Source organism: Durio zibethinus, chromosome 6, assembly GCF_047325235.1.
Source record: "Durio zibethinus cultivar Kanyao isolate XHJ-2024 chromosome 6, ASM4732523v1, whole genome shotgun sequence".
In the NCBI taxonomy this organism is placed as follows: Eukaryota; Viridiplantae; Streptophyta; class Magnoliopsida; order Malvales; family Malvaceae; genus Durio; species Durio zibethinus.
In genome coordinates, this window is record NC_143167.1 from 27765947 (window position 1) to 27906447 (window position 140501).

General features: G+C 32.3%; 14 protein-coding genes, 1 long non-coding RNA gene and 1 pseudogene across 29 annotated transcripts; 9 read left to right on the forward strand and 7 right to left on the reverse strand.

Moving 5' to 3' along the window:
* Window positions 1-13314: 13314 nt before the first annotated feature.
* Window positions 13315-15401, forward strand: LOC149518532 (uncharacterized). The gene is made up of 2 exons (XR_016343346.1): window positions 13315-13456; window positions 14333-15401. It is a non-coding gene; the product is annotated as an uncharacterized LOC149518532 (long non-coding RNA).
* A 687-nt stretch (window positions 15402-16088) lies between these two features.
* LOC149518533 (uncharacterized) lies at window positions 16089-19511 on the forward strand. Of its 2 annotated transcripts, none has more exons than XM_089762538.1 (4): window positions 16089-16413; window positions 18055-18098; window positions 18278-18548; window positions 18905-19511. In XM_089762538.1, exons 1-4 carry the CDS (start codon window positions 16329-16331, stop codon window positions 19192-19194), a joined length of 690 nt encoding a protein of 229 aa, XP_089618664.1. In that variant the 5' UTR covers window positions 16089-16328; the 3' UTR covers window positions 19195-19511. The 2 variants fall into 2 exon arrangements, with proteins under 2 accessions (XP_089618664.1, XP_089618665.1); XM_089762539.1 differs by lacking the exon at window positions 16089-16413 and adding an exon at window positions 16488-16551.
* Window positions 19512-20781: 1270 nt separating this feature from the next.
* LOC111284411 (uncharacterized) lies at window positions 20782-24806 on the reverse strand. Of its 2 annotated transcripts, none has more exons than XM_022873079.2 (3): window positions 24556-24806; window positions 23382-23737; window positions 20782-23139 (listed from the first exon to the last, which is right to left on the reverse strand). In XM_022873079.2, exons 2-3 carry the CDS (start codon window positions 23726-23728, stop codon window positions 20850-20852), a joined length of 2637 nt encoding a protein of 878 aa, XP_022728814.2. In that variant the 5' UTR covers window positions 23729-23737; window positions 24556-24806; the 3' UTR covers window positions 20782-20849. The 2 variants fall into 2 exon arrangements, with proteins under 2 accessions (XP_022728814.2, XP_089618663.1); XM_089762537.1 differs by having other exon boundaries at window positions 23382-23740; window positions 24556-24678.
* A 9974-nt stretch (window positions 24807-34780) lies between these two features.
* Window positions 34781-38071, forward strand: LOC111286736 (monogalactosyldiacylglycerol synthase 2, chloroplastic-like). The gene is made up of 8 exons (XM_022876906.2): window positions 34781-35409; window positions 36082-36254; window positions 36436-36597; window positions 36698-36839; window positions 36936-37160; window positions 37254-37316; window positions 37409-37483; window positions 37588-38071. The coding sequence occupies exons 1-8, from the start codon at window positions 35107-35109 to the stop codon at window positions 37846-37848; spliced, it is 1404 nt and encodes a 467-aa protein (XP_022732641.1). The 5' UTR covers window positions 34781-35106; the 3' UTR covers window positions 37849-38071.
* A 149-nt stretch (window positions 38072-38220) lies between these two features.
* LOC111286737 (uncharacterized) lies at window positions 38221-45837 on the forward strand. Of its 2 annotated transcripts, XM_022876909.2 has the most exons (5): window positions 38221-39500; window positions 39814-39897; window positions 40009-40161; window positions 40380-40518; window positions 45553-45837. In XM_022876909.2, exons 1-4 carry the CDS (start codon window positions 39425-39427, stop codon window positions 40385-40387), a joined length of 321 nt encoding a protein of 106 aa, XP_022732644.1. In that variant the 5' UTR covers window positions 38221-39424; the 3' UTR covers window positions 40388-40518; window positions 45553-45837. The 2 variants fall into 2 exon arrangements, with proteins under 2 accessions (XP_022732644.1, XP_022732642.1); XM_022876907.2 differs by having other exon boundaries at window positions 40009-40518.
* On the reverse strand, window positions 40798-43030 carry LOC149518534 (NAC domain-containing protein 17-like). Its single transcript, XM_089762541.1, has 3 exons — window positions 42476-43030; window positions 41350-41627; window positions 40798-41255 (listed from the first exon to the last, which is right to left on the reverse strand). Exons 1-3 carry the CDS (start codon window positions 42672-42674, stop codon window positions 41100-41102), a joined length of 633 nt encoding a protein of 210 aa, XP_089618667.1. The 5' UTR covers window positions 42675-43030; the 3' UTR covers window positions 40798-41099.
* A 2589-nt stretch (window positions 45838-48426) lies between the features above and the next one.
* Window positions 48427-53638, forward strand: LOC111285271 (ubiquitin C-terminal hydrolase 22-like). 2 transcript variants are annotated; one of them, XM_022874611.2, is made up of 4 exons: window positions 48427-49480; window positions 49670-49794; window positions 51822-52867; window positions 53189-53638. In XM_022874611.2, the coding sequence occupies exons 1-3, from the start codon at window positions 48618-48620 to the stop codon at window positions 52592-52594; spliced, it is 1761 nt and encodes a 586-aa protein (XP_022730346.1). In that variant the 5' UTR covers window positions 48427-48617; the 3' UTR covers window positions 52595-52867; window positions 53189-53638. The 2 variants fall into 2 exon arrangements, with proteins under 2 accessions (XP_022730346.1, XP_022730351.1); XM_022874616.2 differs by having other exon boundaries at window positions 48427-49474.
* Window positions 53639-55216: 1578 nt separating this feature from the next.
* LOC111286361 (putative transporter C405.03c) lies at window positions 55217-60543 on the reverse strand. Of its 2 annotated transcripts, XM_022876275.2 has the most exons (8): window positions 60196-60543; window positions 58646-59041; window positions 58021-58238; window positions 57528-57598; window positions 57339-57440; window positions 55967-56084; window positions 55737-55872; window positions 55217-55524 (listed from the first exon to the last, which is right to left on the reverse strand). In XM_022876275.2, exons 1-8 carry the CDS (start codon window positions 60274-60276, stop codon window positions 55462-55464), a joined length of 1185 nt encoding a protein of 394 aa, XP_022732010.1. In that variant the 5' UTR covers window positions 60277-60543; the 3' UTR covers window positions 55217-55461. The 2 variants fall into 2 exon arrangements, with proteins under 2 accessions (XP_022732010.1, XP_089618668.1); XM_089762542.1 differs by lacking the exons at window positions 55217-55524; window positions 55737-55872; window positions 55967-56084 and adding an exon at window positions 56091-56901 and having other exon boundaries at window positions 60196-60527.
* Window positions 60544-65530: 4987 nt separating this feature from the next.
* Window positions 65531-68759, reverse strand: LOC111284412 (uncharacterized; annotated as a pseudogene).
* Window positions 68760-72554: 3795 nt separating this feature from the next.
* Window positions 72555-76651, forward strand: LOC111284806 (translocase of chloroplast 90, chloroplastic-like). Of its 2 annotated transcripts, none has more exons than XM_022873768.2 (3): window positions 72555-72744; window positions 72990-73199; window positions 73941-76651. In XM_022873768.2, the coding sequence occupies exons 2-3, from the start codon at window positions 73067-73069 to the stop codon at window positions 76232-76234; spliced, it is 2427 nt and encodes an 808-aa protein (XP_022729503.1). In that variant the 5' UTR covers window positions 72555-72744; window positions 72990-73066; the 3' UTR covers window positions 76235-76651. The 2 variants fall into 2 exon arrangements, with proteins under 2 accessions (XP_022729503.1, XP_022729502.1); XM_022873767.2 differs by having other exon boundaries at window positions 73062-73199.
* Window positions 76652-78943: 2292 nt separating this feature from the next.
* LOC149518535 (uncharacterized) lies at window positions 78944-80708 on the reverse strand. The gene has a single exon (XM_089763359.1). It carries the CDS (start codon window positions 80280-80282, stop codon window positions 79104-79106), a length of 1179 nt encoding a protein of 392 aa, XP_089619485.1. The 5' UTR covers window positions 80283-80708; the 3' UTR covers window positions 78944-79103.
* Window positions 80709-81773: 1065 nt separating this feature from the next.
* LOC111284180 (bifunctional purple acid phosphatase 26-like) lies at window positions 81774-88615 on the forward strand. Of its 2 annotated transcripts, none has more exons than XM_022872892.2 (10): window positions 81774-81992; window positions 82738-82961; window positions 83417-83617; window positions 83994-84105; window positions 84816-85042; window positions 85599-85737; window positions 85948-86168; window positions 86820-86941; window positions 87087-87248; window positions 88168-88615. In XM_022872892.2, the coding sequence occupies exons 2-10, from the start codon at window positions 82785-82787 to the stop codon at window positions 88238-88240; spliced, it is 1434 nt and encodes a 477-aa protein (XP_022728627.1). In that variant the 5' UTR covers window positions 81774-81992; window positions 82738-82784; the 3' UTR covers window positions 88241-88615. The 2 variants fall into 2 exon arrangements, with proteins under 2 accessions (XP_022728627.1, XP_022728626.1); XM_022872891.2 differs by having other exon boundaries at window positions 81774-81819.
* Window positions 88616-88698: 83 nt separating this feature from the next.
* LOC111284179 (synaptotagmin-5-like) lies at window positions 88699-96907 on the reverse strand. Of its 2 annotated transcripts, XM_022872887.2 has the most exons (12): window positions 96514-96907; window positions 96286-96441; window positions 96052-96172; window positions 95456-95577; window positions 94676-94777; window positions 93951-94025; window positions 92478-92557; window positions 91940-92090; window positions 91596-91826; window positions 90180-90476; window positions 89702-89815; window positions 88699-89234 (listed from the first exon to the last, which is right to left on the reverse strand). In XM_022872887.2, exons 1-12 carry the CDS (start codon window positions 96616-96618, stop codon window positions 89088-89090), a joined length of 1701 nt encoding a protein of 566 aa, XP_022728622.1. In that variant the 5' UTR covers window positions 96619-96907; the 3' UTR covers window positions 88699-89087. The 2 variants fall into 2 exon arrangements, with proteins under 2 accessions (XP_022728622.1, XP_022728625.1); XM_022872890.2 differs by lacking the exon at window positions 93951-94025.
* Window positions 96908-101173: 4266 nt separating this feature from the next.
* LOC111286608 (Voltage-gated chloride channel family protein) lies at window positions 101174-105779 on the forward strand. Its single transcript, XM_022876657.2, has 7 exons — window positions 101174-101464; window positions 101548-101748; window positions 101934-102111; window positions 102469-102731; window positions 103450-103719; window positions 103836-104964; window positions 105277-105779. Exons 1-7 carry the CDS (start codon window positions 101262-101264, stop codon window positions 105409-105411), a joined length of 2379 nt encoding a protein of 792 aa, XP_022732392.1. The 5' UTR covers window positions 101174-101261; the 3' UTR covers window positions 105412-105779.
* Window positions 105780-106276: 497 nt separating this feature from the next.
* Window positions 106277-111819, reverse strand: LOC111286609 (calmodulin-binding receptor-like cytoplasmic kinase 3). Of its 6 annotated transcripts, none has more exons than XM_089762544.1 (8): window positions 111676-111819; window positions 110486-111275; window positions 110140-110364; window positions 109568-109836; window positions 108182-108347; window positions 108000-108089; window positions 107467-107765; window positions 106277-106753 (listed from the first exon to the last, which is right to left on the reverse strand). In XM_089762544.1, the coding sequence occupies exons 2-8, from the start codon at window positions 110742-110744 to the stop codon at window positions 106544-106546; spliced, it is 1518 nt and encodes a 505-aa protein (XP_089618670.1). In that variant the 5' UTR covers window positions 110745-111275; window positions 111676-111819; the 3' UTR covers window positions 106277-106543. The 6 variants fall into 6 exon arrangements, with proteins under 6 accessions (XP_089618670.1, XP_089618674.1, XP_089618671.1 ...); XM_089762548.1 differs by having other exon boundaries at window positions 110140-110349; window positions 111676-111818; XM_089762545.1 differs by having other exon boundaries at window positions 110486-111185; window positions 111676-111777.
* A 19834-nt stretch (window positions 111820-131653) lies between these two features.
* On the forward strand, window positions 131654-140052 carry LOC111286073 (putative sucrose-phosphate synthase 1). Of its 2 annotated transcripts, none has more exons than XM_089762549.1 (13): window positions 131654-131907; window positions 132030-132119; window positions 133313-133554; window positions 133839-133902; window positions 134006-134704; window positions 134956-135072; window positions 135199-135330; window positions 135495-135671; window positions 136156-136209; window positions 136293-136355; window positions 136467-137402; window positions 138252-138379; window positions 139144-140052. In XM_089762549.1, the coding sequence occupies exons 1-13, from the start codon at window positions 131725-131727 to the stop codon at window positions 139235-139237; spliced, it is 2979 nt and encodes a 992-aa protein (XP_089618675.1). In that variant the 5' UTR covers window positions 131654-131724; the 3' UTR covers window positions 139238-140052. The 2 variants fall into 2 exon arrangements, with proteins under 2 accessions (XP_089618675.1, XP_022731593.1); XM_022875858.2 differs by having other exon boundaries at window positions 139403-140052.
* Window positions 140053-140501: the final 449 nt, after the last annotated feature.

Below are 140501 nucleotides of genomic sequence, written 5' to 3' on the forward strand. Positions count from 1 at the left end.
CGGATTTAGACGTTACGACAGCTTGGCGACTCCACTGGGGAATTTGAGAGTCAGGCCAGCAAATAATTTGTGTTATCCAAAAGCCTAATAAAATTGAACCTTTTTGTATATATGTGTTATTATTCATTCATGTTTATTCACTTTGTTGATTATGTCATTCATGTGCATATGCATAACATGAGCTCTATACCCGAGCTCCGTCCCTCTAGGAGGGAGTAAAGTACCTATTGCTTTCGTGAGGTCTAATGCCTCCGCAGTGGCTAGCGAAATACTCCCACTCAAATTGAACCTTTTCTGCTTGTAGCCTGTAATGGGTGAGGATTAGGGTGCCTTACTAGTCTGTGATGGACAAGGATGTAAGGAGCAATTTGGGAACCTTTAGACTTTGACCTTAAACCACATATAGTGAACCTTAAGAGTGCCTAAACCTAGGATAGAGCCCTTTCTACCCAATGATAGATATACCCTGAAATTAAGACACAAAAAGGGTGCTTATCTAATCATCTTGATTGTCTGACTTTGTGCATCATTTTCATTATCATATGTAACATTATGCATCAGCATCACTTTCATTTCATCCATGGAACTAACTATGTTGTTTGTCTGATTGTATGCATCTGCATTATGTTTCGGATCATGTTTTAACACAATCATTTGCATTCATTTCATATTAGATTTTATTCAGAAAAATGTACATTTTATTCATGCATCAAAGCATCATACATAAAGCATAACATTTTTAATCATGAGTATGGTACTCAAGGCTCCAGGATAGCTTCATCTAGCGAAAATCCTGCCCATCGATTCAACACAAGATTCAGAGTAAGACAAATGGAGCAGAAAAATTCCCAAAGATTTGAAAAGATAGAGAAAGCCCAGGAGAAGATTGAGGGTGAGCTAAGCAAGATTCTGGAGGCTCTTAATAACATGAACAAAGAAAAAAGAGTTGAAGGAAGTACAAGCCAACAAATTCCCCCATTACAAGAAATAGCTGACCCCCTGTACCCTCCAGGTTTTGGCCCACCCCAAGCTCAGTCTGCTCAAGAGGTCCCACCACAACACTTCGCATATCCAACATATCCTAGAATGCCATCGACTTTCAACCCCGGGCAGTATAACAGCTATATAAATCCTGTCTTCACTGAAAAGGCAGTAGAACCAATTCCTGATCTAGATGATTTAAAAAAGAAAGAGAAGGAAAAGATGAGAGTAGAGGCTGAGGAAAGTTCCAAGATTAGCATGCTAGAGCAAAGGCTAAGGGCTGTGGAAGGATTTAGCTTCTATGGGTCAGTTGATGCCGTTGGACTTTGCCTAGTTCCTGATGTGGTTATCCCCCATAAGTTCAAGGTACCAAAATTTGAAAAATATGATGGTACAAAGTGCCCCAAAACCCACATCACCATGTATTACAGGAAGATGGTAGCTCATGCACAGGATGAGAAACTCTTGATGCATGTTTTCCAAGACAGTCTTACTGGCTCTGCGGCCAGATGGTATGTTCAGCTGGACAGGACTTGTATTTGCTCTTGGAGCGATATGGCGCATGACTTTATCAATCAATACCGACATATCATCGATTTGGCTCCAGATCGTTTGTCTTTGCAGAATCTAAAGAAAAAGACAAATGAATCTTTTAAAGAGTATGCCCAGAGGTGGAGAGATATTACTTCTCAGGTACAGCCTCCTCTAACCGAGAAAGAAATTACAGTGCTATTTGTTAGCATTTTAAAACCTCCATATTATGAAAAGATGATAGGGAATGCAACAAAGAATTTTGTCGATATGATAATTTCGGGAGAAATCATTGAGAGCGCCATCAAGAATGGCAAGCTAGAAGGGAATGAAGCATCTGGCAAAAGAATCCCGAAGAAAAAAGAAACTGAAGCTCAGGCTGTGAGCTTTGATAGACAGTAACTTAGGGGTTATTCACCCTACCCTCCACCAGAATATCTGCCATATCACCCCACTGTAAATAACACTTCTTTTCACCCATACCAACCACCATACCCCCAAACCTATCAAACCTCTCATAGACCCCAAAACACCATGTACAGTTCTAACATTCAACCTACCCCAAGACCACAAGTTTGCCCAACTAACCCTGCTGGTGGCTCGCGGGAGCAACGAACCACTCGTGAAAGACCTATTTTTGACCCTATTCTCATGACCTATACGAAATTATACAAGAAGCTCTACAACAATCATTTGATTGCTCCAAGTAAATTGGAACCCCTCAAGCCACCTTACCCCAAGTGGTATGATCCCACCGCCCACTGTGACTACCATTATGGGATTACTGGTCACTCCACCAAAAATTGCACTACCCTGAAATATAAAGTGCAACGGTTGATCAAGGATGGGATGATCTGCTTTGACACTAGAGGGATGACTACACCAAATGTTAGTGGTAATCCTTTACCAAATCATAATGTGAATGCTATAGGTGAAGAGCATGAGCGCCATGTGAAGAAAGAAGTGGTAGATATTAAGACACCTCTCGATCAATTATTTGATGTCTTACGAAAAGCAGACATGATACAACTGGTAAGTCTACACAGCTATCATGGAGCATATGTAACTGGTACTAGTTGTAAGTATCATAGTGGGGCAAGAGGCCACTCTATTGAGACCTATAAATAGTTTCACCGAGAGGTGCAAAAACTCTTGAATTCACATCAGATGAAGGTCTACGAAGAAAAAGAAAGCTTGAAGAATGATGAGGTGTGAATGACTGATAGGCCTGAAAAGTTGTTTCTCAAACCAGTGACAATTTGGTGTGGAAACAAACCAAAATCAGTCATAGACAAGCTCCTCCCTAGGTCGGTAACTTTTAAAGTCCCGACTCTTTTTCCATACAAAGATGATAAAGCTATGCCCTGGAGATATGGATGTGACACTGTAGTGCAGGGGCAAAAAGAAAAGGTCTCCAAAGCTGATGCTTCTAATATTACTGGTGTAGGAGGCATTACTCGAAGTGGGAGATGTTACACCCCAGAAATGCTAGAGAAGGCTAGAATGGAGAAGGCTAAAGAAGGAGAAAGATGAAATAATCCAGAGATAGAGCCTGAAGAAGATCAACCAAAGCCAGTATCAGAAAGGAAAGTTTGTGAATTCCTGAAGCTGGTAAAACATAGCGAATATTCAGTTGTGGAACAGTTGAATAAAATGCCAGCTCGAATCTCATTGTTATCACTGTTGCTGAACTCAAAGCCACATCGAAATATCTTGCTGAAAGTGTTGAATCAGGCATACGTGGCACATAACGTGTCTGTCGAATATGTGAATCACTTGGCTAGAAACTTAGTCATGCCAAATCACATTTCATTCAGTGATGATGAGATTTCTTTGGAGGGAAAGAGAAATGCTAAGGCCTTGCATATCACAGTAAAGTGCCAGAGCCATATCATAGCTAAAGTCCTTATCGATAATGGTTCTGCCATCAATGTCATGCCTATGTCAACTTTGGCAAGGCTACCCATCGATTATTCTCATATGTAAGATAGTCAAATAATTGTGAGAGCCTTTGACGGGACCAGAAAAGAAGTCCTGGGAGATATTGAGATGCCCTTACAAATTGGGCCATGCACCTTCAATGTAAAATTTCAAGTGATGGACATCTCTCCGTCCTACAGTTGTTTATTAGGAAGACCATGGATTCACATGGCAGGAGCTGTGCCTTCTACTTTACATCAAAAGATCAAGTTCAATGTAGAAGGTAAATTGGTAGTAGTAGTTGGGAAGGAAGACATGCTGGTGACTCAACCATTGAACACTCCATATGTAGAGGCTGCCGAAGAAGCATTGGAATGCTCCTATCGATCTTTTGAATTGGTCAATACTGTAGGTGAAAGATTCCAAAGTCAGCCTTTTTCAAAGATAGTGGTGAGCCAAGTCATCAATAAAGGCTGGTGTCCAGGACTAGGGCTAGGCAAAAATTTACAGGGAATTAAAGAACCTCCAACAATAGCAGACAATAGCGATAGGGTAGGCTTAGGCTATGAGATGGCAGAGTGGGAAGTCAAAAGGAGGCCATCAAGAAAGACACCAAGACTGATGTTTATCTCATATTTATATGAAACCTTCAGACTTGGGGGATTCATGAACCCAGATGCTAGAAAAAGTGTGGAAGATGATTTTGCCCAGTTAGCCATTAATGCTGTTGAAGATGAGGTGAGGGTAAATCAAGAAGAGTGGGTTCGTCTCTGTCCACCAGATTATGAGCTGAACAATTGGAGTGCTATCGAGATGCCTTCGACTTTTGATTTAGATGCAATGTAATTGTAGCATCCCAATAGCTATTGCCCAAGGCATTGGGGTGATCTTTTTGTTCGGGCCATTCATCATTTATTATTTTTAATAAAATTAGGAAGTATGCATTTTCATTCATTTCTTCTTGTGTTTTCATTATTTCCATCTTCCCAAGCACATCTTGCCAACATATCCCATTTCATTCAATTGCAGGTCTTTAAATGAACATGAGGATAATCATGATAACAATCAAAAGGTTAGCTTTGAGAATTCAATTAATACTGATGAATTTGATGATGAAGAGAATTCTGAAGAATATGTTATGCCTTCGGACCTAATGAGGATGATTGAACAAGAAAATAAGTCGATTGAGCCCCATCAAGAGTTAGTAGACTTAGTGAATCTGGGAGATGTAAAAAATAAGAAAGAGGTCAGAATGGGCACTTCACTTTCATCTGAAGATAGGCAACAACTGACAGACCTACTCCGAGAATTTGTAGATATATTTGCTTGGTCTTATCAGGATATGCCAGGGCTGAGCACAGAGATAGTGGAGCACAGAGATAGTGGAGCACAGATTGCCTCTAAGGTCAGAATGTAAGCCAGTTCAACAGAAACTGAGACGGATGAAGCCCGAAATGCTACTAAAGATTAAAGAGAAGGTGAAAAAACAATTTGATGCAGGTTTTCTACAAGTGGCTAAGTATCCAGAATGGGTAGCCAATATAGTCCCAGTCCCTAAGAAAGATGGAAAAGTACGAATGTGTGTGGACTATCGAGATTTAAATAAGGCTAGCCCAAAGGATAACTTTTCTTTGCCTCATATTGACACACTAGTAGATAACACGGCTAAGCATTCGATTTTCTCCTTTATGGATGGTTTCTCGAGGTATAATCAGATAAAGATGGCTGCAGATGATATGGAAAAGATTACTTTTGTGACCATGTGGGGAACTTTCTGCTACAAAGTCATACCTTTTGGGTTAAAGAATGCTGGGGCAACATATCAAAGGGCCATGGTAACACTCTTCCATGACATGATGTACAAAGAGATCGAAGTGTATGTAGATGATATGATTACAAAGTCTTGTGGGGATGAAGATCATGTCACCAGCCTCAGAAAGTTATTTGAGAGGTTGAGAAAATTTCAGCTAAAATTAAACCCAACCAAGTGCACCTTTGGGGTAAAGTCAGGGAAGTTGCTAGGCTTCGTAGTCAATGAAAGAGGAATTGAAGTCGATCCCGACAAGATACGAGCCATCCAGAATTTGTCACCTCCCAGCACACTAAAAGAAGTTCGAGGTTTTTTGGGTAGATTGAACTACATTTCTTGGTTCATCTCTCAGCTTACCTACAAATGTGATCCCATCTTTAAGCTTCTTCGTAAAGATAATCCTGGAAAATAGAATGAAGAATGTCAAAAGGCGTTTGATAAAATCAAGCAATATTTATCAAACCCTCTAGTATTGGTGCCACCTGTTTCAGGAAAACCTTTAATTTTGTACTTAACTGTATATGAAAATTCAATGGGATGTGTGCTAGGGCAGCAAGTTGAGGCTAGCCGGAAGGAGAGAGCTATTTATTATCTGAGTAAAAAGTTTACGGAATACGAATCCAAGTATTCTTCACTGGAGAAAATGTGTTGTGCATTAGCGTGGACTACCAAAAGACTTAGACAGTACATGCTCTATCACACTACATGGCTCATAGCAAAATTGGATCCCATTAAGTACATTTTTTAGAAGCCTTCTTTGTCTGGGAGAATCGCTAGATGGCAAGTAATGCTCTCGAAATACGACATTATATACGTGAGCCAAAAAGTAATAAAAGGGGGTGCTATAGCAGAATTTCTTGCAGATCGTGCTACTGAAGAGTATGAGCCGATGAAGCTAGAATTTCCTGATGAAGACTTGATGGCTATTTCTCAACTGGAAGAAAGGGAGCATGGAGAAAAATATTGGAGAATGTACTTTGATGGAGCTGCCAATGCCTTGGGGCATGGAATTGGGGCAATTTTGATTTCTCCAGAAGAACAGTACTACCCTGTAACAGCGAGGTTAAATTTTAATTGCACAAATAACATCCTTGAGTATGAGGCATGTGTTATGGGCCTACAAGCTGTTATAAAAAGAAGAGTGAAAGCACTGAAAGTATTTGGAAACTCAGCTCTAGTTATATACCAGTTGAAAGGAGAATGGGAGATGAGAGACTCAAAACTCGTTCCATATCATAAGTATATTCTAGAGTTGACGAAACAATTTGAAGATGTCCAATTCGATCACTTACCTCGGAAAGAAAATGTGATTGCTGATGCATTGGCTACTCTGGCTGTAATGATTCGAATTAATGATGACACCGACATTCAGCCCATAAAGTTAGATGTTAAGGATATACCAGCGTATTGTTCTAATGTAGAAGGGGAAGAAGATGGAAAACCCTGGTATTATGACATCTTACAGTATGTCAAGGATCAACAGTATCCAGTTCATGCAACAGAAAATGATAAAAGGGTCATCCGAAGATTGGCTATGAGCTTTTTCCTGGACGGGGATATCTTTTACAAAAGAGGCAAGGATCAAGTACTATTGAGGTGTGTAAATGAGACTGAAGCGAAAAAAAATCATTGAAGAGGTGCATGATGGAATATGTGGGGTACATACTAGTGGACATATGATGGCAAGATAGATTATGAGAGTGGGATATTACTGGTTGACGATGGAGAATGATTGCATTGACTATGCTCGTAAATGCCATAAATGCCAGATATATGCTGATAAGATTCATGCTCCGCCGTCTGCTTTACATGTTATGGCACCACCATGGCTATTTTCAATGTGGGGCATGGATGTCATTGGTCCAATCACCCCAAAGGCTTCTAACAGGCACAAATTCATTTTTGTGATGATAGATTACTTCACAAAATGGGTAGAAGCAGCTTCATATGCAAATGTGACACACTCTGTGGTTTGTAAGTTCATAAAAAAAGAGATCATCTGTAGATATGGACTTCCAGAGAAAATCATTTCAGACAATGCCAAGAATCTAAATAGCAAGATGATGCAAGAAATATGTACTCAATATAAGATCAAGCATTATAACTCGGCACCATACCGTCCAAAAATGAATGGGACAGTTGAGACAGCCAATAAGAACATAAAGAGGATTTTGAAAAAAATGATCGAGACTTACAAAGATTGGCATGAGAAGTTGCCATTCGCATTGCATGCATATCGAACGTCAGTTCGCACCTCTACTGGGGTAACCCCATTTTCGTTGGTTTATGGGATGGAGGCTGTACTACCAGTGGAAGTAGAGATCCCCTCTTTGAGAGTCTTAAAAGAAGTTGAGTTAGAAGAGGCTGAATGGATTCGAGAACGTTATGAGCAGTTAAATTTCATAGAAAAAAAGAGATTGACTGCACTATGCCATGGTCAGCTATACCAAAGAAGAATGATGAGGGCTCATGATAAGAAAACTCGACCTCATTGCTTTCGAGAAGGAGAGTTGGTTTTGAAAAGAATTCTCCCAATCCAGCATGATAGTAGAAGAAAATGGACTCCGAATTGGGAAGGGCCGTATGTGGTGAAACGGACCTTTTCGGGTGGAGCGTTGATACTGACTGAGATGGATGGGAATGATTTACCCCATCCTGTAAATTCTGATGCTGTGAAGAAATACTATGCTTGAAAAAAATGGAAAAATAAAAAATGAAAAAATGAAAAAATGAAAAAAGAAAAAATGAAAAAAAAAGAAAAAATGAACAAGGAGGACTCAAGGCGAAAACCCAAAAGGGCGGTTTGAGTCATAGGGGGTTTGTCTAAGTTGAAAACCTGAAAAGGCGGCTTAGATAAGGAGAATACAGCATCGAATCTGAAAGTCTACTGATATGGAGGTTAGCAAATTCAGAAGAGTTCCAAGTTGTTAAATACATCAGAGGGTTGAGTTTTTAGAAAAAACTTTGAGATATGTTATCATGATTATCTTATTGTTTATTTTGGGCTTTGTCCCCATACCTATCCTTGTAATTCTTTCTTGGCCAAAGTTTACCGACATTTGCTAATAAAGAAACATTTTATTTCATTCTTTGCTCTTTTTTCTGATGACTGTTTCCCTACTATTCATATCTTTTTCTTCTTAATACCCCATCATGGAGGGAATGTGTAAATGCATTCTCCTTTTCTGAGTTGAAAATAATGATTGATGAATGAATAACAACATAAAAAGATTTTTACATTACATTGAATAAATCGAGAGTGATAAAGGCAGAATCGAGATGTTCAGCTCCTGATTAGGATATTGAATTTGGGAAGAGATTTTTGTTACAGGAAGAATATGAATGGAAGAAATAATTAAGAGTCACACTGGTTCGATCTTAGAAGAACAGTGTCATTGGATCTTTGAGGAATCAAAGGGCTTGATGCCCAAAAAAAAAAAAAAGAGCTTGAGAAACTTGAGTACCATACATTGAACAGGAATTAATTGGCCAACATTTGCATAGCATGCATTGAAATTCATATGCATTTGCATAGCATACACTACTTTCAGGAAAGTATAGTGTACAAATTCGAGAAGCAGGGGTGTTCCAACATCCCACATGAAAAAGACAGATATGAAAAGACTTTGCAAGTTTGAGAAGAAACTTGTCAGGTAAGTTCCTAATCCTTGAAATAGGATGTCTCTTGGTATCGGGGTTGATTTATAAGACCTTTGGGCATAATCTCCTGAAATCCCTTCAAACACAACTTTCAACTCCTTCGGACATGATTGTCTAGGAGTATTTACTTTTCCAAGTTCGTTGTCTCTGTTTAGAGGAGCAATTTATTTTCCAAAGTCGTGGTACCTCTGTTTAGAGGAGCAATTTACTTTCAAAGTTTTGTTGCCTCTGTTTAGAGGAGCAATTTATTTTCCAAAGTTGTGGTACCTCTGTTTAGAGGAGCAATTTACTTTCCAAAGTCGTGGTGCCTCTGTTTAGAGGAGCAATTTACTTTCAAAGTTTCGTTGCCTCTGTTTAGAGGAGCAATTTACTTTTTAAAAGTCGTGGTGCCTCTGTTTAGAGGAGCAATTTACTTTTCCAAGTTCGTTGCCTCTGTTTAGAGGAGCAATTTACTTTTTAAAAGTCGTGGTGCCTCTGTTTAGAGGAGCTTTGGTAAAAAAAAAAAAACAAACAAAAAAAACAAAAAAACCAAAAAATGTTGAGTTGAGTCTTGATTGGGTGTCTACGTCTTTGCGTAATTTCTGTTTCACAGAAAATGTGCAAAGAGGGGCAGCTGTAGACACCCAATTGGGTCCAGGCCCAGATCAATTGGGCCTGGCCCAAATGGGTAAGCCCAATTCAATTTTATCTTGTATTTTTTTTCTTCTTCTTTTGTATTTTATGTATTGTATTATTTATTATTATTATTATGTATTAATATATGTATATATTTATTTATTTTTTAATATTTATGTGTATTTTATTATTTATGTATTATTACTAATATGTATATATATATATTTTTTTATCTTTTTTATTTTATTTATTTTTGTATTTTTACTTATCTAATTATATATCTGATTTTTTTTATTATTATTTTTATCCTATAATATCTTCTGATTTATCTTTTCTAATTATCTAGTTTTTTTTTATTTTTATTTTGGAGGGCTAGGATTGAAAGTTGAAGAATCCCACTGGGAGTGGGAATTCAATCAGAAGAGTCCAGACTGGATTGAAAGATTGAATTCCCGTCCAAAGGGGAATTGGGATTGATCAGAAACTCCTGATCAATCCCTATATAAAGGACCCCTGTGGTAGACTGAAACAGAGAGAAAACAGTAAGCAAAGCTACTGATTTGAGAGAAAAGGAGGCGTATAGGAAGCTAGGAAAAGTTTAGGAGTGTTCTGGGAGTGAGAAAAAATTTTTAGAGATTTTTGGCGAAAAATTTTTCTGGAAATTTATGGGAAATTTTCATATTCCGACGAAAATTCCGGCGAAATTTGAATTTTCCGGCAACAATTTCGGCGAACATTGAAGTTTTCGGCGACCAGCCCAGTTTTCGACGAAGATTCCCAGAAACCGGTGATCTTCCGGCCAACTTTCGGTGCAATTTTCAGATTCCGATGAAATTTTCCAGAATTCGACACCGGTGTTCTTCAGTTTTTAGAGAGAAGGGAGAGGAAAAGGGAAGAAGAGAGAAAGAGGGAGGAGCGTTCTGCCGAAAAAATAAAGGTGATTGCCTTTTATACCCTCCCAAAACGACGTCGTTTTGGCCTTAAGTAACCCAGAGGATCGGCGCGTTTTGCCGAACCCGACTCGACCCGACCCGGACGTCGACCCGCTTTCTGACCCGGGCGTGCCAGCCCCCTCCGAGCCGAGCCGAGCCGAGCCAAGCCTCCAAGCCGCTCCCCCCGAGCCGTTTTCTCTTCTTTGAGCCGAGCCGCGATCCGAGCCGCTCCAGGTTTTTTTTTTTTTTTCTTTTCTTTGTTTATTTGTTTATTTTATTTTTTATTTATTAGATTAGGTTTATGTAATATTCTTTTTATTTATTTTTATTATTTTTTATTATTTTATTTTCTTTAAATAAGAATAAAAAATTCTAAAAAAAAATATTTTTAGGGAAAAGTTGAAAGTATCAATTTTCCTTAAAAGAAAAATAAATTTCCAAAAAAAAAATATTTTTAGGGAAAAGTTGAAAGTATCAATTTTCCTTAGAAATAAATTTTCAAAAAATATTTTTGGGGAAAAGTTGAAAGTATCAATTTTCCTCAGAAATAAATTTCAAAAAAAAATATTTTTAGGGAAAAGTTGAAAGTATCAATTTTCCTTAAAAGAAAAATAAATTTCAAAAAAAAAATATTTTTGGGGAAAAGTTGAAAGTATCAATTTTCCTTGAAAATCGAAATTTGCAAAAAATATTTTTGGGAAAAAGTTGAAAGTATCAATTTTTCCTACAAAAAAAAATCATTATTTCCTTCCTTTCTATCTTAATTTTGATTTTGTTTTTTTCTTTAAATAATCCGACGACGGAGCCTCTATAAGTGAAACAGTAGTTTTTCTTGCATACTCCTGAGGTGAGGGAATTTTCTCAATTTTCTGCTAAAAGTATTAGAGTCAATTGAGAATAATTTTCAATAATTAACTACTTGGTAAAATTTTAAGGCTTTTGGATAACACAAATTTCAGCTGGTACCATATTTTGATGGGCGTTGTGAGGGTGCTATAACCTTCCTCACACGTAACCGAACTCCCGAACCTTGTTCTGGTTTGTAGACCCGAACTTATTCTTTTAGGGGCCCTTAAACTTAGGTGTTCCCTAAAAGGACAGATTCCTTAGGTGGCCAATCGCACCTAGATAAAAAAGATTGGTGGCGACTCCCTAAAGTCAATGTCTAGCGATAGATCCCCGGATCTAGACGTTATGACAGTTAGTCCCAAGTATTCACAATAAAATACAATATATCGAGGTCAATCTCAAGCATACACACACAACAAGGCACATCCACATCGAGAAAGAAAGAAACGCATCGAGGCAACAATCGGGCATTCAATCGAGGTAAATTTTATTATAAACGAGAATCATACATTGGGATCTCCCACCATCACCAGGGCCAGGAGGCAGCCCTTGGTGGGTGGCCTAAGCTCGCATAGCACCCGGTGAGACAGCCCAACACTACGCTGTCGGCTCACCCCCTAAAAAATCTTAGAGATTTTAGAGCTATGCTACCAGTAACCGTTACAATGTTTGAAATGGGGACACTTTTCCTAACACAAGAGATCTACCCGACCATGACCTTATACATGGATGGCTCATGGTAACCTAAATCTCGATCATGACCCTATACAAGATTAGCTCATGATAGTCAGCCTATTTTTTGGCTAATATTTGGTGATTCTTTTGCCAACCATTTCAGAAATACTACATATGAAAGTAGGATATTGTATATATCTATGACTGATTATTGGCAGTGCCATGTGCCTACATGGGATGATTAACAAATCTCTTTTAAAAGACAAAAGACAAATAATTATAACTAGAATGTTTTAAAAGAACTTATGGATTAAAGTAATATTTTAAAAAAATTTTACATAAATTTTCTCTATCAATTTTTTTTTTAATGTAATACTTATAAAAAATATTTTGTTAATAAATCTCTAAATATATTAAGTGGATATGAGAAAATACGTTCTCTTTAAGATCGCTCACCCGGAGATATCCTAAACATTTAGCTAGAGCAGAGTAAATTAGAAACTGGGGAAAATTAAATCAGTAGGAGCCAAGTGCTTTTTGTTTGAACGTGAAATTTAAGGCTTACTCTTTGCATGAGATAGAGATACCTTTGCATGAGATAGAGATAAGAATGGACCTCGTCTTTCTCTTTGTGCCGTATTAAAGCTGGCCAGGCCTTTTTTCGCGTCACGTTTCTGTTCCTTTGCTGATACTTTGGCTGGTGGCTAGCTATGTTTTTAGACTTATCTCTTGTGCGAATTATTAAAAGGTACATTCGATTGCCTAAAAAATGAGGCCCACTGCCCATTCTGATGCAGGTCTTCAGTAAAAGTACAAATACTTGATGGTTTTAAAGCACTTACAACTTTTTCCCATGGCTGAAAAAAGAAAAAGGGCGATGCTCTTCAATGTCGTTAATGTGGAGTTTCCATCTTTTTCTTTTTTCTCCATTGCAAGTACTTCTTCGTTTCTTATCTACGTGACAGGTGAAAATTTGAATATAGTTGGGTTATTCTGCAAATTAAAAATATTTATACACAAATAATGTAAATCGTCTTTGAAAATATATTAAAGCTTGCGTTACACAATTAAAGATACAAATTGTTCAATCTCAAAATTAGAACTCGAGATCTCACTTACTTGATGTTTAAATTCGAACCACCAAAATATTGCAGGCTTAAAATTATCTTTACTGACATACGTTAACCCAAGTTACCAAGAGGATGCTTCAAGATTTGGCATTTTTTCTGCGGTATCTTGGTCTTATTATTGTAGGATGCCAACTCCCTCCTAGAGTAAGGGCCAGCCAGCCTATATATTAGCCTAAATGATCACTGAGTCTTATCACAGCTAGCCAAGCGCATGGCACGAACTCTTTTGGGCAAATGTCAGATTCACTGTAGAAATAGTATATATTCTGAAACAACATTCTCAACTCAATCCATGCCAGCTGATAAACCAACGACAGATGCATCCATTCAAAGTGAATTATTATGGCATTCAGGTAAGTTGTCAATCTGTTTTTTTTTTATTCAATAGGAAAAAGATTAACAAAAAAGCAGAAATGTCCGATGTGTTTTGCTACTATTTGAATTGGAAAAATGGTGCACGCAACTGCTCCTTAGCTAGGAAATAATTTAAGGTATAGCAGAACATATAGCACGAAATGAAAATGATGTTGAACTAAAAAAAGCAATATTATATATATATATTGTTTAAAATGAACAAATACTCTTTGGTGCTTTGGACACGACCCTTTGTAGACGTTAAAAAATTCAGCAAACATGAGGGGATCAGAAAGAGGATTTCGTAGTCTTTGATAATTGTTTTTTAACATTGATGTCGGCAACCACATTCATAATTTTTTACTGCCGTTATGGATACGTTCACATGGTAGATTGTTACCAGCAATATTATTATAATTTACTAAAATAATATAATTGTAGAAATAAAGATATAATAATCCTTAAGACGTGGATTTGGTGAAGATTAATAGGGATGGAATTTCTCTTGAAAATCTTGGGATTGCAAGTGTGATTGTTTGATTCGTTCATGTATCAGTGCTTGATTAGTGGAGTTTAAAGCTTTATTTGGGTCTATGATTGAATTGCACACATTGAGATTTGGTTTGCTTTTTGCCTGGGAAGAGGGTTGTAGGAAAGTGACTTATGAGTTAGATATTAAAATTGAAGTCAATGATTAGGTGGATATCCATTCTATTGAACTACTTTAACTTGAATCATATACCTGAAATTTTCTAATGAAAGAGATAAGCATTAAACTTTAGATAGGCATTTAAAAAAAAAAAAAAAGACTTAAGTGTTACAATCTGACACTTCTAAGTTGGGAAAGTTAAGACAAGGAGTTGATGCTTTTGTAGGAAATTCCATCTGGATGGAGCCACAAAAGTTGCTTTTGGGCCATAGTTTTAGGCCTCCAACCAAGCAAAGCAATGCAATTGAATTTTGAAAAAAAGGATGGCTTCTCATCTCTTCCACATCTTTGCAGCTATCCTCTTCGCATTTTGCCTGAAAATTTCTCAGAATCTCCTTTCTCAAAAACAAAATGAGAGGGAGAGAGAGAATAAAATGAAAGTGCCATGTCAAATGCATGTGGCAATGTGTTGTTTGCTTCCATATTATCAAATTCTCCTTTTTATTTCTTTCTTAATTATTTTATTGTTTAAAATATTATTATCATCTTTCATTTGCAAACTCATAATAAATCTGATAATTTTTATATTTTATACATATTTAATATGAAATAAATACGATATGAATACACGAATTATTATATTTAATTCATAACAAAATACTTTTTTGTATATTTAATTGCTTTTTATCCAAAAGAGCACTAATTGATCATTCTCTATTTGGGAAAAAAGAAACACAAAAATAAAAGTTTAATTGTAATTTTTTACATGACTTTTTTAATTTTTGCTGTCCTTTTATCCCCAATGATCATAAATTGTTCAAACTTCGTACAATATATTTTTTACGTTGCAGATTGCAGACCTCTCCGGCTTCATGGGCGCCTAACTTTTGAAACAACGAGACGAAATTTTAAAGTGTTATCAAAGCAAAGCACAGATTGGGATTGGAGGCCCAATGGACGGCTTGATTTTAATTGCTTTGAACCTTCTGAGCATTGTCTTGCAATAAAATTTAGTTTCTTTTTAATTCGGGGAATGGAATATTCGAATTCACTTTTTTTAAAATATATGCTTACTATGAGTGTTGAAAAAAACCGGACTGATCCAATCAATCGGATCGATTTAATCATAATGCATAAAATGGAGAAATATTTAAATCGGTCAAGAGCTGATCAAACACTCAATTAAATCTATTCAAATAAAATTGATCTTTAAACCGATTTTAAGTATTGTTTTTATTATTTTATTATTTAAAATTTTTTTAAAAGGGGTATTTTTTCAAATTAAAAGAAATTTATATTTCAAGAGCCAATAATTGATGTTCAAATTTGTCACAATTAACAAAAATAATTAGGTGAAGTTTTTTTTTTTAAGAAAAATTTGAAGGTAGATAAGTTACATATTTTTTTAAATCAAAATAAGATATGTCGTATTTAAAAGTCTAAGATAAATAATTAAAAATTATACATTCAAGATAATTTCAATAGACAATCATCAATAAGATTAAAATTTAAGATTTTTTCATTGAAAAAGATGAATCTTAATTAATTAAATAAACTATTTAATAAAAATAATTAGATAAAGTTAATGTTTATATATGTATTTTGACACTTAAATTAATATCTAATTAATAATAAAATAATTTATATTTTGACACTTTTTAAACACATTCTTCTAATAATAAATAACTATGCTGCTAATTTAACCATTAAACCTTTGGAGCTCAAAGACGGTTTATTCTTATCAAATGAATATAAATTTGGGGCTGTATAACAGCAATGGTACTGTGATCCTAAGATCTCGTGCTTTCCAAATGAGCAAACTAACCCTGAAAATAAGCTATGTATTATTATGGATGTAATTTTTTCAAAATTCATCTTAGAAATTGTTGAGTTGGGAGTCAGCAACTGACACGTGTTCGAACCTTTTTTTTTGGTCTAATGATCTGTCGTTCCTCTTATATTTTCCTCTCATCTGAGGAAAGAAACAACAACATTAAAAAAAAAAAAAAAAAAACCCAAAACGAAACTGCTGTGCTGTTGTCTCTAAAAATCTTACTATCCGCACAGTTCTCAAAACCCAAAATTCCTCAAAAAAAGAAGGGCTTTTGGGGTTATGGTTTTGTTGGCCGTTGAATGTTCTCAATAAAATTTCTGTGTCTTTTAATTTTGGACAATTTACTATATTTTGTTTCTTTCTCTTCTGTATCAATTAACTGATTATAATGGGCAAGAGGAAGAGAAGTTCCCAACATAATAATAATAATAATAATAATAATAATAATAATCTCGACCTTCCTTCTTCTTCGGGTACGTTTCTTTTTCTATTTATTGTTTCAATAAAGTTTGAAGCTTTTTTTTTTTTTTTTAGTTTCGGGTACATGAAAAATGTTGCCCAATTTTGTTAGAGTTCGCTGCAATAATTCTTAGGAACAGAATTAAATTTTGGTATGCCACTTCTTGATTTTTCTTCCCTTTTTTTTTTTTAAAAATTTTGTTAATAATTTTTGTTCAAGAAAAAGAACTTGGGTTTTCAGGTTTGTTGAAAATTTTAATTTTTTGTGGGCACTTTTTTCCTCAATATTTTATCTGGGTCATTTTGTTAATAAGTGGGGATTACTTTTTGTTTTCTCTGTTGATTTCTCTTGGTTTTAATTTTCTTGAATTGCCAATTGAAGCTAAGGTTTTTGCTCATTGGTAATGGGAAAGGTTGTTTTTGGTGTTTTCTTGTGAATATTTGATATCAGGTCTTTAATAAATTTGTGGGATTCTATAGAATATGAGATTTGAAGAGATGCTTGTATTTCAAGAGAATGCAGTCCCTTGCGTGGTTAGTTTTGTTGGTATAGGTTTTTGGCTTTTAGGGAGCTTTAATGATTAGAACTTGATATCAGAAACAAGGGCAACAGTATCTGAATAAAATGGAAAATTTTAAATTATGTGAGAGAAGGCAGGTGGATTAATTGCTGACAGTCTTCTTTCAAACCTTTTTTTAATAATCTTTCATGTCTGTTGCATCATCTAGAATGTTTTAAAGGACAGAGCTTAGTCTGGCTTCTTTGCCCTTTTTATGTCATGACCATATTATTTTGTATTTTGATCATACGAGCCTACTTGTCATTGTGGAACTTAGAGAATTCTGTTGAAAAATATTGCGAAGTTTGCATGTTATTGTAGCTATAACAAATCTTAACATTTATTGGCAAGGACGGTTAATGAAATTATATAGATTACAATAGCTTAAACTGTTTTGCAGTCTACCATTTTTTTTACTTTTGATGTAGTCTATGCTTAATTATGTACATATTCTTTTTGTCAGTTTTGTGCTCTGATTTTATTTGATTGGAAATCTAGGTTCGTGCATGCCTTTCAAGCTGTTTGATATATTATTACCGAATGCAGGACTTCTAGATTGAGAGTCTGTCTGTATATGATATCACATAAGCATTTTGAAGACCCCTGAATGTAGCAAGCTTTTGTGCTTGACCATCCTCCTTACAGTATCAGCAAATTTGAATAATGACCAAGTGAACCTCAATTTTTTATTCTTCTACCTTTAGGCCTTCTATATATGTTATTAAGTTCATGTGCACCTGTTTGGGTTAGAAAGGAAACTGTAATACTCTCTTCTTTTTTTTTTCTATTTATATTTTTACTTGCCTTTTAAGTGTACCATTTGTATGCATTAGGTTTTTTTTTTTTTTTTTTTTTTGCAATTTGCTACATTTATTTCTGATTTGTTATCCCTATTTTGGTTTAACATAGTTCTGCTACTTGATGTGGTCATGATGAGATTTTGGTGATCATCTTAGTCTCAATATGTTCACGCAATGGATCGGTTTATCTTGAGCTTAATAATCTAATATTGTGAAATAGCTAAGAGTTCTCCCCCATTTTAATGTAAGCAATTAGAATGTCAATAATCATTGTGCTTTTTATTCAATATTGCAGAGGACATGCCGTGCTCATCAGGAACAGAGTTATTATCCAAAGAGGTTTTGTTCTTTTCCTGATTCAATTTTGAAGTTGTTCTTTCTCTGATTTCTAAAATTGATGATCGGAAAATTGGGGATGTCATAGTTCTTAGATATCTCTCTGCTTTTGCTCCTCCATCTCTTTGTCAACTGAATGGTCTGCATTGTTTCTTTGATTTTTTTTTCTCTTTCATTTATAGCATTCTTTGAATTTGGATGCTGGAACGGATGTTGGAGATAGTTCTGTGAAGCTACTTAATTCCAACTCTTCTGCTGCTCAGCGCCATTACAATCTTGGGCGTTCAATATTTTTAAAACGATCACGCCATTACCATGGCCATCACTACTCACGCCGAAACTCTGGCAGCCTTGCTAATCCTTCAACATCTCGTGGCAAGATTAGTCCTTTACATGAGGAGAGATTATCCTTCAAGTTTACTCAATACAACCCAGAGTCTGGACGCCATGCAGGTTGTGAGCATCTTTTATTGGTTTTCATGCAAAGCATCTGTTTGTTCCATAGCATGTGACGGTGGGAAATGAATTTTTATATCATCAAGATCATTACATGAATGGTAAAACAAGATACTAGGACTGATAGCCAACTTAACATGAAAACAAACTCTTGGCAAAATTAAGGAAGTTGTGTTTTTTCTTTGTTTAGAGAATTAAAGAATTGGATTATTTGAGCTTCAAAAGAAGTGGTGTTAGTTTGACTTCATTGATGTTAGTTTCAGTCTCAGCCTCTTTTGTAGCTTAAATTTAGAAATTTCAATGTCCTCTCCATATGGTTTGCCATGTTGACTTCAGTGTTCCAACTTTTGCAGATGGTAGGGAAAATGCATTTGGCAGGCCAGAAAGGATTAGGTCTAGTTCGCTGGTGATGGATGCAGTATCACCTGACAAGGTGAAGATGATTTGTGGCTTATGTCAGAAGCATTTGAGACGGAAACCTTATTTTCTCGGAAATATGCTGGCTTCTGGTGAATTCTCTGTTGTGGCAGTTCTAGTTTGTGGGCATGTATATCATGCAGATTGTTTGGAAGGAAGAACAAGTCTTGAGGATAGGCGTGACCCGCCATGTCTTCTATGTTCAGGTTCACCATCACAAGTTTGATGCTTTTACTTTCTAGCAGAAAGAAGTGATTGTTCATACAGATGTCGACACATTTATATATATGATACTGAAGTATAGGACATACTTAATTGGGGCATAAATGTAGGCTGTTATGATCTAAGCTGAAGCTTTACGGATTAGTATCTTAACCATGCATTGTATTGCTAAATTAAAGCTAGTTGAAGCCGTGAAGGCTTGAAAATGCTCTGCCCGTACCTTGAACCTTTTTAACTTGGCAGGCACGGAGGAGCAGGATCGGTTTTCTTAAAGGGCCTTTTACTTTGGGTGGAGTTATCTTTAAATTCTTGCTGTTCTCATGTTGGGGTTGTCTTAAAATTTTGCATTATTTTGTTTGCCCTTCCTTCTCAAAATGAGGTTCTGATCACATACTTAGCTTTGGTTTTGTCCAACAAAATTTGTTCCTAGACTGCCTTCATGAACCTAGAATTTAGGACAAAATTGCACTTTGCCATTATAGTTGAGAAACCATAAAAGTACAACTAATATAATGAAATAATATAACTTTTAGGGATGGAAATGAACCGAGGAATATGAATGAATTTTGTTATGTTTGTGAGCTGTTTGTTTAATTAATGAATTTTGAAATATTATTTGTGATTGTTTGTTATATTTAATAAATGAAAATATTATTCATGATTGATTATTAAATTTAATAAATAAATAAAAAAGAAAAGGAAGGAATGAAATAATTTATTAAGGGATTTAAAATAATGTTGAAAAATTAGAACAAGAATAGTATTTTTAACAAAAATTGCATACCTTTTTGTTATAAGAGCACGTGAAGATAAAAAAAAAATCATCTATAATTATTATAATATAATTAACTAATCATATTTCAGAATTTTGTGAGATTTATGAAAATTTTATATTGAATCACATTTATAAATGGTAGGCTCTTATGTAATTTTGATCTGTGATTGAATAGTTATTATATTATAATAAAAAAAATTTTCAGGTAAAATATACCCCAAAAAAATCCTGGATTGTTTACTACTAAGACTTTCTTTGTAGATATTAAACAAAAAATAAAATATACCAATCCCAGAATTTTTTAGGTCCAAAATCCATTTTTAATTGGGATGGTTTAAAAAAGGAGGGTTTGTTGATCGATAAAAAGAAGAGACTGGCCTTGGCTAGATAGTCGGTTTGCTGGTAATGTAATGTACGGATCAAAATTCAATCTCTGACATTGTTGAATAAAAAAAATATTGGTATTCGGTAACAAAGAGTGTGTGCAGTATCTGTCTGTCTGTGACTATTGCTTTACCTCATGCAAAGAGTGGCGGATTTCAGGAGTGTAGCACAGTGGCATTGATGACTGAGAACGGCTTAGTAGTAAGGCAACCCAGTTAAATGCTGCTTATTAATCATAGCAGAATCCATAGAAACAGTTAAAACTCGCTACTAGATGTCTTTTAACTCTTCAAAATGGGTTTTAGTAATAATGATAAGATTGGAACAAAGTCTTAACTAATTTAGCCTTAATACATTAATGCAACTTTTTTAATAACAAGACACGTCAGTCATGGTGTATGCAAATGCAGATGTCATCGAGATTGCTACTCAAGAGTAAGTGGAAATAATCTTATTGAAGTATCTATCCATAAAAGCTATACAGCGTGATACGTGTGTATCTATAAGGTTTCCTTGCATGTAGCCTTATTATGCCCGACTCCCTTACACCTAGTGCAACAGACTGATCTTCTGATAATTCCCTGGCTTTTGGTTCTTCTTAATTTCTTCTGTTGGCCTAATGGCCGTGAGATGCATGGAGGCATAATCTGCATCTGCTTGTCATTTTCTAAGGGATCCTTTTCATTTCCACTGGGCTGAACAATGGTCGAAGCAGGGTTTATGCTTTCAGAGTATGCTGATCGGAAGCTATCAGCTGTAAAGTATTTTGAACAGTAATCATATACGCTCCTTCTTGTGCAGTTAAAGACGGCAATAGCATGACGGCAAGGAAGCCCAAATGATTCCCACATCGCACAACTGCAGTGTCGTTTATCAATATCCACAACGTTAATGGAATTATCATGAACTTCAAATAGGGTCTCAGATGAGAATAATACTTTGAGGCCACATGCTTTTGCACATTCTTCCTGTACCTTCTCCTGCTTAGATGGAGTAAGTTTTGTGGACCACTTACCTGATTCCATTCGACGACCATTCATTAACTCCATTATTTTACATCTTAGTAATTCTACCTTTGGTATGATGGGAAGTTCTCGTGCTTCCTCTATCCACTTAGCATATGACTCTGCAATGTCAAGTGTTATGTGATTAAAGTGCTCACCCTTGAAAAATGCATTTGCCCAGTATTCAGGCTCATTCTGCATGATCCAATCATAAGCATTTAAAGAAACCCGTTTAATTTGCTCAGTATACATCCTAAACCCATCAAGTCGGACTGCTTTGGCTGCAGCTAAGAAACTTCCAGGCAATGAAGCCCTCCCTTCTCCATGGAATGGACCCTTCAAGTTTTGTATGAAGCTGTCCATCAAGTAGTATATCGAGTAACCATGGTGAGCATTCTCAAATATTTCCAGCACATGCTTCGTTAATCCCTTATCTCTATCAGAGACAAAGGTTATAGAACGAGAAGTTGACACCGCAGATTTCAACTGCTCCAAAAACCAATGCCAACTGTCATCATTCTCAATATCTACTAGAGCAAATGCAACAGGGAAAATCCCATCATCACCATCTAGTGCAGTGGCTGTGAGCAAAATTTCATGGAATTTTGATTTCAAAGGGATGGCCTCAAGGAACAGAAGCGGACGACAACCATTTTGGAAACCACAAATTGTAGCATGAAAGGATAGAAAAAGATGCTGAAATTTTCTATCATCTCCAATGAGAAGCTTCAATATGCTACCAGGATTAGCCTCTTCTATCTTATCACAGTACCAAGGCAACTGACCATACGCCTCTTTGTATGAACCCTGAAGTTGCTGCCGAGCATATTCAATTCCACGCCATACTTGTGTATAGTTCAGCTCAAGCCCAAAATCACGAAGAATGCAATTGGCAATTTCTTTTGGTTTGTGACGTGGGCTATCTCTTAACCTATCCTTTATAATATTCACCAACCAATTTTTTGCCGGAGTAGCAGTCTTCCAAGATTCCCCACCACATGTATGTGATCTATGTAATTTTTTAATCCTAAACACACAGGCAGATGGGACCCAAGATGCGTGAATCCTCCAAGGACAACCTTCTGCTGCACATACGCCACTAGCACGATTAGTATCATTCTTTCTTAATTTATATGCAAAGCGATGTGCAATGGCATATTTCTGTAAAGCATCACGAAATTCTGCCACACTTTTAAAATCCTGGCCTTCACCAGTAATGCCATTTTTCCATGAGGCAACCAGTTTCCCAGGTGAACCTTCATTAGAGTCACGGGGTGCAAAGTCAAAATCAGCATTATCTATCCAGGGTTCAATAAGTTGCTCTGTGTTATCAGCTAATGCAGTGGGCTTGCGATTCCTGGCATTCTTTTTCTGGGATGTAGTATTTCGCATCTCCTCAAGATTGTCAGCAACAGTCACAATAGTAAGACCATTTGCACCACTTTTCCAGGATGCAGTACGCCTCCGTTTCTTTACAGTATCAGCAGGAGAAGCACTCATATCAATTGTATCTGTGCTATGGGCAGTTGCATCAGCAATGCTAACCTCAAAAAGACCATCACCAATGCTACGGACAGCAGAGCGTTTTGAGGCAATTGCTGCTCTGGTTGGGCTTCGGATTGTTGCGTTGAAAGCCATTACAGAGTCAAAAGTGGTTGCTATAGCAACGGGAACATCCTTCAGGCCAATAGCAGAGGGAGCTACTTTGGAACTAGAAGGATTAGTGGCAGCAGCTCGAGAAACGACAGTGGCAGTCACAGATTCGGCTAGTTTTATGCCACTTTGCCTGCGAGCGATGACTAATCTTAATGCAACTTCACATTTTGCAATTTCCACGATTAACCACTATGCACAACAATACTGATGCACATTCACATTCATCAAAGAAAAAGGACCATTTCAGCTCATTCTCATCTTGCTAGCTGATACAATGACAATGCAATTCCCTATATTGTAATGTGACTAAATATAGCTACAACAACAAAAAATTCTAGAAGATACTAATAATTGCAGGTAGAGAGATATTACCTGTTAGCATGCATGTCAAAAGCTACAGGATCAAAGCCTTCTCTCCCTGTAAGGAAAACATCTGCAGTCACTGAGTCCCCATGAAAATCATACATCCTTTTTAGGTCTTTGTCATTAGACAAGGTAATAAGAGTTCTCCTATTTCTGGGGAGAAAATACTTGATGGACAAAGATTTATAATCCAAGTTACATGTTTCAGCTAATTTGTATTTGAGATCATCAAATACTGTCTCAGGACTGATATCTAAGGCATGTGCCTCTCCTCCAGCATATGACAAGGATCCATCATCTTTTGTCACAAATTTACCACCAGACTGGCAAATCAAGATCAGCTTCCCCCGCACCATTCTAAATCACTTCTGAGAATTAAATGAACAAAAAATTTAAAAATATTTGACATAAACTCAAAAGATAAATTACATGTTTTAACGACAAAACTTTTTTACCAAGCCAAGTTTAAAATCATTACAAATAGTAGATGCCCTACAACCATCATTACATCACTACCATGCACAAGGCAAGTGAAAGATTTGGGAGAAATCCACCCAAACATTACAAGTATAAATAGAAAATTTCAAGTCTCCCTATAAAACAACAGATGCACAAGAGTTGGGAATTCAGCTAAAGTCAAGAATCCAACAATGCTCAATCTTTCTCAACTTAAGTGGAAGACAAAGATTTTAATTGACTGATCATCCAAACATTCCTTAAAGGCTTCACACTACTGAAGCCTCAACATCAGAGCATGACATTGTCTTAAACCATCAAAGCAGGGGGACCCTCTTAATAATTTATCATTGGATGAAAAAACAGCTAAGTGGGTTATCAATCCAAACTTATTTCCAAGATGAAAAAAGCTACCAAAAACCAAATGGGTGAATATCCTCCATTACTAGTCAGCTAAAAGAACAATTTAATCAAAGTCAACCCGACCTACGGTCATGATCATCCAATCAGTAAAAACCAATCAAAAGCAAGAACCATTAACAAACACCCACCAATCTAAACAAGAAACCAAATTAAATTTTCGACTCATCTTCGAGAATTTCCAGTGCATGCAAAATGATTAAATAAATTAACCTAATTAATGCATGCAAACAAAATAAAATTAAAAAAGACATTAGCATTAAAAAGAGAAAATTATAGGTTTACAGAGAGAGTAAAGGTAATTTACCAGATTGAGAAAGTCGTTGGCTTGGAGAAGGAGGAGGAGAGAAACCCCCAAATGTGGGTTTTTTTTTTTTTTTTTTTTTGAGCAATTAGGAAAAAGAAGAGTGAGTTATCGAAGTAAAGGAAAAGAGTGTGACGGAAAATAAAAAATAAAAATGGAAATTGGGGGTTACGGTTGGAACAAGAATAAACTTGAAGGGGTTGTTTTGGAATTTAAGGAAAATATAATATTACGAAGAAAATTTTTATTTACACGATTTTTTCTCAATTCACCCATTTATTATAAAGATGATTGTTATTTGCACTTTAATATTTATTCAATATATCCCATTACTTTTAACATTTTTATTTTTTATTCATCACATCTCATACATAAAATTAAAATTTATTAAAATATCTAAACATGTTATTTTAATGCAATTCAAAGTTTTCGAAAATAAATTTTCCAAGATTTTTATAAATTTTTTAAAATAAATATTCATAAGACTTGAAAAACTTTTAGAAATGAATTTTTAAAAATATTTAAAGGATATTGGACATTCATTTCAAAAAATCAACTTACTTGAATACCATTCTCAAATTTTTATTGCAGTAATTATTTTTTTCAAGTTTACTTTCAATTTTGTTAGTATATAAAATATTATAAATTTTGATTGTAAATTTTAACAACAATATAACTTGTTAGTGGGAAGAAGAAGAGTAGAAAATTACTGCTAATCTGGGAAGGGAAAAAAAAAAGGGAGTGTCAAGAACAAAAATATAATTGAACAATAGATATTTAAATAATTTTATTAAAGGTTAAATTTGTAATAGAATTTTTGGAACATATCACATAGTTAATTGAGTGCAAATAGAACTCCTCTACTATAAAAGTATTTTCACATGAAATTACATAATAAACCTTTAATAAATTATTTTTAATCTTTTCATATCTTTATTTATTATCGGATATACATTTTTTCATAAATAAAAATATATACTGAATATGCATATTCCATAATATTATTATATTATTGGACTGCATATCTTATAACGTTAGGAACTTACCAAAAATGAAAATGACATTTACCGAAAATCCAATAATTAAAATTACTTGTGTCCTTCTCCATCTTCTCTTCATTTTTTCTCCCAACGCCAAGGACCTCATCCACCCGCCATCTCCTCGCGCTTCCCTCCAATCCCTCGATGTATTGACCATCTAAATGCACCCAATTAATTGCTCATTACCCATTTAACTACAGAAAACAGCAATTTCCATGGAAATTGTAAGGTCATATTTATGTTGCTTCCTTCCTTTATTGGGATCAATTCATAAGTCCAATCTAATCGATGCTTCCGTTGCCAAAGATACCTGGAAAGTCAGAAGAGCCCATTGGCTTTCATGGGAGGGGAGTTTGAATTGAATAAAACAGGGAATTTACAAATGTAATATGATTAATGAGATTGACTGCTGAAGAGGAAAATTAGGTTTTAATTGTTTTAATTTTGTTTTATTTTCTTGTTATCTTTCTCTGTGTTCCATAGAAGTCCATTGCAACCATAGAACCGGATTGGAAGGAAGCTTGTGGAAATGGCGGGTGGAGGATGTTCTTGGCGTTGGGGGAAAAATGAAGAGAAGACGGAGGAGGCTGGAGGGGAAAGTACGTAACTAATTTTAATTATCGGATATCCATATATGATAAATGTCCTTTGTTCTCCTATATGCATATCGGTAAGTTCTTAATGTTATCATATATGCATACATGACACTGTAATAATATTATCAGATATACGTATTATTTATTTATTTTTATTTATAAAAATGAATATTTAGTAGCATATAGAGATATTCATGAATCGTATGAAAATGATTCAAGTTGGGTTTATATTTTATATTAATAATTTATATATTTGCTCAAGTTTTATTCAATATGAAATTTTAAGTTTTAAAATTTTCTCAAATTTGATCTAAATTAAAAAAATAAATTTCAAACTTATTCATTAAACTTAATTTATATAATAAAAATTAAAAAAATGTGATTAAATTAAGTTTAATGAGATTATATTTAATTCTCATACATATAAAAATTAAAAATAAAAATTACATAAAAATATAAATTAAATTTAATAAAATATATATAATTTTTATTTTTAATAGTTATATATATGAATAAATTTATATATAATTTACATACATATATAAAAATAAAAAATTTATATATAAGTAGCTGCCTTGCACTATAAATCTTTTATTTAAAACTCAGCTCGAAATTTAAGAAAGCTTAAAAATTATACTCAAGCTTATTTAATGAGATTTAATTTTTTTGTTCATATCGTTTTAAAACTCGAACGAACCTTCAAGTTTGAATAGGTAACTTGACTCTTGAACGGGTATAGTAATGAATTAGTGTATAAAAGATTAAAAAATAATTTATGAAAAATTAATTATATAATTTTATATAAAAATACTTTCAAATAAAAATATTAGGTGTACTTAGAAAAATAGAAGTGCAAATAAAGGACTTTGATAAATATTTTACGAAAGAAATAATTGTATAAAACAATTATTTTGTATTACTATATATCTTTTTCATTTAAATCATGTCATATAATCATATTAATAAAAAATATTATTTATTTATTGCACATTATATGTCATAATTAAATGATGAATATTAATTTTAATAAACTCATGCATGTAATTTATATTAAATGATTGATTTTTTTTTATTAATATGATTATGTGATATGAATTGAATGAAAGAGATACATATTGATGTGGAAAAACTATTTCATGCAATAATTTCTTTTAGAGAAAGGGGAGTTTTGGGCACATGAACAGGTGTTTGACCTTCTTTTAGGATGGAACATGTGGATAAATACCCTAATTGACAAAAAAAAAAAAAAAAAAAAACAGAAAGAAAGAATTTGATAGACGTAAAACATGAATTAATTTTTGAATTTTTAAAAATTTTTTTAGAAGCGACATAGGAATTGAATTTTGAAGACTTGAATTAAAAATTTAACATTTTATCAATAAATTACATAATTGTTAATCTGAAATTTCATATTTGGGAACAGATCTTATACTCCTAAATTGATTGGCAATTTTACCAAAATTTTATAGATCTTTTAGTAAAAAAAAAATCTCAACACTATTTACATTTACATGGATGAATAATATGAAGAATTATAGTGAAAGTTTAGGTTTATTTAGTGATATAATAAATCTTGTATTTTATTGATTGAAAATTTTAAACTTTATAAATGATTTATTCATTAATCTATATTATTTATATAATTTCTGACTAAATTAGTGTCAAGAATTTAAGTGACACCTTCATACACTTTAGGCAGGATTGCGTAATAACCCTTCATACACTTGGAGGAGTATATGCTCAGCCCGTGGGTAGTTAGAAAAAGGGGTAAGGTGGAGGATAGGGGATGGAGGCAGAACCAGAATTTGGAAAGATAAGTGGATACCGTCAGCAAGCTCTTTCTTCGTCCAGTCACCGAGATCAAGGCTAGGGGCAGACAGCTTGGTGAGGGAGCTCATAGATACTTCAAGGAAATGCTGGAATAAAGAGCTAATCAACCAAATCTTCTTGGCTGATGAAGCAAAAACTATATGCTCCATTCCAATAACAAGAACGGCAACGACAGATCGGCTAGTGTGGCACTATGACAACAAAGGCCAATATACAGTTAAGAGTGGCTACAAGGTATTGTTATACGAAAGAAACAATGACCTTAGCCCAGGTACGACAATAAAGACAACAAAAAGATGTGGAATGTTTTATGGGCAGTAAACATCCCAAGTAAAATAAAAGCATTAATGTGGCGAGTATATCATGGATTCCTCCCTGTTATGGTAAACTTACGTAGGAGGAGGTTAGAGGTGAACGGGACATGTTTTACATGTGGATCTTCGGACGAAACTGTTTTGCACACTATTAGAACATGCTCGCTTCCAAGCCAAGGATGCCCTACGCATGGATCAAACAAGCCAGAGGTCAGAGGAGGATAACGCAGCATGGGTTGAAAACATTTGTATGTCAGGAGATAAAGAAGTGGTGCCAATCTGCATGATCATACCATGGGCGATATGGACTGAGAGAAGCAATGTTCTACATGGAGGAAAAAAGAGAAGCACGCAGGAACTGCTAACTTTATTCAGAAATATACAGAGGAAGTGAAAGCAACGCAGAGTACGAGCGTAGCCTCCCAGTCCCCACAATTGCGACGGAAACCTGCCATGAACAACACAGCCAAGGTTAATTTCGACGGGGCTTTTAACCGACAATTACAGAAGGGCGGGGCTGGTGTAGTGATTCGAGACAACATGGGATTAGTGTTACTTGCAGCTGCTGTCCCAATAGATGATGTAGGAGGACCGTTTCACGCTGAAGCCGAGGCAGCTTGCAGAGCGCTGGATTTTGCAGTAGAAATGGGGTTCACAAAAATCTCTTTTGAAGGGGATGCTCTGAGGAGGCTGGTTTGTCACCAGTGGGGACCATCATAGACGATGCAAAGGAGAAAATGAAGAAGTTCTAGGTCTGTCAAGTACTTCACAGTCCAAGAAAATGTAATCAGGTAGCACATTTACTGGCAAAAAATCGGCTAGAAGCTTTAGTTAGCAAGTTTTGGTTAGAAGAATACCCTGATTTCCTCTCTAAAGCTGTATTAAACGATTGTAATGCATGTTATGAATGAAAGAATCGCATCTTCATAAAAAAAAAAAAAAGTGACACCAGTTCAGTTGATGAATTATAAAACAGTTTTTTTTGTCACACCAAGTTCATTCAACCTCATTGATTTATGCATAATATTTGACCCATGTCATATTGAACACTTTAAACAATGTCTAATTCTAATGTATAACACTTGGGGGTAAAAAGATTTAAAAAAAAAAAACGAAAAATAAAGGTAAATTGTCAAGGCTAAGGTCATATAAACTTAGATCAAATGTTAAAAAACGTGAATTGAGACGCCAATTAGGTCTTGACTCAGTGACAATAAAGAGGTTTTAGAATCTCAAAATTTTAGATTTAAATTTCATTATGTATTGGTTTGATTGTTTAGTTAAGTTTTAATTTAATGATATAATAATTGATTATAGTGAAACTTAAAAAAAAAAAAAAGAGATTTGGACGATGATATTAAATTTTAGTGACGGGACTAAATGCATCCCTTCTTTTTTTTTCTCTCTAAATCCCTTTTTTTTTAAAAAATTTTTAAGTGAAATTTTTTAAATATCTTTCTCATAAGTGTTCTGAATATCCTTATTTAATAAATTTTATAATTTTTCTAAAATATATTTTTCAAGAAGTGAATTGCGAAAAAGTCATAATAGTGTGGATTTTTTAAAAGTTATCACACTCATCGGAAATGTATTTTTGAGAGTGTAGGAATTGAAAGTTTTTGAAAAATTACAAAAAAGATAATTTTATTAAAATTTTTATGAAGTAATGTAATAAAAAAAAGTTAATATTAAAAAATTATAAAATTTAAAATTAATAAAAAATTTACATTTGTTATTTGATTTTAAAAAATAAAATCTTATGAAATCTTAATTAAATTAAAGATAAAATAGTAAATATAATTTTTTTATAAATTTAAAATTTATCATTTTTAATAAATATTTTTTTATCAATTTTTAAAATTTATAATAGTTTTAACTAAATTGAATTTTTTGAAAAAGTCTTTTCATCTATTTATCGCGATAGATTTCTTCAATTAATATATTAGATTTGATAAAATTATATAATATTCAGTAATATTACTTATATAATTTTAAACAATTTTTTACTTTAATATGTTGATAAGATATGATAGTTCTTTCATCCTTCATAAACATCAAAAGATGAAATATTAAATTAGGGTCTTATAAGATTTTATTCTTTTTATAATATCAAAAAAATAAAAGTAAATTTTTATCAATTTTAAAATTTATGATTTTTTAATATTAACTTTTTTTATTACACTAATGTATAAAAATATTAACCAAATTCTCTTTTTTGTAATTTTTTAAAAGCATTCATTCCTTCATATTTTCTAGAAGTGTCGTGAAGTGTTATAATTTTTCGATAATTTATTTTTGAAAAATTATAATATTTTTTAAAAATATATTTTTAAAAAATTATAAAATTTATCGAATATGATATTTAAATATTTTTGAGAATAGTATTAAAATAATTTCATCTATAAAAATATTTTTTAAAAAAAGTGAGATGTAGAAAGAAAAAATGAGGATGTATTTAGATTTTTTCAAATTATCTCTTGTGGAGTATCAGTTTAAGCTTTTTAATAAAGGTTAGTATACAGTATGCTATAATATACATAAAAGGATCAAAAGAGTTTTTAAATAAAAATTAAATAATTATTTATCCATTTGATATTTTATTGAAATTAATTTTATTTTGAATTATAAATTTTTAAATATTTATTTTTACTCAATTAAATTATTAATTAGACGAAACAATTAATCATTTTTATTTTAACAAAACCAAATTAATAAAAATAAATATTTAAAAATTTAATTAATTTGAAAAATCTTTAAAAATTTTGATAATTATTAAATTTTAATTCAAAGATATTTTGACTTTTTTTTATCTATAATATGGTATAACAAAAAAGTTAATTATGTATAGAGATAATAACGAGTTGAATTGAGATAAATTTTTACTAAATCCGAATCGATTTAATTTTATATATATAATATTTGAATTTGATTTTGATAATTTTTTAAATTTTTTTAATACAAAAATTCGATCTAATTTGATGTATAAAAATTATATTTAATTTGATTTGATTTAAAATTAATAAAATATTATTTTTAATATAAATATAAAATTAAATAAACATAAAAAAATATAAAATTAAAAAATAAAATTTTAATATATATTAAATCTAATAAAATTTACTTAAAACTCGATTGAATATCCAATTTTTTTTTAAAAAATCAATCATAAAAGATCAGAAGCCGGGCCGAGGTTACACTGTCATCCTTAGTTGTGCAATTGTGCTGTACGAAATATGATTTCCAACGCAATCACAAGCTGACTGGGTCTGATATGACCTTCAAGCTGGAGGTCGTACGCCTTCATAAGGATAAAACGTCCACGAATGGGTTTGTGGTTTTCGAAAGGTTAACCTCATAAATAATTTTTGAATTATAGTAAGACAATGAATGTAATATTTAAATTTTAAAATTTATTAATTAAATATAATATTAACTTTTAATATTATTAACTCAAAATAATGATATATGATAAATAAATAATTTTTTAAATATTAATATATAATATAATATTATAATATATATAAAAATTTGATAAAATTTATTTACGTAGATTTTTAAATGAATAACTTATATTATTGACATATAAAATAATTTTAAATAATTTTATTCAATCAATTATTTAATATTTTAAAATTTAAAATTTTATAATTTACATTTTTCTAAATCTTTTAAAGTATGTAAATTTTATCCTAATTTAAACTTGAAAAAACATATATAATATCTCACTTTTACCTATATATATGAAATATAATTTTCAAATAATTTTTTAAAGTTAAATTTCTAAATCTTAAGAATTATAAAAAATTATATACAGTCTAGATTAATATTCACATAAATTTAAATAAATAAAATTTATGGTTGGATCAATGATGTTTGTCAGTTTTTTTGCGTTTATTTTTTTTATGATTTTTTTAAACATTATTTTCCTATAATTTAAAATAAAAAAAAGATACTTTATTTTAATTTAAAATTACACGTATATCTAAATTTAAAATTATACTAACTTTTTTTATTTTAGTTTAAAATTAAACTTAGATAAACTATATTATTAAAAATTTAAAATATTTTATAATTAAATAATTATCAAATATATATTTATGATTTTTTTTCACAATCAATATTTTCTTCTTTATAAAAGAGAGAAAAATTAAATTTTCACCATAAAAGTTTGATATGATAAAGTTTCAAAATCAAATGTGAAAAAAATTTTCATGATATATCACATGGATAAATCTTAGTTTTCATACTAAAATAATATATATTTTCAGGAGTGTATGTAATTATAAATAAGATATCAACTTTTTTTTATTTGTATGTATTTTTATTTTTTTTAATTCAAAGTTTTCATAATACTTATTTAAATTCTTTCATAATAATTTATATACAGATGATTTTTGTAATTATAAATTATAAATAATAAAAAATATTTTTATTTATAAAAAATATAATAAAAAATTCCGTGCCATGCACAGTTAAAAAAAACCTAGTTAATTAATAAATTTATAATTTAAATATTATATAAAATTTTTAAAATAAAAATATTATGTTAAATATTTTATTATAATTCGAAAAATTAATTTCCCATAAACATCAAATTTCCATTTTCTCCAAAGGCGCAGCCATTTATTGTTCACTAAAGGCAGCCATTTGTGGGTCTCCCCATCACAAATGGCTGCGGCTGCAATGACGTAATGAGGGTTGAGTAAGAATTTGGAATTTTATCCAAAAGAAAAGTTTGATTGGGTCCCAGAATTCATAAAATTCAAGTAATATAAATCCAGCATCGCTTCTATTCTAATTGTTTGTATTGTGCTGCAAGTAAAAGAGTTTTTAACGTCTTCATTTACAATTTCCTAAATTTATTTATGATAAGATTTAAAAATAAAATCTAAAATTAATTTAAATTTCGTTGCTTATTAAGTAAGATGTCGTAATAATATTTTCAATGTTTTTAAACAAAACAAAAAAAGCCAATTTATTTCATAATTTCATATCTTTGAATTATCTTCTATGAACGCTTTAATCTCAATCCTAGTAAAAGTTGGTCGACATTTATATTTATGAATTAACACACTTGCTAAACTTAGAATAAACTCAAACACATTAATTTGGTTTAGATCAGGTTCAAGATTTTATGAGCCATCATTTTCATGCAGTTAGAATCAATTCATGGATGTAAAAAATTGATAAATGGATGATACAACTGTTTATGGACCATCATGCATGATTAGCGACGACAATCAAATCCGTTTTTGATAGGTTTTTATTCGATTTATGAGGTCAATTTTTTATTTGAAATTCGAGTTTTGGGTTGAGTTGGGTTTGAATTTTAGATAAATCCGATCGATATTATATAAAAAATTATTTTTTAATTAATTAATTATTTATATATATATTTATATAATGATATTTTTAAATATTTATATTTAAAAAATAATATTTTATATTAAAAAATAAATATTTTATTAATTTCGGATAAGATCGAATACAATTTATATAATATTAGATCGGGTTCGGGTATAAAAAAATAAAAAAAAATTCGGATAAAATTAAATTCAGGACAAACAAAATCCGCTTCGAATCCGATTCGATGTCAACTCTATGCATGACTTTCATATCCTAAATTATGTAAATGCTACTAATAGTTTTAAAAAATATACAGGTTAAAAATGTATAAAATCATGTAAGAGTATATATCTCTATTTTTTGGTTAATGGTTGGGTTATATAATACTAAAACAGTTTAATTATGCCACGTAAAATTGAATTTGAGATGTTAAAGTTTCTTACTAATTAAATAACAACACGTAATTTACAACAAAGTTATTGATTGCTTTACCTTTTAATAACTTATCAATTTACATTTTGTTGCCAATGATATCAAAAAAAAAAATGTTCCAATTAATTATTATTGTTTTAAATTATAGTGTAAATATTGCACTATTTTGAAATTTATGTAACTCTAAATTTTAATTTTATTGTTACAGAATTGGTTAATTCAACTATTACAAATTTTACGTAAATTTAAATTTTGATTAATTAATTGTAATATAATTATTATATATGGTATGTTCTTGGAAGAATGCATTCTTAAAATAATTAAAAAAAAATTAGAACACGGTAAAACTTAAAATTATTCTTACTGTATTATTAAAAAAAATTATAAATTATAAAAATAGAAATGGATTAACCCCACTCAAAGGGACCAAATAGATGACTTTGAGAAGTCAACTCCCGTTAATTTCAATCATCCAAAAATAGAGGGAGGACACCAAAGAAAGCCAAATAAAAACGAAGATTTTCTCCATTAAAAAAAAAAAAAAAAGATTATTACTATTTAGAAAAAGTATAAAAGATAGTGGAGATCCGAATCTTCCCGTTCGAACATTCCAAAATAAAATGCGAATCTGACGGCTATAAGTTGATTAAAACCCCACACATCAAACATCAAATCCTCAAAAATTCGACCAGAAGCATAATTCTAACTTCCGTTCCTCAACCTTATTAACCTTCCACGTTTTGCCAACTGCATAAACCTTAAACAACATCAATTATTTTCTACCCTCTGCCTGTGTCTTTCTGTCTCCGCCATCAAATTTTCTCTCCAAAACCTCCATTTCCCCCTATCTCTCTGCCTGAAAACTACCATTTTTTGGAGGCGGGAAAAGGGTAGTTCGCAGTTAAAACCATTTAACTTACAAAGGGCTGTTTTTGTTTCTTGGTATCTTGCTTTCTTTTTTCTTGTTGGATCGATTTTTTTTTGCCTTCTGCAGCCATGGTGATGAAGGTAGCGTCGCCAAAAAAGGTTGCTTCCATTACAGAGAAGGTATGGCAGAGAGTTTATGGCAGTAGTAGTAGCAGCGGCCATTATCATCATCATCATCAACATCAAAGGAGGTGTTCTTATGAGAGTGACGATGAATACGAGGATGATGATGGGACCATTCAGTTGATGCAGATGGGTGCTGAAAGAACCAAGAATGTGCTGATTCTCATGAGTGATACGGGTGGTGGCCATAGAGCTTCAGCTGAAGCTATCCGCGACGCCTTTCAGATTGAGTTTGGAGATGAATACAGGGTAATCTGCTTGATTCTGTCATTACTTTTCATGGTTTTTTTTTTTTTATTATTATTTTTGGTTTAGTTTTGTTTCTTTCATTTTTTTGTTTATTTTTATTGTACAACCCAATGCTTCTCAGAAATAATTCTGATCTGCAAAATATTTGTTTGTTATTTTTATTAGTGATTTTGATGATATTTTGTGTTTTTGTAAATTTTTGTTTTATGCAAGAGCTAATGCAATATTGTCAATATCAAATTCATCTTAAATCAAGTTTTTTTTAAAAAAAATCCAATCTGTTCATCTAGATCTTCTAATTTAATTTATCAGTTAATGAATGTGCTTGTGCAATTAATTCTTCAACAAATAAGAAATAAGATGTTCTTCATGTTTCCTACATTTTTTTCCCTTGTTTTGATTATCCCCTTTTCTCCGTTTTCCTGTTAATGTTCTTAAAAATTTCTCCTCTTTTCCTCTAAATATATTATTAGTTGCATTCATCTGGAAATCCCAAATCTGCTAAGTCTGGTGTTCTGCTCCTACTATACACATTAACATCTGATTCCTCAGCTATATCTATATATATATATATATATATATTCCTGATTTTGTGCGTCATAAGTTAAACATTCTTTCCTGTGAATTCGTTTTCTCACTGTCCGGGCTCCGGATGACATCTTTTGCTTTCAGATATTTGTGAAAGATGTTTGGAAAGAATACACAGGATGGCCATTGAACAACATGGAGAGGTCCTATAAGTTCATGGTGAAACACGTACAACTCTGGAAAGTTGCCTTTCACAGTACCTCTCCTAGATGGATACATAGCTGCTATCTTGCTGCCATTGCTGCCTATTACGCCAAGTAGGTTCATCTTCTTTTGGACGTGATTTCATCTTCCGGTTTCACTATTACTTAGTTGAAGAATTCAAGATGCAATAAAAGTTAAATATCTGAAAAAAATATGAATGGATTCCATGCTCTAATGTTAACTTTTTGATGGGGAGTTTTTTTCTAATTCGTATTCTGCTATCTGTCAATGAAGGGAGGTAGAGGCTGGCCTCATGGAGTACAAGCCGGACATTATCATTAGTGTGCACCCATTAATGCAACACATTCCTCTCTGGGTTCTTAAATGGCAAGGCCTTCAACAGAAAGTAATTTTTGTTACTGTAATTACAGACCTCAATACCTGCCATCCCACGTGGTCAGTTGATCAAAGCCATAACTTCTGAATTTCCATTTTTGTATCCATGTTCCTTAACAGCAAGCCACCTGAATATCTTAACAATTGGAATTCTGTTCAGGTTTCATCCAGGGGTTAACAGATGCTACTGCCCGTCAAATGAGGTAGCCCAGAGAGCATTATACGATGGCCTTGAAGAGTCCCAAATTCGGGTTTTTGGTCTGCCTATTCGCCCTTCTTTTGCCCGTGCAGTTCTTTCCAAGGTGGGGATCGTAGACATAAAATAATCGATTTTATGCTTGCTTTAGTTGGAGGGACTTCTGATTTTTGTTATGCATTCTTCTTTCTTGGTTTTGTAGGAAGATTTAAGAAAAGAGCTTGAGTTGGATCCTGATTTGCCTGCGGTTCTGCTGATGGGAGGGGGTGAAGGAATGGGCCCTGTTAAGAAAACAGCGATGGCTCTTGACGAATCACTCTATGATAAAGATCAAGAGAAACCAATAGGGCAATTAATCATAATATGTGGCCGAAACAAAGCCCTTGCCTCTACATTGGAATCAGAGGAATGGAAGATCCCGGTGAAAGTAATTTCATTTTATTACTTGAACTTACCATACATAAGCATCAGACAAGCACAATCAAAACAGTCATTAAACAAAATTTTCGCTTCACTGTAGGTAAGAGGGTTTGAAACTCAGATGGAGAAATGGATGGGAGTTTGTGACTGCTTAATTACAAAAGTAAGTACATGAATTTCAATTTAAACTGCCCTATATTTATAAATTTTCTTGCTTCATGTACATGGCTAGACTAATCTGTCTGAGAATTATAGGCTGGTCCTGGTACCATTGCAGAGGCCTTGATCAGGGGGCTTCCAATTGTTCTCAATGACTACATTCCAGGACAGGTTAGTTACCAACCTTTCTATTGAAACTGCATTAGTTATAAGATGGCTTGAATGGCTTCTAGTTTTGCTATTCTTAACCTTTACTTTTCAATTGGTGATTGCAGGAAAAGGGCAATGTACCTTATGTAGTAAACAATGGCGCAGGAGTATTCACCAGAAGTCCTAAGGAAACAGCTAGAATCGTGGCAGAATGGTTCAGCACAAAGACAGATGAGCTACATAGAATGTCAGAGAATGCTCTTAAACTAGCACAACCAGAGGCCGTATTTGATATTGTAAAGGATGTCCATGAGCTTGCCTGCCAAAGAGGGCCTCTAGCCAATCTTCCTTATGTCTTGACATCATCATTCACAAGCCTAATTTAATGGATAACATCTACGTCTTCCAACTATAACTAAGATTTGATATCTAGTAACCTCTGTACAAGTAAGCTTTAGTATAGTACCATTCTTTGGCCTCAGAGGTTTTTGTCACCATGAAAGAGCTGCAAAATTCTGCTAAAACCAGCTTTGAATTTTGCAAGTTCATCAAAAGAAGAAAAACAAAACTGTGTAACTTAGGTTAATGTGAAAGTTGAAATTGTTGTAAGTTTCGATGTTGCATTGTTACTGGCTATTGGTTTTTTTTTCCCAACTTGAATATGGCAATGAGTTTCTGCTCAAAGTTTTGGTCTTTTATCTTACCTAAGGACTCTGAGGTGTAAAATGAAAAGTCTGCTAGACTCGGAATGACTTTTGTTCTAAGCTAAAATCAACATAATTAATTGGTTAAGAGGTATCAATCAAAATCACTTCCCTCTGTAATACCACCTGCTTGTCTGTTCGACTTCCATGACAATCAAAAAGTCATTTTAGAATCCTAAACAATTAGAATCAACTACCAAAAACCAATGGAATGGTTATTAAGAGTTTTTTGGACTCTGATGCTAAAGGGAAATGGTAGTTTTGTCTCTTGATTGAAAGGTTAACAAAAGAAAATGATGTTGAAAAAGGTTTAACATGGTGTGAAATGTGCCAAAAAAGTTTGATGGCCTCAAAATATTTACAAGTTGGTATGTTATGAGCCGTATAGTTTTTCAAATATTTTCTTCGTTGAAGCTAAGAGCATAAAGAAGCCAGGTTGTGAGGGTGTGCCTTGTGTCTGGTTGGTGGTGTGATGGCCAGACTGTTTAGTGGTGCCTTGTGTGGGAGAAAGGAATACAAAAAGGGTCCAAAGTGGTTTGATTTTGATTGAATTGATCTATAATCTAATACTTTTGTTTTTTGGTAAGGAAATTTAAAATTAAAATGGAGGTTGATATGATTTTTTTACTTCACAATACATCCATTCCATCATTTACACATTAAGAACTCGATCATAAACTTTTTATTTCAAATAGAGAAATGATGAATGATGATTAGAGGTTCGATAGAGAAGTATAAGAGAGGAAACCACCAGTAATTTGTAACCCAAACGGTAAAAGTGTCATCTACAACATTAGTTATTAGTAAGGTTTAGAGGAGGATTTTCGTTGGGACCTATGGCAAAGACAAGTATACGTGGGTTCATCATATTTTCAACCCTTAAAAATCATTTTTGATGAAAGCACCAGAAGATTTGGATTCCACTTGGCCATTGGCTACCAAAAATAGGGCATCCCACTTCACCAAAAACTGGTGTCTGGGCCTGCTGTCAACCTTGGTGGGTAAGGGGCCTTTTTCCTGGAGATCCTTTTTAGGCTTTGTATTTCGTTCTTGGTCTGCCCTTGCCTTTCGAGCATCTTCAGACTTCAAAAGTAGTGGCAGAAAATCAGCACTACGGCCCAGTTAACTAGTTAAAGGTCAATTTGCAAAGGCAGGTGAAAAGATTGCTGTTCAACTAAGTCGTCGAGGACCTAGTTGAAAGCGTTTGTTGGCAGGAAGTAGCTTGATCTTTTTCTTGTTTTCCCCCATTTCCAACTACATGATTGCATGGAACGACATGCAACTGGTTCATTTTTGTAAGTCAAGATCAATCCGAAAATTTTGTAAGTTTGTTGGTATATTTTCCCCCTTTTTTACCTTTAAGATATCTACATTTTAATATCTGTTTATGCATTATACAGAATGAAACGAATTTCCCATTCCTGTAGTGGGTTTACCTTAATTTTACATTTCATGGCTTCTGTAATTTAATGGGTTTGTGTTATTTTTTTTAAGATTTCAAATCTTGCTTAATGCCATATAATGAATCGGTCTGAATTTAGTATTTCATATGTTTTTTCCTCTTTTTTGGATAGGAAAATTTCTTACTTTTGTGGAAAGATCATTACTGTTGATTGTAATTTGGTGTTTTACTGTTGTTCTCTGCAGAAAATTTTGGTTGCCCTCCTTTCCTTCTTGGGAAAATCCAATTCCTTGATTTCGTTTATTTGGAAATGGGATTCAAGGAAAATGGTAGCTAAATCAATCTCTTTCCTTACCTCTCCCTTGCTCTGCTAGGTTATTTATGTATGTCATGATCGTTTTAATTATGATAATTTTTGGTTGATATTCACTTAGAAATAGTTGTTAAGTGGCAGGTTTATCATTCTAGTTTTGTTGATGAGGAAGGAATTACTAATGCCTGTGGCTGCCCTTTAGTTCCTTTGAAAAGTCATATAAAGGGTCCTGCTCCTGTTTCAGATCAAGGCGAATTTCATGTTTTAATAGCGTCATTGGGTAGTTGTTCTCGATTTGATGTCCTTTTCTTATTCATTGATTTTTTTCTTATTCATTGATTTGATAATTCAAGATGGTGGTATGCCAATAGAACTGATATTGTTGATGAAGCCATCACCTTCTTTTGTGCCATTGTGTTTGTTAGAAACTTTGATATTAAGAGCCCTGCAGATAAGCTCCTTATATATTTGACTTTCTACATAAATTTGGCTCTGAAGAGGCTTGAGGGCTGTAGAACCTTGGCTGAAGGGACTAAGGCTATCATTAACTTGGGATTGGAAAAGGTTCCTGTACCTGGAGAATCTGGTTTTCCTTTTCCAGGGCTCTTTGCACTTCCACAGTCTCAAAAGGAAGCAGGTAAATCTCCTGACCATCTTCTTTTTCATTGGTATTACGTTAAATGTCACATAGATTATTGAACTGCTGGGCATTTGCGAAACGTGTTCCTAGTACTAGCACTGAATCCTTTTAGTCAGTCAGCTGCTTCTCTGTACTTGATCTTTTTTTATTATCTTTGTCTTTACTTATCAGACAAATCCAATTGTTTTTCTTAACCATAAAGAATTGTGAAAATAAAATGTACCTCGGTCATGTTTAATGCGTAAGATTATTGATAGGATAGGATGATAATCATCATAAATCATATTCGATTTCTATCTAAAGAGAGGGATAGGGATTGCAAGGAGGATTAATATCCTCCTGGCATAGGATTATTCAATCCTCCCCAAGTGGATTATTTTTAATTCATGGAATTAAACTTATATGTCCAATTATACCCCTAAAAATTATATCAATAATTTAAATTGTATAAACTTTGAGGAAGGATAATTTTGACAAATAAATAAATTATTCTATCCTATCCTTGCATACACCAAACACAAAGTAGGATGACATTATTTAATCTAATTTTATTCATAATATCATCTTATCCTATCCTATCATAATCTTGTTTGCCAAACATGACCGAAACTTTCATTAAAACTAGCATATTCCTCATTGGCCCATGCTTCTTCTTTAAATGGTGCCCCATACTGCTCGCCATTTTTAGGGCCAGGTCCACTTTTTTTATACACTTTATAGAGAGCATAATATTCCTGAAATGCAAAAGAGAAACACAGAATTAGTGAACAGATTATATATGGTTGGAAAACTGGAAAAGTTTCTTAGGAAACTTATTCAGCTGCATACCTTTACATTCTGGCATCTCTTGAGTTCCTCTTCATCAAGGGTATATTCATGCATCACCCAATCAGTTCGCTCACCATTACGTGCGCCCCCTCTGTAGAAAACTAAAGTTTTCTTGACTCCAACTGTCCGAGAATTGCAGGAAACAGTACGATCCTTTCCTGTTACCTTCCAATACCCATGTCCGGTTGCCCTGTTTGACCTTGCTCCATTAGGGTATTTCGTGTCTCTTGGAGTGAAAAAGAACCACTGCCTATCCCCAGTCTTCAGTATCGATTGTGCTGTATGACGGTTTTTTTGTTCATTAGAAAAAAGAAAAAACAACCAAATAAAGCAAAACCAAAAGCTAGAAACCAGCAAAGATTATCTGCTGGTGAACTTTTTCAAACAAACAATCCATCCTTAAAATAGATAGCATCAAGAGCTTCAAATGGGAACAAAAACAACCCTTCTTGGTCTAAGAATCTTTAGGATATCTGAAAACATCATCATTGATTACATTAGCTTGTCATAGATCATAGCAATCAGAGGTTAAAAGAAGTTAGCTTTCACGAAAACAAAAACTCCAATGCGTTGGATGACTAAACAAACAAATTTCAAATAAAAACGCATAAAAAACAGCAAATTTCAAATTGACGTATGGAACCTGAATAAATGATACATGATAATACAGTTACATCACCAATGTCATCCAATCAATTTCTACACTTCAAATTTCCATCAAAATCAATTGATAACCAACCAAAACTATAACGAAACAAACAATTCAGTTACTGTGCAAACCAAAGTCAATGCAACCCAGTGATATTTTTAAATGAATGGATGAAAACAGAGATTTGCATGTAAAGGAATCAATATCCACAGAATCCTCATAAACCAAACCCATAAATGAACAAATCAACAACAGATCAAATCAAAACAATCCCTAGAAAAGGAAATTTAATCAAACAAAAACGAACTCAAAGCACCAAAACAATACCCTTGTATTTGCATGTTGAAAGATAAAGCACTAATATCAGTCAAACAAACAAAATGAAAAACAAGTAGCCAGAAAAAACTCATCAATAATTAACCAAAAAAATCCCAAGCTAAAAATAAAAACCCAAAACTTCAGGGTAAAAAATATTACCAGGCAGTTCCTCAGGTTCCCACTTGTAAACATCAGTGTCCCTTATGATATCAAGCTTGAGCTTTCTTTTACAGATCTTCCTCTTTAAATAATAGACAACCAGCTCTTCATCAGTTGGGTGAAACCGAAACCCTGGTGGCAACACTAGATTGTCAACAAAACCTGAATCAGCCATCGCAGCCGTTGCCATCAATGTCATTCTCTTGATAAAAAAATCTTTCTTTTTTCCTTTTTTTCCACTAAATAGGCAAAAAAAAAAAAATCTGATTAAGAGCTATAAACAGATCAAAAACTGAACTTTAAAACAGGAAATTTAATTGACATGATACCGAATTGGAAAGCTGATATTAGGGTACAAACCTTAAGAGAGATTTGGGTTTTTTTTTTTTTTTCTATGTTGGATTTTGAGAAAAAAATAACAGAAAGAGTTGCGGTCAAAAAAGAAAACTTGTAAGAGAAGTGGTAGAGAGTGGGTGGACTAAGGGAGTTTTATAATAGGACAAAAACCGCTCTGGTTCGAACCAGTTGGTCCAAATCCCGGTCCTAACGGCCTCATAAACTCTTTTCTCTTACCTGGAACTTTCCTTTATTGAAAACTAGGACAAAAGCTCACGCTTCTCTGTGAGATCTTATTAACCTTTAACATATAATTATAAAATTTTATGGATATTAAATAAAAATTGTTACATAAAGCAACATTTGTATAATTGAACGCTAAAAAGGTAATTATAAAATATTAAGGAAGTTGATTGAAGTTGGATACGTAATCCAACATTAAAAGTTAGGGCATAAATCAAGAATTTAATTCAAGTGTACAGAAAAATTCTTTCCATGACAATAACTTTGAGCTATGATCTATCACAACTTATTCGATGGTTCCGTCTCTCGTTGCCTCTCCGATATCTTTCTTCTTCTTCGTTCTTTTTGTTACCCTTAGCCCTTAAACCTTCACCTTCTAAAACTTAATGGCCCCTATTAAACATCAAACATATGCACCCTAAACACTAATGAAGAAAGAATAGCAGCCTCCTAGTCAAGTCACCCATGTTGCTAATAGATCAAATCATAAAATATCATAAGGTTTACAAATGGGTATATTGACAAATAGGAAATAAACATTTAACAGATAAAGATCAATGGAAAAGGCAATTAACCTCTACAACATAACATTGCATATTCCTTTTAGCTATGAAACATATTAATTATACTACAAAAGTAATTATCATTGAGCAGCAACCTTCCAATTAGGTAATCTATCCCATTAACAAATCAAACCTCATAATATAATGAGTTTCAAAAAGACATTAAATCAAAGTCATAACAAATAAAAAAACTAAACTTAGTTTGTGCAAATTATATGACAAAAAATTTCACTTATGTCATATCACCATAATTTTTTAGTTCAACATCCTAAAACTTAGCCCATCAAAAGAATTGGAAGTGAGCTTTTCTTCCCTCTTTCAAAAGCATATCTTAACCAACAATGCCAAAGCACATCACCCTAGATCACAATTAGCTTGTTTAGTAACATTTGTTAAAGCTTATGCTTTGAAACAATTTTCTGAGCAAAGTAAAAATCATAACATTATAACACATGCTAATTGCAGGATATAAGCCACTTGCCTTCCTCTTTAACATTCCCTTTCCCTCTTTTGTTGCTGCCAGTTCCGACGTCCCTAACCTTTAACAAAATCAAAAGGTAGAACATTTCCATCAATAACTTTAAGAGCAAATAAATCATGAAATAGATGCTTTAAGAATCCATAATCAGGATGTTGATCAATTGTCAATGAAAGGCAATAATGAAAGTATGATGCAAACTCCATGAGATAAAACTTGCATAAAATCTTGATAGACAAAAGCTATATTATGAAGCCTTCCAGTTAGCCTAATACACAAAAACAAATGCCAAAAAAGGTGAAGGAAAGAAAGCTATTTGCATTAAAAATCACTGAAAAATAGGTTCTCTACCTTTCTCTTAGAAAATAAAAAAAATATGGCCAAATGACTCCAAATCATTTAGGGGATACAAATTCTAAGCCTTTAAAGCAAATTTCTTAGGCCTGTAATATCCTCATCAACGAACTTCTTCTCAGTGAGCTTTTTAGCTTTGGTGGCATCATCCTTATTGCACCCCTTTTCCTTTTCCAGTGTTGCTCTCTAATAAAAGACCCACCAGTAAACTCTTAAAAATTTCAACCACCCTACTTAACAGTTTGGTAATTCCTCAACTTTTGCTTTTACTCATACTTAAAAAAAGAAAAAATGATTCTACAGCCTATTGGAAAACCAATACAAATTGCCGGACAGAACCCAAATAACTTTTCATATTATTTAAAAACATTCCAAATTGTTTTCTTCTTTTAAAACCAAAAAGAACCCAAATAACCGAAAACTATAAAAACATTTTAAAACATTTTTTAAATGTTATGGGGCTTTTCTTTGTCTTTAAATTTGCATTTTTCTTGTTAAACCATCTTTATTATTGTAACAAAGGAGCTAGAATGGTCCATACCTTCCTTATCAGTCTTCTTTCCGCCTTTCCTCCCCCTCATTGATCCCCTTTTCTATCCCATTTCCTCCTTTCCATATCATTCCAGAACCTTCTTCTTTCCTCTTTCTTTATTTTTTTTTTAGTTTTGGCCTTTCTCTGTAAAATGCTACAAACATCCTTAACAAATTATGTAATACCTTACAAAGGTAAATGGTCTGTAGACAAAAATATATGGAGATATAGATTTGATGTCATTCTTGAATTTATGTTTATCTTAACTTGAGGGGATCAAGTTGTTTAAAGAGCCTCCTTTCCAATGATATTATCAAGGTGTTTAAAATGCCTCAGTTTTGATGAATAGAAAAATGTAATTCTATTTGTTTTCAAATACTTCTTTGATCAATGCACAATAAGTGTTGTAGGAAGTTTGCAATGCCTGGAATATTTCATAAAACTTTTCTTTTCTATCTGCTATGTGAAAGTTTTTGATCTTTTGTGATTTTATTCCACTTCAAGTACCAAAGTTTTGATAATCTTCTATTACTATGTAATTTGTTGATTTCTTAAATGCTGAACTGCTCAGGAATTATCTGAAGCAAATAAGAGAAGAAACGAGTGGGAGACTGTTGAGTGTTTCCTATAGGCCTAATGGAACTCCAAATAAATGGTGGTTAGCATTTGCGAAAAGGAAATTCATGAACATCATTTTTCCTTGAAAAAATAATTGTTGTATTTCCAATCAAAAGTAACATGTAAAAGCCTGATGAATTTTGTTACTATAAGATGATATGTTTTGAATGTCTGTAACATAATTAACTTGTACATTTTGCCAGCTTCTTTTGATGGAGATAAGTATTTTTGTTGTGTAGATTGCTTCGTAAAACAAGGGACAAAAAAGCACAATTGACAGCATTAAACCAAATTATATCAACTAATGGGAATTGTCCTCTCTGTTCTCGCCTTCTTGGAGACAAAAGTGGATTCGAACAGTAGAGTTGTAGTTGTACATCATGGGGCAAGCAGAAAGGAAGAATCAGTGCAACCTACCAATTTTGCCAAAAGAAGTTAAATCCTAGTCATGAAAACATGTGGGTTTTCCTAGAAAAAGAATGTAACAGGTCTTGATCTTTACCGTCTGCTCAGGGACGTGAAATGTCTGTACAAGGTTATTGGGCATGATTTGATGACAAGGGTTCCACCAAAACACGCCTTGGCTACAGCACGACTAAATTATTGAGCTTGTTGGTGGGTTGGCTATCGTTTTCAGACACATCACTAGGTTCTCTTCCCCCCAGAAAAAAGGACTATAAAAACGAGCAATGGCCAATTGGCCATCCTCGCATGCCCGGTGAAAGTATCGGAGCCATGTGATTTGCAAAATTACAAGTTTAATACTACTAACAACTACATTTTAGCAAATAATTTTTGCAACAATGGTTGATGGGTCATTCTATTTATCAGTCACCAAATTTGACCCAAGTTAACATACTTTTTTTATCCAAGAATTTTTCCATCAATCATAATAAATTTTAGCCATCACATGAAAAAAATGTCGTCTTTTCTTATTAAGGTGGCAGTGCATGACTGAATGACAATTTGTGTGACAAAAGATTGTTTACACGTGATTTATTCAAGCAATGAAAGAACAGATTGAAGCAAGAACTCTAGAACATTGCAGTTGATGGTGGGTCAATGTCTTTTTCTTCCTTTTCCGACAGCTGCCTAGACAAATCTGCTAGATTTTTCAGCTCGAAGCCAAGCTTTGTGGGTGCAAACCCAACACCCCCCCCCCCCCCTCTTGAAAGGATAGCTCTTTTTTCTGCTTGAAAGGAGGTGATATTTTAGTTTACTTACCATAAAAGAAAAGGGAAATTCCTTTAGCAAAAGCATAGAAGGAAAGAACATATGATATCTAGTTGGGGCTGGGAGAAGGGTACATAAAAGCATTATGCTTTTTTGCTTTTGAAATTATGTTGCTAATTAAAAAGAAATTAATGAAAAATTACAAAGCGTTGGAATTTGCATCTTAATTTTATTGAAATTCAACTTCTAATGAATTATTTGAGTTAAATATTAAATTCAAAGAAATTTAAAATTGAATGCAAAATAGACAAAAAAAATAAAAAAAAAAATTTCTTTTTTTTTACAAACTGTTATCATTGCTCGGATGCTGCATAGTTATGACTGACCACTTTGGACATTACACATGATTGGTCGTAGTTCATATTAAATGCTTCTCCAAGAAGGAATCATCACAATCTAGGAATCGATCAATCATCCGAAACAAAATTTCTCTTGTAAAAAACTTTTTCTTATAAAATATGTTTGATTAAAAAAAATTTTTTGATAATTTTTTTTTTTTTCATAATTAAATCTTTTAGTTTCATGATCTCAAGAGATAATGAATAGTGGCTGTGTTGAGATTAACTCAATTGACAAATAAGTGATATTGACTCCGAATCTTACAATTAGTACTTTTTTCACATTGGCCCAAAATACAAAAATGCATGAGCCTTGTGAGTTAAGTCGAGGTCCGCAAAATTCAGTAACCTATCTATTCATTCTATACTAGATTTTATGTACTAAAAAAGATTGTATCATTGACTAAGTGAAAGGGTAGAAGCAGTGCCCACTTTAAGTTGATGTGAGTATGTTGCAAATAATATTTTAAAATGTGATATAATAATATTTATATAAAAATAATATAAAAAATTAAAATAATATAATTTAAAATTTTAATAAAAATTAATATAAATTTAATAAAATAAAAAAAAATTTATAATTTTACATAAAAAATTTATAGCATATAATTTTTATATAAAATTTAATATAAATACTTAAATTACAAATATTTAATGCTATATAAATACAAATTATTAAATCTTACCTCATCATGCATACAGTAAATCCCCGGATAAAAACAGGATCAGCTTCGTTTACTGTTTTGCTTTTCTAATTTGGGCCAATTGGCAGACATTTTACCGACTTTCAGAGCCTTTTTGTGGGCCAACATTCAAAGTTCTTAACCATCCAATCTCCACCAAATCAGGAATTGTGGGCCAAGAAGTAGATCTTCCACGTATTAGGCTCTCAATCAAACGGTGTAGAAAACAACACATTTCATCCATCGAAACCCTCACTTTTCTTCTTGCTTTCCCCCCACTTCGGGAAAAAAAAAAAAGAAACCCCTACATTCACGGCTCTTTGGTCTTTGCTTCATTTCAAAAACTGCTATTCAGAAAGACCAGAAATAATTAAAAGAAAGTTCCCAAAATTGAATATATCCTTCTTCACTTTTTTTTTTTTTTTTATTTCTTCTTTTTGGATAAAAACATCAAAAAATAAATTGTATGATTAATTTTTTAATATTTTTTGGAAAAAATATATATAAGAAACCAAAAATATAAATAAATATATATATATATATATATAGTAGACCAATGTATGGAGAAGAGCTGACTAGCAAGCCAGTTACCCCACCAACATAAATAAACAAAGGTTATTCTCATCCTCATCAAACTCCATGCTACCTCACTCTCATTCGACCAATCTCAGCCGTTGATCTTCCCCTTCTGTGATCCATGAACCTTATGTTTTTCATATCTAGGGTTTCCATTTCCAACACGATCTCCACCTCCCGGCACCACCATGTCTTCCAAGATCAACGGCCAGGTTTCGCCTCAGCCGTGTCCCCACCTCGTCGACTTCCGCTCCCGCAACGGCTCCAAGCCGTTTCGCGCTTTACAGGACTGTATCCGCGTCAAGCCGCCCGGCGGTCGCGCCGCCATAAGGAGGGAACCCTCCGAGGTCCCTCGGTGCAGCACGTGCGAGGAATCCTCACGTCCGAGGCTCTACGCGTGCGTCGCATGTGCCGCAGTGTCCTGTCACGCGCCTCCACTTCATTCCCACGCGTCGGCTCACGCGCTTTCCATCCCCGGCCACGAGATCGCTGTCGACGTCGACCGCGCTGAGATATTTTGCTGCGCGTGCCGTGACCAGGTCTACGATCGTGACTTCGACGCCGCCGTCGTCCTTGCTCAAACCATCACCGCCACCGCCACCACATCCACGTCCGGATCCACCGCAATGCAATGCAACGTTACCGGATCTCAACCGGAGAATCTACGAAAGCGACGTCGAGTAGATTACCGTCCGTGGGCCCCAGATTCAAGAGAACACGTCATCATCGGAAACCATTCGATCCCTCTCCACGATGCGACCAATGCCTCATTGATTTCGTCAACGGAGTTACCTTGGGGATTACGCGGATTGAATAATTTGGGGAATACTTGCTTTATGAATTCAGTTTTGCAAGCATTGCTCCATACGCCGCCGTTGCGAGACTATTTCTTAAGCGATCGGCATAATAGATATTATTGTCAGCAAAAAAATGGTGCTATTAATGGTACTAAAAATTCAAGATTGTGTTTGGCTTGTGACATGGATGCGATGTTTTCGGCTGTTTTTTCGGGGGATCGGACTCCTTATAGTCCTGCAAAATTCCTGTACAGGTTATTGTTTTTGTCAAAATATGGTATTTTTTATTTTGAGAGTGAATATGAAGAGTAAGAAAAAGTCATTTTTTTGGTTTTTTTTTTTTTTTTCATCTGTATTGATGTTGTATAAGTTGTTACTTGCTAGTTTTGTTTTGAGGTAAAGAAAAAAACATGTGGGATTAATATGATGTGAGGTTTTTGCAGTTGGTGGCAACATGCGGCAAATTTGGCTAGTTATGAACAGCAGGATGCCCATGAATTTTTCATTTCCATGCTTGATGGAATTCATGAAAAGGTGGAGAAGGATAAAAGGAAGTCCCAGAGTCCAGGTGACTAGCTTTCTTACTGTTGCTAGGTTATCGTTGTGACTTTAAATTGCATTTCTAGAAAGTGTGTGCCGTCCTGCCTGAAATTGCATAGTGATTTGAATGTTTATATTCGGAGTTCCCATAGGTGGAGTGTTTTATTTGTAAGGTGTTCCCATAGGCGGGGTGTTTTATTTGTAAGGTAATCCAAAGATTGAAGAATCTCCTAAATCTGTCGAGTGTGATTATGGGGCCCACATCCTTCATGACATCTAACTATTGGATACATTTGTTCTGTTATTGGTAATTTCTGTGTTAGTTACATGCTTGTCAACTTCTTCAAAGGGTGTTTGTTGTGGAACGATATTGTATGTTTTACATTGATCAAATAATGTGAATGTTTTACATTGATCAAATAATGTGAATGTTTTGATCAAAGTTTCTAAGGTATTTGTCTTAATTCTGACTTTGATCATGTGGGAATGGTATTCCTGATGACGCACTAGGATCCATGTTCTCTGTAATTCGTAATGGCTATGGTAAAACTTTGCTGAGTTGTTGATTTTAGGTTGACATTCTGGAAAGAATAGTTTGTCTGCATTAGTTAGCTTGGAACATTGTAAAGCAGAGAGATTAATTAGGATTGATAAATTTGGTTAGGAATCTTCAGTAAGTCTGTGCAAAGGATGGGGTTGTCTGCCGCTATAGTGTTTAAGTGGCCAAATTATAGTTACCAAGAGGCTGATTAAATCCAGATAAGAAGCCGTTGATGCAACTAACTGGAATAAGTCACTAGAGGAAGGAGGGAGTTGAAATGTAGAAATCATGTAGTGCGAAACTTGCTGCTATACTAGTGCAGCATATATCAACGTAAGATACTCTTAATAAGCAGCTACTGTCAGTCTTCCCCCACTTTACTGTTTCTAGTGTTTATTTTTTTAATAGACATTATCGAAGATTTTGCTAAAGATTAAGAAGTAACTTGAATATTTAACTGCAGGGCATGGGTTTAGGTTTCGTCTTTCTTGCCCTAGGAGTTGACAAGTGCATTCAGATTTAGGACTGCAGACTTGATGATGTCAACCGCTTTACTCCAGTAAGTCAACCTTCCTTAGCCTACTTGGTTTCGACATAGGAATTTCTCACCTCACTTAATAATTCTCATGTTACTTCCCCTTTGCCATGTATAGGATCCTATCCTCTGACAAAGTTGATCCTGGTCTTATAAAAGGAGAGAGTTGCTTTAGTTTAACAACCTGCATCAAAGCCATTTTTGCCTTTGGGGTCATCTTGTTTCTTTATAAACATTCTTCAAACGCCTTGGCTGGGCAAAGAAATCCAGATTCTTTTGAACATGATCAAGTTTGGGCTAGTTATCTGCAAGGTTATCCCAACTTTAACCATCTTTTCTTTGCCTCTTACTCTCTCCTTTTCTTTCTTGCTATTTTCTGGTAGTGTCAGTAAAGACTAAAATGTCGATAATTCCATGAGATCTGTTATGATATGCAGCTTCTTGTTTTCATGTGTGATGAAATTTGATCTTCTGCCTGGAAACTCAAGTTAAATATTGGAAACAGATGAAAGAATTGCTAACCATAAGTTGTATTGAGCTTTAGTTGGACTGCAATGATTTTGCATTGAAACTTTTTATATCACGCCCTTTTTTCTGGTCAAGTCAGAATTAGCATCCTCTGTTCTGGTTCTGGTAATGGCTGAAGAGGGGGGGGGGGGGGGGTTGATTCATTGCTACCTCTTAACTGTAGTTGAAAGTTAACGTTTGATACTGTAGTTGCTTTGTGTTTGCCTTGTCCAACATTTGTAGAAGCATGATGCTCTTTTTTTTTTTGACATTCTCACTATTATCTAATCAACTCAAGTCATTAAAATTTGAATGTATGTCTGCATAACAAGTTGTTTGTCTGAAAAATGTTTGAATGAAGAGCTTGTGTTTGATGCTTGGGACACCATTCTTCGCAATGAAGGAGAATTTGGGCGATAACCTATCTCTTATATTGGATAGTATCATAACCCCCCATTCCTTGATGGTGCAGGCAGTGGAGATTGTTGCATTGCACATAGAATATTTTCTGGTATTCTGCGATCTGATGTCATGTGTCTGGCTTGTGGTTTTACATCCACAACATATGACCCATGTGTAGACTTTTCCCTGGACTTTGAACCAAACCAAGGGGGTTCTGGGAAGTCTTCATCCGCCAAATCCCATAACTCTTGTAGTGTTGAGGTAGATTGCATGGGTTCAAATCAAAACTGTGGGATATCTACTTTAAAGAGTTGCTTAGAACGATTTACTAGAGCCGAGAGGTTGGGCTCTGATCAGAAATTTTTCTGCCAAAAGTGTCAGGTGAGACAAGAGTCTCTTAAGCAGATGTCCATAAGAAAGCTTCCGTTGGTTTCATGCTTTCATGTTAAAAGATTTGAACATTCTTCAATACGAAAGATGTCAAGGAAGGTTGACCGATATCTGCAGTTCCCATTTTCATTGGACATGGCTCCATATCTCTCTTCTTCCATTTTGAGGAGTCGATTTGGAAACAGGATCTTCCCTTTTGATGGAGACGACCAAGATGCATCTAACGAGTTATCATCGGAATTTGAGTTATTTGCTGTTGTCACACACACGGGTAGATTAGATGCTGGGCATTATGTGACTTATTTGCGATTGAGTAATCAATGGTACAAGTGTGATGATGCTTGGATTACTAGAGTTAATGAGAGCATTGTTAGAGCTGCACAAGGATACATGATGTTTTATGTACAGAAGATGCTATATTATAAAGCAAGTGAAAAGCAAGATGCATCATAATATAATTTTCAGAGATAAGAATTTGGTTTTTAATTCTAATCATGTTGGGTCATTTAAAGTTGTGCTTAATATGGAATTACACATCAGATGTCATGGCTAGTTTTGAATACCAGAAACAAGTTTCATCAAGCTGCTCTGCTCATTGGTAAAAAGACTGGGCTGCTTGTTCGTTCCAAGTACTTCAAGTGGGTAATTTGTAATACTTGGTTGGAGTGTTAAGTGAGCCTAAATTTTTGAGGCACTCCAATATTCAGGAAAATCAAATTTTGTAAGGTATGGATTCCTTTAAAAGATTTCTGAATTTATTCTTCCTACTCATTCAAGTGTTGACGTATTGATTGATTTTCCTTTTTTTTTTTTAATCCTTTCAAAGGATCCCCTGAGAGATGTAGTTTACTAATCGTTTCTCACATGGCATATCCTTGCCAACGGATTGATTTACATTTTTCCTTGAAAAGGCTAAGGTTCATTTGCTTACTTTGGAAAACACTCATCCATCCCTAATATGAGCCTTACTGTTATCTATTAATAGTTATCTCTGTCATGAACAGTACAAAATCGAAGCATGCAAATCTAAACCCATTTTCATTGCAGGCTCATCTATGGCAGTGGCACACAGAGAGCTGATAAACGAAAAGCCAGGCACTTCAAACATATTGACAATTTAAATATCATAATGTAGGTGGGTTTTATATGAGCAGTAAGCTTGAACTGGCAATACCTTCTTTTTATTGTTCTGGTTCAGGGGCTGAGGGATTTCTTTTTCAATGATCAATGAAGCTAAAGCCTAAGTTTGTGATTTACCTGTTCTCAGGGGTGATTGTTTTTTCTTCATGTAAGTCCTGGTCTATAATTGTAACTATCAACCAGGTTAAACGTTTTTCATATGTTTGGCTTTGGCAAGCAGAGAATTAGCATATCTACTTCCCAAAGGGTATCCCATTGCTGTTGTGTATTTGTACGTGTAAAAGCCATCCTTCTCTCTTACTATGGGAAAAAACAAAAAAAAAAATTCAGGACATGGTACATCTATGGCCATGAGGAATATCTCATCCCATGGTAAAAGATTGTATAACAAACCAAGTGCAACAGAAATTGAAGCAAAAGGTAGAGAGCAGGAGTTCAGCTGGTAGCTGGATAAAATGGTGAGTAACATGTAATGTCAATTGTCTAATGTTGCAGAAATTTACATTAGTCAGTGTAACACAAAAAATTGTTTTTGTTCTCCTCTTTCCAAAAGGTAAAAGAATGTAAAGAAAAAAATAAAATTACAAAAGAGGAGAGGAAGAGAAAAAATGGGCAAGAAAGGGTGAAAAACCAAAGGCAAAGATGTGGGAGAAAAGAACACCTAGGTCAAGATAAGCGCATTTATCACGGGTCGAAATTTAAGTTTTGAATTCGTGTGATCTCGGGACCTGAGCATCTATTTATCTGACGTTTTAGATCAATCTTTTTATCACGGTTTATATTTTTGTGAGATATTGTTTGTTCTGGTCCCTTTGGTCTTACGGTTTTGTCCTATAAAATGCGTCTCACAAGGCAGAGGTGGTATGAATCTTTTTATACTTCAGTAACTCTCTTATTATGTTCGATGTGAGATTCAAGATTTTTTTTTAGGTCCGTGACATTTTTTCTCACCCAATTTCAGGATTTTTCCTTAGGTCTGTGACATTTTTTTCCACCCAATCTCGTAATGTTCTCGTCACGGAGATTGACCACTCTGACTACTTCCTTCGAGGTGCTTAACGTTATATCTCAGTGACCCTCCTATTATGTTCGATGTGATATTCAGCACTCTTCCTTAGTTCCGTGACATTTTCTCTCACCTAACCTCGTGATGCATTCGTTACGGAGACTGGCCACCCTACTTACCTCCCTCGATGTGCTTGACGTGAATCGAACGGTTTAGGGTTGATTCTGATACCACTTGTCAGAGTTCGAGACTTAAACTTCGAATCCGCGCGGTTCCGAGACTTGAATATCCACTCATCTGACGTTTCAGATCAGCCTTCATGCTACGGTTCACACTCTTGTGAGGTATTATCCGCTCTGATCTCTTTGACTTTACGGTTTTGTCTTATAAAAAATGTCTCATAAGACAAAGGTGGTATGAACCTTTTTATATCTCAGTGATCTTCTTATTATGTTCGATATGAGATTCGAGACTCTTCTTTAAATCCGTGACATATTTCCTACCCATTCATCATATATATATATATATATAGTTTTTGTACTCGGTTCACCGAAAGGTTTACCACAGGATAATAGTTCGTTTTCTTTATTAGAAAACAGGGAAATTTTGTATTTTTGGACTGTTCAAAGGGGATTGAAGAATTTGAGAATTTTCAATCCTAACCTCCTAGAAGCATGGAAAATTATGATGTAATTTACAATCATTCTCACTTCCTTTTTTTTTTTATTGTTTTCTCTCTTTCTCTTGTTTACTCAATTTTCCATTTATTCCCTGAATTTCTTTGGTAAAATTTCATGTTTAAATAAAGCAAGAAAAGTGAAATATCTATTTTTTCTAATTAAATTATCATAAGTTTTTATGTCAAAACTTTATTTTGAAAAAAAAAAAAGTAAAATTCATTTGTTTTTAATTTTGAAAGAAAGGAAAAGTAGACAAGAAAAAAAAAGCCATAATTTTCATTAACAAACATTCATCTTCCACAGCCAGTCAGCAAACTTCATAACATCAACATATCCTTTTTCTTTGGTACATATAACATTAGTATATACTTTCATATAACTTTTATGTATCATTTCAGCAGGCCTTGCAAACAATATGGGGGCCATGCATCATCAAGGCTAGGTGAAACGGATAGTATTGGTGGAAAATGAAAGCTTTGCCTTATGTTGAAGCTCTACCATCTCAACTTCTGTGAAATCCAGTCTGAAATATTAGCTATTAGAAATCCCAGGAATACCTGAAATACATCACAATATGATCCTTAATGAGCAAGGGACTTTTTTGCAACAACATCGCGTTTCGGGTGATGCTTCTTTTTAAAATTTTATAGAATAAGCTGGAGGATCAAAAGTAATATTTATGGATGCATTTTGCTTTGCAATTATTTTTCTTGTTTTCCATTTATAGTGATCAATGTGATTAAGTTATGGTAACTATGCAACCATTTACCTGAGCCGAGCCAATCATGTAGATCACTGAATACCGTTGACCATGAATTAGCATGTCTTCCAACATTGCAATAGGTATGGTAAGTGAAACACCTAGTGCAGCTACCAGGGGGGAGGTCCAGACAACACCTAATGCCCTGTTAAGTATGATAACAGATGTTGACTTAAAGGAATTAAGCACATTTGGATTCAGAAATCAGAAAATTCAGTAAGATTGTTGTGTTGGCGTACCAGAAGTAGTCAGACAGAAAACTTCCAACAAAACTGTTTATAAGGATTATCTCTCCCACTTTAGCTGATTGAGGAAACATTAACTTTGGTTCGATACCAATGGCAGTCAGAGGCCATGCTGGAAAGAATTCCGAAACATTAAGTCATAAATAATGCTGCTAAGATCCCTAAGGGAGCATTTACTGAAGCTGTTAGAAGCATAATGGCTACTTCCGATATAAAGCATTTCATTGAAGAAGTGGCTACAAAATACTAAAGAAGTTATCAAAACAGCAAAAGATCCTGAAGAAGAGAAAAAGGACCAAGAAGAGAAGTATATTTACTACTGCATGTCCCTTGAGCAATTCCGTTTTGTTGCACAATGAGGATTCACTTATAGCTTTTAACTAAGAACTATGGTTCGACAAACTATGAAATCCTAGGAGGATCCTTAGTGTCTCCCAGTTACAAACAAAAAGCGTGATTCATTTACTTGAACTTCAAACCTATGATATATATCATGCTTTTAAAAGATCAAGTGGGTAAGCAAAGAAGCTACTTCATGCCTTCTTAAAGAAAGAGAGTATATTAAACTTTGTTCATGGATTCAGATGCCAAGGAATGTAATACAAGGGAAGTTTTGGTTTGACCAACCCAAGCATGCAATATAAGAACCTCAATGTCCAATGTAATATATACAAACTCTGAATGAAAGGGCCTATAATGCCCTATCATCTCTGGTATAATTCAAAGAGAGATGATGGGCAATTTCTTGTTCCTCTTCAATTTCAGTGCACTAGCTTCCAGTTCCTCTTCAATTTCAAATCCAAGGAGTACAATTTCTTGTTGTAAACTCATTGCAGTAAATGAGCACGAAGCTAATATTATATTAGCCCACCAAATATCCCATGGACATGATTCTTGACAACATTTTTTTTTCATTTTGGAATGATCCCCTGCTACAAGTCACATGTCTCAAACGTTACGTCAGATCATTCCAGTATTGTTTACATTGGCAGTTGATTTGGTCATTTTGCTTTATATAGTTCTAAACTAGTTCCCATAATGTTTTGCTGACTATATCCAGTTTCAAGTTATCAAGAACAAGATGAAACTGTAATGTGCATTTTTTTTTATTTGGCATCTTCTAACAAAGCTTATCAGAACAGGGAAGATGAAAACTAGCTGACAAGTATAAATTTATTCCACCTACAGTGTCAATCTGGAAAAACAGTAAGATAACAATGTCGAAAATTTCATTTTGCTTGGATTTTGGTGTTAGTGGTGGTTTGTTCAAGTTAAGCGTGTCGAAAGGCATATGCTCCATTTCCAATATGAACAAAAATGACATAGAGCAGAAAAGATATGGAAAACTAACTAACAATGCCCTTACCAAGCCACCAAAGGGAAACTAGTGAAAACAATCCTATACAGCCAAACAACTTCTGCATGTCTACCCTTTCTCCTTCTTCTCCAGAAAACTTTTTAAGCAAAACTGCAATATATGATTTTAATTCAGGTTCTGGTGGTAATTTATCAACAAAACTCGAATATGGTTCAAATAAAAGAGAAGGTATAAAACCTGTAAACAGTCCATAACTCATAGCTGAGAGGATAGCGAAAAGATCGCCTAGAAGAGAATGATTTCCACTTCTGAATGCAGTAGAAAAACAGTTAGTAGATTCTCAGAAAACATTCCATGCAAATATAAAGTAAATAAAACTATGTAAACATTTGCAACCAACCACCCCACCCCCACCTCAAAGAAGAGACCAAAAAAAAAAAGTTATGGCAATTTATTACTGTATGCCATGGTATGCACAATCTTCCATCACATGCTGGTTATGTCTTCCAACAATTAGCAAGATGAATAAGTAAAAACACTGACTTGAAACAGAACACCAAGCGCAAAATTAGAAAATATCTTTTCAAAGAACATTCTCTTCTTAGTCTTCTATAAGCGATTTACGTAAAAATATATATCTAGAACCCTGGCCCTTTTATAACCTTAACACGACTAATGAGTTCAATCCAAATTATGCTGGCATGTTCAATGAGGTGGAGGAAAACAATACTTGTTAGTGCCTGATTTTGATTCATCTGCAGCCCATGTCTTTCCAAGTGTAGTCATAGCAACACCGGCAATGCTAATTATGACGGAAACTACTTTCACTGTATTTATAGAGTCTTGACCCAGAAGTGCTCCAATTATTAAAGTGAAAAGTCCTGAAGTTGAGGACAACAATGTTGTACTAGCAACACTTGTTCTTGCGAGAGCGGCGTTCGTTAGATACTGGAGACAATGAATGATATTAGAAAGAACTTCATTAATGTCTTTCCATGGAATATGAAAATTTCAACTTTTCCTGTAGTGTATCAACTGCATTTTAGCGGGGTTATGTTTCCCATACAGCAAAGACCTGTGAATTTTCATGAAATGAGAAAATCTATGCATATGAAATTTCAAAAGAAGATGGGTGGCATAGTTAGGCAAAGGGAGCATGGACAGATGCATATGTACATGGTGGAAGCATAGTTGGAAATGTAAACAAAGAGAAATCTGGAAAAGAAAATATTTGGCATTGCTCACTAATTAAAATTCTGGCTTCAAAGAATTTGATGCTCAACGGTTAAAGAAAAACACTTGACTTGAAATCTAGCTAAAAGGAAATATTAGATAAACAACTTTATCATTCACACCTCTGTTGCAAACCAGATAGGAGCCATGCAAAAGCCAAATGCAGCAATTTCCTTTGCACTAAGAATTCTTTCTTGCTTTGGTGCTTCCATAATATCTTTGCGTCTAGAAACCACGGGACTTCCCTCCTCCTTAATGCAGAAGTCAATGACACAGTCCTTAGGCAATGGTGCTTGATGTTCAACTTGAAAATTGCCATGCTTATTATCATGTTTTACAGGAGAATTTAGTTCCACAGAGGACTTGCTAACTCCTTTTGGGCCTTTGGCATTACAAGAGCGACCTCTCAGGTGCTTTACTAACCAGTCCTTAAAGAATGCTATTGGCAGATAAAGTGACAAAAGAGAGGTTCCAAGATATGACACAGCAAAAGGATGCCTATAGTCTTCGAATACACCCTGTCAAAGAATACAAGCATGTCAACCCTCGAAAGCAAAAAACAGAATGAAAATGGCAGTAGAACCGAATCTTAGTATCCAAGTTCCAAGAGAAAAATAATTGATTGACTATAATTTCAGTACAAAGAAAATGATCTTTCAAGTTTCAACTCGTATCCCTGAAGTGAACAATCTTAGAATAAGAATGTCTAATAAATTACTAAAAGCTAAAAGTGAATAAAAATTATAGATAAAGATATTTATAACAAAAGACAAAAGCTAAGCATAGTAAAATGTAGGAAATGAGCCTGAATGAGAAGACCACACCTTTCAGGAACAAAAACAGATTAGAAGGTAAAAAAGGCAAGTGGGTGAATCCTGATGCCCAGAACGAAGATCCCAGGAGCAACCAGGAGACCTCCCAATTCCATTAGCAAACAAGGAGAAAAAAATGAATCATCAGTTTCAACGATGGAGAAGTAAAAGATATGACCAGAAAAAAGAAACTGAATCCAAAAAACATAATACCATAGTTAGTGACAGGCTGACTAACATAAAAACGTTGACAATTATCTGAGATTTTAGGACCACTTTAATTAACATGAACACACATTTTTATGGGCCAAGTTCTTTACTGTTTTCACATTTCAATGATGGCTGTTCTGCACGCCAATGACAATTACCGCTAAGCTAGAAATAAGAACGAATACAGAAAATAACATGATGTGGACCCATATATAAATTCTACAGAATAATCATTAAACTGCGAACTTGCCTATCATTTAAGCAAAAGAAGATAGAGACAAGATAACATAAATTCCTATCTACCTAGGATTAACTCCGAAACTCGTGTCAAAAACCAAAACCATTCTTCTTAAATTCAGTGGTGATTACACCAAATCCCACAAAATTTTCCTTTACGATAAATTGTCAATGGTCATCTCTCAGATCTTTTCAACGAGAAAGATAACCGTGAACCACACAGTGACAGTGCCAAAAACCAAGTTGTACCCAGAAAGATATGGAAGATTCATCAATCGCTTGATGTCAAAACTCAAAAAACTAAGACACGAAGCATGAAAAGTCGAAGAAAACATGTTGACATAAAAACTATTTCAAACTAAAAGAATTAAGAAAAGCAATAAACAATTTGAGAAGGAAGAGAAAGAGCTAACCTGAGTGACCTCTGCAGAGGTAACCCACATGAACACAACACCAATAATCAGAAGCAAACCACCCCTATATCTCCAACCCATCTTTTGTTTCCTTCTTCTTCACTCCTTTGTCGAAAAAAATCTCTTCAAATCGCTGTGTGTGTGTTTTTTTTTAAAAAAATTTTCTCACATACATTAACGTCCAAAGGCTAGGTAAATGCAGCTAAGGACACGTTATTATATAGGAAAAAAACAAAGGGAAGTCATGAGCTTTAGTTCACTGTCACAGTCCCACCATCAGCATGGGCAGTGGCGCCGATTCATTCTCCAGCTGGTCGTTTCAGTTGCACTAACAATAAAGATCGTGGCAGTATATATATATATTCATTTTATTTATTTATATGGTGAAATATAAATTGCTTTTAATTTACTTTGCTTGATAGTGGCAAAAATAAAGCATACTCTACTCTTTGAAGTATTATAATTTTAGTGGAAGTGCCGCTTTTTATTTCCGTGTGGACTATTAATGCATCACTTAAATTTTTAAAAAGCGAAATTATCAATTCACTGCAATGCAGTTTTTAAACTTCATTATTAGAAAAAGTAGGATGATATACACCTTTTAAAATATAATAAAAAATAAAATATGCGATAATTTTTTAATCTTAAAATCAAAATTTATTTTATCAGTGTCTCTTGAAATTAATTTATAATTACAACAACAATGAAAATACTTTGATTTTGGGCATATCAGTTTGATGTACTGAGTTGGTTCTAAGAGAAGTATTGGTAGAAATTTTTTTTACTTGTAATCGGTTTAGCTAATAAGGCAATGATAATTTATATATATATATATATATATATATAAGATTAAGCTGTAATCTACTGGGAAGATCTTATGAAGATTTTACTATACGTGAATTTAATTATTTAATTATATTATAATTTATTAGTTGATTATTCAATAATTATAATTTGATTATAATTGTAACCTCAAAAATTAAGCTATAATCTTCCTTACTTTGTCGAATATTGAAAGAGAAACAAGTGGATTGCTTTACGTTATTGGTGGAGTACGTGGTTTGGATTAGAGTTCTAATTTATTTATAATCGTCAGTTTGTCACTGAAAGGAAGTCATTTTGACATTTTCATCCTAAAAACTCAAAACGGAAAAAGAAAGAAATTAAAGAAAATAAAAAAAGGTAATCAAGAGAAAAGAGAAGAAAAAAGAACAAGCGCTAATTATATTAAAGAAATCTTTTTGTTATTATTATTATTGAGCTTATCTATATTATATTAAAGTAAGGAGGAGATTTTAAGTTCAAATTTTACTATATGTGGATTTATTTTAATTTTATGTTAAATTTGTGTAATTATATTTTAGTTTGTTAATTGATTTATTTATTTGATTTTATTCAATTATATAATATTTAATTATGATTATAACTTATACTTGTAATTTCATAAAAAAATATAGTCATATAATTTATATATATCTTATATAAATATATAAAAGTCAAAACCTATGGTAGAAAAGGAAATTTTCTAATATGGATGGCCTACTTACATTTGGACAATCTTAAAAATTATCATGTATCCTATATTTTATTTTATTTGAATTATTTTTTTAAAAAAATTAAATTAATTACATTTATTTTTTATTATTATTTACCTTAAATCACTCTCAATTAATTCATATTAGAGGAAATAAAACTTTGATTGATTATAAAATAATTTTATATTTTCTTTTTTCAATTATAATATTAAACTCGTAAATTACATCATATATTATTTTATATCTTATATAAATATATAAAAGCCAAAACTTTTAACAAAAATGAAAAAAATTTAAGGTAGACAATCTATTATTTTGACATGTGAATTATCTAAACAATCAGCATGTGTTTTGTATTTAATTAATTCTATTTGATTTAATATAAATTTTAAATTGTTTCAATGCATTGATTATATTTGAATTATTTTAAAAACTTAAATTAATTATATTATATTTTATATTATTTTTTACCTTAAATCACTCTCAATTAAATTTATATTAAATATAATAAAACTTTAATTACCATCATTATAGGATAATTTTGTGTTCTCTTTTTTTCAATTATAATATTCAACTCTTAAATTACATTTGTATAATATGACCTATTTATTTGCTTTACCTTTTAAGCTACGTATACACATTTAATATGTATATATATTAATTTCAAAATGATTAAGAGATTATCAAATTAATTAAAATTAATTTTGGAATATATCAAATAAAATGAATTTCATTATCATCATTACACTAATTTTAAAATCCTTATTTTTCAATTTCCCCCAAACAAGTTAAATACGTAATATGTTTAATTATTTTAATTTTCAAGTATAAATTACTCTTAATTTAAAATGCTATTATTGATATTGATTTAGTTCTTAAATTTATTTTAGTCAATTAGACATTCAAAACCATCCCATAATTATTTTTAAGACTCATCCTATATATAAATATGTTTTGAGATGCTTAAGAAATAAATTGGCATCCCTACAATATTTTTTCTCATTGTCGAGATATTCTTTTGCCATGCAATAAACTTAGTTTAAATTTTCTTTCCTTTTGTTTATGATACTATATATAGCAGAATTAGAAGCACAAACTACTTTATGTTTGGTTTTGTATTATTTTAGATACTACTTTTTTTTTTTGTGTTAAAATCTTTTATATTAATTCTTCATCATAGTTGTATAATAATTTACTTTTTGAAAAAAAAAATCATTTTGAAAAGAAATTTTAAAATTAAGCAAAATTTCTTGAAAATTTAGTGTTTTTAATTTCTTTTAAAGTTTTGACTATTGCTATTAGTTTTATTATAGTTTAAACTATACATATATTGTATATATCTTTATACATTTTTTTTTAGTTTTTGTTATGATATTGATTTATATATCAAATTCCCATTATACTTTATTATGAAATTAAAGAACAAGTTCGGTGATAAATTAGATAAAAATGATCACTTATCACCTATCCTATCATATCATATGTATCAAGTATGTATTTAATTTTTTATTTTTAGCATGAAATGAATTGATTTATTTATGATTTTTTTGTTTGTCATTCTGATATTATATTTGTTGCTTTGATATTATCACTTTCTTGATTTAACTTGAATGGAAACTAATTACTATCCAAGGAAACGAAATTTGATAGTAGCTCTTTAGTTTCAATTTTTTTATACATATAACAAGTATTATAAGATTTATGATAAATGATAGTTTTTTTTATTCAACATTTTACTATGCTATTATTATTTTTTTACAAAAAATTGTAGGGGTGTAAAAATTTTTTTAAAAGATTTAGAATAAGTTGAATTTCTTATAATTTAAAAAACATATAGTATTATTTAGATTTAAGAGAGTTAAATCCAAATGTGAATTTTTATTAGTTTTAATATATTGAAATATACAATTGGCAAAAAAGAGTTAAGTATGCATCATAAATTATTAGAATTATATATATTGAGGCTAATAAGTTTAATTTTTTTATGAAAATACAAATAATTTTTTTTATCATCAAAAAATAATTTTTTATCAAAATTATAAATATAACATTTCTTAAAATAAAATAAGTTAATGTTTTTCTATTAAATAATACTCTAATTTTTAAATAATAGTATATATAATAAAAATTATCTAATTTTGTAGTTGATCTATCATTTTTTTTTCATACGATAGTCTAATTTAGTATTACATATCTTTTTATTATCATATGTCCAAATTGATTTATTTGATAACATTTAACTTTCAATGATATTATAAATTTTGACTTGAATTTGGTAAAAATTTCTAATTATTTGTAAAATTCAATTACAAATTCAAATAAAAAAGGAATTTGCTACTCATATATTCAAATATTTGTATGTATAATCATCTCTTAAAATTTTAATTGATTTTATTTTTATTGCCTTTTATTTTAAGATGTTTATAGATTAAATAAACATTATTACTAATTCAAAATTTTTTGGTGTAATTACTTTTAATTTGTTGATATTATTAATCAACTATTAGTATTTAAAATTTTTGTTTTACTTTATTTAAAATTTATTATTAAATAAAATTATCACTTATGAGTCATACGGGTTTAAATCTAGCTTTATTATGATAATAAAGTTAAAGAAAAAAAATTTGCAAAACTTACATGTCAGCCACTTAGCCTTTTCCCAAAATTGTCATGCATTGATTTCACTTGATTTCCTATCAAAAGGGATTTTTTTCCCCATTCCCTAACCTATTTTTTAGCCAATTTACATGCCTAAATTTAATTCAGCCTATTTAGTATAACTTTTTTTTTGTTTTTTTTGTGAATAGTAGAACCCTACTCTTAACTATCACATTAGTATTAAGTATTTTGTAAGAAAAAACAAAAGCATCAATCAAACCAAGTTTAATTCAAAAAAAAAAGAAAAAGAAAAAGATAATGGATAATATTTAAATGAAAAAGTACAAAACTTTAAACCATATAGTCATAGATTTAACCTTGTAATATATAACATCAAACATAGGAGAAAAGAAATGTAAACTGTCTGACAGATTAATTAGGAAAGTAGAATTTCATGCTTCTTGTAAATTTAATATATTAGTATATTCATTGTCCAATAAATAAGGATTGACAAAGAATGTGAATTGTGAACTTTGTTTTGCAGCTGTTTTTTTATTTACTCTTTGAAGCTGAAAAGTTTAATTTTTTTAATTCAGAATTTAATTCAATGAAATTCAATTTATTCATATAATTATTTAAAAAAAATTATATTTAATAAATCTAAAATTTAAACTCAACATATATAATTCATTCTCATATTTTCATGTTGTGATCTATTTTATAAAAAATTATATCTGATTTTTCATTTGCATATAATTTAGGTTTTGAAAATTATGTAAGAACATATGGAACCAAAGCCCTCCATGTCATCTGTCACCTTTTGTCAAGTTGGCTTCAGGAAAAAATATAGTGCAAATCTATGGGGAAAAAAAAAAAGAAAAGCAAAGGTTTGTCAACAATGTGATGATGAGACACAGCATATATCAAAGTCTCTCATTTCATGAAATATTGCGTAGTTGACGTGAGGCATATCAACATCAGTCGTTTGCGTGTTAAAATTCGATTATGCTTCTTGCTTTCATATTTCGCTAATCTTATCTTACTGTTAATGGAGAATGTTGGAATAACATGGAAAGATTCCAAATCCAAACACATATAATTAACAATTTACAAAGACATGATCATAAAAAGACATAGATTTCATGTTCAGTGGTTCTTGTTTTTTTAATATATTTTTTATGCAGTGGATATCAGATAAATAGATAAGATATTAGATTAATTTTTTTTTTAGAAAAGGTATTACATTAAAATTAATACTATGGGTAATTGATGGTTATTTGATTAGTTGATCATAGATAGAAATATATAGCAGTCAACAGGAGTAAGAAACTAGGTGAAAGGGATAGTGGGATATAGACTTATATATGTTGGTGTGTAAAATTGTTTTACTTTCAAAAAGAAAAATAAGTTTGATTCCTTAGGGACTTGTAAGTGTTGATGTCGTGTTTCTCTCAACTAGTATGAGTTTTGGTTTTTTAATCTATTCCAACCAAACAGTTTAATTTATATCAATGCAGTATGTATGCTTTTTGAACTTCAATTTCTGTTTCCTTTTAATCATTTTTTTATAATATTGAGATTTTGATTTCAAATTTATTGAATATCATTTCTTAAAAATATTATATAAATCAATTAAATTAAACTATGGATTCTTCATTTAATATTTATTATAAAGAGTAAAGAATTACCAAGAAGATATGAACCATATAGGAAGCCCTTCATGTCAGAATTTGTTCAGGGCAATCTCTATCTAGCTTTTCTCACATCGTTAAGGTTTACATGTTGGTCTGTCATTGCCTCGCTTTGACCATGTGGTGTCACTCAATTAATTTGGGATGTTCCTTCCTTTCCTTTGAGGCTTGTTGCTTTGCTTCTGCTGGGCTTGTCTTTTGTCACAAGTATAGTTCTTTTGGGCTGTTTATCTTTTGATTTGGATTTGACGGATTAGCATTGGCCTGGCCAGAGACAGGACTCTTAGAGTTTGCTTTTCTATGAAAAAATAATCCTACTGTTGCTTTTGTGTAGATTTTGAGAAAAGCAGGCCTGGTTTTTAATGTATTGTTTACAATTCTTTGGGAGATTTTAACTATTTTATAGAAGCTAGTTACCAACAGGGAAAAATTGGGAGGACTAAAGCTAGATGTATGACCAACTTCTGCCAAATGAAATCTTGAAACGACTAGCACATTCGGCATCAGATTACCTCAATTTCTAGTAATTGAAAAAAATATATATAATTCAACCTGATTTTGCGTGCAGGCGATTATCAGGATATATATACGTCGGCAAACAAATGATCTCATCAATATCCTTTAATACACTGTCCGCTGTGATGTTGTCCCTTATGCTTCTCATCGTCTTCCTCTAAGTGTTGCTTGGGAGTCGATTTATCAATTCTCTTCTGCATATGGACCCATGCCAGTTTGTAGCTGTCCCAAGAACTTTCAATGATCATCCCTGACTATGAACAAGGATTTGAACCATCTCATTCAACTCTATGCCCTTCCATCAGCTTCCTTCTCCCACGTTCTTGAAGGAAAGGTTTCTGACCATCATCATCGACACCCATCTCAAAATAGGAAGTCAACTGAGTTCATTTCAGCAGATTTCCAATTAAGAAGACCTTCACGAGTTCAAGGAATGTAAGGATCATCTCGGCCCTGAAAAATAAGACAATCTGCTTCATGAGAAAGCTTTGGGATAAATTCCTTTAATATCTTTGCAAGGTAGAAAGCAACCAAAAATCTTTTCTCCTCACCCTGAAAGATTCCAGATCATATCTGTAACAAGAATTTCTGCTTTGGCAAATATTCTTGCCATCCTTATTTCGAGGCTCAGTCACTTCTTTCTCGAGCATATTCCATCTCTCAAAGAATGATATCATACATGAGGTATCTTCTTTCCCTATTTTGTGAGCCTGGCGAAGTATCAATTACCATCTCTCCATCAGGCAGTGTAAAATGAGGAGTCGATCTTATCTGGACTCTTCGGAATTTAAAACTCCAATCAATTTAAAACATCCATCTAGAGTTATTAGCATCATATACCGTGTCCCATAAGCTTTCCATATGGCATAATAGTAATGCTGCCTCCAAAGTTGTAAATTGTCCTATCGAGAAAAACTAGGTTTGATCCTGGAAACTTCCCATGTCATTTTGGTTCAACATCTTGTAGCAGGATTCTCGAAGTGATTTAATATGATATATCATCATCATTTGTCATCACTACCTCTGCATCCTGTTTATGATTCTCATTCAATGCTGCATTTGGACCTCCACTGAGATGTAGTTCAGGAGAATTCTTCCACTGAAGAGGTGGACGGGCAAACATTCCAGGCTTTGTTTCATTATAAAATGCATATAAAGCATCAATATAATCAGTCTTATAGATTCCAGGACTTCGTGCTTGAGCAAATATTTCAATTGCCTGACTGACAGACATCAATGGTTGAAAACGCATTAGATAGTGAACAATCATAAACCCAGTTCGCTTATGCCCATATGTTCAATGAACAAGAACATAATTCTTCGAGTCTTTCCTCTTACGAGAAAAGAATTTCGATACCTCGTGCACTAAACTATTTACAGAGGAGTTATCAGGCACAGCATCCCGCCCCTTGCATCTGATATTAAAATGCTCAATCCCCTTTTGTTTCAGGTCTGAAGCTGAATAGTAACGACAAGTATTTGTCAAATCAATTACCAAACTGAGCTTTCCGCCCGAATTTTCCGCCCACTGAATCACTTGTTTAAAAGACCTTGGAAGGAATAATGCAGTCTAAAAATTCTTGACCAACTGAAGGGCAATCCAACCAACCAGGAAGAATCCCATTATTGCCATAAATTCTGGGGTAATTCCCACTTTGATAAAACTGGTCAGTATAGGCACTAGCTTGTGATCTTCTGATTCTTGTTTTTTCAGTCTCTTTGGACTTTCTTCATCACCTGAATGATTTAAGTCCATACTACTACTCTCTCTGACGTTTCTACCAGAACCAAATATATACTTTAATTCCAGGCTAGAGTAAATTGAAAGATTCGGATCCAACCAAAAGAAAAAAATAAAAAAAGAAACAACACAACTAAAATTGTTTGTAACCTAGGAAATTAGTCAGCAAAAATCAATCCCATACCGAAAGAGAAAGAAAACAAGTTGTAAAAGATAATAAAGTCAAGAGATATGCTTTGACATCAAGTGTTTTTTTATTGATCATCTTATGATTAGGGAACTTGCGATTGCCCCGTAGGTGTTCTGAAGACTGCTGGTGCCTGTTGATAAAAGCCTTTTTCCACAAGCCAGAATTAAAGTGGTAAGCCAAAGGCTGATCGTCAAGTCAGCCTACCTAAGAACAGGCCTGGCTGCGCCCAAGTAAGCAAAAGAAGAATCGGAGAGTATTATATATATCCTATACCTTAAGAAATTCAAAACCATTTATATTTTTAAACTTCTTATGCTATTAATTTATGTGTTTTTAATATGTTCTTTTCATGTAGTTTCACACTATTAGCTCAATATCATTCGTCACTCAGAAATTAATTTGAAGATAAAAAGGAATGCATTTTGAATTAAAAACTCAAGTTTATGATAATGTTATTAACCATTTGCTTAGATTAAAAAAATCGATTGATGAGATGCTGAAAGGAGTTTTTATCTTCTTGATTTAATAATTAAAAAAATTATAAAAAAACGTGTAAAATGAGAATTCAAATCTCATTATTCTCATCTCTTTTCTCTTAAAAAAATAATAATAATGAAAAGGAGATCTTAAAAGTTAGAAGCTTTTCAAATTCAAAACTCAATATTCCACTATACATGAATTCAATCTAATTTTATTTTATATTAATATTATGTTTGATATATAAAATTATAATATGATTGAATAAAATAATATTATGAATAAAATTAGATTAAATAATATCATCCTATCATATATTACTGTGTGTAAAGATTAAAATAGAATAATTTATTTATTGATTAAAATTATTTTTCTTAAAAATTTATATAATTTAGATTATTGATATAATTTTTAAGAATATAATAAAACTTGTAAGTTTAATATTATAGATTCAAAATAATCTCCTATTTTTCCAAAAGATAAGTTTATCCTATGGTAAAGGATATCTAATCTTTTTAATAATACAATCCTTTTATTTAAATATATAACAAACATATGATAGTATAATTAATATCCTATCTTTTAACTAATCTTATGTGTCAAGCATAGCCTAAATTTATTAAATTATAATTTGTCTATTTAACTAATTGATTTCTTATATGTAATACTTGAATATGATTTTAATTTGTTTATGTTAATGACTTCAACAAAATAAATAAATAAATGTTACTACTAATAACAACTAAATAAATAAACTAGACTAAATATTCTTTTTTAAAATTTTAACACATTCCTAAAAATGCTAAGTATGTGTTAATTTGTAACAATTAGTAGAAAGAATTACGGTGGTTAAAATTTTTTTGGGATAATATCTCATTTGATCTCTAAACTATTATATTTTGTTGGATTTGGCACTTAAACAAAAAAAAAAATTTAATCAAATACCTAAATTATATTTTTATGTGTTAATTTACTCCAATCATTAACACCGTTAATCTTAAATGTTGATGTGGTACAAACATCCAATAAAATATTGATACGTATAAAAAAAATTCAATCAATATCACATCATTAATGCCATATTAGTATTAAAAGAAAGTTTTCAAAAAATATAAAAAAGTTAAACTATATTTATGTGTGTTAATTTACTATATCCGTTAGCACAGTTAATCCTAAATGTTGATGTAATATAAATATTTATTAAAATATTGACATGTGTTAAAAAAATCTGATTAGCATCACATTATTAATGCCGTGTCAGTATTAAAAGAAAGTTTTCAAAAAAAAATCTAAAAATTAAAAAAAATTTTTGATAAAATACAACTTTTTTTTAAAATTCATTTAAAATGTTTTCTTTTAAAAAAACTTTAAACCTTAATCCCCAATAACATTGGCCATTCCTAAACCCAGAAATTGTTGGCTTGTCATTGTGCCAGTCACCAATCGTCAGTACCGATATAAACCCAGATTTCACCTACATATTCTTTTCGACCTCTTTTTTCACATTCCGACTTTAGTTTTTTTTTTTTTCAAAAAACAACCCCTAAAAGTCTATATCTGACCTTACAGATTTGGTCAAAATTTTTTATCGTCAGTTTTCTCTTCTTCGATGGCTCTTATATTTTATTATGTTGTTTTTTTTTCCTCAAAGCCCTCGTACTCTCCAAAGATCTAGTCTAAAAACCATCCTAAACACCCAAACCTAAATCTTAATTTCAGTGTTAATTTTTTTTTTTGTTCAACTGCTGTTTAATGTTCTCTTTTTGAGGATGTAGTTTTTTTGTATATTTTTTTTACATGTCTAGATGGAGTGTTGATATTAGAGGTAATATTTGTTAATGTTTTGTTTTAGCTATGAACGAGACACAATCTCGATGGTTGATGATTGCTTGAGTTGTATGTGATGGTGATGAGTTTAGGTTTCGATTTTTTGGTTGTTGGGTTGATTCAGTTGTTGAGATGGGATCTTGACAATGGTGGTTTTTTATGGGTGAAGTAAGGTTGAGATTAGGGGTGTAATCGAACCGAATCGAGCTGAATAGTGAGAAGTTTGAGCTTGAGCTCGACTCACAACTCGGGATTCGATATTCGATTCGAGCTCGATCGAATTTTATTTTTCAAGCTCAAGCTCGATTCGTGATCGAATTCGAACTATTTGAGCTTACTCGATTAAGCTCGATTAATATGTAAAAATAAGTTTGATTCGTATACTCGATAAGAGTTTGATTATTCATGTTCGAACTCGGACTCTAAATATTTTATTAATTAAAATAATAAAAATATATTTAAATATAAAAGCTCGATTAGGCTCGCGAGCTATTCGAGTTGGATATAAGAATACTCGAATTCGACTTGATCGATAAGTCGAGCTATTCGAGTTCGAACTTAACTCGATAATAATCGAACAGAATTCGAATTTTTTTCGAATCGAATCCGAATAGTTTACGAGTACTAATATATCATTTACACATCTAATTATAATAATGAATGATAATGATCGATTAGTTCATTTGTCGTTGATTTCATAAAGGTACCAATAATAGCTTCAATTTTACAACTTTATAGCTTTGAATTCACAAGTTTCAATTTTGTTAAAATTTTCGAGCGTTCTTCCAATTTGGGAATGGCATGGGTATTAAATTTGGAGTGTACAATTTAAAGGAGAATTAATTTTTTTTATTGATTCATTTTTTTTTTAAATATATGACTATATAAGCATGATTTGCAAGTAATAACTTAAGTTCACGTGTCATTTTGTACTCGGATGATGGCTTTTTACTAGTTAAAATGGTTAAGTCAATAACTTTTTTAATGAAATTAACTTTTAAACTAAATTAATATATGATTTAAGAGTTTACATATCTATTTAGTAATTTTTTTTTAATTTAAATACCAAATCTAATAAATTACAATGGTTCAAGGATTAAATAAAATATTATCCCAATTATCGTAATTGATTATATATAACTTATTAAAGACTTAATTGTTTATGATAAAAATATAAAAATTAATATGATAATTTTAATGAAGTACAAAAAATCAGTTTATTTTTGGTTAGATAAAATAGAGTTATTCGTTTTCAAATATATATATATATAACAAAGGATTCTATCATTCCAGAACATTTTATTACGGTTTTACTTCATTTTTTAATTATTGAATTATATTATTTGAAGCTTCAACATTTTAAACTGATTTTATTTTGATGATTTTATCTTTTTTCTATTTAATCATTAAAAAAAACAGTCCAGTACCAACGACATTTTTTCATAAATAACATTCATGTGGTGTATCACATAAGTTGCAAGATAAATCCACCACCACTCAACTCTGCCACGTACGAATTTTACGATCAACCTACGGCCCTCACAAAGTCAATGTGGTGGACTATGATAGTTCCCGCTTTACTCGATTACCGACGCCCCAAAAAGGCGCCTAGGGCGGAAATCCGCGAACAATATCGCATCGCATCGATTGAAGAAAGAAACAAAAACGTGTGCAATTTTCAGTCTGTCTCTCTTATCTAATTTTTCCTCCTCTCACAGCCTGTAATTTTTTTTGCACGGCTCCTTCTCGTGTCTTTACATAAAAAAGATTCCTTTTATTTCCATATTACATAAAAAATTACAAATCAAATTAAAATGAAATGAAAAAAGCCCGACGCCACCATCTCAGAGCTGCCTCTGCGAATCACAATCCGGTTCGAATTCGATTGCTTTCCATTTGATGCTTGCTGTCAGGAGATTTTCTTTTTTTCTTTTTTTGGGGTGGATTTAGAGCTCAATTTATTTTTCATTTAAGGTATGAAGTCAACCCTACCTCTATTTCCCCTCTTTTATTGACATTTCAGTAAGAATTAATTGCTGTGATAAAATTTTTTATACTGTTTTTTTCTTTAATTTATAATATCAATTGAATTTATTCCATAATTTTGACTGATATAAATATACTTGAATGGATTGGTATTTTTTAAAAATAGATGGAAATGAGTATTCTTTGATTTAAGCTTATGATTTATGGTGAGGGTTTTTTCATGCTATTACCAGCTTGTAATGAAATTTTATTAGCATGAGGCATGGCATAAGCAATAAGCTGAGCCGTTTTTGGTCAAATTTCAGCGACGATGAAGGGAATTAGAGACTGGGTTTTCACTCAGGTACTATCCAACCCGTTGGCCTCGTCTAGACCACTGTCCGGCAGTGGTGGCTTCTTTCCCCGGGCTCCTTCGTCTCAGGAGTTAGAATCTGGTGATCAAGGTATCAGCTTCTCCCCTTTTTTGCATATGTTTAGTACACTACTTTTGGCCCTCTTAGTCCAAATGACCTATTAAGTTCACCGAATTCCATGGAGTAAAATTTGGGCAAGTGGATGTAATCTGTAGATAAAGTTGTGATGTCATTGGATAGCTCTATAATTCATCCTTTGGAAATGTAAAAGTTTTATTTGTCTTTCAGATAAGCTAGTTTCAAGGGATATTCTAAACTACATTGCTAAATGCTTGACCTTAGGACTTGGCAGAGTGATCTTACATAGACAGAAATTTGCTTACTGGTAGCTGTTTTATTGACATTAACCAGTTTGCTGATACACAAAAGTATTAAATTGAACGAAGAAGAAGTGTATTGAAACAAATGAAACAACGAGAAAAATAAGGTTGCTTATCTTCACTGAAATTGGCAAACTGCAAAAAAGGGACATAAACAAAAATGTGATATGATACTCTGTGGAGCTGCCTATTTCACAGATTACTAGGCAGATTAATATTTAGAAGTTTCTCTACTTAGAATCAATTCTTTATTTATAATGCTTTGGGTAATCTTTTGACGTGGAAATTGACAATACCTCTATGACTATAGGTGTACCCTGGGTCTCTCATTAAGTTCATCTTATAACCTTTTATGATTCTAAAGAAGTGGATTGTTATGGAATAAAATATATTCTGGGTAGATTATGTAAATTCTGTAACCAACAGGGCATATTGTCTTCTATCTCATTAGGTTCATCTCACAGTTCCGGTTCAGTAGCATTGTCGGTGCCCCCTGATACATCATACTCTTCTGGTAATATTCATGATAATGACCTTTATACGTCGAAGCAGCAAATCCTAGTTGAAGATTCTAATCTGTCACAAAATAGTACTAATAGAAAAAAGATGGATCCACTGGCAAAGATTGAGGATCTCCAGATTAAGCTCTTGCGTCTTCTCCAACGGTTGGGGCAATCACAAGACAACCTTCTGGTGGCAAAAGTTTTATATAGGATGCATCTAGCAACTTTGATACGAGCAGGGGAATCAGATTTAAAAAGAGTGAACTTAAGAAACGAGAGAGCCAAAACAATAGCAAGAGAACAGGAGGCATCTGGGGTGCCAGAATTAGATTTCTCTATTAAAATACTTGTCCTTGGCAAAACAGGCGTTGGCAAGAGTGCAACCATAAATTCTATCTTTGATGAACCTAAAACTAAGACCAATGCATTTCAGCCTGCCACTGATTGCATTCAAGAGGTCATGGGAACTGTTAATGGGATTAAAGTAACATTCATTGATACCCCTGGTTTCTTGCCTTCATCTACAAGCAATGTGAGAAGAAATAGGAAGATTATGCTGTCTGTGAAGAGGTTCATTAGAAGATCTCCTCCTGATGTTGTTTTATATTTTGAAAGGCTTGACCTCATCAACATGGGTTATAGTGATTTCCCCCTTTTGAAGCTTATGACTGAAGTTTTTGGTAGTGCCATTTGGTTTAACACCATCCTTGTCATGACACATTCTTCTCCTACTCTTCCAGAAGGACCCAATGGGTATCCTGTCAGTTATGAATCTTATGTTAACCATTGCACTGATTTGGTGCAGCAATATATACACCAGACAGTATCTGACTCGAGGCTTGAAAACCCTGTACTTTTAGTAGAGAATGACCCTCGGTGCAAAAGAAATTTCATGGGGGAAAATATACTTCCAAATGGACAGGTTTGGAAATCTCAATTCTTGTTATTATGCATTTGTACAAAGGTTCTTGGTGATGCCAACACCCTCTTGGAATTTCAAAACAGCATTGAGCTAGGACCATTAAGTAACAATCGATTGCCTTCCCTGCCTCATCTTCTCTCATCTTTTCTACATCATCGGTCAGTATCAAATCCAGCTGAACCAGAAAATGAAATTGATGAGGTTCTGGTCTCGGATGCAGAAGAAGAGGAGTATGATCAATTGCCTTCAATTCGAATCCTGACAAAGTCTCAATTTAAAAAATTGACTAAACCCCAGAAAAAAGCCTATCTTGATGAACTGGAATACAGAGAGACTCTTTATTTGAAGAAACAGTTGAAGGAAGAGTGCCTGAGACGGAAGGAAAGCAAACTCTCCAAAGAGAAAAGCTTTGAAGGTGGTGATGATGATGATGACAAGGTATCTCCAGAAGCTGTACCATTGCCAGATATGGCAGTCCCTCCAAGTTTTGACTCAGATTGCCCAGTACATAGATTTCGCTGCCTTGTTACAAATGACCAATGGCTTGTGAGACCTGTTCTTGATCCCCATGGATGGGATCATGATGTTGGATTTGATGGAATAAACTTGGAAACAGTTTTGGAAGTGAAAAAGAATGTTTTTGCTTCAATTACAGGACAAATGAATAAGGACAAGCGTGATTTCAGTATTCAATCTGAATGTGCGGCAGCATATGTAGATCCTCTGGGGCCTACTTATTCTGTAGGACTTGATCTTCAGTCTACTGGTAAAGATCTTATGTATAATTTCCATAGCAATGCAAAGCTAAGGAGCCTCGAGCACAACGTCATGGATTGTGGAGTCTCTCTGACATCATTTGGAAACAAATATTATGTTGGTGCTAAGCTTGAGGATACCATATTGTTAGGGAAGAGAATGAAGTTTGTTACGAATGCTGGGCGAATGGAGGGTTCTGGACAAGTGGCATATGGTGGGAGTTTTGAAGCTACTTTTAGAGGGAGGGACTACCCTGTGAGAAATGATAGCGTTAGCCTGACTATGACAGCTCTTTCCTTCAATAAAGAGACAGTACTTGGTGGTGGTTTCCAGTCCGAGTTCAGGCCAATACGAGGCATGAAGCTGTCTGTTAATGGCAATGTAAATAGCCAGAAAATGGGGCAAGTTTGTGTGAAGATGAGTAGCTCTGAGCATGTGGAGATTGCACTGGTCGCTGTCTTTTCAATATTTAAGGCCCTTTTGCGTAGAAGGCCCACTGAAAATAGAGACATTGGAGCATTGGAGGGAAAGCGTAGTCAAGAAAGCAGACTATATATGGAATAGTCTTTTCATCCAAACAGATGATATATTATGCAGGATTTTTCAGGTCATTCTAGATATCGTCTCAGATTGTTGGATGCCTTAATTCAGGTATGTAGGAGGAAAGACTCAAGTATTGGATGTTTGTCCCCATGGTAACGCCACTATCCTGAGGAATCGATTGCATTTGAGTACCCAGTAGAGGTGCCGACCGTGGCTGTTGACGCTATTGTCAATCAAGCCAATGATCGTACAGGAATTCATGGGAAATGAGTTTTTTTGTGATTCATGGAATAAAGCTAAATAGTTGTAAAAGGTTGACCAAACTTCTCTTTTTTTTTTTTTTCTTTTCATTTTGGTCTAACGAGTTAAATGTTGTGGAGCTACATTTTGTTGTGTTAAATTGCGATATATAAATTTTCGAAGTGATATCTTTTACTAGGTGAACCTTTTCATGTTTGATTTACTTATTAAAATGTGATCCGTCCCATTACTACTAAGCTGTGTTCTTCCTGAATTTGGAGGGGACGTTAGATTCACTTTACCTGAACATGCAATGGGAAAGAGTGGAAGCCAGTCAGAGAACAAAGAACAAACAGGAGACAACTGTTCATTAACTGTAATAAATGGACCATAAGCTTCTTCTGGAAACAACTTCAATTTGCCCACTCCACACCACCGTCCACGTATATCAACATTCCATTGACTCAAAAAACCGGGGCGCTTCTCCAAATTGTCCCCTGTTTATCAAGGTGGCGAGTTAAAAAGGAGGACGTCCTGATCTTATCCATGGCATTCTACTCCACGTCCTCTTAAAAATCAAATCATGGTGTCACCTTACTTCCTTTTAGGCCCTAGTTGACGTTGGCAATTCGGCCATTTTGGCATTGTTTTGACTCTTTTTGGTTTGTGCTGTTGTGCACGTGGAATCTGATCCATGGAAAAGAACTTGAATGAGTTTCAGACCAAATTGACATGGTAGCAGCAATTAAGGGTGATCATTCTTTAAAAATTAAATTATGTTGTTTTATTTTTATTAATTAAATTAATTTTTTCAATTTTAAAAATTAACCATCAAAATTAATATTAATTTTTTGATTAATTGAATAATTAAATATATTATATCAAAATTATATTTTACATTTTAAAATTTTTATATTTAAAAAAAAATTAAATAAAATTATTCACTAAAAAATATTATAATATTAAATTATTAAATTAAAAACTCTATAAACTTATAAACTGAAATGGTTCTTTTTTTTAAAATTTTATATATGAATTTTATTATATATCAATTAAAATTTTTATTGATTTAATTAATTTAATTTTTGAATCAAATTAATTTAAAATTAAATTTTTAAAAAAATTATTTTCAATAATCAATCAAAAATAATTTTATAATTAATTGAATTAAATGAATTTAATCAACAAATGCAATTGAAACCAAATTTTGAACATCCCTAACAGTAATCAGTTGCCAAGATTTTTCAACTTAATCTAAAAGTTCTAGAAATTAACAAATTTTCCTTTTTCTTTCTTCTAGTTGAATAACAAGTTGCAGAACGACCGAAAAGGGTTAAATCTGCAGCTCAGTGTGGGCATCTTTCCAAGAAATTTTATGCACCCACCACATGATCAATAAATTCAGGGTCCCATGAATGACAGACAAATTTCGTCATTTTACCAAATACTGATATCAGTCTTGAACTTTCAGGAAATTCGAGGCTTTAATGAGAATGAACCAACCCCAATTTAATAGTTGTGTTGAAATTCGACTGTTCCTCATAGTTTCTACTTGAAGCACCCGAGGTCAAGGAGAAATGGTGATTCGATAGAGATATGCACCATCGAAGTGAAATTCACTGTGAATCCATCTTACAAAAGATTTATCTCTTCCCAACATTAAAAATAGCAGTGACGTAATCTCCAAAACTTACTGTCTTCCTAAAGAATCCGAACCACCTTGTTCACACAAATCTCAAAGAATTGGAAATGTTTACCTTTATTGTGGAAGATTGAAAGGAGGAATCGACAGCTTGTAGTGATATAGGCACAGATGTACAGGAAACGCAAGTGTTTAGGGCATCAGATTCAGCTACAGTATAACTATTACACAAGGAGTCTGACTAAAATATGACTTATTCGCAGCATAAACTCAGAACGCTTCTTTATTGCAGATTTCGAGATTTAAGTTCAAGATTAAACGAATATCACTTTTTAAAAATAATTAGATGAATTAATTAAATTAAATCTGAATTTTATTATAAATTTTTTAAGCAACTTGAGTATAACAAAAGGTTCATTTTTTTGCTTTTTTGTTTTTAATTCATACTAAAAAGTATTATACCAAGCAATGATTCTTGCAAAACCCCTTTGGAGGCAGCAACACCAAATTTTTATATGAAAAAGTACAAAGTGGTAACTTAATAACAAGTTATAAAACCACTCTGTGATTGAAATTTGAGAAATGCTGCAGAAAGTAATGAAGCTTTTACCTCAAAAAGCCTCTTATCAGATGATGTGATAATGGGCAAATTCATTATGGCCACAGCTCACCCACATTTAATTTCCTAACGTGATGGCCATCCACACTCCATAATTCTGGTTCAAATGATTGCAGTTTCAAATTTGTACACACCAAAAAGAAAATAAAAAAGAATATGCTTCCCAAATCCCAGTTTGACACAAATTTTCTTTCTCAGAGCAAACCTAGCCAAATGATGGAAGAAAAAAAAAAGACAAACAGGACATAGAATGAAGAATTTAATTTCTATAAACAGTTAATTATACAATTTTCTATATACCAAACCAAAAAATTCACTATCAATCACTGAAAAAAAACCAAATAATTACTTTTGTTTTTTCAACCCTGAATTCATGTTACAAAACATGATCAAGGTGAAGACCCCCACAAAACCTCAGCAATAATAGTAGCAGCCTCGGCATCATCAACAGATGCTTCCCTAACTTTCTCCAAAGTCTCTTGCTTAAAAGCTCTTTTCTCTCTTTGTCTCAACCCTTCCCCAACCTCCAATTGCGCAGCAAATCTTTCCACACATCTTGCAAATGGATGATTCTCTAAAAACTTATTTTCTCTCTTCTCTCTTGTCCTCTCACTCTCCTTTTTCTCATCACCAAGCTTTCCCATCTCAATCAAATCCCCACCAAGTTTTGACCTTTGCAACTCCACGAGTTTCTGAATCAACCCTCCTTTAAGCATTTCTTCTACAGCTTCCTTGCGTCCGAAGTAACCAATTTCAAGAATGCAATCCAAAGCCAAAACTTTCATGTCCAAATTCTTGGATTCCAATAAAATTAAAATCTTGGAAATTTCACCATTGCAGACTATCTCATCAACGAACGGGGATTTAATAAACTTAATTAAATCACACAAAACTTTCACACAATGGGTTGATCTCATGTCCAAAAGAGCGTGAATTGTACTTCCCATACTCACTTGCCCGACAAAAACATCCTTGTTGAATCGAATCAAAGCGGCTATACAAAACGCTGCATTTTTCCTTATCCGTTTTGAACAATTCGGTTCGCAAAGGACCGATTGTAAAACCGAAAAAGCTTTGGAATTTAGGACTAAATTCTGTAACTCGCGATTAAACCCTTGTGAGACTCGGTCTTCGAACTGAGTAAGTACGCGAACCAACTCATCTTCGTTCTTCCATGACTCTTTTAAACCCTTTATCAAGCTCTCGATGCTCTCACGGTCGATCCAGGCTTGAATCTCGGACTCAATCGAACTGGCGACTCGGGATATGGAGTAAGTCGAGACTCGGCGAGTCAAGAAGCTCCTGAGGCCAAAACCACAAGTACGTTCAAGGGTTTCGACGAGAGTTCTGAGGTCAGCGAGGTATTGGGAAAGACTAGAAAGATGCGGGTCTTTGGAGAGGATTGAATCCGACTCGCTTTCCAGCTCGAGGAGAACTTTAATAGCGGATGAGTTGGAATCAGACGAGTGGTGAATTGGATGAACTTGTAGCTCGTGGGAAGCTTGTTTTAGAGCTTCGAGAACCTTTAGAACTCCTGCGTTATCTTCGTTGCATGATGGGTCTTCCATTGCTGCTCCAGAAACGGATGGTTCTTTTTAACTTATATATAAACAAAGAAAAAGAAAGACTGTTTTCCTAGGGGGAATGGTTCGTTGGAAGCAGCAGAGATAGCTCTGAGAAACGAGCTCAAACGACCAGCGGCTTGTTGGGAAAATATGGCAACCATTTTTTAAAAGATTTCCATATAAAGCATGAATCCTTTTTATTATTACTTTTTTGTATGATATTTTAGACTTTTTAGTCAAAATCCGTCGAGTATTTAGAATTTTGTTTAACATTTGTTAGGAGGTACCTACTTCAATTAATAATGCTTTATCTTTCCTTTCTTTGTTATTTTTTAATGCTTCTTTGATGTACATGTTTTTGACTTGGAGTTCTTTCACCCAATTTCTTCAAGGGAAAATGTTCCCCGTACGTAACATTAAGTAATTTCTCTCTTCATTTTTTTTTTATTTTGACTTTAAAAAAAATCTAACTTGATTATTTTAACATAAAATATTTGTATTTATCATTAATTCAAATAGTCTGTTAACAAGTTTGTTTTACTTTTTATTTTGTAATTTTATTATATTAATAAATTTTTTATATTTTTTTATCAAGCAAAACTTTCACACTCTCAAATCCAATTTAATAGATTTTGTCACAATTTAAAAATATTAAAATATAAAAAACATATTTTTATATTAATATATTTAATATATAAATTTAAATTTTTTTTAATAATAAAATAAAACTCAAGCATACCTAAAATCCATGTCTAAAGCGCAGCTCAAGTGAGGCTTGACCCACGTAGACAAATCTAATTTATTGATAAATTTTATAAATTTTTTTAATTCACTGTAATATTTTCAAAATTTTTTTGCTCACTTTAAATAAATATTGCTAATATATGGGTGTGAATATTAATTTTTTTATAAATGAGATTGTAATTTAAAATAAAAAAAATATAAATACTAAAATTTAATTTTAAATCTATATTTTTTTAAAAATTTTAATTTATTAAATATATATTTTTTGAAATAATTAATGAACTAATTAAATTAAATCTGAATTTAAAATATTGATTTTATAGGCTACTTTAAAATAATTAATTATAACATTATTACAATTTACAATAGCTAAACATTACGAGTGGATTTGATTTTTTCAAATTCGAGTTTTTTTTTTTTTTTTTAGTTAATTTTTTTAACAGGTAAAAACACTAACGACATCTATAAAAAGTGATGCCAAGAGTTCTACAGTCTCAACCAAAACCAAAACCGACAATGAAACAATCAATCGTTATCTGGCACCAACCGCCAAATTTTCCAATCGAATATCGCCACGTGTACACTCGTAGCCAATCAGAACAACATTCCTTAAGACCACGCCAACTATGATGAGTACGACAAACGATCGTCTCTAACGTACGCCAACTCAGCCCATACTGCCCCCATTACCCTCCTCCTCCCCCGTCAGCCACAGCCCATTATAAAGCTGATGGCAACAAATTTCCAATCATTGCCTTTCAAAGTTAAAGTTTCATCTTCAGCTGATTTTCTAAAGGTACTTTATTTTCTTTTGTTTTCTTTTCTTTTTTTTTCTTTATTTTTTAATCAAATGTTGATTCTTCAACTCTTTCTTGTTCTACTTTCTAATCTTTACGCTTTTTGTTATTGGTGATCTTTTCTGTTCTTGAGAAGAATATTGGGTTTTTTGTTGCATTAATGTGATTTCAGGTTAATGATATCCAGATAGTTTCCAACATTTATTAATGGAGTTTTTTTTTTTCATTTATCAATGGTATAATGAATATTAGTTTTCAGTAATTATCTGTTTGTGTATGTTGGGATGGTTTGTTTTTTATTCTATTTTGAAGTGAGGAGATTATGTTTTTTTTCCGAAAGGGCATGTGGCAGTTTTGCAGAACTTTTTTTGGGGTTTAGATGTAAAATAAAGATGGGAGTTGATATAATCCAATCAAGGTAGCTGTTCTTGGTGGATTTTAGTGCCACCTGTATATAAGGCATTGATGACCATGATTTTGGACAATAACTAGTTTTTAGCCAACAAAATTTTGAGGATAGGGACTATGTAGTTAGCAGATGCTTGGGTTTCTGGCTCCATTTTTATGCCTCCTATAATAATGCTTAGCTTGATGGTTTGAACCTTGAACATCAGTCATCTGTTATTGGATCTTTCAAATCTAACAAGAAAAGTTGAACAGATGCAAAGATGTCCACAAAGTTTCTCTCCCCTTTTGATGAATTTCATACTTCAACCATTTAAAAAGTGAAAAAAGAAGTTTCTTTTCTGTTTTGAAAGTATGGATTGGAGTACATGCAGGGTGATTTGTTTTCAATGTGTTGTGCATCCCGAAAGTTGCTTGACTGGAACATATATTGAAATTTTCATAAAATAATGTTTGCTCTTTGTAGATTGTTTCTTGTATTTTTGACACATTGGTGTTTATCCTGAATGCAGTAAACCACGTGGTTGTTGGTTGATTGATCAAAAATTCAAGGGTCACTATGATGCAGTCTTTGCTGTTTCAACTCATATTGACGTCTTGTGTTTTCTTGAACTCTGTGAACAATGTGAATGCTGGTATCACAAGTACTTTCATTCGGAAGGAGTGGCCATCGGTAGACATCCCTCTTGATAATGAGGTATTTGCAGTTCCCACAGGACATAATGCACCACAACAAGTAAGATTTTTCTTTTCATTACCTTTATATTTTTCTGCTAGACAAAGTTTATCGACATATGTATTCATTAGTCCTATTTATGTTCTCAATGATCATTAACTGAGCTTGTATGAGAATTATGTTATGCAAAAATGAAGACAGCTTTAAAAAAAATAAAATTAAAAAACTGAAGATTGGTATCAAGTAGTTTTCAAGTTACCCATTTTCCTGAGAAAATTAGGGAGCCACATTCAAGAACAAATTTTTATCTGTGAAACATGCAAGGCTTGATTGCTAATCTATGCATTATATCTGTCAGATTGTCTTGTTCACTGAAATGACTCAATAAAATTTGTACTCATGAAGCATGCTTTCCAATAATGGAGGGCATCTTACCATCAATCTATTGTCATACTGGCTTCTTTTCCAATCCCTTTGCCTACCTGTTTCTAACATACATGTTATTTAAACTCTAGGTGCATATAACACAAGGGGACTATGATGGAAAAGCTGTAATTATTTCATGGGTCACAGCTGATGAACCAGGGTCCAGCAAAATACAATACGGCACATCAGAGAAAGAATATGAATTTACTGCAGAGGGAAAGATGACAAACTACACCTTTTATAAATACAATTCTGGCTATATTCATCATGTTCTTGTTGATGACCTTGAGGTAATAATCATTATTGGGGAAGTAATACTTTCACGAATGGCTTAACTTATTCAACATGGAAAGAAATTCTTTGTAGCCAGTGTTTATTAGAAGCTTATTCTACAACTAGCGTGCCCCTACCCCTAGTGTGTATGGATTTTTTATACGTAGGAATTAATTCCTTTAGCTCTTCTATTACTCAAACTCACAAGAATGCACTTTGAGTTCACTTTGAATTTGAACATATAATTGGTGTTGTCAACTGAACTCTGATAGGAAGAAATTGGTTGCTTAATCATTGATTTATCGATCTCAGTATGATACCAAGTACTAGTGTTGTTTACTGAACTCTGATAGGAAGAAATTGGTTGCTTAATCACTTATTTATCATTCTCAGTATGATACCAAGTACTATTACAAGATTGGGAGTGGTGATTCTGCACGAGAATTTTGGTTTCAAACACCTCCAAAGATTGGTCCAGATGTTCGATACAAATTTGGAGTTATTGGTGAGTGTTTTCCTCTATAATATAAACTAACGTTGGAATGTTTTCAGTCACTTTAATCAAGCTGTCCTGATACATGTTCCTGATTTCAAATGAATAGAAATTGGATATTTATACATACATCCAAAAATGAAGATGGAGGAGAACACACAGATCATGTATGCATGCACATAAACCACACCAAGCTTATACCAAAAATTATTCTGTTAGTGTATTAGAATCAGTTAGTTGATTTTAAACAGAAAAAGGTGCTTAACGACACATGAACTCTTATTACTGCTTGTAAACCTGCTGCTTCTTGATAGCCCATTGGCAAATTGTTGTTGATGTAATACTGGTGACAAGGAAAATGTTGGTAATTTATTGAAGATCAAACAAACTTTATCTTTTATGCTGGAAACAAACAAAAAAGTACATTGCAAGTCAGCTCTATGAAGCCTAAGATCCATAGTTGGATTAGTTACACAATCCTTGTTTACCATTCAATCAAGTTCAACTCCTTAATCAACCGTATTTTTATAAATTAACCTGCAGATTTTTCTGGTCCCTTTCTGATCTGTTGCAGAAAATTCAACCCAATTCACATTAATCAGATCAGACTCATTTCTTACTTTCTTGATGCCAAGTCTTTTCATGAACTCACTTTGGTGTGTTTCTTCTATACTTCTTATTCTTAAATTTATGTTGATTGAATTGTTTTTAATATGTTATAGGTGATTTGGGTCAGACATATAATTCACTGTCCACCCTTGAGCATTACATGCAAAGTGGAGCACAAACTGTCTTATTTGTAGGAGATCTTGCTTATGCTGATAGATATCAGTATAATGATGTTGGCATTCGGTGGGATTCATGGGGTCGCTTTGTTGAGAAAAGTACTGCATACCAGCCTTGGATCTGGTCTGCTGGGAATCATGAAATAGAATACATGCCTTACATGGTAAAGCATTGAACAACCATTACTATTAGATTATTGCTAAAAGTCATATGTTACTTTCTAGTACTATGAGCTTTACCAACTATGCATACTGCTTCTAATTATGCGATGCAATATAATATTTGCATACCACTGTGAAGCATTTCTCTTCAGCTACTGCATGGGCCATATGGTTTTGCTGTCCATCATTTTCAATTTATAAGCATAGAACACTCCTGAAGAAGATTCTGTATTTTATTCTCACTTGTTGAGATCAATATTTTGGTTTTATCATTGTTAGATCTCATCTCATATTAAGCTATCAAAAGTATGACCTCTGATTTCTACATGCTAGCTAACCAAAAGATCATATTTTTAAGGTATTCTCTTTCTTGTTTTATTCCACGTGGGATGCTCTTTACTTGATATAAAAAGTAATGGCATAGCTGACACCAGTTATGATATGTTTTTTATGTTTAATAAAGCTACACTATGTATAAATCTCTCGCTCTTTGCAGTAAAACGTTTAGAATCATTTTTGTTTAGTGCTTAACTTTCAGAATTCTTAAAACATGTGCAGGATGAAGTTATTCCCTTTAAATCATATCTCCATCGGTACCCCACACCTCATTTGGCTTGTAAAAGTAGCAACCCTATGTGGTATGCTATTAGACGTGGATCTGCTCATATAATTGTGCTATCCAGCTACTCTCCATTTGGTACATCATCTTCTTCTCTTCAACCAATCATGGTCATACTAATTAGCTATTGAGCATCACACCGTTTCTGGTCCTCTTATCAAAATTAATTATCATATCTATTACCCCAGTGCTTTCTTATTATTTTCTCCCCCGAGAGGGCAGAGATTGCTTTTGTTTCTTTGTCTTTTTATATCTTACATCAAACTTGATTTAACCTTTTCATAATAGTGAAATACACACCTCAGTGGCTGTGGCTCAGGGAAGAATTGAAGAGGGTTGACAGGGAGAAGACCCCTTGGCTCATTGTCCTTATGCATGTTCCATTATACAACAGTAATGAAGCACATTTCATGGAGGGTGAAAGTATGCGAGCAGTCTTTGAAGAATGGTTAATCCATCACAAAGTTGATGTAATCTTTGCTGGTCATGTCCATGCTTATGAAAGATCTGTATGGTTCTTTCCTTATAATTTCACTTTCCATTTTTCCTTCTTAGCATCACCTTTATTTTGCTTTATCCAACTCATTCAAGGTAGTCTTTTTAAATGATTAATTTGATGTTTTATCTGAAGAAAACTCTCTGTCAAAGTAGTAAAATTATGCTACTTTTGGGATATCTTCCTCTTGTCATAAAACAACTCAAATCAGTCAAGCAATTGCATGAAATGTTTCAAAACTTGTTCCAATGGTAAAATAAGTCAATCAGGGATTCCTTTTGTTTGAGATATTTCTTTTATTTATTTTAAAATGATAAGAATTATAAAAACCATGAAAATTTTCATTTTGTTAATAATGAGAGAGCGCTCTTTTCTCAAGTAGAAATATGAAACCAAGAACCACAAGTCCCAGTATGTTTCTTTGACAAAGTTAAAAGTGGCTATGATTTCATGGAACTCTGGGACATGAGAGGAGTCTATTATGGTTCTAATGATTGAAACATTAACAATTCTGAAATAGCAACATAGAACCCTTAAAATTATACTGATAATAAACTCAAGTGTCTTACATGCTATGATGTCACATGATATGGGTCTATTTCATTAGAATAATTGGTTTATTTTCTGGAAGGAATGCTCATTGGTTTTCCCTCTGAACTTTCAGCATCGAATCTCCAATGTAAGGTACAACGTATCAAGTGGTGAACGTTACCCTGTGCCAGACAAATCAGCTCCCGTTTACATCACTGTTGGAGATGGTGGAAATCAAGAAGGTCTAGCAGAAAGGTAAGTTGGATAGCATATTTGAGATTTTCTGCCTGCATAAGGCAACATTAATAGTAGAGCAATAATGATTCACTATTTTCTTACAATCAATCTGTAAGAGATGACATTCCTCATCATTTTTAGCAAATGTTATTGCGTTCTGTAGATTTAGAGATCCCCAACCTGAGTATTCTGCATTCCGAGAAGCCAGTTATGGCCATTCAACACTGGAGCTCAGAAACAGGACACATGCATTCTACCACTGGAACCGCAATGATGATGGGAAAAAAGTGGCAACTGACTCATTTGTATTACACAATCAGTACTGGTGAGTAGAAGTAACCATTTCTTCTAGTTAGCCAGTGGTGCAGCACACAAGTTTTATGGTATTTGACCTGTCAACCTCATTTAGTTACATGGGTTCATAACCTAGTTTCCCATCTTATTGGGTTACTTGGGAGTTGGGACATAAGGTTGCAACAACAGCCTTTTTTTATAAATGGCATTTTCCATTTGTAAGAGAGAATCTAGAACAGTACAAATGATGGACAAAACTCTAGTTTTTAACAATACTTCTGTTCACAAAGAGGTGGGGGTTACAACTGTAGTTTTACTCATGGTTATGACTACTAGCTATAGTGAGTTCTTGTAATCCATTTGCAAATGTATGCAACCATTTTGATTGTCATTTTGATTTCTCAGTCGAAGAGGTATTAATTTGTGTAAGGCTGTATGTTTAGATGAGGAAGCATCATAGTCTGCAGCAAAACCAAGAACAAAATCAATTAATTTTGTGGAGTTAAACAAGCACATGAAGCATGTTTAGAGCAGCTGCATGATCTTATTTGCTTATTTAGATATTTGCAACTAAGAAAAATTTTATAGAAGGAAAAAAAAATTAGGAGTATTCAAGACATTTAGGTTCTCAGGCTCTCGTAACACCATTGTTCTATAGAAGTCTGGGCCAGACAGATAATAGGAAAAATATGAAACAAAAAAAATATGCATTATATTCGTTTTGTTAATGGAGAATTGATTCACTTATGAATGAAGGACCTTTTAAACCAACTGCCTCAGCTTCACGTTTGTGGTGTCACTAAAATCTGACAGCATAGATGTACCAGAAAAGAAATGGTGGCACATATGTAGCATTCATTTAATATTTCCGGAACACAATTAGGTAATTTGAGATGCAGATATGTGATTGAATTTAAAAGATGAAGTTAGACTGACTTGTTTTCTTGCAGGTCAAACAATCTGAGACGAAGAAAACTGAAGAAGCACCGTTTGAGCGCGCTTGGCCGGATTGCTTCTTATTGAGAAGAAATTTCAATCAAGCATTTTCATCTCTGGTATGATTGCTTGATGAAATTTCAGAGAGGAGATGAAAATGCCATCAATGGTCAAACCGATAAGCAAAGATGTAAATTCTTTACTGGTGATGCATGAAGCTCCTACTGCAGTGATCTTTTCCTTCTGATTCACTCTTGAGAATGCAATATTGAAGTGGTGAATAAATTGAAAGCTGTAGTAAAATCTCTAGAATTATCACTGTTCAAGAATTAGGGTGGTTTCCTTTGATTCTATGTAACTTTGAAGACGGATAAACCCTTTTTTTTTTTTTTTTTTTTTTTTTTTTTACCTTTGATCATATTTCTAGTGAAAATAAATGGGATTATGAAAAGCTTGCTCCTTTATTGATGTCTGAATCTATGCCACTCCATGAGTTGTACATGAGAGGATTTTAAGACATTTTGCTGAAGAATACAAACCAACGGTAATATCAAAAGAAAATGTTACATTGATTAGAAAAACAAGCAAAAAAATAAGTATAGTGATGGTACCCAGCTCTGCATGCTAAAGCTTTGGGCAAATCCCAATTTCTCATGTCTCCTAATTGGTAAAGCATCCAAAAACTCAAACTTGACACAGCCTAGAATCGCTAAGAAAAATTTATATACACAGTTTTCAAGTATTAGCTCCTATAAATACATACCCAGGGTCTTGGCACGGTGGGTAGAACATCCTATGGTTCACCAAGTAGGATATTGAACATGGCCAGCCCAGGAATTGGGATAAACTGGGTTTGGCATCGACTTGAGTTGCAAGCTCAAATTTGCAGACCTGGCTCTCTCTAATTAGAACTCAGAACCTGTCTTTGGATAACTTAGGAATCACGGAAAATCGGCTGTGGCATCCACTTAAGGTGCAGATTCAGTTTTCCGGATTTAGCTCCCTCTAGCTTGAGGCTATCTTTGTATTCCCCTTCCAGTAAAACCCTAGTCAATGTCAATATGCACCTCCCCATGTAATCCTGCAAGATTGTAAAACAAAAACTATGTTAGAGCATTATTACTATTAAAATTTGAAATGGAAAGCTTCCATCTGCACTCTTAAAATTTTTACTCACCCCCCACCACTTCAGCCAAGCTCAAGATAGCAACATACTCGATGTCGAGAAATCAAGTGATCTTGTTTTTAACAACTAACAATATAGTGTTGAACTATCATAAAAACCAGAAATCAAATACCCTAATCTAACAACTACCAATAAAGTGTTGAAAATGATGCAATCTAGCACTCAAGGGGCCCCAATGAAGATGGACATGACATCCCAATCTTCAAACCTGTGTAACTAAAGGAAGTAGCTTAAAACTTACTACAACATTGTCTAACTTAGAAACCAAAAAGAATTTATGGCCAGTAAAGAAGAAGAATTTAAGAATTTAACAGTTTCCATAAGGAAAAAAAATAAATTAACAGTAACAGCAAATAATTTACCTTCCCAAAAGTGTCATGGTCCCATACTTCAAGGATTAGCATATCATGTAATCCATCCTCAACAACAAAGTCAAAAGTTTGATTCCAAGCTGGATTCAAGCTGTCATTCACAACCTGACAAAGAAAACAACTTTAAGGACCAAAGATTCTTTATGCCCCTTTTCCTGAAGGATAAAAAACATAGATCCATACAAGAGTCCAGGATGGTTCGCTAAAACTTTCAATTAGCTATAATACTATGCAGAAAGGAAATACATGGCAACCTCTATGAGGAAATCATAACTAAAAGAATCCTTGAAAACACTCAAAAATAAAAAAACATGCAGGCGGTGGCTAAATAGTACCCACATCTTGCATCCTCCAAGATGGTTTCAAGTTCAAGTCCCCTTCTTTCAAGCCCCAATTTGACTAAAAAATAAACAGAATTAATAAACAAGGATAACAACTCTACCAAACCTTTTGGCAATCAAAATCTTACCCTAGTTTTGTTTCTTGCCTCTGATTTCTTCATCGTGAGCACAACATAGGGATCAGCCTTTCCCATCAAATCTACAATAGGTAAATCTTCAGCAGATATCACAGTTACAGACAGTACTCCTCTAATAATAACCTCCTTTTTCTTCTGTGTGACTGCTTTTTCATTTTCAATAGTGTCTGTTCCATTTGCTCCACTTTTAAGAACCTTCTCCAAGGAGGTCATTGAAAAGTTAGATGAAAAGGAGTTTGTAAAACCATTCTCCATGCCAAAGGGACGGTACAAGAGCTCCAAGTGCACCTGAAAACCAACATAAAAATTTCAAGCAAAACATAAATATCATCATTTCATACAAATACAGAATTTCTTTGAATAAACAACCTAATAAAAATAATCTAAGCAAGTAAGAAATTTATAACTTAAGGACTGAGTGAATGAGTGCATGCAACTTGGGGCCAAAAATGCTGGCATATCTGTTACGGAACCAGTTCTCTCTCCCTAAGCACAGGTTCATTGCTTGGCTTGGTTTTTTGGATAGGTTAAATACTCTTTCTCATAATAAGAGTTGGAGCATTTGTCTTTGTAAAATTACATGCTATTTCTATGATGAGGAAGAGACCAAAGACCATATCTTCTTGACCTGCAGCTCTTCTAAAGAGGGCTGTGGGAGGATTCTGGAGAAGATTCTTACTGTAAGGCAGAATGGTAACTGGCATATTGAGTAAGGTTGAATCCTTTCTCATACCAAGGATAAGGCTTCTAAGGCTATCTTGCAGAGAGAGGCTTCAACTGCATACCTTTACTACATTTGGAGAGACGGAAACCTATTGAAATTTGGTTGTAAGTCCCTTAATGGTGATAGTATTTTGCATTCTTTTATATTTTATGTCAAAACTAGGCTGAATGGCATTGTTAAAATAGTTGTTGCCCCCATCAATGAATTCCGTGTGATAAGTGGGGCATTAATGTTGGGGGAAGTCATTAATTTTTCTCTAAATTGGTATCTTTATACTTTTATAGCAGGCTTCTCCTGCTTTCTTGGATAAAGCAATGCTAGTTATCCCTAAAAAAGAAATGAGTGAATGAGAAAGAGCATATTGATTTTCAAACAAGTGATCTATGTGACAATAGGTAGATAAAGTAGCAAAGAAAAAAATTCTCTTTACTATTAACCGTCCCAAGGGGAATTAGCACATGATTGTATAAATTCGGACAAAGGATATTCATATTAAAGTGGCTACACTTGCATATATAACACTTTGAACCTGCGCCTAGGGGTATTACAATTTGAAAGAATGAAAAGCTATCCTAGGAAACAATTACCCATCAACAAATTCAATTTAGCTCAAAACATATATGCTAGCACACAAATGCTTGACTCTTATTATACTACTAAAGGAGGGTAATCAATGTCCTCACCTGGCCCCTGTACTTAGTATCTCTCTGGATCTCCAAGTCTTTAACTAGATTCAACCAGACATCCTTCACTTTACCAGGTTCAAGTTCCCTTATCTGTACTTGAGCACATCCAATGAGCTCAGACGCCTGAAGCCCCTCATCATCATAGATTCTTACCACCAAGTGCTGAGTTGTTGCATCCTCAATAATAAATTCATAATGTTCATTCCAAATAGGATTCAACTCATTGTTCTGGGGAGAAAACACAAAAATTTCTTCTAAACCTACAGGAAAAATTATTGAAACAGCTTCTTTTTTCTGTTGGAAAGAACAAAGAGGAAGCAGGGAGGGGAAGGACAACTTACAATTGTTTTACTTTTTTTTGTTTTGTCAGGTAAAGGCCGTACATATAATACAGCATAGGGATCCGATTTCCCAATAATATCTTTGTTTGTTAAGTCCCGTGCCTGTACAAGCTTCACCTCTAGTATTCCAACCGGCTTTAATTCCAAATCACTGAAAATAGAAAGACATTAGCTTCTTCAACCATCAGCTGTTCCACTCCTTAGACGTTGAGAAAGAGAGAACAACGCCACCTCCCAAATAAATCAACCAATTCACATGCACTCATATCCCCACCGTGGGATATACACAGAATCTATATTCAAGAGAAAATACACGCATATTTCACCTCTACTAACTACAGTTTCAGATAAAATTTAGCAGGTCCTTCAAATATCGACTTCATTCTTCCTTTGGATTCTTTATCTTGCTCAGCAGACACGAGTAAGGCTCTTTGTACGCTGTTCATTTGCTTGGCCTGAGTCCATAGTTCCTTCTTTTATACATTGCACTTTATTATTATCTATTAACATAGAGAAAAAGGAAAGGCAAAACGTGTACCTATAGTCACCAGGTAAAATGCAAATAATTTTTCTGACAGGCCACATGATAGAATCTTCAATGGCATCCCGAATTGTGCTCTGCATGGGAAACAATATAATAATATGTAAATCTCTTTGACATATGATAACACTTTCCTTCTCACAAAATAGAATAATAACAACTTACAACAGTGTATCACCATGCAAATCATAGACACCACAGAAATCAATTATTAACTTGTAAGCAAGGTATATGCACATTTAATAATTTAACAGAAGCTGTATTAATCATCACATACAAAACCTAAAGCTCACATAATGTTGCAAAGCTAGTGTGAGGTTTCAACTTTTTCAACTTTAAAAATTACAAGTTATTAAATCAAGTCAAATGCTAAGATAACAAATCTACTCGGAACTGCCTATTTGTTATCCTTAACTAGGAAAATAATTTAATTTAAGAATAAAAGCCAAAGTCCTTAAAAAATTGCGTTAGAAGGTGGGTGTAACCAAATTCCAAACTCCTATAAGCTGGATACAAGTCAGTGCTTTGATTTGGTTTTATAATACAGGAACGAATTTGATCAATAATCTTGAAGACCTTAAATGATGTTTGCAAACTAATTTAAGTGATTCCCTAAGCAATTGAGCAAACAACTTCCCTGTGGACCACCATATGAGAACCATAAGCATCAGTTTGCATGACGTACACCACAAATAAAACACAGCCAAGCGTAAGCCAAAGTTCTTATCCTCATGTTTCAGGTTCATCATTTAAAGAAACTAAAACAGCAATTGCAACGATAAAGACATCACTAGTAACAAAATCCTTCAGTGTACAAAGGTTTGGTTATCATGGTGACAAATTCTCAAAAAATCATCCACTTCTTAGATGATAACAAGTTACACCATACCATGTCAACCAGCCAGCACTGTTGACATAATGGAATGCAAAATAGAATGAATATCTGATATTTTGATGGGTCCACGCCTTGAGACCTGATGGTCATGGCACTAAATCCCTTTCCTTTGTGCCAGAGACCATCCTCTAATGTACCAACAGATCCTGAATTCAGCAGTAAGGATTAAACTGCTCTCTCCTGTCCACATTTCACCAATTTCAATTTTTTGCTGTAAAGTAGTCCAGCAAAGGCATCCACAAGTCAACAAAATCCCAGCATAAGGGAGCTTTGCCCTATATCTCGGCCCAATTATAATCTTTCTGGAGTCATCTATCAAGGGGTGTCATATTTCTTAACATGTCAAGAAGATTTACAAAACTAAGCCTCTAAGACACTGTTATCTTGAGCAGATGAAAACTAAAAGCGAATATCTCAAACTGAAATTTAAATTTCTCTCCAAAAACAAAAAAGTTCTGTTTGTGGCACCATTCATGCAAAAAATTACAACCATAAGAAGAATTGGGAAAATTGATTGATACAGTAGAAAAAACATAGTGAAGTAGTAACATAATCCAGTGTCAAGTCACACAAACCTCAATAGCATCAGAAAGTCCGGGAATGGTTGATATGTCACCACCAATGACTTTTAGGGTGAAATCCAACTTTTTCTGCAAGCCAAAAATGCATATTAACCTAGTTATATCAACTAAGTGCATATGCATAGTGCCAGTGTGTAGTGTATGTGTGATGAAACCCAAGCATGCAAGGGCAAAATATTACACCTTCAGTAGCCTAGCTAATGGATCAAAATTACTTCCACTTGGATATCATGGGTATTATCTTCAACTGAAGCAACTTTTATACATCAGTTTTTACAGAAATTTTACACACAGCAACCCAATGATTCCTATTTAGCAATCAAATCAAGCAACAAAAAAAAAAAAAAAAAGATAGTGGAAACAAGAGTGAAATATGTCAATTATAAGTGTTAAAAGGGAACCAACAAAACTAACACCTGCTTATCTGAGTGAGTACAATTGAATTGCTTAGTGTTAAAACCGTAATTAATAACTTCAATAAAATAGCAAACTAGCAAGAAAATTCCTCCAAGCATCAGATTTTTTTTTTCTTTAGGCACCAAAAAAATAGCATTCACGTAAATATTATATGCATCGACAAATACTCCCTGAAACACAACCAACATATATAAGTAAACTTGCATCTCAATCGCATTTCTTTCTATGACCACAATTAAAGCCCTTTCTCCATGGGAAAACACGTGTATATTAACTTGCAATATTGGAAATGAATAACAAACCTTTTTTCTCAGAGAAAAACATACAGCTCCAAAGCAAGGAAACTCATTCACCAGGGGCTTAAATATTAACCTGAAAACTCCAGTGAATCCAATATCTTTCACCTAAGTCAAAGGAAAAAGGAATTAAACATCAACAGCTGTCATTCTGGAGAAAAAGCTTAACAACTTGAAACATTGTGCTGTTATATAAGATTAAATCCATTGCCAAAGACAAGTAAAGCCTCAACAAAAAAGAATAAAATTAGTTTACAAGATTTGTGCTCTTTACCAGCATAGTTGCTCATGCAATGTCAAAAGCGTGGAGCATTCCCAAATAACAAAACATTACTATGAAATATAGATCTACAAAGGTAAATTAGCATTAATAGATCTAACATCTATAAGCCTTCTGCATAAAGTTTTGAAAAATACATACAAACGTTTGCTAGACTGTAGGAATATTAAAAGATCACAGAAAATGGCATATGCTTGGTCTTCATATCTTTCAGTGATCAAACACTTTGATAACTTCCCAACAAATGCCCAAGAACTCCATGGTTTTAATATCATATTCAACAAAACTATACTTTTAATCACATTTACAACCCCTAAATAGGATTAACAGTGGGAAGCCAGAAATTTGGTAGCAGAGCAGAGCACATAGAACAATTTTCTATAAATAAGGATGAAGAATATCACAGCATTTGATTCAAGAAGCAAGAATACATAACCCAAACGATGCTTTTAAAGGGAATCCAAGTGAGAAACCATAGCAAATAAGCCAACTAAGCTAGACAATACCTGCACAGGTAGTGATACACCAAGATAAGTCTTGATGTCAAGTATTATACTTGAATTTGCATCCCACTGCATTTCCATCTCCATTGTAACACTATCAGCTTCATCTTCAACAATACTTACTCCTTAAGAATGATAGTGCTTCATAAGTAACAAAACTCACCCATAAAAGCATCATTTAAAGAAAAAGCAGCTCATGTCTTTCACACCCAAGATGGATACATTAAGGCTCTGTTTAATTTTGTTACTCTTTTTTTTTTCTTTTTGATTCCAGAAGAAAATAAAAAAAAGTGTGCTTGGATTACCTAAAAAAAGGGCAACCAGTATTTATGAAAATTAAAAGAAAAATTAAACTTCATGAATAACACAATACATTATTTTACTATTACATAGAACAATTATGTTTGAACTGATGTTTTATTTTTAGTCATATGCTAGAATTAATGGCCATCCATTTACTTCCAATGGCAAAAGCGAAAAGCATTGAGAAAGTCCATTAACAACTAACAATTCAAAACCAAAACAAATAACGGTAACCCAATAAGAAAATAGGAATCAAAATTTTCAAAAAGTGAGAATCGATTCTGTAAACTACCAACCAGTAAACTGTGGTGCAACAGTGCCGAGAGTAAACTTGGAAAACTTTAAAGAAGCCAATATAATCGGCCTATATTGTTCAAGCACCGGCTCCACCGAAGTCTTTATCAGATCAGATGCTGCCTATAACACCAAATTGAAACAATTGTTCTCAAAAAGAAAAAAAAAAAAAAGGAAAAAGGAAAAAATCCTTTTCTTTTTGTTCCTCTGTTTCATTCATTAAACAAAGTTTTTACCTCATTAACGTAAGGCCAGATCTTCGTAAGGTGCTGATTAAGCCAAGTCAACTTCTGGCGCTGCGAGAAGACCACCCAAGAAGGGTAGAATTGTGCCGGCAAGATCTTTCTAGAATCTTCCACTGTCATTCTCGCAAAAGCCGCCACCGTCGCTGCCTGCAACCAAAAGTAATTCAAAAAAAGGTAAAATGAAATTCGAAAAAGAAGAAGTACGAGTGAAGGACTAACGAGCTCATTTCGACGCTTGGATCGAGAGTTCTCGGACCGAACAAAGAAAACGATAATAGCCAGGCCAACGACAAGCCCAACCACGAGTCCGAAAACGAATCCCATTTCCGAAGAGAGAAAATTACTGAAAGATTGAAATTTGAGAGAAAAAAAAATACTGTTTTCGATATTTCTTTGCTGCAGACAGTGAAGCAATAATAATGGAGAAAATCGTAAAAGGTGAGGCCCAAAAAAAAAAGGTTAATGGTGTTGAGGATTTAGCGGGGGCCTTACGTGGCAAAATCGTGAAATCAAATGAATAAATGAAAGATTAAGACTTGAATTAGATTTGTTGGGAGCGAAGAAATGGGGTGCGGTGATACAAGAAAGCGAGTGAAAGGACGTTGCCGACGCAAAGGCAATCTTTTGGGTGTGCGGATCTTTGGCTTATTAGAGTATGTTTACCAATCAGATTGCGACACGTCTGCTTTTGAGTTTGTAGGGGTCTCCTCAGGTCTCTTTTTTTCGTTAAAGGGGGCTGAATTCGGCATGTGGCGATAACCCTTACACTTTTCCTTCCACAAATTTTTTTTTATTATTGTACGGATTTGAATTCTTATGCTAAAAGTCCAAAAGATAGGATATTATTTTTCTCTTTGATTAGTGTGTATATATATATATATGATAATATATATATTTATTGCCACTGTGTGGCTGTGGCAGCCAATGGGTGGAAAACAGGGATCGGGTGGATTTTCTTTTTTTTTTTTTTTTTTATGTGTGAAGGTTTCCTTTTCCTCTTATTGCAAATTTGGAATTGGCCAAGTTGTTTATTGGGCTTGAATCGAACAGCTTATATAATAGAAAGGCCTTGAGTTGAGTTGCAGCTTAGCTGCCTGCCTTTGAGTCTAACTTTGGTGAATCTACTGATGAGAGGCAGAGGCTAATGGTTTGTTGCTTTATAGGTACTTATAACCTGTGAAATCAGCCCAAAATAACCATCTCAGTCCATAATCATGAAGCCCAAGCTGTGCAACAAGCTAAAGAACTATACAGTGTTGTAGACAAGCCCAGGAGGTTGCGAGCTGGACACAGCAGTGGAATGGGCAGCGCAACTCACTCGCACTCGACTATTTGATTGACGCTGCAGTTGGATCTCATCACAGTAGCAACGACGATCTAGATTAGTGACAAGTGACGGCCAAATCAAAAGTCATCATATTAGTAAATGAAAAGATTTGATTGTTTTGTAAAATGAAATCACAGCAACAGCAATCATGCATGCCTGCCTGCTATAAGCCTATAACGTTATAGACGTCTTAAAATATATATATACAGTAAGCATGATTGCTCCAGCTCATTTAATATCTCATCTCAACTTGTCAAATCGAGGTAGGATAAGTTTATACATTGTTGACATATCGCACATCCAAAATTTAAAGCCAGATAGACATTGATGATGCAAGGAAGGCCCACGACTTTGCCAAGTACCAAGTCACATCATAACAGCTTTTCACATGGTCACTTCATAATTGACATCTTCGGAAATTTCCTTTCTTCTTGGATGCCTCTTTTCTTTTTTTTAACCATTTTCTATTGGATTTTCCATTGGAACAATGATTACGAGATGGGAAGATGCCTTGGTTGTAATATTGTCATGAAAATGCTACTACAAAAAAGGTCCACCATTTTTGGCTGATTCAAGAACCATTTTTTCCCGTGACTGTAATTTGTTATTACCTTTGTCTCTGTCGCCCCTTTTCCCTTTTGGCACCACTGAAAAGGCGGCCACTTCTATATATGATTTAAAAGGTTTGTTCATAATTAGATACAAATTGATCAATATTATTGAAGCTTCCCCCAATTAGATTAAAATATATAATGATGACAGCTTAGATCTAATATATTATATGAATTATTATATTTTTCTTTAAAAAAACCCTTTTTTTTTTTATTATAACATCAATATATTAACTTTTGAGCAGACAGTACACAATTACAGAAAATAAATTGAAGGACAGATAAAGAATGTACCTGCAGCAAGCATGCAGACATTCCAGCATTTCTTTTGGTTACTTTTCAGCTCCAGATCCAATTTATAAATTGAAAAATCATAAAAAAATAATAATATATATATAAATGTTTTGATTATGTAAAGATAACATTTATACTTATTTATTTCTGTGGGTATCCATATTACTGGGCATGTCCTTTTTGGGTTAATTAGATCATTTCAAACACTAATGATAGCTTATATGAGTAATTTTTAAAGTTTTTCATGTGAGCTGGAGATTAAAGAAATGGACCGCAAGAATCCAAAATTAATGGGGAAACGAGGTTAACTGAAAAAAATAACGTGACGATGTGATTACAAATTTATTGAAATAAAAAAAATCACTAAGTTTAAATAAAAATACCAAACTTGTAAATAAATATAATATTTTCATGAATTAATTAATTTAATGATATTTTTATTTTTTTAATAAAACAATCTAAATTAAATATCTTCAAGAGGTTATTTTTGTTTATTTAAGACCAATAAAAATAAATGTACATCTGTAAATGCACGTGCATATGCATGTGCATGTAATTTTATATTTGAAGTTGATAATGTTTATTACTTTGGTTTTCATTAGAGTTCTCATTATTTTCATTACTACTACACTCTATTATTTTATCTCTCTACTCTTCTAAGTATTTTATACTAACTGCATACTTAACCACTAGAATCATGCGAAATTCAAACTTTATATCCTTTGATTGTATCCCTATTTTGCAACTTTAGAATTTGGTTGGGTTAAATTTGGATTGGTTGGCCCTTTGAATTGCACCCATTCGAATCATTCAAGTTTCAAGGTATGAAATTAGATTATTTCTATTTTAAATTATTAAATTTTAAAATTAAATTATGATCAATATTATTATTAATATAGATATAAAAGAAAAAATAAAGCCGAAGGGGGATGATGTTGTTCAAGCAAAGATATGGGGATTTTAGAGAGGCCGGCAATTGCCACAGTCGGTGTTAGGGCTCCAAGCGAAGGCAAGGGGCCCAACAGGTCCCTAAACGCGAAGTTTCCACTTCCGGACGTTGACGCTTGTCTTCATGCGGGTGACTGGGATTTCGTCATCTCTGCCCTCATCAATTTGCAAAACAAAAAACATCACAACCATAAGATCACACTGGCCCACCCCTGGCCCAATAATTATTTTTCGGTCTTTATTTTAAGATTATTACTATTATTTTACAAAATGTCAAATTTCAAAATTCTCAAACGGATTGAAATATTATCATATTTTATTTATTTATTATATTAATTATTTTAAATACATTTTATAAAATATATGACAACCTTTTAATTTTATTAATATAATTTAAAAGTTCCACCAACAATATGAGATTTTTTTTGTTTTATTTATCAATTTAGATTTTAGAAGGAATCATTGTTTCAAGTGATTTTTTTTTCAACAACAACAACAATAATAATAATAATAATTTTATTTTTTTAATTATATATCAGCTTCATTTTTTTTTTCTTTTAGTTGTTAGTTTAATTTCTTCCAAATACTAAAAAAAGCAAAAAATGAATTTGAAATCTAACTACAAGAAAAATTATCAATTTTAACTTAGTTATTTTATATATTGTTAGTTTGCATTGAGAACTTTTGTTCGATAAATTGAAAATTTAAGTATTGGTATCTTTAGTTTTAAAATTTTAAAATAAAAAATTTTTAGTATAAAATTTATTTTCTATTTTACTTAAAATTAACTATTCAGTAAATATATTCATTTGTGTATTAATTTAAATGGCATTTATATTAATTCAATTTTTAAAGGTCATGAGTTCAAGAATATTTAGTTGCATCGTACTTTTTTAATGAGTTCAGTAGATTGAGGTTAGGATTAACAGTAGATTAAAATTTTTTAAATTATTCAGTAATATTTTGTTAATTATTTTTAAGTTTTTATATTAATTTTGCTATAAAATGATCCAATGGTATTTTTTAAGGTTATCATATAAAATAATATCTTTACTCAATATGTTAGAAATCATTAGTGAAATTAAATCTTAATTTAACTCAAATTGTTCATTAGTCATTTTTAAGTGGTGGAATCAATAAATTTGATTTTAAAATTCGGTACTGGTAATTTTTTTTATCTTCTCAACTATTATTTTTATTAATTAACTTACAAAAATATTTTAACGGAATACGAAAAGAATATAATTTTTCCTTAAACAAAAATGAGTGAAAACGATAAGTAGCTTTCGATTATTTAAGATTTTCAACTTTTTATTAAAAATTTTTTAAAAAATTTAAAAAAATTATCAAATAATTTAAAAATACTCAGTATTTTTAACTTTAAAAAGATTAGATGTATTATAAAATTATTAAAATTTTAATAATTTATCATTTTAATAATCAGACAAAAAAGGTGAAAGGTAAGAGCAATTTCCACCGGACAATAACAATAAAAGAAACAAAAAGTACTTGTAAAAACGATTGTCCTAATATTTAAATCATCGTACAATTAAAAAAAGAAAATACGAAGAAAAAAAAAAAGGAAATGGAATTAAAACAACGCCACCAGTAGAGTTCTGCTCTGTCACAACTCTTTCTCTCCCGTACCAATAATGTATCTTTTTTTTTTTATTTATAACCGAAATTCTTCTCTTCCCTTAACACCATTACTCCTCTGTCTCTCTCTTTAGTTCTCTTCGCTTCAGCCTAAGCTCCAACAACCCCAAAACGCCGTGCCTCGTGACGCTATGTTAGAGAATGGGCCACGGGACCAAACTCAAAACCAAGACCAAGACCAAGACCAAGACCATGACCATGACCATGACCATGACCATGACCATGAGTCTTTCACCATTCCTTTACTCTCTCACCAACAGCGATCCTTTAATTCCACCTCTCAGGTGGCCATCGTCGGCGCCAATCTCTGCCCTATCGAAAGCCTTGACTACGAGTAAGCTGCCCTTTTACGGAACTATCATTTTTTTTTTTCTTTAGATTATGTATTTTTATCGTTACGGAAATTTTTTTTTTAAGGATTGCGGAGAATGATTTCTTTAAACAAGACTGGAGGACACGTGGCATGATCCAGAATTTTCAATATATTTTCATGAAATGGCTTCTCTGTTTTTTGATTGGCGTTCTCGTCAGTCTCGTTGGTTTCTGTAATAATCTTGCCGTTGAGAATATCGCCGGCGTTAAGTTCGTTATTACTTCTAACATGATGTTCGCTGGAAGGTCTCTCTCTCTCTCTCTCTTTTGAATTTCTGATTGGTTGAATTTCATTTATTAGTATTTCTTATAGCGAAAATTTTTAAATACTTTATCCGCAAATTTTATTTGCTAATATGGAAATTCTTATTACTCCTCTCATGTCTCACTTTTTAAAAAACAAAAAGTCTGAAGATTTTTTGTGTGTTCAGGTACGGGATGGCATTTCTAGTGTTTTCCCTATCGAATTTGGTTCTAACTCTACTTGCCGCCTTCATTACGGCGTTTATTGCGCCGGCGGCGGCTGGTTCTGGTATACCGGAAGTGAAGGCTTACTTGAATGGTGTAGATGCTCCGGGAATATTTTCACTACGAACTTTAATTGTTAAGGTATTTTTTTAAAAAGGGAAAAATTAATTGCAAACTATAAATTGTTATTGTGTGGAAAATCCTTGCTGATGTTAACATTGATGCAGAGCTGAAGAGGTTTTTTTCGCTAAGTTTTATAATCAATTTATGTTTCTTAATTCTAATCGGATTAAATCACTAATAAATAGAGTTAATATCTAATTAGTTATCGAGTTATAGGATTTTGTGCTTTCAAAGTTTCACATGTATGTTAAAATTGTGATCAATTCTTTTTCACTTAGATTAATTAGGAATTGAGGTGAAACAATTTTCTATTCTTTTCTTTATCCCTTTCTTGCATTTAGATGTAGAAATCTCATAATTGTGTTAAATCTGCAGATTGTGGGAAGCATTTCTGCAGTGTCTTCATCTCTGCTTGTTGGAAAGGCAGGGCCTATGGTGCATACAGGTGCATGCGTTGCGTCGTTGTTGGGACAGGGTGGGTCAAGAAGATATGGTTTAACATGGAAGTGGCTTCGTTTCTTTAAGAATGACAGAGACCGAAGAGATCTTGTGACGTGTGGATCGGCAGCTGGAATTGCTGCTGCTTTCCGTGCCCCAGTTGGAGGTGTGCTGTTTGCTCTTGAAGAAATGGCATCTTGGTATGTAAATTGATACATGCATTTGGAGCACCATGTTGATATATTATTAACCATCCTTTCATCTGTGTACTGGGTGTTATTGCATATTGTTCTTAGTTGGTAACTTTTTAAGGTTTTACGCTTGTCTCATCTTTTTTTTATCTTTTTATTGTTTAACCAAAAACAAATTTGTATTAGGCAATAATAGAATAGCTCAGCCTTTTCATTTTAGTAACATGCATTATTTGCATATGGTTCATTGACATTCTAAGACTTTGTGATACTATAAGGCATGGCTTTCTTCAACACTATATTAAGATAGTCTCCGTGCTTCATATCTGCTAATTTAATTCATTTTATATCCATGTTATCTGTTTCTATAGTCTGCCGGTCTTCATATTCTCACATTCATATTTGCTGATTCATAAATCATGTATTCTTCTGTTTGTATTGCTAGTTTATGAAATTGTCTTCATGAATGTTCTTTATTTCATAGATGAAAGACAGAACAGATTTGGGGCCGTTATAATCAATAACATGCTGATTAATATAGCCCTTTACTAGCTATCTGCAGTCAGTATGGGATTCTTCTATGTTCTTGATAGAACATATTTTACATCGAGAATCACCTCCCTTTTCTTTCATTCATCATGTACAGGGTTCTCAATGATGTCTGTCTGATAACACAAAACAAGCAAAAGTTGACATCTAAAGATGATTGCCTTGTTTTGTTCTGCAGGTGGAGAAGTGCCCTTCTTTGGAGAGCTTTCTTTACGACAGCTGTGGTTGCAATTGTACTTCGAGCTTTAATTGATGTTTGTTTAAGTGGCAAGTGTGGGCTATTTGGTAAAGGGGGTTTGATAATGTTTGATGTCTATTCAGCAAATGCTTCATATCACATAGCTGATGTGCCTCCTGTACTTGTTCTCGGAGTTATTGGGGGCATATTGGGAAGTTTGTATAATTTCCTTCTAGATAGGATTCTCCGAGTTTACAACCTCATTAATGAGTAAGTTATATTTTGAGATTTGTGTTGTTTACTCCAATTACCATTTCCTGTATCTGGCATAATATAATTTACTGGGGTCATTCCCCTTGCTTATTTCCCCTTCTTTTTCTCCTCAGGAAAGGCAGTGCTTATAAAATTTTTATTGCTTGCACAATCTCCATTTTTACATCCTGTCTGCTTTTTGGATTACCATGGTTTGCATCTTGCCAACCATGCCCTTTGCATGCAAGTGAAGCCTGTCCCACAATAGGTAGATCTGGTAACTACAAGAAATTTCAATGCCCTCCTGGTCATTACAATGATCTTGCAAGCCTCATTTTCAACACAAATGATGATGCTATCAGAAATCTTTTCAGCATGAATACTGACTCCGAGTTTCAGCACTCAACAATGCTCATATTTTTTGTCACTTGCTTCATTCTAAGTATTGTTAGCTATGGGATTGTTGCTCCAGCAGGTCTTTTTGTACCTGTCATAGTTACTGGAGCATCTTATGGGCGCTTTGTTGGAATGTTACTTGGTTCTCACACAAATCTTAATCACGGTCTTTATGCTGTGCTTGGTGCGGCTTCATTTCTTGGTGGGTCTATGAGGATGACAGTCTCCTTGTGTGTCATGATCCTGGAATTGACCAATAACCTATTATTGTTGCCATTGATAATGATGGTTCTCCTTATTTCCAAGACTGTAGCTGATGCTTTTAACAGCGGCATTTATGACCTTATTATGAAAGCAAAGGGTTTTCCTTACCTAGAAGCTCATGCTGAACCTTATATGAGACAGCTGACAGTTGCTGATGTTGTCTCTGGTCCACTTCAGCTCTTTCATGGAATTGAGAAGGTCAGTAATATAGTACACATCCTCAAAACCACAAGGCATCATGGATTTCCAGTTATTGATGAGCCTCCTCATTCTGAATCCCCAATTTTGTGTGGTTTAATCCTCCGTGCTCATCTAATTGCTCTGTTAAAGAAGAGAGCCTTTTTGTGCGCCCCTATGCGGATAGGTGTTGATGCTTTTAGGCATTTCTCATCAGATGATTTTGCAAAGAAGGGCTTAGGTAATGTTGTCAAGATAGAAGACATAGAATTAACTGATGATGAGATGGAGATGTTCTTGGACTTGCACCCTTTTACCAATGCTTCACCTTATACAGTTGTGGAGACAATGTCACTACCTAAGGCTCTCATACTTTTCCGTGAAATTGGTTTACGGCACCTACTTGTCATCCCCAAGATCTCCAAGGTAAGAAACTTAGTTAATATTAATTTTCCTTGAATTCTCATTCTTTTTCTGCTTCTTCATGTTTCTACATTCTGAGTTAAAAGTTTACTGCATTTCTTCTTCATTCCAAAACCCAAAAACTGACACTCCTGTGGCTGTGGTAGACTATAGTCAATTCCACCATAGCTTTTCTTTTACCCTACTGTTTCTTTCCTGCAGGCATTTCGGTTCACCATTGATTCTTCCACTCTCACTTTTACTTTGATTATGGTGGTCTTTTTTATTATAGCTATTATTTTTAACCTATTCAATTCTCTGATGTTGTGACTGCAGAGAGCACCTGTAGTGGGCATATTAACAAGGCACGATTTCATGCCGGAACACATACTAGGTTTGCACCCCTTTTTGATAAGGAGTAGGTGGAAAAGATTAAGGTTTCAATTGCCCCGTTCTCTGAAATTATTTTAGGGGATTTCATTCAGTTATTATTCTAGATGGGGGCTTACCCTTGAAAATAAATTTGTAAATGCTCTTGTGCTCTTATAATTAAACTGCACAAAGTTGTAGGATCATTCTAGCCCATAGTTGTTCAACAGCCTCATTCAGCCTGCAGGCTAAGATAAAACCCTTGGGGGGGAGGGGGGAATCACATCGTACTCTTCCAATCTGTGTTTTACATTAACAGTAGAAGTTGCATTGAGGCAAAGTCAGGATCTCTCAGCCTTCACAATTTTTGCTCTGGTGAAATCTCTTGTATGCAAGTTCATGCATTAATAAATTACTAGCGCCCTTCCGAGAATGCTTTCAAAATTACCTTGTTCTTGAAGGGTTGATCAGATATATATAGCAATGGTTTTAGGCATTTAGCTACAAACTGAAGCGCTTGCTTTTATAATCTATGGAGCTATTAATAAAGTACTGAATTGTTTTTTGACAATCTCAAATAAAAATAATTGATAAGCAAATGTAACTATTGGTAACAACTTCAGCACGATCTAGCGTATACTTCCCAATTGGAGGGTTTTGGTTTATGGGTCAGTTTCTGAGTTTATCCCAATGTAATAACAAAGCGCAAGGTTTTTCACCCTTCGAATTGGGAATATGCTAATTACATTTTAGAAACTATGGCTACCTTAATTCTTTGATGACAGAAAAGAATGACATGCATAAAGTATTACCAAGGCTTCTAGAATCAACTCAACATAGGAACTCTGGTGTATATCTGTACTTTTGGGGAGCTGTACCAGATTGAGCATCAAGCCAATTAAAATGGAAAGGTAAGCCTCCAAAATCCAAACTAAATTTGATCATTGAACTAAAATGAAATCAAATATAATTGAAAGTGATGTAAATATATATAAAAATGAATCCTGTTCATATTTACTTCCGACACTTTGCCACAATGACTGTCAGACAATTGAAGCAAGAGAACGAGGCAAACGCACATCATAGCTTTTGGTTAAGACCAATTTTGGTTTTTACAGTGAGCTTGAAAAGAGGGGGAAAAACAAAAGAAAAGAAGGTGAACAACGACAACAAGCATTAAAAAAAAAAACCCGATTGAGGTAAGGGGAAAGAAACTACAGTTTAATCTCTTGTGCTACCCTCGCCTTGAACTCTTAAGGTAGTCAGCCCTTATTGCCCATAACTGTTCTCCCACGGATTTCATTTCTGGTCGATCCTTTCTTATTGGTGCTGCACATTGAAATGCCAAAGCAAAAATCTTCACTAGTATCTCCGCATCTACAACTTCCTCCATCATATGATCCACCAATTCCACTATGTGTCCTTCATTATACTTTTGGAATGCCTGTATGACATTAAAACCATAAATTCTGTGTGCAAGTGATGGGATTTAAACAAGGTATTATTTTTGAAGACTGAATAGCTTGTGTTTTGGGTAATTTAATTTTAAAGCCAAGTTCACTGCCTTGCTTCTTTACCCATGTTACACCAACTCTTCAAATTCTTTTTTCTAGTGTACCCTCATTTTAGACAGACATCTTTAAAATAAATAGGGCTACGAGAATATTATCCACTAAATATAAGGAGAAATACCCATGAATTGAAGTACTCGTGTTGGATACAAATCCACATCCAACACTCCAAAATCTAGTAACATAATGCTTAGTAGCATCAAAGTCAGTTAATTGTAACAGTGCTGCTGCGTAATTCAGCAGTTGCACTATCAATTGATTAATGGAAGTTACTTGACAAAATAACATCAAAAGATTAATGAGGCTGTAAGTTTATCCATCCTAGCATCATAGGTTTAAGTCTGGACTTAGTTCTAATAACTCAACTAGACCTCCCTGTGATGAACACTAAAGAATAGTCCTGAGATCCATGGTCCCTATCTCCATGTGGAAGAACTAAGGAAAGTTATGGCAGTCCTAAAAGTTTTTGCTTGCCAGACTCTGCTATAGGTCTACTTCTTTTTCATTAAGATATGAGACTATACCGAAATAAACACAATAGCTATGAAGTCAAAAAACTTAACAAGAGAAAGAAGGGTAAGCTTACCCATCTAATTGTCACACGCTCTTCAACTGGTCTTTTTAACTCCACAGGACGACGCCCGGTCAGAATTTCTATAAGTAAAATCCCGAACGAGTACACATCACTCTTGGTTGTAAGTTGATAGGTTTTCATGTACTCTGGATCAAGGTAACCAACTGTTCCTTTCACTTTGGTTGAAATATGTGTTTCGTCCGAGTCCATTGGGCCAACTCTTGCAAATCCAAAATCGGCCACTTTAGCCCGCATGCTTTCTGTCAGAAGTATGTTGGATGACTTCACGTCTCGGTGAATAATTTGCTTCTCTGATTCATGATAAAAAGAAAATTGGGCACTATTTTATTTATTTTTTTATATGAAAAGGCACACATTGAAATTGATTAGAAATGAGGAGAGTAAAGACATAGATAGCTGAAATTAATCAAGGGGATAGAACAGGTGTGATTTGGCCTGAACTGAAATAAGAAACAGTGACAAAATTTTACTGCCGCTGTGGTTTGGGCCAAAAACAAGCCAACTCAGTGAGTTTTTTTTCTCACCTGCATAGAGATGGAGATAAGTAAGGCCATGAGCAACATCAATGGCAATTTCAAGACGCTGATTGAAATCCAGTATTTTGCCACGCTGACCTGCCAGAAATAAAGGTGAAATATTACTTTTGGACCTTTAACATTATTGTTGACCAAAAACTTTGGCAGTTATTATGGTCAAGAGACCTTACCATCCAAATGATCTCTCAGAGTGCCATTTGGTACATATTCTGTAATAATAAGCCGTTCATTTCCTTTATCAACATAACCAAGTAGCTTCACAAGGTTCCTATGATCGATTTTGGCTAGAAGTTCAACTTCGCTGCTGAACTCAGTTCGCAGATTGTCAAAATGTTCCTAGACAATATTCTTATGTCAACCAAATAGCATGCCCAAAGAATAAGATGGTTTAAACCTTAAATCATTAAACAAGCACCATAAGAAGAGAACTTAAAATTTTAAGCCAGTTCCAAGTCTGTAACCAATAAAGTCAATAAAAAGCCTTTAGCTTAGAGACTTACCATGTCGATATCTGAGAATCTTTTAAATAATAATAAATAATAATAATAATAATAATGAACAAATGAATAAATAAAAGAAAATTTCAAACATGTTACGAGCTATAACTCAAGTATAACTTCAGGTACATTTGATCCTATGTGCACATTTACACTCTTTGGTGTTCATTAGCCACTGGCCCCAACTGTTATCAACAAAAGCACCAACCCCCCCCCCCCTCCGTGTTATGATCAAACCACTCTACAAGTTTACTGCCTAATAAGTGATCAAGGTGGCAGTTCCTTGTATAACCTAAGTGATATTCCTTTAGTGTGAGGTTATAAGATGTATTGAGCATACAGAACCCGAGAATCATGCCTCCAGAACGTAAATGTTTAGGCTCAGTTTGGTTTACGCATTTTCTTTTTGCTATTTGCATTTTGTTTTGTTTCATTCTTTATATTTTGCTTTTTGCTTTCTTTTCTTTTTTTTTTCAAAAAAAAATTGCAAAACGAAATTAGCAAAAGCATTAACCAAACGGAGCCTTACTAAATTTGCTCTTCAACAAAGAATCTAGTTTTAGATCAGGGAATAGAGCCAGTTATACACATTCTGGCAAACTTTTGCACGGTATATATTTCTAAATGATTTGGGAAGCAATGATAGTGTTCTTGTAGGTCACTGTTATCTTCCCTAAAAATTATTAGATGATGAAATCACTGATACTTCTGTAATTCTGTTTTAATCTAATGTACAAAAAAATGCATGTCAAAAGAGAGCCACTCACAGGACTCGGATACTAAATATATTTTCTCCCCTTGTGCTTTTTGTTTGTGGCACTCTTTTCAGGAACACATCAAATAGGAGAATGCCCTGTATTTCTAATACGCAGATAGTTAACTCAGTTAAGGATACAAAAATTCTATCTTGTAAGTTTAATGATTCATAGCAATGATTTACTCATGTTCATTCCTTCTATAACATAAATTATACTAATAAAATAGAAAACAGTTTCAAAATTACTCTACCAGCAGGAAAAATGTTGCAGAAATAGTATCTCCATGGTCATATTTACTTACCTTCTTTGCCCGTTTAATGGCAACCATCTGGCCAGAATCTAGCTGGGCCTTGTAGACAGTTCCAAACCCTCCTTCACCTATCTGCAGTGCTGGAGAGAAATTAGAGGTAGCTTTGACCACCTGAGCCATATTGAGATGCAATGACCCAATTCTACTAAGTTTTGGAGACATCGAGAATCTTGAAGGACTAGGTGGTACCCTTGGTGGGATGGCTGGAATCTTTTCCAGAGGAGAATGAATATTCATTTCCAAAGAGGAAGCTGAATCCACTGCAAGAACAGAACCGTCCATTTATAACTAGAAGCCAAAACAAAATGATCAAATTATACTGCATTAATAAAAAAAGCTAAACTGACAAAGATGCTAGAACAAAGAGGAAATACGCAATTGTTATGTTGTTTATAAATTGTAAAAAGAGTAAACTTGAGAACCAAATTATTATTATTGACTACTCATCCGAAACTTGCATCCAATTGTTGAATCTTATCTACAGAGCACCCTTGTTCAGAACTTCTCTAATTTTGATAAATGCCAAAATTGACCAGTTACAACTTAGGTAAGTTAAGACTCACTTGAGTTTGGATCCCTTGTAAGAACAGTGTGGTCGGTTGCCCTCTTTTTCCTACAAAGACAGGGGCAGGTACAAACGCAACATATCAAAAAAATTCCAGCTGCTACCATCTCTATTTTGGTCGAGGCCGAATATTTTTTTTTATTCTTCCCATTATGATCAGGCACATCATCTCCTTTCTTAGGCCCCTGCAATAATTTTCTTCCTCCTCCTACATACAAATCAGCTGTCAAAACCATAACACATTGATAAAGATTCCAAGAACTTTACTTCTATTATGCATTAAACTTCATAACTAAAAAATTAGATAAAATCTTTGAAATTAGAAACCTGAAAAAGCATGTTACCTAATGAAAGGTCCAAACCACAGTAATCAGTTCCACCATAGCCTTCAAAGACACACTGATCTGCATGGTGCAACTGCAGGGCCTTACAGAAGAAAACTTCATCTACTAGATTGCCGTTCAAATAAAACAATTCTTGACCATACAAATTTGAATAGGCTATATGATCTGTGCCACAAATCTTCGATTTTATTTCAATCCCAGAGGCAAAGAATCTTGATAATTGCATAAACAGCAGTAGACTAAACTTAGAGGCAATCATTCTCGATCAATTAACGCACTCAACTTCCATAAAAACTAAATTACAAATGAAGCATCACTTATTCTGCTAGTTGCTTCCAAATACTGAAGAAAGAGAGAAACATGCAAAATCAACTCTGGAAACCTTAATTACTTCAATCAATGTTGTTCATTCTCAATACAGCAAACCAATGATGCAAAGTGACCAAGATAAACCCCAATAAACTTGAATCAAAGGAGTGTGGTCTCAACAGACAAATCTATCATTCAGCAATCACGGAAAAAAAAAAACTGAGTTTGTCTTTTATCTTCAACTTAGCAAATTAACATATGAGGCGCATATCCAGGCAACAAAAGGAGACGACTTCAATAGACTTTTTAATTGCTGAATTCTCTTTCTTCAAGGCCACTGCAAAATTTGACCCAAGTCTTCACGGTTGAGTTGACTGAATCAACATGATTCCTGAAACCCAGATTAATACTAGGCCATACCACATTATTTAAAGCCTCCAAAAATGTGTTTTAAACAATTAATTCCAGCATCTAGCAACCCCTGTAAAATTCAATCAAAGCTTTAAACTTTGTGAACAAGAACAGTACAGCTGACAAAGTATAAATATATATATATATGAATATATATATATATATATATGAAAAAAGACACAGTGGAACAGTACGAGGAGAGAAATTAAAAACCTTTAGAACCCCGGAATAGCACGAGTCATAGAATGAATTGCAACGACCAAGTTCACCAAATCATGAAATGAAAAAAACCAGAGAGCCAAAACATGTAAAAACCTCAAAAGAATAGGAAACAAAGAACTTGATAGAAAACACCAAACCAGAAAAGTGACAGAGGGCGGCTTATAAAGGGTGAAGAGAAATCTAAGGTCGTTGTTGCTGTTGGAGTTATAGTTTTAGCGTGTGAAATATCAGGGAAAGACTTGACCAACCTTTTTATTCGAAAGAAGAAAGACGAAAGGCTATGGCGTGGGGCTTCGACATAACGCATGGCTGTCTCCTCCCTGTCATGTACTTTAGAAAATGGAAATACATTTTTTTTTTCTATCAAAACTTAACACCCACATAAAAACTTTAACATTTTTTATTTAGGAATAATTTTAACTGTTATGAGCATCCAATTGCCCTGATAGCTAGTGTCACGGATTTATATTTTTAGCTTAAAAGATACATTAATGAGGTGAAGGAAGATTTTTATTTATAAGTTCAAGATTTATCTCATCTTTTTTTTACGTGGTATCTGTGACATTATCATCCGTCTAACTGTCCTTTTGCATTGATTTTTTTACAAAAGATTAACTTTGATTCGACTCTATTTCGATTTTAATATATTTTACAAAATTTTATATTTACAAAATTGAATTGATTCTAATATTACTTTTTACAAATATGGACTTCAACTCAAATGACTAACTTTTTGAGGTGACTTTTTTATTTTCGATATGGGATCTGTGATATTTTTTCACCGGTTGTCTTTGTTGTGTTAACTTTTTCACTCGTAAAGATGAGAGACTCGCTTTGGTATGGATCTATCTTAATTTTAATATCTCTCAATAAATTTACATTAAATAAGAGTTGATTTGATTTTAATTATAATTATCATAATTGAATCAATTTGATTAGATGATTCGATAAATCAATGTTGAAACTGATTTAATTATGTAATTAGATTAATTTTATAATTAAATTATTTTAAATCGTTATGAATCTATAATTTACTTAATAAATTAGTAAATTAGATAATTTTTTTAAACTATGTTAGTTTAATACCAATTAATAAATTTAAATAAAATATAAAAAATATCTTTTAAGTATTTAAAATAATATAATTAAACTTTTATATTACTATTTCATCTAAATAAACACGCAACTTTTATATTTTATTATCAAAATTTTTGTAACTTTATATTAATGATATGTGGTTATATTTTGAGACATGTAGATAATGACATTGCAAAAAAAACTTACATATGTGTAAAAAATAAAGAAGTTAAAAAATGATCTAATACAAATTTTATTAATTGATATCATAATTAAAAATAATTATAAATTAATAATATATAAAATTAATAAAAAATAAAATATTAATAAAAATGATTAATTATTTGATCATAATTGAAAATAATTAATAGAAGAAAATATATATGTAAAATTAATAAAAAAAACTACATTCATATAAAAAATATAAAAATGATTTTAATTTTTTTTACTAATTTGCATATAAATATAAATATTTCATTTTTATTAATTTTATATATAGATATTTATTTTTTATTACATAAATATTAATTATTATATATTAATAAATAATATTTATATTTTAATAAATAATAATAATAATTTATTAGTTGTTATTTATTATATTTATTAAAATATATATTATTTATAATTATTAAATTATAAAATATGATTTTAATAAAATGTTAAGTAATTTCATTTTTAACTAGTAATTAATTGTTTTATGAATTTTATATTTTAAAATTTAGTTTATGATATACTTTAAAATTTATAATTTTATGATTGAATTATTAAACTATAATTTGAGTTAAATGTTTGAATTTAAAAATTTTAAAATATTTATATTTTTTATAATATTTTTTTATTGAATTGACAATTGATCCGATGATTGAACTATTAATTCAATAACCCAAAACCTTGAACAATTTAATATTCGATCCGATTTTAATAACTATGATTTGCCCCGAACATGAATCTTAACAAAAAAATTAGCTTATTAGGTGAGGTGATTAGGGATGGCAGCTTAACTTATATCCAACAAATTTTAATTCGTTTCAACCTTTTAGTATTGATTTTTTTTTTTTTGAAAATCGATTTGGGTTGTGTAGAGTAATTATAGAATAAAGTCAAAGTTGAATCAGGATTAGATTTTAAGCAAATCCGTCCTGATCCGATCCACAATATATATATAATTATTTGTAATTATTTAATTTTATATTTATATTAAAATAATAATTTATATTTAAAAATAATATTTTATTAATTTCAAATCAAATTAAATATAATTTTAGATAATATAAAATAAAATTTAAATTAAAAAATAAAAAATTATCAAATTAAATTTAAATATTATAAATATATAATTAAATTAAATTCGAAAAAGATGAAAATTAATACCAATCCAAGTGATCATCTCTTTATTTGTGCCCGATGTCACTCTCATCTTTGATGGGATCCACATTATTTTATGGATCTGACGACATAAGCTCCCGAAACTCACACATTTAAAAAAAAAAATTAATTTATTTATCCAAAATCATTCTCATCTTTTTTTAATGTAAGATTCGTGACACTTATACTCAAAATCATTTAGACCATTTATTGGGCATTTTCGCGATTAACAGCTTCATTTGAGATTAGGATTCCATTTAAGTTGTATTTTTATATTTTATGTTTTTTACTCATAATTTATACTTTATTTTATTTTATTTGAAGATATTTGAATTCTATCTTAGGTTTTTTTCATATAAATATAGAATTCATTTAACATTGCTATTGGGATTACGAGATTACAATAACAAGGAAGATAAAATTTATAATTAAAACTTTTAATCACGTATACATTTATGATGATTTACATTATAATCGTTAGTAATATAAGCAAGGGGATCACCTTATAACATAATCTTTTGCGGTTTTGCGCCATGTGTAAGAACGAGGATAAAGCTAGCAAACTATAAAATTCGAGGTGGGAACACATGATAATTGTCTCTTCAATGAAAAAAAGGTTCATGGAACGCAAGCCTAAAAACGAGACTGTAGCAAAGATGCTAACTATTAAACGTTCTCTGTTTTTTTTTTTTTTTTTTTTCTGCTTTGTTGATTAGATAATGGTGTGGGCCAAGGTGTTATAAAAAAAAAGCACATAAAAAGTTGGAAACCACCATGAACTATGGTTTTTATGGGTTGAGGTAAAGAGATGATTGATTGCTTAGGTAACCCATGTTCCCGTTTACATTTTTGTATTATTTTTATTTTATATTAAATAAATAAATAATATAAAATTTTTGTATTATAAGCATAAAATATTTTTTTATTTTATTATATTTATACAAAAATTTTAAATTATAATAATATTATTTTTTATATTATTTTTATATCATATAATCGATATTTAAATTATCAAACCTAATTTATATCCATCCTCCGTTTTAAGGGCCCTTTACTTTTCTGCCGTTAGTGTTTTATTAGGAGGAAACTAGATAGAGACTCATCATCCACCAATGATAATTATTTTTAAAAAGAATAATGCATATTTGATAGATTGCGGTCTCTGTTAAATAAATTGGGTATCTATGTAATGATGTAACGTTTATTTCATTTTCCTTCTTTTCACCCTATTTTAAAATTAGTGGACTGAACATTTATGTGACTGTTCTAATTTTTTTTTTCATTAAAAATAAAGTAAATAAAGGAAGAGACTTGACCGACCATTCAATACGTAAATTAAACCAGGCCCATTTTCAGATCAAGCAGGGGTTTACTTTCCCATTTTACATGGGTTCAGTTTATTATCTGTTCAAAATAAAATTTTTTTATTCACAAACACGATGAAAGCTTATTGAATCTTTGATTTGTGTAAAAACAGATAATTCAAGTGTGCTCTTTGTGTTGCAATAGTTAATAATAAAGCTTTTAAACTGAAACATTGAATTTAACAGTTTGAATTTTTTTTTGAAATATTTTAATTCTTAATTCTTAATTTGCATAATTAGAAAATAAAGGATTACAAAAAAATTTATTATTAATTATGTGATATGTTAATTAAGTATTTGACTTTTATTAGATACCCAAAAAAAAAAAAAAACAAGAGAAAATTTTTGGCTGTGAAGCATTTAGGGTCGTGGTGAAAGCGAAGACCATAGCCATGCAACCATCAGCCGAGGAAAAATCACAGAAGCTTCAAATATCAATTCACCATCACTTTCCCCCCCATGGCCATGTACAAACTTGTGTTCACATTTGAGAAAATCTGCATAGATATCAATCACATTAATTTCAAAACAAAGGATTCCTTCTGAGTCTCTGATACGGCAGAGAACAAGTAAAGCCCTCGGAACCATTCTTGGGATTACGACTTTACGAGCATTAGCCCATTTTCAAGACACTTAAATTGATGGGTTCTTTCTTTTATGATTCACATGCATTTTTATCCTTGTCCAAGTAATTTTGATTATGCGGATTTAGTTTCTTGAAAGTTACTACCAAACTTCGATTGAAAAAAAAAAAACAAAAAAAAACACTTGGTAGAGTGGGCGGGGTGTGTGAGAGTATAAAATAATGAGAGGAGAAAGAGGGAATTTTTTTTAGGGCATATATATATAATTAAGAAATTCATTACATTTTTTTAGTTACACAACAAAACATAGAGAAAAGTAGAAAATTTGAAAAGTGGAACGCAAATATTAATTAATTATTTACCATCTTATTATTTACTTTGATTGATTTCACTTATAATTTCATTATACATTACTATCAATCTACTTTGAATTCTTCACAGAATGCATTGAAATTTGTTGTTTGAAATCAAATACAAGAACAGAAATAAAAATATCTGCATCAAGCATCAACTATATGTTTTGGGAAAATATTTTACTTCAGTTTTATAATAACTCGATCATAATTAAAAATTATATAAATATACCAATTATAATTGTATATTTTTATATGTGATTTTGGATTATATATAGAATAAGAGTTTTTCTTTTTAATTTCATAAATCTTACTCTAATTAAAATCCGGAGGCTTCAAGTTTCCAACATTAGCTTCAGGTCTCCATTAAAAATATAATTTTTATTACAATTAAGGTTCAAACTCGAAACTCTTGATTTTAAAAACAATCAGTATCATTGAACTAATTATTTAGAATAATATTAATATTTGATTGAAATTATTAGTTTAAAAAAGGTTATTATCAAAGCATTAGAGAGTATAGTATTAATAAATAAAGAATCAATGGATTTTTGATTTAGTGGTAAGGAGGATGTGTTAGAATTTTGAATTCTAAGTTCAAAACTTGACATCTTATTGTGTATGGGTTTAGTTTGATTATTTAATTATATTTTAATTAATTGATTATTAAGTAATTATAATTTGATTATAATATAATAATTAATTATTTAATTGATTATAATGCTTTTAAAAAAGAAATAAATAGTTTAGTGGGAAGATCTAAAGTTTTATGTGTTCCATTAATCATCCAACACATTTATGCCAATGTAATTATTTTTTAGAATAATCATAGTAAAGCTAATGCTCATAAAATAATGTCATTGGCTCATTTTCTTTGATTAGAGCATTTGATTCCGCAATAACCAACTGGCCTGGACATTTCCAGAAAAACCATACATGTGATCTTTGTCTTGTTTGCCCTGATGGACTAATTAGAAAGTGAGCCTTGATTAGTATACAAATCAGTAATTAATGGATGTGATTAAGGATATAAACTTAACAAATGGTCATAAAGTCAAAAAGAAAATACACCATAAACTTAAATGTTGGTAAATGAAGTTTTCCACCCTATAATTGAGCTGTTTGGTAATTATTTTTTTATATTTTTTAAAAAATATGTTATAATATTTTTTCTTGAAATTATCATTGAAATTAAAAATTTTAATATTTTATTAACAAAGTATTGTTTTTTTTAGTTTTGGACTTTTTGTAAATTTAAAAAATAAAATAAAAGAAAAAAAAAATGAAACGGTGTAGTTGCGTGTCCTAGATGGTAACAGCTAATAATTACATTACCACTTTTTGAGTTTTGCTCTAAAGAAGAAAAAAAGTTGCTATGAATTGCTATATGAAGTAAATGATAGCTGAAAAGTGAAAAAGACCTTGCTTTATTTTCTCATATAATAATATAATATCGAGTACGATCGTCTGTACGAAATTAATCGTTTGACTTTTAATTTATTCAAACCAATCAACCAATGTTGCTATGATATATCCCAAAAATTTTTGAAACATCATATGTCATAAGTTTATCAGCGAAGTACTGCCAACTCTCGATCATTTTCTAAATGTCCTATGATGACGTATAGAAGGAAATGTCAGAATACGCCGACTGATTTTGCCATTGTCCTTTGTTATAGCGTTTATAGTTTCTACCTTTATCCTCGTCTGTTTAGCTATTTTTTACGGTATTTTAATTTTAGTTTTTCTACCTTTATCCTCATCTGTTTTGCTATATTTTAGGGTATTTTAATTTTGGTTTTTTAGTATATATTTTATTAGAGTATTGAAGTTCTAATTAGACCAAAATCAATTATTCTTTGATTGCCGATATTAAATCCTTTTCATTAAACGTGATTCTCTACGATGGATTTCAAAATTGAGCAATTATTCTATTTAAGTATTTTTCAATCACTATTGGAATAAGAAATGCAATCGTTTATACTTTTTATAAAATTTTTATTTTTTTGTTTCGTTTATTTGATTCTATATAATTATCAAAAATTTTAAATTATTTTGTTTAAAAATCAAATACGTTTTTTTAAAAGATCTCGACGCATAATCACAGGTAAGTAATTTTTTTTTTGTTAGATCTTTTTAAACTATTCATACACCTCTTTATATGACTCACATGAAATATTTATAAATGACAAATAGATCTATAATATTATGAAATCCATGAAAAAAATTTTCGTTGAAAGATATCTCAAAACAAATATCTCACTATATTATTGTAATATACCAATGTAGTTTATGCTAAAAAATATATAAAAAGAAAAAAAGATAACAAGTTAATATATGTATGAAATTTAAAAAAAAAAAATTAAAAGGAGAAAAGGAAAATATTAATGGGATGATTGGTTCGTGGGATCTTAGATTTAAAAAAAAAAAGTGATGTGAATTCCTAATAAGAGTTTATTTTTAATGACATAATATTTTTATATTCTAGTATTAGATTAAAGGAAAAGTTAAATTACTTAATCAAATATTTTTACTATAATGTTCTTCACTACATGATAAATACAACGTATTTATCCAAAAAAATCCACAATTAATACATTTTAAATCCTATAAACACAATTTCGACTGACCAATTATAAAAAAAGAGCAATCAATTACTGTGTTTTGTTCGTCCAATAAATGCAAGAAATAATTCACAATTACTAGGTTTCATATTTTAGAAACACAGCATTTGAGTGAGAAATAAAAAAAAAAGTTAAAATAGAATACCACATTTTAAGATACATTGTAAATAATTCACAATTATTACATTTCAAAAACTTCAAATACGGTATTCGAGTAAAAAAAAAAAAAAAAAAGAACGAACTCAAATACTGCATTTATCTTCAAATAAATGTAATAAATAATCACAATAACTTACGTTTCAAAATCTCCAAATGTAATATTTGAGTGGTTGAAATCTACACACTCCATACCCCAACTTTTTTCCTTTTTAAACAATTATTCTATTACCATCTAACTCAAAAAAAACTAGTACTTACGTAATTTAGTCTCCAAAGCCATTGAAATGGTCTTAAAATATAAAAAAATTGTAAAAGTTATTATTCAATGTTAATATATATTTTTTATATTTAAATTAAATTAAATTAAATTATTTATTACTCATCATATTTATAAAAACATAAATATTTATCATTTAATTATTAAATTAATCAAGTATGACACTAATTATATATTTTAATTAAAAATTATAAATAAGAATTGACATAAAAAATTACATTTGCCATTTAAAAAAACTCTATCCAATTTTCTTGTAAAAAGCCTATAGTTTGACAAAGTAAAAAGTGACTTTATGAAAGAATGAACAAAACTAAAAACATGCTATGTACACGCCAAGAAATCATCGATGTCAGAATGAGATATAAGTGCATTAAAATAATAAGCAAATAATATTAAAATTGTTGATTAATCAAATACTGTTCGAAAAAATGTAGTAAATAATCATAATTTTTGCATTTCAAAATTTACAAACACAATATATAAGTGTAAAAATATAAAGAAAATCTACGAATCGTCAAATATTGAGTTTTTGTCGAAAAAATGCAGTCAATAATCATAATTATTGAGTTTTAAAATCTAAAAATGCAATATTCGAGTAGGAAAATATAAAAAAAATTTATGAGTTGTCAAATATTATGTCTATGTTCAAAGAAACATAGTAAATAATCACAATTACTATATTTCAAAGCTTATAAACGTAATATTCAAGTGAGAAAATATAAAAAAAGAGCATTCAATTAAAAAAAATTTTGAAACAAAAATAATTCATAATTACTTGATTTTCACATGTTGATTTTCAAAATGGTAAAATTGAAAGAAAATATTTTGTATGCAGCTTAAATGTAGGATAAAAGTAATTTTCCTATCAAAATATTAAAAAACTACAAGGAGAAATAGGTTTTTGATTCTGACATTTTTTTTACTGTTGGAAATCTAAGATTACTTAAAGAAATCAGATACCTGTGAACAAAGCATAAGAATCACATTCTCACAAGCAAAATTATGGAGAAAAAATCAAATTTTCCCGAACCAAACGCCCTATGAATGATAAGTAAAACACCTTTGGGGGTAACGAAATAAGTAAAGTTTAAGAAATGAAAGGGACAAAAAAGAAAGATTATTTTTTTAGAAAAAGGAAAAGAAAAGGAAAGGATATGAGATGAAAATTTTTTGTTCTTTTTTAAGAAATTGAGACGAATATGAGTGTATACATTTTGTTATTTCTCTTAGAAAAAACATCATACTACAAGTGTTCTTTTGCTTGCTTTAATTTTGGATACGATCTATAAAAGATAGGCATGACTCTATCTAAGGTTGACCCTTTATGGCTTATTATATGCTTGGTTTAGATTTATTCGCATCTAAAAAGATTTGCAAATCATTCTTTACTAGCATTCATGTAAGACTAATAATGTATTTCAATCCTTATCGATTATGGGATACAAATGAAAATGGTCTAGTTTGAGTGGGAGTATTCACTTGCCATTGTGAAGATTATCACTTTATAACAGTATAGGTACTTTACTCCATTTTAAAATGATTGAAGTTCGGATACAAAGCTCGTGCATGATATAAATGTGTCACTGTGTGCATGAGGGAACAGAGTACATAATCTATCCTAAGTGCCTCATAATTTAAAAATGACATATAAAGTATAAAATATATGAACAAATAATGAATAGATGACATTGTTAAAATGAAATGTAAGTTTTTTGTTCTATTTTTTGTTTATTATTATTATTATTATTATTATTATATCATTTATTTTTTAAAAAATCAAAATAAAAAAAATTAAAGTCAACTACCAGTTATAACTATTAAATCAAAATTAAAAATAACACATAATTAATTTAGAATTGACTCTCAAAATGTCCTTAATAGAATCATTAAGTTGTCATAACTATTTTGGGGACCATTAGACGAATTTTAAAAATAATAAAAAAGGGAGTCACCATTAATTTTTTTTGGCTAGGTGTGGTTGGTCACCTAAAAAACTATCATTTTAATAAAATTTTAAAATTAGTTAAAATTTATTAAAAAATAAGTTTTGAGTCTATGAAAATAAAGCTGGGTTTAGGAGTATGGTTACACGTAAGAAATGATTAACACCCACAATGCCCACTTTAAAAAAAGGTATTAATTAGTCACATGTTATCCTTTAACCTCGATAAAAGTTGTCTTAATTTTGATATTTAAAAATAATTTTCTCTAATTTTTTGAAATCTATTGCTTGAAGAATAAATAAGAACTATGTGTATTTAAAAATTTTTAAAAATATTCCAATACTCTAATAATATTAAGAGAAACTTTCTCAACTAAGAATTTTTTGGAAATCACTACTTGGACTTCTCAAAAATCTCATTATCGACAATTTATATTTCTTTTCAAAATCAATATTTATAATAAAATGTGATACTCACAATTTATTTTGAATAATATTTACTTTTTATAAAAATTCATTTCTTAACGGGAAATTCATATTGAAAATTATTCTAAATACTCTAATACTTTGGCTATATTTTAGAAAAAAAATTACTTACCTAAAGATTTTTTAAGAATTGTTACTCGAACTTCTCTAAAATTCCATCATCGAAAATTCACATTCATTTTCAAGGTTAATATACGTGTATAGAATGCAGATAACAAAACATGTATGCAGCAAAAAATTTTTTTTTATCTTAATAATCTTACTTAGGCAAAAACATGATATATAGAAAACAAAACATGATATGCAGTGTTTTAAAAAAAAAATTTCACCTAAAAATTTCTTAGAAATTACTACTCGAACTTTCTTAAAATCTCCTCTTCAAATATTTTCATTTAAAAAAAAAGGTTATGCAAATAATATTCATGCATTATTATATAACTCTGTTACTGAAAAAGACTCATTTTTTCCATCACTATTTTTTAATTAATGTTTTTAAAAAATAAGCAAATGAATATTTTTTGTATTGATTATTTTTTTAAATACTCTAATACTTTGGTAGTATTTTAGAAAAAATATCATCATCTATAGATTTTTAAGGAATCACTAATATTTTCTTAATATCTTATCTTTGAAAAGATTTTCATTTTTTTAACATATTTTCTAAATTAACCAAAATTTTAACACTAATTTTATTATTTAAAAAAAATTATTCTATGGATTTAAAACATAAATATACATACATAAATTAATTAATTAATTAATTAATTAAAACTTAAAAAAATGAAAAGAATAATAAAAATTACCAAAAACGAGCCGGTCAATGTTACTCAATGGTCCAAGGAGCAGTTTAGGTGGTTTAGATAATTTTGGAGCGATTTTCATAGTTATAAGTGGTTAGCTGATGGTTTGGCCCGATTCTAAGTAGTTTCCACGATCGAAAGCAGTTTGCTAGCGGTTTAACCTAGTTTTCTTTTGGTTCGGAATAGTTCACAATTGGCTCATTCGAACTGGTCTTATTTTGGCTGATATGGGCTTCAAGGTCAGGTGTGCTGATCATCAAGTCATATCGAGTCCACATACGGATCTTTTTTATTTTTTTTATTTAAAGTTTTTTTAAAAACATTTTAACTTTTTCTTTCCAAATAAAAAGTCTCTTTCTCAAATTTCAAAGAACTGACCTTTTTTTTTTTTTTCAAATTTTGATGGTTGATCACTATCTATTGTCACTGACTTCATCATCGACTACTACTTATCGGTGTTGGAATTCCTCTGAAAACTTATACCCAACTATTTTCTCTTTATCTTCTTATTTCTAGCCTTAGTTTTTGCCAAAACTCTCTCTAATAGCCTATATCTGAGTTGAAAAGTTACAACCTCTACCTCTTAAGATCCCATTTTTCATTGTTCCATTCATCCTCATATTTTAATATGTTCTAACCTCCCCTTAGCCTTTTTTTCGTTAAAAAACTCAGCCTAGAACAACTCCAAACCAACCTAGCTTAAAACAGTTCATTTCATTTTGGATTTTTAGATTTTTATTTTTTTATTTTGTGTGTTTTTTGCTTCTGTGGCTTTCTTTAAAAGGAATGTTATTTTTTATTTTATATATTTTTCTTGCTTGGATGGGTTTCAAGTAGATAGGATTGTAGTAGTTTGGGGTTTTTTTTTTTAACCTAAAGTTTTTGTCATGATGGGCTAAGTTATCTATTAGGGCAGTGGTGAGTGGGATTCGATGGTGTGAAAGGTAGCCCTTAGTAGTGTAGTATTGGCAAAGTTTGGTGGTGGTGGAGCCAAGATGGCTTACAGTGGCTCAAGTGAGAGTAGAGCTTAGGTTTTTAGTGTTTTTTGTTTGTGAATGTTCACTATGGTTGAAATGATGGTTGCAGTGATGTGTTAGGTTTTTAGAAACTATGGAGGTATGGTTTGGGATTGTAGATGATGAGGAACGGCTGGGTTTAGCTAGCTTTCCTCTATTTTTTTTCTCTTTTTCCTTTTCTTGGTAGATCAACCTCTTGGTTTTTATAGTTAGTGAGAGCCTTCTAAAATCCTCTTTTTTTTTAACCTTTTAAATTGACTTCTAGTGATTGCAATTTTGAAATATTCTTCCAAAGGTGTGTTAGTGCATGCTCAAAAAATTTTAGATGAAAAACAAAGATATTAAAATTACTGCATCTAGGATAGTGGAGCTCTCTAAGTTAATGAGTTTTAATCAAATGATAATAGAAGTGCATAAGTGAAGTTAGAAGGTGAAATCAGAAAGCTAGGAATGGGAGACAATTTGGACAGAGGGGTTTTTGGGGTTGAAAAAAATCTACTGCTATGGTAGCTTAAACTTCAGACTTTTTCCTTTTCATTGTTAAAAGTTTTGTATCTATAACTTTTGCTTTTTTCAGCATTTGATAAAGATGACAAAAATTGCTCATGGGTATCAATTTTATTTTGGGCCTTCCAACAGATTTGGCCTATAATCATGAATGAAGTCAACACTTGATTCATGAAAAGTCCTAAAAAATAAGCCTAGAAAATGGACCCAATGGAAATTGACATAAAACCCGAACTAAAATATTAAATTAAAATATATAACTAAGCTAAAATCAATAACTTCACCTAAAATTGGACTTAACCATATTCGATTATTCAAAGATGATCTATAATTTTCTCGAATAAAATAGATGTCTATAGTGGCAAATCTTGACATATAATTTAGAGGAGTCAACTAATAATATATAATATATTTTATCTTATTTTTTTTCTAAGACGTATTTTATCATACTTACTAACATATATAGCAGCAAACTACATTTGGAGTTGTAAAAGTAGTTGCCCCTATTGAGGTATTAAAATTCTTTAAATTTATTATAAAAAAATCTCATATATTTTAGAAATTTCAGGCTTTGCCCCTATTAAAATTTTTATCATATTTTCTCTAATTAAATTAAAGATCATAAATTGATTACAATATTTTAAAAAATAAATAAATAGTTTAGTGGGAGGATCTAAAGTTTTATGTGTTCCATTAAGCATTCGACATGTATATGCCAATGTAATTATTTTTAAAATAATCATAGTAACGCTAATGCATATAAAATACTGTCATTAACCCATTTTCTTTAATTAGAGCCTATGATTTGGGAATATTCGATTGACCTGGACCTTTCCAAAAAAACTATACATGTGATCTTTGTCTTGTTTGCCCTAATGGACTAATTGCCAAGTGAGCCTTAATTAGTATACAAATTAGTAATTAATGGATGTGATTAAGGATATTAACTTAACAAATGTTTATAAAGTAAAAAAAAAAAATCACCACAAACTTAAATGCTTGTAAATGAAGTTTTCCACCTATAGTTGAATTGTTTGGTAATAATTTTTTATATATTTATTAAAAAATATGTTATAATACTTGTTTCTTTTTAATTTAAAATTGTCATTGAAACTAATTATTGAAATTAAAAAATTTAACATTTTATCAAGAAAGTATTATTTTAGTTTTACTCTTCTAGACTTTGTGTAAATTTAAGAAAAAAATAACATAAAGAAAAAAGAAAAAAAAAGTATGAAATGGTATAATAGTGCCCACTAGATAGTAACAACTAATAATTATATTACTCATTTTAAACTTATGCTTTAAAGAACATTAAGTAAAAAAGTTGTTATGAAATACTATCTGAAGTGAATGAAATCTCGAAAGTGAAAAAGATTTTTGCTTTATTTTCTCATATAATAATATAGTGTCGGTTAGGATCATCGATATAAAATTAATCATTTGACTTTCAATTTACTCAAAAAAATCAACCACTTCTATTTTAATCTCCCAAAGTTTTTAATCAAACAAATTAACCATTGCTACTTTTATGTATTCCAAAGTTTTTGAAAATATCATTATGGTATAAATTGTTAGGGCAAGTATTGCCATGCCTTGATCATCTTAATGTCCCACGATGAAATCTCGAAAGAAATACCATGGTATGCCAACTTATTTTGCCCTTGTCCTTTGTTAAAGTGTTTATAGTAGGGATGGCAGCGGGGCATTATTTTGTCCTTTGTCCTTTGTTAAAGTGTTTGTTAAAGTCCTTTGTTAATGCCAACTCTCGGTGATTTAAGATCACTATCACATAAAATTATTAAGCGATTATCAAACACTGTAATTTACTCACTATGTATATAACATCATGATTTTTTGAATGATCACCCCATACCAAATATTATCTAAGAGGAATGTAAAATTTTTTTTTTTTTTGCTTTTATTTCTTGCTTGGATGGGTTTCAGGTAGATAGAATTGTGGGTAGTTTGAGCTTTTTTTTTTTTTTTTTTAACATGAGGCTTATAGAGTGATAAACTAGGTTCTCTGTTGGGGCAGTGTTGGGTGGGATTCGATGGTGTGAAAGGTGGCTTTCAGCAATGTAATCTTGGCAAAGTTTGGGTGGTGGTGGAGGCAGGATGGCTTACGATGGCTCAAGCAAGAGTAGAACTTAGGTTTTTGGTGTTTTCTATTTGTTAATGTTCATCGTGGTTGAATTTGTTAGTAGCAGTGATGTGTTGGGTTTTTGTGATGGTGGTTTTTAGAAACTGTAAATGAGTGGTTTGGGACTGTAGACGATGAGGAAGGGTTGGGTTAAACTAGTTCTCCTTGTTTTTTTTCTTTTTCCTCTTTTGGTAGATCAACAACCCTTGGTTCTTATAGTTAGTGAAAGCCCTTGAAAATCCTCTATTTTTTAAACGTTTAAATTGACCTCTGGTGATTGTAATTTTGAAATATTCTTGCAGAGGTGTATTAGTACATGCTTAAAAAATTTTTAGGTGGAAGTGAAAGACATTAAAATTGTTGTATCTAGGATAGTAGAGCTCTCTAGGTTAACGATTTTTGATTAAATGATAATAGAAGTGCATAGGTGAAATTAGAAGGTGAAATCAGAGAGTTGGGAATAGGGAGATAATTTGGAATGAGGGGATTCGGGGTTGAGGAAAATCTGCTACCACGGTTGCTTAAGCTTTATACTTTTTCCTTTTCATTGTTTGAATTTTTGTATCTATAACTTATGCCTTTTTCAGTATTTGAGAAAGATGACAAAAATTGCTCATGGGCCTCATTTTTATTTTGGGCCTTTCAACACACTAGCCCATTATCATGAATCAAGTAAACATTTGATTCATGAAAAGTCCTAAAAAATAAGCTTAAACAATGGGCCCAACAGAAACTTATATAAAACCCGAACCAAAATATCAAATTAAAATGCATTATTAAGCTAAAATCAATAACTTAACCTAAAATTGGACCTAACTATATTTGATTATTTAAACATGATCTGCAATTATCTTAGACATAATGAGTGTCGACAATGGCGGATGTTGACATATAATTTAGAGGAGGCTAACTGATAATATAAAATATCTTTTATCTTACTTTTTTTTAAGACGTATTTTATCATACTTATTAATAAATATACAGAGACAGATATACATACGAAGAGCTATCCCCTTTTGAGATACTAAAATTTTTTAAATTATTATAGAAAAATCTCATAAATTTTAAAAAATTTAAGCTTTGCCTCCACTAAATTTTTTTTATCATATTTGCCTCTACTAAACTGAGGATCATGAAATAAAACTTTTTATTGTTTATGTAGTAATTGAACATTTACACTTTGAGTGATAAACAATTTCATTATAATATATACATTAATTTTGAAGAAAAACAAATAAAGAACTTTCAGAATTCATATAAATAACATATAAAGTGTGAATTAATAGGAATAAAAAATAAAAAAAAATGATTTTTAACTAACATAGATTTATATCTTCATTTTTGTTTTCATTCTATATAAAAAAGTATAATTTTCATTGTATATAAGAAAATAAGCATTTGTGATTCTCCACATTATAATAAATAAAAAATGAAAATAAAAGATAAGACAGAAAATATTGATATTTATTTTTCACATATTATATTTATATTTAAGAATTCTATAAGTAAATTTTTATTAAATGAATATATATACATATTTATATGTATATGTGTTTGCATGTACATGTATTGAATGATTATTTATCTATGATATTATAATGTTTAGGCTATATTCATCAACAACTATGTAGTTAATTTTAGCTATGCAAATATTATATTTATGACATAAAAAAAATTGTATTTTATAGAAAAATTTGTTATACATGTTAATTTGTTTGGAATTTTTTATATTAATTTGCTTTTCAATAAAAATTTTAATAAATTAAGTTAAAATACATGCCCCCATTGATAATAAATCATGGATCTATCCCTATATATATAGGCAAACAATATACTAATAAAAATATGATAAGAGCATAAAATTATAAAACAAAAAATATTATTATAACAATATTATATTTTTAACAATAACACGATTTACAATTAATTGTTAAATTACTAATTACATAGAATTTTTTTTGACAATTTAAAGTAAAATGAATAAATCAATCATTAAATATGTCATCAAAACAATAAAACTAAATATACTTTAAAAATAATGAAGATGAAATTTTGAGATTAGAAGTTTGATATTTTTCTATCCTTTTGTAAAATAGTTCAAAAATGATGTTCTTGTTGAAAAAAGAATTATAATAAAATGTGATAGAGATTTAAAATAAAAGTAAAAATATATGAAGAAAAGGAGTTGTACTTTCGTAATAAGCTAAATCTCTTTTTTTTTTCCTTAAATTATGTAAGCTACGATATCCTTAAACTAAAAAAGTAAAAAATTGAAAAATACAGTTAGAATTTAGTTGAAAACTTAAATCTTGTTGGAAAAGTTAGAAAGTTAATTTGACTTTTGTTAAGTTAATTTGATTGTCATTTTAAAATTTGTGATAAATCTAAGTTAATTTGACTTTGTTAAGTTAATTTGATTATGATTAAAATTTATGACAAATTTATTGATTTAAAGAATTTATAAATAATAATTATTCGATATAATAAATAAATAAATATAAATATAATTTGAATATTTTTAAATTTAATTTATAAAATACAAAAAATAATAAAATTAACATTTTTTTATTAGAGAATCAATTTAAATATATTTAACATAAATATATATACATATTAAAGGGATTACAAAAATTTCAAGGGGCACCCCTAGGTTAGTATTATAGACTGCCTATGATTAATGACTCTACTAGCATTAACCCATTTTCAAGGCACTTAAATGTGATGGGTTCTTTCATTTATGATTCGCATGCGTTTTTATCTTTGTTAAAGAAATTTTGATTTTGCGGATTTAGTTTTGCGAAAGTTATTACCAAATTTTGACAATTTTTTTTTTTTTAAAAGCACTTATTAACGTGGGTGGGATACGTGAGAGTATAAAATAAGAAGAATTATTTAATATATTGATAATTAAAATTTTTAATTTTATAAACAAAATTAAAATAATGATATATATTTTATTTTTAATTTTTTTTATTTTAAATATATATTAAAAGACATGTATTATAATTTTAACTCTACTTATGATGTTTAAATTTTCATTATAAGAATATTTAATAATTTATCATAAAATAATGAAATAAGAAAAAGAGGGAATTTTATTTAGGGTACATATATTATTAAGAAATTCATTACATTTTTTAGTTACATAACAAAACATAGAAAAAAGTAGAAAAATTGAAAAATGGGTATATTCATTACATTTGATGCACTATACATTTTACATACTATCAATAAATTAAATGATATCATTTTATTAATTAATAAATATTAATTTTTAAAATAAATATATAAAAATTTAATATTTTTAAAAAAATTCATTTATTAATAAAAAGATATATGATTTATTTCATTAATAAGATAATATCATTTTATTTATTAACAATATATAAAATTTAGAAGCATTAAATATAAACTCATATAAATATTAATTATTTATCATCTTATTATTTACTTAAATTGATTTAAAATATGTTTTTATTTTATTTTAGAAGATTATGATAATTTCCATTGTACGTTACTTTCAATATACTTTGGATTCTTCACAGAATCCACTGAAATTTGTTGTTTGAAATCAAATACAGGAACAGTAATAAAAATATCTGTATCAAGCATTAACTATTTGCTAAGGGAAAACAGTTCCCTTATAATTTTTTTATTAATTTTTTACAATTACTCAATCACACTTAAAAATTATATAAAAATTTACCAATTATGATTGTATATTTTTTAAATATGATTTTGGATTACAGGATAAGAGATTTTTGTTTCTAAATTTCATAAATCTTACTCTACTTAAAATTCCAACAATAAACACTAAGTAAGGCTTCAATTTTCCAACATTAGCTCCAGGCCTTCATTAAAAATATAAATTTTTTTATTATCATTCGAATTTAAATTCAAAATTTTTAATTTTAAAAATGATTCCAGTATCAATATTAAACTACTTATCTAGAATGTAACTAATGTTTGATTGAAATTATTAAAAAGTTATTATTAAAGCATTAAAGACAATAAATAAATAAATAAATAATCAATGAGATTTTGATTTAATGGTAAATAAAATATCTTAAAATTTTGAAATTTTAGATTCAAAACTTCAAATCTCAATATATGAGTTTAGTTTGATTGTTTAATTATATTATAGTGAATTAATTATTTTATAATTATAATTTAATTATTAATTAATTATAATATTTTTATAAAAATAAATAAATAGTTAAGTGGGAAGATTCTAAAGTTTTATGCGTTCTATTAATCATCTGACACGTACATGCCAATGTAATTATTTTTGACAATAATTATAGCAAGGGTAATGCATATAAAATAATGTCATTAATGCATTTTCTTTAATTAGAGCATATGAGTCGGCAACAACCAATTGGCTTGGACCTTTCGAGAAAAATCATGCATGTGATCTTTGTCTTGTTTGCCCTGATGGACTAATTGCAAAGCGAGCCTTGATTAGTATACAAATTGGTAATTAATGGATGTGATTAAGTCATAAACTTAACAAGTGGTCATAAAGTCAAAAAGAAAATACACCATAAACTTAAATGTTTCTTACTGAAGTTTTACACCCTATAATTGAGCTGTTTGGACTTATATATATATATATATATTAAATAATTTTAAAATATATAAATTGTTTAATCTTTTAAGATAACTTAAAATAAATAATAACAGATCGTACATTTAAAATAATTTTAACAAATAATTATTGACAGAACTCAAAATAATCATTTATAATTAATGTAATATAATTAATAAATTATAATTTAATATTGTATGAGGTTAAAATAATTACATAAAATTTACATTTTTAAATGATAATTTTTATATAGTTTATAATTATAATTAATTAATTATAATATTATAATAAAAAATTATAAAATAATATAGATCCGTAAAATGATGGTCAAGTCTTCTAAAGCATATTACCAGAATGATTCCTTAAGTCAATCTCTTCAATGTTTCAACAAACCTAAATGAAATCACGGGATCAAATATAGTATTATTTATATATTTCAAAATCTATATCTATAATATTTTTATTTAAAATTATAAAAAAATCGAACTTTAACAGAAAAAATTTAACAATTATTTATCAACAAACAATATGATTGATTATTGTCCAAAATCTATAATAAAACAGTTAAAAGAAACTCCATGATCAATCGTCGGTAATAAAACATTGAAATGCCAAATCTGATTTTATCAAACATGCGTATCATATCAAGTAAAAACGTTAACATAAAAAATATACTTGATAATAAAAACAGTAATTTTTTTTTTCTTTCAACAAATCAATAATTTTTTACTACTACTAGTTTTTGGGCACAAAAATTATTACAAAAAATCCTATGTTTCTGGAAACAAAATTTTGGTTTGGTAGATTCGCTCTTAATTCTTGAATATACTGCAGTTAGTATTACAATTTAGACAACAGTGTCCTTATCGTGTAAGCAATACACAAATACCAATAAAAAACCACCCATTATATAACAATACCAAAATTTTCGTTTCATCAGTCATCACCTTTCTCTGTTTCTCTTTCGTTGCATTCGATCTCTCACCTTTTTTTTTTCCGTTCAACAAAAATGGCGGGTAACGACTGGATAAACAGTTACTTGGAGGCCATATTAGATGTGGGTCCTAACTTAGATGACGCCAAATCGTCGCTATTGCTCCGGGAACGAGGCAGGTTTAGCCCAACTCGGTATTTCGTGGAGGAGGTCATCACCGGATTCGATGAAACTGATCTCCACCGTTCCTGGGTTAAGGTACTGCTGTTTCTTGACAATCTGTTCGAATATAGAACTTGATTTTTTTTTTTTTATCATGTTTATATGGGTTTTAGCTGAATGGATTTTATTTTTTTATTTTATTCTTTGGGTTGGTATAGGCTCAAGCAACGAGGAGTCCCCAGGAAAGAAACACTAGATTGGAGAATATGTGTTGGAGGATATGGAATTTGGCTCGTCAAAAGAAACAGGTTATTTTCTTTCTTTCTTTCTTTTTGTCTGTCTTCTTTTCTTTCCCTTTTTCGGAATTTGATTTTAGATGTTGAATTATGAAGTGATGATGATGGCGGTGGTGGTGAGAATGGAATGCGAAGCATAATATGTTTGAGGTTTTTTTTTTTTTTGATAATTTGGTTGAATTGGTTAACAAAAGTTTGTGAAGTAATTGAAATGTGTGAAAAAAAATGTTAGTCTGGTTTGTTTCTGAGGGGATTGATGGAATGTTATTTAATGGTATTGGTATGGGATTTTTATCAGGACTCTAACAAATGCCTCTAATACAATACCCTTGTTCGAAGAAGAATATTTTGCTTTTGCTACTAAAAAAAGTGCGGTTACAAGAGCAAATAGCAATATTTTTGCATAATCAAAAAACAAAAATGTAACTTTTTCTGGTTTTACATTTCGGCCAATTTTTTATTTTAACCAATTAATATGACTTTGTTTCTACCATTTATTTATTTATTTTTTAAAATCTGTTGGTAACATTTTAGGAACTAAAAATCAAGTAGAACAAGCAACAGCCAAAAACCAATCGGAGTCTTAGTTATGTTATTGCATCTATTATGGTTGGTTATGAATTACAATGCAATTTGAGTGAAAAGTTCTATTTCCTTATTGAATGTAGGAGGTGTAAGCTGGTATTTCGCTTCCTAAGTTTGATCCTTTCTCATGTCTAATTCCTAAATAAAAATGGCCTTTTGTTTGAATTAAACTTAATGTATTTTGATGAAAACAGAATATTAGTGATTGATTTGGTTGCTCAGAGTGGGTGGCATAGGTGATTTAAAAAAAGCCCTTGGCGTTACCCATAAAGTAACTTTTCAGTGTTCTTCATGTGCAATGTGGATGATATGCTGTCTAATTTTTTTTTTTTTCCAAAGTTTAAGTTTCTAATCTTGAGTTGGAGTTATTTTGACTTTTGCAACAAACTGAAAGTTCCTGCCCGTTGCTTGACCAATGAAGAAATTTGTAATAAGACTTCTACTGACTTCAGAGTTTGAAGTTTGATTTTTTCCCTCCTTGGAGGGGTGTGGGTTGGCATGGTTAAAATAATTAGTAATACTCGAAAATTTGAATTTTCACTATCTTAATACACTAAAGATTTGTTGAGCTCTTTGTGATTAAGTCCTAAGCTTTTTTATATTTCCTTGTTTTTTTTTAGCTTGAGGGAGAGTTGGCCCAGAGAAAAGCTAAACGCCGTCTTGAACGTGAAAGAGGCCGCAGAGAAGCAACCGCTGATATGTCTGAGGACTTATCAGAAGGGGAGAAAGGAGATATTGTCAGTGATGTATCAGCTCATGGTGAAAGCAACAAAAGCAGACTGCCTAGAATAAATTCTGTTGACGCAATGGAGACTTGGGCTAGTCAACAGAAGGGAAAAAAGCTATACATTGTGTTAATAAGGCATGAGCTGAACTCTAGTGCTTTTGTTTTTTTAACTCAGATGTGCTGAGGATTATGCATCGTTAACTTTGTGTTGCAGTATTTCTACCATTTTATTTTTAAAAAATTATAGATTTGTGCCTCTGGTATTAACCTTGGCCTGAAATCAATCGGTTAGCTGCTGAAATGAAATTTAGTTAAAGAAAAAAGAACATTTTTTGACAATAATTCATGTAAAAGTATCCTTGAGGTTAGGATGAATGCATGATGGTCTTTAATGTTTTTAACAACTCGTACCCATGCAGCCTTCATGGTCTGATTCGTGGTGAAAATATGGAGCTTGGTCGGGATTCTGATACTGGTGGTCAGGTGATTTGGTTGTGGAAACTTTTTCTCTCTAATTCTGGTTATAGAAAACTTGTCAAATCACATGTGCTGATAACTGACCAATCGTGAACTTTGTTGTCTATAGGTTAAGTATGTTGTGGAACTTGCAAGGGCTTTAGGCTCAATGCCAGGAGTTTATCGGGTTGATTTGCTGACTAGGCAGGTTGCATCACCAGATGTAGATTGGAGCTATGGTGAACCCACAGAGATGCTGACACCAAGAAATTCAGAAGATTTCATGGATGAGATGGGAGAGAGCAGTGGTGCTTATATTGTCCGAATACCATTTGGTCCTAGGGATAAATATATTCCCAAAGAACTTCTGTGGCCTTACATCCCTGAATTTGTTGATGGTGCACTTAGCCACATAATACAGATATCCAATGTTCTGGGTGAGCAGATTGGTAGTGGGAAACCAGTCTGGCCTGTAGCCATCCATGGACATTATGCAGATGCAGGTGACTCAGCTGCTCTTTTATCTGGTGCTTTAAATGTACCAATGCTTTTTACTGGCCACTCGCTTGGACGAGATAAGTTGGAACAGCTTTTAAAGCAAGGCCGCTTATCAAGAGATGAAATAAATTCAACATACAAAATTATGCGCCGAATAGAAGCTGAAGAATTATCTCTTGATGCATCTGAAATAGTTATAACCAGTACCAGACAGGAGATAGGTGAGCAGTGGCGTTTATATGATGGTTTTGACCCAGTCCTGGAGCGTAAACTGCGTGTAAGGATCAGGCGAAATGTCAGCTGCTATGGAAGGTTCATGCCTCGCATGGTTGTAAGTTCTTGAATATTATGTACTTTTCAAGGTGCTTTAATTGGTGTCAAAGAATGCTGTTAAAACTGAGGTGTATCTACCCAGCTTTGGAGCTTGGCTTATGGATATTATTGCATGTGTAGTGTGTTAATTCATGAGGTTGGCTGGGCAGGCGTGGTGTTTGATTCTTGCTTCACTCAGATAAACATGCAGGCATGTTGACTCTCTTGCTGGGTTATAGAATGTTGATTATGAATCTATCTTTTGTACAGATAATTCCTCCTGGAATGGAATTCCATCATATTGTTCCACAAGATGGTGATATGGATGGTGAAATAGAAGGGAGTGAAGAACATCCATCTTCCCCAGACCCGCCTATCTGGTCTGAGGTCCTAATCATTCCTTATGCATTTACCACATAGTGTTTTGTCTTAATGTTTCCATAACCAAAGACATGCTACTATGTCTCTTGCACCATTAAAATTGATACTAATTTTGAACTTTGTATTTTGTAGATAATGCGCTTCTTCTCCAATCCTCGAAAGCCTATGATACTGGCCCTTGCTCGGCCAGATCCCAAAAAGAACATCACAACATTGGTCAAAGCCTTTGGAGAATGTCGTCCACTACAAGAGCTTGCAAACCTTGTATGTTTGAATTACTAAGGAGACTTGGTTGAGGAAAACAGCTTCTTCCTTCTTACTGAAAGTTCTTTTGTTATAAGCTTTTTCTTGCTTGTGACGAAAAGCTGAAGCTAGTTCGCTGCTGCTTTCTTTTAATTCTACCTTTCTTTTTCTCTGGTGCTTTACAGACACTAATCATGGGGAACCGAGATGGAATTGATGAAATGTCAAGCACAAATGCTTCGGTTCTTCTCTCAGTACTTAAGCTTATTGACAAATATGATCTTTATGGACAAGTGGCATATCCTAAACACCATAAACAGTTTGAGGTTCCTGATATTTACCGTCTAGCAGCAAAGACAAAGGTAACTTGTGTAGTACATGTTTTACATCAATTTCATAGATGGTCTGATATTCGGTCTACCTCCATTTTGGTGTACATGCTTGGAACTAACTTATCTGTTTGGTCTCTTGCCAAGTTCCAAGTTTGTTGTATTGACTGTGTTCTACTCATATTCTAAATCTTATTTGTGAAAGGATTATGTTATTGCAGTTGTTATCTATGTTCAATTATTGTTTATCTTATAACACTTATTATATATATAACATTGATTTTTGGATCGCGGAGCTTCTGTCTTTTTGCCTTGTGATATGGAGGGATATGACTTTGGGTAGTTTTGTTATGCTATCATCGAGACACTTGCTTTGGGTATCTAAAAATTATTGCTGAGTCTTTGGTTGTTATTTCTTGCCACACTATCTTCTAAAATTGTTGTAATCTATCATAACTCTCTCTCTCACTCAAGATTATCTGCACATTTCTCTTTCTGATCCAGTTTTCTTTTGCAGGGAGTTTTCATTAATCCAGCTTTTATTGAACCATTTGGGCTTACTTTGATCGAGGTGCTCTGTAAAATACATTATAAATAGTTTATTAATTTCATCCGAGTTTTAAACCATATATGACTGTGGCTCTTTTGTTGCAGGCGGCAGCTCATGGTTTGCCTATTGTTGCCACAAAAAATGGAGGTCCTGTTGATATACATCGGGTATGACTCATCAATTACAGTGTGTTTATTGGGCATCATAGAATTACAAGCATACATGAGACTCCTAAGTCTGAATCACTGTTATGATAACCAATATGAGATGTTTTACAGGTACTTGACAATGGTCTTCTTGTTGATCCTCATGATCAGCAGTCGATTGCTGATGCTCTTCTAAAGCTTGTTGCAGACAAGCAGCTCTGGGCAAGATGTCGTCAAAATGGGTTGAAGAACATTCACCTATTTTCATGGCCAGAGCACTGTAAAGCTTACTTATCTCGAATTGCCAGTTACAAACCAAGGCATCCACAGTGGCAAAGGAGTGATGATGGAGCTGAAACTTCAGAATCAGATTCACCAAGTGATTCCTTGAGAGATATACAGGATATTTCTTTGAACCTGAAATTTTCTTTGGATGGAGATAGGAGTGGAAATGATAATTCTTTAGATTCAGAAGGAAATGCTGCTGACCGAAAGAGTAAGTTAGAGAATGCTGTTTTATCATGGTCAAGAGGTTTTTTAAAAGATCAAAGGAAAGCTGGATCTGGAGACAGAGCAGATCATAGTTCCAGCACAGGAAAATTTCCAGCATTAAGGAGGAGGAAACATATCTTTGTCATTGCTGTGGACTGTGATTCCAATGAAGATCTTCTTGACACCATCAAAATGATTTTCGAAGCTGTGGAAAAAGAAAGGAATGAAGGCTCTATAGGTTTTATATTGTCAACATTCATGACAATTTCTGAGATACAATCTTTTCTGATCTCTGGAGGCTTGAATACTAATGATTTTGACGCTTTCATCTGCAATAGCGGTAGTGACCTCTTCTATTCAACTATTAATCCTGAAGATGGTCCCTTCGTAGTTGACTTCTATTACCACTCGCATATTGAATATCGTTGGGGTGGGGAAGGATTGAGAAAGACTTTGGTCCGTTGGGCAGGATCGACTACTAATAAGAAGGCAGGGAATGAGGAACAGATTGTTACCGCAGCTGAACAAATTTCAACCGATTACTGTTATGCTTTTGAAGTGAAAAATGCAGGAATGGTAAATTTTTTTTCATTATACTACTGACTACCAGCAAATGACTTTCTAATCAAACAAGGATGAATTCAAGTTTACATTTCTAACATGTCTAGTGTCATGGTCCTAGAAAGGAGTCATGAATTCCACAACTAGAGTTGGTCTTGGGATATAAGTGTTAACACCATCTTCAACTTGAGGCGTCTTTTTGTGAGACAAAACCGTGAGGCCCAATGGAGTTAAAGTGGACAATACCTCACAAGTTGGTGTGGATTCTGACATTTAGTATCATAGCCTGCTCTGGGGTACTAGCGATGTACTACCAAGGACAGTGGACCCTTGTTGGAGTGAGGAGGATGTCATGGTCCTAGAGAGGATCCATGAATCCCATGTGTACTAGAGTTGGTTTTGAAATATAAGTAGTATTAGAGCTGACTTTGGGGTACCAGCAATGTGCCACTAAGGACAGTGGACCCTTGTTGGAGTGGGTATGTGCCACCGAGGACAGTGGACCCTCATTGAAGTGGGGAGGATGTCATGGTCCTAGAGAGGAGCTATGAATCCCACGTGTACTAGAGTTGTTCTTGAGATATAAGTGTTCACATCATCTTTAACTTATGAAGTCCCTTTGATGGGACAAAACCGTGAGGCCCAAAAAAATCAAAACGGACAATACCTCACAAGTTGATTTGAACACGGACATCTAGCCAGTGATTATATATTTACATATGTTGATGATGTTTGAGCAAACAATACCTCACAAGTTGATGTGGACACTGACATCTAGCCAGTGATTATATATTCACATATGTTGATGATGTTTCTTTTTCAATGCCATTTAAAATATGCATTTTATGTTCATTATCTTCTTAGGTTCCCCCTGTTAAGGAGCTCCGGAAGTTGCTGAGAATTCAAGCTCTGCGTTGTAATGTTGTTTATTGTCAAAATGGAACCAGGATAAATGTAATTCCAGTGCTGGCATCTCGTTCCCAAGCCCTCAGGTGGAGTTTTTTTTGTTCATTTAAATAATGCTATAATGATTCTTTTCTTAAATGTTGCCTTCATTTCCATGGTTTGCCCATTTTATTCATCATAAAATGCTATAATGATTCTTCTCTTAAATATTGCTTTGATTTCCATGGTTGTCCATTTTATTCATCATAAAACATCGGTGGTTAAAATGTGTCATAGGTTCATGTATTCTTCAAATTTTAGAAATTTAGTCCCTAGTATTATTTAAAGGAATCTAGTCCTTATAGTATTGATTTTTAAGAAATTTACTCCCTATAATATTATTTTTTAAGGAATTTAGTCCTTGTGCATTGTTAACAATTGAACTAAAATTTTTTAAAAATAATATTATAAAGATTAAATTTTTTTAAATAATACTAGAGGAATTAAATTTTAAAAAATCGAAGAGTGCAAGGACCTATGATACATTTTAACTAACTTTGGCAATTCAGTCTTCATGAAGTGCCTTTCCCATTTATGGTTAAAGAAAAAGGTATCGTCCTATAAGTTCTCATGCTTACCATTTATTTCTATAAAAGGAATATGCTTGGGTCTACCAATATTTTTCCAGTGCAGTAGTAAAAAAAGCAATGCTTTTTTTTATTTTGATTTTAATTTCGTTTTCTTTTTCCTCTTTTGTGAGAAAACCCGCATGCATGTTATCCAAATTTGCAAATAGGAAATTCATTGGGTTTTGAACATTTTGTTTGAAATGGATGATTGATCTGGTGACTATGATGTGTTGAGTCAACAGGCAACATTCATATGTTTTAGCTGCAGAGATGCCAAAGCTTCTTTCTTTCTCCTATCTTTTTTGGGCCTTCTTGGTTACCTTTGATACTGATTAATCATCCAGCAAGAAGAAACCGTGATTAGCCAAATCCACAAGCCTTCTCACTTGAATAAGTCTCTATTATATTTTTTCGGTGCCCAAAACAGTTGCTTTCTTCTTTGATCATTGATATATATATTTTTAATAATGTTTGAATTCAATGACCCCAAACACATTTCAGGTATTTGTATGTTCGGTGGGGTGTTGACCTGTCAAAGATGGTGGTTTTTGTTGGAGACTCTGGGGATACAGATTATGAAGGGTTGCTTGGTGGGCTGCATAAAAGTGTAATATTGAAGGGAATTTGCAGCAGTGCAAGCAATCTATTGCATGCAAACAGAAACTATCCACTCTCCCATGTCATGCCTGTTGACAGCCCCAACATTGTTCAGACACCTCAAGATTGCACGAGCTCAAATGTCCGTGATTCCTTGAAGAATATACTTAAAAGCTAGAAAATCAGAGTCATGCCTCCATCCAAGATTCACACCAGAGCTTCTCTCACCTATCATACTGTCATTTCTTATTCCTTTATCCGGCCGCTGCTCATAACTCATAACTTGAAGCCTTGGATGCTAGGTTTTTTTCCCTGAAAACATCAAAACCCAATCTAAATATTTCCATGAGATTTGTACATTCCTTCAAAATGTCCTCTGATGTTTGCTTCTAACGCGAGTAAGTTTGAATACCAGCCGTCAACTATATTTGTATGGCTGTTGTATCATTAAAAATGCGTTGAGTTGGGTGTCTGCCAGTCTTTGGCATGGCACTTCCAATCCTAATTATCCAACGCAAATTTGATACAAATGTGATATAAAAGTTGTTTATGCAGATTGCTGCGGGGATATCGCCAATTTTTTTCTTCTTTTATGGTGTGTGATTGTATCATGTATGAGATGGGATGGAACAAGAATAAGATCATTTTCACGTTTTCCTCACACTTTTGCCCTCAAGAAGTCGCAATCCGAACGTTCCGTAGCGACTGGCGAGGCTAGCAGCAGGTTATCCGACTGATAGAGAAAGGTTTGGTAGATGGGGACTTCTAGGGATAGTCACTCATCTATCACTTTTCAGCACTTGAGATATGATCATTCACCTCCTTTTTTAAAACTTGAAACCGGTTACTCGTTATTAAAGATTGTCCTGACTTCACGTATAAAAAAAAAAAATCGAGTATTTGATCATGAAAATAAATTAAAACTTTGCAACCTCTTCAGTTAGCTTTGTATAACTCCAAAACCAAGGAAAAAAAAAATGAAATGCTCCCTATTGGTGGTAAA

What these genes read in the sequence shown, in the direction of transcription:
- LOC149518533 (XM_089762538.1), top strand. Translation starts at nt 16,329, where the DNA reads ATGGGCAAGAGGAAGAGAAGTTCCCAACATAATAATAATAATAATAAT. An exon ending in CGACCTTCCTTCTTCTTCGG is followed by an intron (nt 16,414 to 18,054) that starts GTACGTTTCTTT and finishes TCAATATTGCAG; the next exon opens with AGGACATGCCGTGCTCATCA. An exon ending in AGAGTCTGGACGCCATGCAG is followed by an intron (nt 18,549 to 18,904) that starts GTTGTGAGCATC and finishes CAACTTTTGCAG; the next exon opens with ATGGTAGGGAAAATGCATTT.
- LOC111284411 (XM_022873079.2), bottom strand. Translation starts at nt 23,728, where the DNA reads ATGGTGCGGGGGAAGCTGATCTTGATTTGCCAGTCTGGTGGTAAATTT. An exon ending in TTTGACATGCATGCTAACAG is followed by an intron (nt 23,140 to 23,381) that starts GTAATATCTCTC and finishes CATCGCTCGCAG; the next exon opens with GCAAAGTGGCATAAAACTAG.
- LOC111286736 (XM_022876906.2), top strand. Translation starts at nt 35,107, where the DNA reads ATGGTGATGAAGGTAGCGTCGCCAAAAAAGGTTGCTTCCATTACAGAG. An exon ending in AATACCTGCCATCCCACGTG is followed by an intron (nt 36,598 to 36,697) that starts GTCAGTTGATCA and finishes AATTCTGTTCAG; the next exon opens with GTTTCATCCAGGGGTTAACA. An exon ending in CCCGTGCAGTTCTTTCCAAG is followed by an intron (nt 36,840 to 36,935) that starts GTGGGGATCGTA and finishes TTGGTTTTGTAG; the next exon opens with GAAGATTTAAGAAAAGAGCT.
- LOC111286737 (XM_022876907.2), top strand. Translation starts at nt 39,425, where the DNA reads ATGATTGCATGGAACGACATGCAACTGGTTCATTTTTGTAAGTCAAGA. An exon ending in AAAATTTTGTAAGTTTGTTG is followed by an intron (nt 39,501 to 39,813) that starts GTATATTTTCCC and finishes TGTTCTCTGCAG; the next exon opens with AAAATTTTGGTTGCCCTCCT. An exon ending in AATGGGATTCAAGGAAAATG is followed by an intron (nt 39,898 to 40,008) that starts GTAGCTAAATCA and finishes ACTTAGAAATAG; the next exon opens with TTGTTAAGTGGCAGGTTTAT.
- LOC149518534 (XM_089762541.1), bottom strand. Translation starts at nt 42,674, where the DNA reads ATGACATTGATGGCAACGGCTGCGATGGCTGATTCAGGTTTTGTTGAC. An exon ending in GGAACCTGAGGAACTGCCTG is followed by an intron (nt 41,628 to 42,475) that starts GTAATATTTTTT and finishes ACCGTCATACAG; the next exon opens with CACAATCGATACTGAAGACT. An exon ending in AGAGATGCCAGAATGTAAAG is followed by an intron (nt 41,256 to 41,349) that starts GTATGCAGCTGA and finishes TTTGCATTTCAG; the next exon opens with GAATATTATGCTCTCTATAA.
- LOC111285271 (XM_022874611.2), top strand. Translation starts at nt 48,618, where the DNA reads ATGTCTTCCAAGATCAACGGCCAGGTTTCGCCTCAGCCGTGTCCCCAC. An exon ending in CCTGCAAAATTCCTGTACAG is followed by an intron (nt 49,481 to 49,669) that starts GTTATTGTTTTT and finishes AGGTTTTTGCAG; the next exon opens with TTGGTGGCAACATGCGGCAA. An exon ending in AAGGAAGTCCCAGAGTCCAG is followed by an intron (nt 49,795 to 51,821) that starts GTGACTAGCTTT and finishes TTGATGGTGCAG; the next exon opens with GCAGTGGAGATTGTTGCATT.
- LOC111286361 (XM_022876275.2), bottom strand. Translation starts at nt 60,276, where the DNA reads ATGGGTTGGAGATATAGGGGTGGTTTGCTTCTGATTATTGGTGTTGTG. An exon ending in GAGTTATGGACTGTTTACAG is followed by an intron (nt 57,441 to 57,527) that starts GTTTTATACCTT and finishes CATATATTGCAG; the next exon opens with TTTTGCTTAAAAAGTTTTCT. An exon ending in ACATGATTGGCTCGGCTCAG is followed by an intron (nt 55,525 to 55,736) that starts GTAAATGGTTGC and finishes GATGTATTTCAG; the next exon opens with GTATTCCTGGGATTTCTAAT.
- LOC111284806 (XM_022873768.2), top strand. Translation starts at nt 73,067, where the DNA reads ATGAAGGGAATTAGAGACTGGGTTTTCACTCAGGTACTATCCAACCCG. An exon ending in GTTAGAATCTGGTGATCAAG is followed by an intron (nt 73,200 to 73,940) that starts GTATCAGCTTCT and finishes CTATCTCATTAG; the next exon opens with GTTCATCTCACAGTTCCGGT.
- LOC149518535 (XM_089763359.1), bottom strand. Translation starts at nt 80,282, where the DNA reads ATGGAAGACCCATCATGCAACGAAGATAACGCAGGAGTTCTAAAGGTT.
- LOC111284180 (XM_022872892.2), top strand. Translation starts at nt 82,785, where the DNA reads ATGATGCAGTCTTTGCTGTTTCAACTCATATTGACGTCTTGTGTTTTC. An exon ending in TTCTTGTTGATGACCTTGAG is followed by an intron (nt 83,618 to 83,993) that starts GTAATAATCATT and finishes TATCATTCTCAG; the next exon opens with TATGATACCAAGTACTATTA. An exon ending in ATCCAGCTACTCTCCATTTG is followed by an intron (nt 85,738 to 85,947) that starts GTACATCATCTT and finishes TTTTCATAATAG; the next exon opens with TGAAATACACACCTCAGTGG.
- LOC111284179 (XM_022872887.2), bottom strand. Translation starts at nt 96,618, where the DNA reads ATGGGATTCGTTTTCGGACTCGTGGTTGGGCTTGTCGTTGGCCTGGCT. An exon ending in GTGTATCACTACCTGTGCAG is followed by an intron (nt 94,778 to 95,455) that starts GTATTGTCTAGC and finishes CCTTTGACTTAG; the next exon opens with GTGAAAGATATTGGATTCAC. An exon ending in ATTTTACCTGGTGACTATAG is followed by an intron (nt 92,091 to 92,477) that starts GTACACGTTTTG and finishes TTCTATTTTCAG; the next exon opens with TGATTTGGAATTAAAGCCGG.
- LOC111286608 (XM_022876657.2), top strand. Translation starts at nt 101,262, where the DNA reads ATGTTAGAGAATGGGCCACGGGACCAAACTCAAAACCAAGACCAAGAC. An exon ending in ATCGAAAGCCTTGACTACGA is followed by an intron (nt 101,465 to 101,547) that starts GTAAGCTGCCCT and finishes TTTTTTTTTAAG; the next exon opens with GATTGCGGAGAATGATTTCT. An exon ending in CTTGAAGAAATGGCATCTTG is followed by an intron (nt 102,732 to 103,449) that starts GTATGTAAATTG and finishes TTTGTTCTGCAG; the next exon opens with GTGGAGAAGTGCCCTTCTTT.
- LOC111286609 (XM_089762544.1), bottom strand. Translation starts at nt 110,744, where the DNA reads ATGATTGCCTCTAAGTTTAGTCTACTGCTGTTTATGCAATTATCAAGA. An exon ending in CCATTAAACGGGCAAAGAAG is followed by an intron (nt 108,348 to 109,567) that starts GTAAGTAAATAT and finishes AATATTGTCTAG; the next exon opens with GAACATTTTGACAATCTGCG. An exon ending in TCTGAGAGATCATTTGGATG is followed by an intron (nt 108,090 to 108,181) that starts GTAAGGTCTCTT and finishes TATTTCTGGCAG; the next exon opens with GTCAGCGTGGCAAAATACTG.
- LOC111286073 (XM_022875858.2), top strand. Translation starts at nt 131,725, where the DNA reads ATGGCGGGTAACGACTGGATAAACAGTTACTTGGAGGCCATATTAGAT. An exon ending in TGGCTCGTCAAAAGAAACAG is followed by an intron (nt 132,120 to 133,312) that starts GTTATTTTCTTT and finishes GTTTTTTTTTAG; the next exon opens with CTTGAGGGAGAGTTGGCCCA. An exon ending in GGTTCATGCCTCGCATGGTT is followed by an intron (nt 134,705 to 134,955) that starts GTAAGTTCTTGA and finishes TCTTTTGTACAG; the next exon opens with ATAATTCCTCCTGGAATGGA.